The sequence below is a fragment of the Manacus candei genome, unplaced genomic scaffold (assembly GCF_025592945.1).
Source record: "Manacus candei isolate 608988 ecotype Guabito, Panama unplaced genomic scaffold, ASM2559294v1 h1tg000050l, whole genome shotgun sequence".
In the NCBI taxonomy this organism is placed as follows: Eukaryota; Metazoa; Chordata; class Aves; order Passeriformes; family Pipridae; genus Manacus; species Manacus candei.
The window spans coordinates 31,823,464-31,945,359 of NW_026138098.1; the positions used below are offsets into that span (position 1 = coordinate 31,823,464).

Genomic DNA, 121,896 nt, shown 5'->3' on the forward strand with positions numbered 1-121,896 from the left:
CTCTGACTTGCAACAAGACTCACCAATACTTCCTGGTTCCCTCCATCCCGAAAGATTAGCAAGAAGCCTGTTCAATACCTTACAGCAAATAGCAAGATCTTTCATACCACAAAGGAATAATTTAACTATGGGAAACAAATGTACCTTTTCTTTGAAAACTCTACTTTGAGCACAGTCAACTGAACATATTTCCACATGGACTGGCGATAAATGGAGAGGAGGAGCTTGCAAAGAGAAGTGCCAATTTGCCTGTGCCCGAATGAAAGCAGTTGCTGGCTGCAGGCATTAAGGCAGCAGCATGCGCAGAAGCACATTGTTCAAATGAAGCTCCTATCACAAAAATAAAAGCTTGCACATGGTGAAAATAAGGTATAAAATCTTACATTCTCTTCCTCATTAGCACAGCGGGACAATAATTTCAGAGGTGGTAACTGGCAGGTGTATTTGTAAAGAATCGCTCACTCCTGTTGCAGGGTGTAGCAGAGAGAACAGAAATCAGGTTTCAAAGTTGCTTTTTACCCAGACTGGGTGCCACAACCATAATGTGTTATTGTGGATAATGTTGCTCGATAGCACTGTTAAACCTTTTCACATGGATTTTAACTCTTGCAGAGGCATGATATGATTTCTAGAGGTCATGTTCAGTCCTTAGAACAAGAGGCAGGACTGACAAGTATCATGTTCAGTGTAGGCACTAGCAGCCAGAACACATGTGCTGCAGGCCTGGCTCGTGCCCCCAGGGCTCCCTAACACGATGACATCCCCAGGCTACACTGACAGCATGGGTTGATGCTGCCAGACTTTTCCATCCCAACAGCAGAAATAAGGTGACAAACAGTTTTTAAGAGACTCCTGCAGAAATTTCCAGGATTGCAGGCCTTTAAAACCTTAGCATGCAAAAGCTCCAGCAGATTAGGAGGATCCACCGCAATCAGTGGAGGTGACCATGATGATCTCACTGCTCTCAGTAGCCTGTTTCAAGGGCTGATCCATTTGTTTCTCTCTGGATGAATCACTTCTCAGACAGTTCATCAAACACACATCCATTTTGTTTATACATACAAGTCTAGAATTTACTAATTTGTAGAAATAACAAGAAATTAACAAGTCCAGTGATCAGCCTTAGAAAAAAAATCAACTACACCAATTGCAGCTTTTCCTCTGTCACCCATTTGTGGATAATAAGTGCTTACTACAGATAGTGAACACCAACTTTGAATGTTGCAATGCCCAGGCTCATTTCAAACCATTTTCCTTACAATAAACCCATTTTCATTCTTTGTTTCTTTCTTAAAATGTTGTTGCTTTTTTTTTCGTTATGCAGGAAATAATCTACACTATTCTTTGAATGAATCAAAGGATATTGCTCCTATAACCCATGGGTGCTCACCATGCAGTGGATGGAGTGCTTCACCTAAGAGCGCTATTGATGTTTGTTGAGGGGTTTTTGTAGTTGCAATGAACCAGGTCTTAAGATGGTGTAAGGAGATTGTCTCCTAATTGGCAAGCTCCTACACCAGTACTAGAATAGAATGATTCCAGAGCTTTAAAGAGAATTGGAGGATACAGGAAACACTGCTCTGGATTTCTACATGCCCAAATTGGATTGATTTGATGCAGCATGATGCTGTCACCCACTGCCAGCCAGGTCCTGCCTTGGCTCAGATCAGCCACTGCTCTCAGATCAGTCACTGCCCTCAACAGGAGCTGGACTCTTCACTCTCTGTATTGCATTTTGCCTGAATGAGGAATGTTTTCAATCAGGGTGGGATGGGAAAAATTAAGAGCCTTTTAGGAATGGCATATCCTGAGTTTCCAGAAGCCGTTTAGGTCAGCCCAGAGTCTAGCCGGCTGGTGCACTCATCCCAGTATTTATACTGACAGTGGAAACACGCCTGGAACAGCTGCAAACAATTACAGCTCTGACCCTCTCAGGGCGAGGCTCTGTAATCCAGGATCCCATCGTTCACACTGCACAGTGCAGCACCTACTGCTCACTTCCCTAGGAAAACATCCACGCTAAACTTATTTCATTATGGCTAATTGGTACCCAATTGAATACTTTTAAAAAGTGTGCTTTGCAATATCTGTTATCTGAAAGCTTCCCTTACCATGAGGAAACATCTGTTCAGGGGGTTGAACATTAAGCTTTTCAGTTTCCACGTTACATATGTACGCTAGAGAGTGTCAGAACAGATTAAAACAAGGGTTCAAAATTGTAGTGTGCTCTGGTACTCACAGCTGCTTTCTTCTCCACCACTCTCATCCTTCCACAGGCAGCTCCTAACCCAGTGTCCTTTCACTACAGCATCTGTCCAAAGCTAAACTCCAACCTCAAGTCATACTCACACACTGCCTCCTCCCTTATCCCCAGCTTGACTCCTCTCCCACAAAATTTCCCGCAGCGTTACCAACCCAGAGCTCCTCACTGGCTCTTGGCACAGCCTGGCCAGTCAATGCCAAGACTTACTCCTGCCCTGGGCTAGGAAGCTCATGCCTTGCCATTGTGCTCACAAGTGGAGCTTCAGGTAGCAACAATTGCTTCTCACAACCACACCGCTCTGAAGAAGCTGCTACACACCACAGCATTGAGGCATCTCTGGATTAAAACCCACTAAGAGCCAGGTCTGGCATCCATCCATGATCTCTCCCTTCCTCTTCTACTACTCCAGCTCTGCAATGCAAGCAAAGTATTGTCATGAATTCCCGCAGCATGTGTGGATCTTGGACTGACATGGAAAGGATTGCTACCACCTCCAAATAATCCTGGCAAAGAGACTGTACAGAAAGGTGTACAGAAAGAGTAACATTAAGAGGAAAACAGAAAGCAGCAACCCGGTTGGCACAACAGAATGCATCAAATGCCAAGTCTCTTCATATTTACAGACTCATGCAGTTTATAGGCTTAACCAAATGCTTCAGTGAGAGAAAAAAGAATAAATAATGGAGTCATCAATTTGTAGTTCTTGACACTAATGGAAAGAATGACAGGGCCGTAACAGTGAAGCCACACTCTAGTCTCTTTGGCCTTATTTTCGCATCTTTCCTTCCTTCTTGCTTACAGACTTTTAAAGAAGCATTTAAATCTAAACTCTCTCACACAAAGAAAGCCTGAAACACAAGTCGATAAAAATGCACAGAGTTGAACAGTACAACACCCCTGGACTTTGGCTGAGCCAGCACTTGAGCAGCATACATTTTGCTGTGTTCCTTGATGGGCTGTGAATAGACACTCATACAGGTGTTATTCTTTGCCCTTCCTGATACAGGCTTGAGTAATGAAAGTGGAAACAGCATAGAAAGCAACTCTGGCTATTCTGATGGTTGAATTGAAAAGTTTTCCTCCAAGGAGTTTGATAATTGAGAAAGCAGATTAGAAAAAAGTGGCATAAAATATGACCGTAATCTCTCTGAGACTAGAAAATGTATTACATTAACTTATAAGCAACAGGAAGAGACTTTATATTTCCTTTTACACTTGCATTTCCAGTTATATAGTTACAGAAGAAATTATTAGGAGGTTGTTTTATTTGTGGGCTTTCAATGGAAAAGACAGAAAACAGAAGAATGTAGAGAGTTTGAACATGAGGATAAAATGCAGCCACTGTTCAGGAAAAGATGCCAGCTTGCCAAAGGCAGAAGAGACCAAGATCCCAGGTCACTGCCCTTGACCACCTGATGGGACCTTGCTGTAAATTGTTATTGCCCTTCCAGGACACTGTGAGGTTACCAACAGACCTGCACAGCTGGTGAAGTAGAAATGAGCAAGAGAGCTGTGTAACACACAGGTCACATTTGCTGGAGTCATCCTTTGGCCTTAGGTTTTCTGAACTGTCCCATAACTCTTTGCAAGGACTTAGACCACTACTTGAAATTATCCAAATTATATAAATCTCCTCTTGAAACAACACACATCTTACCAAAATATCACTGTCACAACAAGTGGCAAGTGCCCTGGCAAAGCAGTTCATTCTGGTACTAAAATAGCAAAATACAAAACCACAAAACCCAACAAAGACACTTGTTTTAGCTGAGGAAAAACACTGTCATGAGTGCCCGGGAGTCTGAGTTGCCCCTAAGGCTTATTGGAGCTACAAGTGCTCCCAGTGAATTATTCACCACGAAACTCCAGTGGAAACAGTGTGAAGCCCAAGTCAGTGGGTCAGCAGTGTGTAGTGTGACACAAAGGTGAAGTTGTGGACTGGATCCTTCCAGTCCAGCTTGTGTTCAGTGTGAATCCTTACGTGAATTACATGGCACGCTTTCCCTGAGCCTGGCAGAAGCAGGGGGAAAAGAAAAAAGCTAGCCTGTGATTATTTTTGAATAGAAACTGTGTATGTTTCATGCAAAAGGTTGACAAGAATAAAAGTCAGGGTGTCACACATCTGTGAAGTGAAAGCTGGTTTCAGGTTCAAATTAAACTGCCTGTCTGAATCAAAACACATGCTTAGTTTCAGTATTAGTGGAAAGGACGACTGATTTGTCACTCAGTAGAATATTGTGGTATTTTTCTATTGATACTAGGATTTTACATGCCAGTGCTGGACTGTTCAGGTCCTGCTGCTCATGAGGTTTGGGCTTTTGGACGCATTAAGTGGGAGACTGCTGAGTTCTGATCATTTCCAGCCGTTACTTGCCAAAATAAATGGCAACCAGATCAATATTTGTTTGGCTTGACACTCATAAGATATGTCCAGGCTGTAGTTTGCTGTTTGGGCTTTGTCTTAAGGATAGAAAAATACAAACAGCTAGAAAAAAGGAAACCTTTCAAGGCACCCCAAGTTGGGAGGCAAGACAGATGAGACTGTCAGTATTTTGGAGGATAGGTTTGGACTTTAAAACTGTTTTGACTGCTTGCAGAAATGCTCTGAGGGAAAAAAAATTCAATATGGAAAATTGAAAGATGCTTCTGTCAGGCAGGAAGAATCAGGTTCACAACTAAGGGAGGAAAATAACTTGTCCAGGAGCTCTGCAGAGAAAGACGGGTCACCAGGGAAACCAGGAGTCAGTCACACCACGGTGCTGCAGAAAGTCCAACACAGCACTGTCATGAATAGACTGAGCTAGAAGCCTCCACTGCTCATGAAGTCACCTATTCAGGGCACACAGCCCTGCTTGCAGGTCCTAACTTCCTCATGTTTGTTTCCAGGGCTGGGCACTGCACCTGACAAAATATGAGAATGACTGGAAAAAATTCAGGAAACAAGAGGAATGACTAAAAGGCCAGAAAACAACACCAACAGGGAAAAGAGGGAAGAAGATGGGATTATTTAATCTAAAGAGATGAAGACTGGGGAACTCCTCAAAACAGTTTAGGATATGTAAAACCTGTGTCTTGGAGGAAAGAAATAATCTACTTTCTAATGTCTGTAATATACAGAAGAGTGTAGGACGTGGTGAATTTACTGCACAGTTGGAAAGATGCAGTTCAGACATGAGATAAACTGTCTCAGTGGTGAAGGGGGAGAAGAACAGCTACAGCTTGCATTGGAAAGCTGTAAGGTTTCCAGCATCCAAGAACACTTTGTGCAAGCACCCTTCAGGAATGAGAGGTAGTGCTGATCCTGCCTTTGGTGGAGAGCTGTTTGAGGTCTGCCTAGCTCCACAAGGACAGAGGAGTGGTCTTTCCTGACCTCTGGCGAGCCAGGCCACTCTGGACCGTAGCACTTACAGAAATTAGGGAGTCAGCTGGAACATGGCAAATGAAGAGTTCCAGCACATACTGGGAACATTAAACTTTCTTTTATTTTTATTAGGAGAATAAAATATAGAACAAGGACACAATTTGAAACTAAGGAAAGGAAACAGTGCCTTTACTGACCCTTCTCCTGCATGGTCAGCGTACAAGTTTTTACACTGAATTGTCACCTAAGCCCATCCTAGATACAGTTTTTTGTTTTGCAATCACAAAAGCCTATCTCCTGCAAGAACAGGTTGATCATGGAGTGACATGCAGCAGCTGGAAAAGCAGAGCCCTGAGACAGATGGGGGCTGTGCTCACCCCAGAGATACTCACCCCCTCCCCATGAACACACACAATTAACAGAGACGAGACACCAATGGCTAGAAAGAAACTTTTAAAAGTGTCTTCTGTCAAGAGATCAACCTTCCTTTAAAAAATATTTTCTATGCATAATTAAAGTACACATATTTTACTTTTAAAAAGTTGCCACACAACAGCTAGACACGTAAATAAAATGCCACTTGCCTTACACTGACACAGGAACAGAGCTCAAATGTACCAACAAACCCACAAAAAGTGAAAGGGACCTGCCACTGTTTGAGAAGAAAAAAGAGATTCCATATTTCACTAGCCTGCAAGTCATTTGGAACCTTTGCAGATCTCAACCTTAAAATACCAAGCCCCCCTTACCCTTTTGGTAGAACACACACGCGAGGAGCAGAACACAGCTGACACCCAACACCAGCACTAGCCCCAGGAGATACCACTGGGGTATCTCAGAACAGCCTTTTCCCTGCATACCTGCCCAGCATGTGCAAGAGGCATGTGCATTCCCACCACAGGCTTTTGCAGCAGTGCAAGGTTACAGTTTTGGTTTTGATCTAAAGGTGTTTACGCTTTTCCCACGCAGTCCACTTTGATATCTTTTAAAGATACCCTGAGCTTGTACTTGCCAAAAGAATAAATACAGCCTTGCTTTCATTCATATTTCAGTTGTGAAGCACTTAGTTCAGGATCATTTGCATAATGATTTAGCAAGAGGCAAACACCAGGAACAAGAAAGACACTGAACATGTTAAATGTGTGTATTATTGTCTTGTACAGAGAAATTTACCTTAGTAAAATTCTGGGCTATGTTGAACGAAACAGAGCTGAATCACTACCTCTTACAGTGTTTCTTCTACACACTTATGTTTCCTAAACAGTTTGTTTTCCTACAGTATGAGCTCTGAGAAAGCTAGAAGTGATTGAATTACTATTCTGCAGTCAACTGGGCTGGAAGTAGGACACTGAGTGACACTGATGACTGACAGTAAACTCATCTGGATCCACTGTTGTGCATCAGGTTTAGTGACCATCTGCCCCTACATGTTACACCAGTGCCTCTCATCACATGGACAACCTGTCACATGCTCTACTAGACTAGAGTATCCTGCGTGAAGGAAAAAGTTATTTAGATAGTGCCAGTACAGATTTGTATTAAGAAAAGGCATCTTGAGTGTATCACTAAGACAGTAAGGCATAGCCAGCAGCAACAGGCAAGCCTAGTCCACTGGTTTTGTTAATTCTCTTTGGCCCTATAGAAATGGTTCTGGCTGTAGTATGCATGGTCTTAGCTTCAGTCCTTTTTGAAGAAAGCATAAATGCCTTGTGTTTGAAAAATGAAAAATAACTAACATAACAAAGCTGTGTTAATATTAGAAGGAGTTGTGCATCAGTGGTTCATATTGAATGGATATTGGCATTATGTTTGCTGGTGCTAGGATACCATGGTGATGGGCCCTGAAGAACTACCAAAAATAGATTAAATGCATGTGACAAGTGATAATAAGCATGAAATGTTTTCCATAGAGTAAAAATGCTGCAGGAAAGCAAAATAACACATTCTATAAATCACCTCAAAGAATCAACAACTTCCAAGCAGAATACTTGGGTATATGAATGCATAGTCAGAGCTGAACTCCTAAGCCCAAAATTGCCAAGAAACCCAATTTGGCAATAGTGTCTGCACCTAAAGAAATTCAGATCGAGGAGACTGGCACAGGATCTGCTATTGCTAGCAAAACTCTATGAAAGGAGCTGAGAGGTTTGTATTTAAAGTAAGAGACATTAATCACTGGGTAACACCTACCACAGTGACTGCATCTTCCCAAGCTGTTGAAGTCTCATCCCTTTCTGTATCGAGTCAATCAAAATATTAAAAATGTCATTCTTTGAAGCTGTGCTGAGCCAGGCTGCTTGTTCGCTGCTGCATAAAACAAATCACGTGAAAGCGTCTCCCTGCAGCTGCCCACTGATTCAGCAGGGGGTTCGTACACAGAACTGGAGACACGAGTGAGCCCCAGCAGCTCCCGTGCGGGAATGACAGGAGAAAGTGCACCCACTTTGTCTGGAACAGCCACTGTGCTGCATTACCACAGAACACGTGGCATCAAAGGGACATGAAACGTCTGACATGGCACTGATACTGCTCCCAGCTGTCAGCAGCACTTGGCTCAAACCACCCCTCATGGAGAAATGCAGCAGAGCCGTTTGTTTGCGAAAACAACAGCTAACTAAAGCCAGACTGAAAATTCATTAACTTGGATGTTTTACCGGGGTGTCTCACTGTATGTAGACACATACATAAATATTTAGGTTGCTGCTCCAGATGTTAAGCAACCATCAACCCAAAGTGACAAGACTTTCTGAAGCAAAATTTCTTATGCTTTACAGCTTGGGAGAGTTCCCACTGAAGGGTGAGTCACAAGAAGCAGGTACCAGAAAGCACCTGGGAAGAAATATCCCACTGCATAGCAACATGCCAGAGGCATTTAGGTGAAAGCACACGGAGCTGCCTGACAAACACTGGAGGAAAAGATATCAAATGCAGGCATTTGGGGAACACACATGTCCCAGATGTCCCTGGCTTTGGAACACTGCAGCTACTGGACTCAATACAAAACCCTTGATGCCCATGAGCCAGAACAGCTCTTCCAAGGGAGAGACAACAGCAGCAGAGTCCTCCCAACGTTGGTAGGATTTTTCAGCATGCAGGAGCAACAGAGATATCTAATTGCAAAGTCTGTTACTAGGTGACACACCAAGTCCTGACAAACTATACTGGGTGGTATTTTGATATATTGGTCTATGCAGCAAACTCTGTGCCAAAAATCCACCTTCACTATCTGCACCCTCTGCTTCCTTGGATGACTGAGGAACAAGGCTCCCAGAGCACATATACCAAGAGAAATCTTCTGAAGATCTCAGAAGGTTAAGGACTTGAAATCTCAGGGCCCTCTGTCTTTTCTGTAGGAAGTGAAGAAATAACATGAAAACTGCTAAGACAGAATTGTAGAATCATTTAAGTTGGAAAATACCTCTAAGACCACTGAGTCCAGCCACTAACCCTGCACTACCATGCCCACCAGTAAACTGTGTCCCTAAGCACCACATCCACACAACTTTTAAATACCTCCAGCAATGATGACTCCATCACTTCACTCAGTTCAGCCACTGTTGACCAGCACCCCAGTCCCTTTCCACTGGGACACTTTCCAGCCACTTCTCCCAAACTGTAGCTCTTCCTGGGGTTGTTGTGACCCAAGGGCAGGACCTGTTACTTCACCTTGTTAAGCCTCACACAATTGGCCTCAGCCCATCAATCCATCCCATCAGATCTCCCTGCAGAGCCTTCCTCCCCTCAAGCAAATCAACAGTCCCAGCAACTTGGTGTCATCAGCAAACTGACTGAGGGTGTACTCAATTCCCTCATCCACATCACTGATAAAGATGTTATCTCCAAAATTATTTCCACTTCCTGCTAGTGAACAGGACTAGAAACTGAAGGGTGTGTAGCAAAAACAAAATTCTAAATGCTCCCATACAGGGAATCATTTGGGAAATTAATTTGTCCCATTAAAAAGATGGTTCATGAGCATGTCCACTCTCCATGCAAGACAGCCCTTTGCTTAAGCACTTCAGCTCTTAGCCAGAAGAAACAGATTTTATTTGCTTTTTAAGCAGTTTAAAACCAGAAGTTGATTGGGATAATGTGGCAAAGCTTCTGTATGGTTTATGGATCCCACTTGGTCCTGAGGACACAGTGTCTTTCTCCCTAACTTTCATACCTCAAAGCAACCGGGTAAGAGGAAGAGTATCAGAGTATCAGAGATCTTAGACCTTGTGGCCACCAGAAAACTGCTGAGCTTGGTTTTGCTTCAGTAAGGCTCAGAAGACCCCTACAACAGCAAAGGCCCACTGTGATAGTGGCCAGCCTTACTGAGGAATAAGTGCAGTCTGGATATCTGTGAACTTGGGCTATGCTACAGAAATTCTCTGGTGACTTCTTAAACCAGCTTCACAGTCCCTTAACACCATAGGAACAGCAGGATGAATGCAGGATCTATAGCAACAAGAAAAATTATAGCAGAAATATATGTACTGTATTAAAGATAAGAAATGAGCCAAGGGGAAGATTTGAGTTGACTGTTCACCTCCATCTTGGCTATAATAAAAACCGCAGGATAAAACCGCAGGATAAAACCGCAGGATAAGGTATAAAATATTAACTGTTGCAATACTTCATATTTTAACCTGAAAGTGTGCTGACAAACCAAACCTCTGGTGCTAGCTGGGCTTTCCTCCAAAGAGAAAGGTAGGAGCTTGTCACTGTGCCTCAGGTAATGCCCCCCAGCCCTGATCGTGCCCCTGGCAAGGGTTGGCAGACAGCTGTCCTACTCAGAGCAAAACCCTCCACACCTTGTCTTTACAAGCTGTGTGTTGAAGGAAAGCTTCCACAAATAATGAAATATATCAAAATGCCAGTAGGCAACACTGCACCCAGGTCAGGGCTCTAAATTGTCTCCCTTGCCATTCAGAACCTCTTTTCTTTCCTTGCTCAGAGACACTGTACCAGGGCACATTACAGCAGTACTTTTGTGGTGTAAAAGGAGGACTTCATACCTTGGTTGATGTAGCACCCACTTACAAACCTTCTTTTGTGCTTGTGAGTGACATTTGTGTGTTCTGCTCACAGAATTGGTGTTTCTGTAGTACAGCAAGCATGGTGTCAAGTACAAACGCCCAACATGTGGTGAGAATCATCCTCAGAGCAGCTTACAGGGTCGTGCCTAGCAACTGTGATTCCAAATGACCAGAACTCATAGAAAGACATCAGATAGGTGGTAACTATAGCACAAAGCTACAGAAACACACAGACACTTTTAGGATAAGATCCGAGGGGGATGTCTGCCTTTTGCTTTATAATTCCACAGTGCTTGGGCTTAATGTGCTCCACAGAGTGTTTGAGAAAGCGAAGGCCTGTCACTTTCCTTATCACAATATACAGCTCTGAAATGATAGGACTCGATTTCACTTTCTCATAATCTTCAGCAACATAAAAGATTTTACATGCAAATCATGGTATTCAATATGAAAATTAAATTTGGAGACAGTAACATGAGGAAAAGATTTTCTGAAATTAGCATGAATAATAGCCCCAACCTCACACTACTTAAAAACATAGCAAATCCAAAATTTCAGACTGGGTAGAACAGTGCTGTGCAGTAGAGAATTTAGGTCACTGGTGGTTGTTATTGGTCAGCCAGACCTGATCTGCTCACTTTCAGTATCTGATGTCTCCAGAGAGCTCTCTAGGACTCTCCCCTGACTGGTCTGTCTTTACACGGATTTGAGAGGCTTCAGGGCGTTGATAAATTGTTTCCTCACTAGGAGGAAAGACTTCCGCTGACAGGACGTTGTTTTGAGGAACTAATTTGAAAAAAAGGAGGCATCACGCAAGGGAAAGCCTGCTGCCTCCTTCCCAGTAGTGGCCTCTCCGTTGTATAGAGCAACTTAACCCCTCTCCCGCCCGCAGCCCCGAGAGAGGGCGCTGGAGCCTCGGCTGAGAGATGCCCGGCTGAGAGATGCCCGGGGCCGGGCAGGTGCGCGCACAGCTCCCGGGCGAGAGCCCCGTGGAAATCCTAGGGATAGGAAAGGGGAAGTCGGAGAAGCACCTTGACGCCTTTTTGTGGTTTGTTTTTTTTTGTTTTTTTTTTTTTTAAATTATATACACAAACATCTTTCGGGGCTTTGAAGGGCTGAATTCTCATGGGAAATTGCGCATACTGTAAAAAAAAAAAAATTAAATAAACATTTGAGATGTATAGGAAAAGACAACAAAAAAAGCAATTTTCAAAGCACAGTAGTTCGCCATGTGTTTACATCTAGTTTGGAGACACTGAAAACAGCTTTGAACAATTCTTTTGCCTAATGTGTGCTTCTGCAAGAAGAGAGTTGCTGGCCAGCTCTGCCTGCCCACGAGGATTCAGAGAAGGCAGCTCCAGTGGCCACCACAGCTCAGGGGCAACAGGTCCCAAACAGCACTCCTATTGGTGTGAACGTCCATATGGAGACAAGAAGGTTAATTAAGGTTTCTGTCCCCAAAACAGAAGTTGCAGGACCAAAACTATGGAATTATGTTGAATATTCCCCAAGAAAAAACTCAGTACCTGCAGCCTTTCTCATCTTCTGGCTCTCCAGCCCACGACATACACCTAGGCTGATTCCAGACTAGGTATAGTGCAAGAGTTTTGTTGAGGAGAACCAGGACCTTTACCAAATTTTACATGTCCCACTGGAAAAGTGGAGGACTGGTGTCAGTGAACTTTCCCCTCAAATATTTGGCCTGACACACATTTCTTATTCATTGCCTACATGAGCATGAGGGATCTCAGAAGGAGGCTACAAGAGCATGTCAATTTCACAGCTTTCAATAGATTCAAGCATCCTGTGCTCCAATTTGGCCTCAGCTCACACCTCATCTACCAGGGTAAGACTCGGGTTCCCTGCAGCAAGTAACACACAAGCTGCAAATCCGAAATTGTTCCCAAGCTTCACATGCCCTGAAGAGGTAACTTTGGAGGAATAACTGCCAACTCCACACACCATCAGCTTCTACCAAGCACAGATAGCCTGTGGGTCTACTGTGGTTAGTCAGAAGTTGAAAGGATCATACAAAACTGAAAATGGACTCTCTCTGTTGTCAACCTCCCAGATTCACACCTCTTGAATACAGGCAGCAGAGCCATGATTATTACTCCAGACTTCAGAAGCAAGCTCAGCTTTCCACTAAGGATGACCTCCTAATCTACATCCTCCACAAGGGTTAAGTTCAGCAGAAGAGAAATTACAGAACTCAATTTATGAAATAATCATGCCAATCTAGAAGATTGGCTCAGGGTCATCACTTGCAAATTCAAAGGACTTCTTAAATGTGGAAGTTCCCAAGGTGCTGTTCAGAGGTGTGGGACCAGGGGTCTCCAGAAGAGAAGCTGCAGAGTCAGGATTACTACACAGTGTTGGAAAATCAGGGACAGTTAAATTCATACTGGTACCTGGAGACTCTGGAGTCTTTCTCATAACTTTGACAAGAAGGGCATTTTACTCTGTTGTCTGGACCAAAAGGCTACATAGGGTCAGAAGGCACAGTCAGGACTACATAGAGGCTTTTACCCCTTCTGCAGGGAGTGTGGAGGGCCGCCCCTCCGGTGTGCTGAAACACCCTCCCTGCCCTAACCCTGAGCCAGTGCTTTCTGCTGGGCCAGCCACCTCTAGACTGCAGGCGGCAGAAGCAGGAAGGTTTTACGCTGGGCTCTAGAGAAGACCTCAGGGCTTGCTGACAATTGACAGGAACAAACATCAATTCCTGCTGCTTAGCCTTGAGGCAGGGAGACCTTATGGCAGCAAGGCCATGGAACATAATTCAGATCCTTTCCACAGAAATGGGGCTGGCCATTGTCTTATTCCATTACGACTCAGCATCCCAGCTATGGAGGAACCAAAGGCCAGGTTGCTCCCAGTCTTACAGCCAACTTCTACTCCAACTTTATTCATGGACCTCATCCAGCCCAGACTATACAAAACTCAATTGATCTCTACTGGTAGCAGAGATTATTACAGCAGCAAAGGCTCAGTAAGATAACTGCAGAGGAAGGGAGGATGTTAAGAAGTTTGATCTGGAATAGAAAAGTACCAGTGAGGGGAAAAAACCCAGCAGAGGAATGATCTCAGTATTTCCCAAGCATTATCAGCAGGCATAGACAGTACCAGCAGGAATAAAAAGGAAAGTAAGATTTGGTCAAGGACATGCATGAAAGGGAAACTTGGTGGATAAGAGGACTGAAAGGAATAGAAAATGCAGGAGAAGGTCGTTTAAGAGAAAAAAGGGGGGGGCAAAAGAGGAAGGGCAAGAACCAGGACTATATCTGTCACTCGTCTCTCCCCACCCACTCTGAGAAGCTTCAAAAGAGATCTGGAAATAGAGAGGAAAAAAACGACTGTCAGATATTACTGTTCCAACCACTGAGTCATGGCAGGAAACTACTGATACTGTAAACTAGTACTGTAAGGTCAGAGACTATTTGAGTTTTATCAAGGTTCACTGCAAAAGGAACAAATATTCAGCGGCAAAGATTTTACTAAGTCCGTTTCGTAACTCTTGGTGTTACCATAGAACTGTTTCATCAAGTATGTTTGAAGGAAGCTACCTTTATTGTAACATTTCACACAAGTGCAGATGGTTCTTTCTCTTTCTCTCTTCCTGTATCTTTGTTTTTATTGCAACAGATGCTTATTAAGAGAAGGATGTGGAGAAAGAGTAGAAAAAGCCACCAGTCTTTGGAGTGCTACTAGATGTTTGGTCTACTCCAACTCTTATAATTGCTGTGCCACAGAGAAATCATTTTATTATGATCTTCTTATCCTTTCTTCAAATTAGTCACTGGCAGTTGTCACCACCTATGCAGTCTTTTCAGACACAATCCCCATCAGTCCAGTACACGTGCAATGGGTGGGATTGCTTCCACCAGGATGGCACAGCCATCCCAATTCCCACAGAAATATAATGAAGAAAAAAAGCTGGAACTTGCTGTTGTGCAGAGGGTTCAGCAGCCTCCTCCCAGCCCTCTAGGAGAACACCCTTACACTCCCTGCACTGCCCAGACATGTTTTGGTGTTTTTGATTCCCCACCAAGAGCTGACCGTGTAGAACAGCACAGGATTCCCAGTTGCCAAAACCAAAGGCACATGCTGACCATCCAGGCAAATTGCATTTTTCAATTGACAAGCCCCTTTGGAAAGGTAAGATGCCACCTAGCCCCAAAGTACTGAAGAAAGGGAAACAGCAGACACTGGGGATTCAGACGTAATAGGGGAAGGAGCAATACAGTATGGGACATGGATTCTTGGGAAACTGCCATCTGTATAACTTGTTAATTAAAGTTTTTAACGACCCAGTTTCGCTCCTGTGGCTAGGCATACCCACCACAGCTTTGCAGCCACCCATCACAGTGAACACAACCAGGAGGCTCTTGTCCCACTTCAGGGGTTAAGGCGTAATGGGATGATTATGCATCTGCTACTTTCCAACTCAGTCATTTAAAGCTAATTGGTTCCATGAGTCCCAAAGGTCTCTATCCAGCCCATCTGAGTCACAACACCAAGTCTGAACCAGACTCAGTTGAGCACAGTTCAGCAGAAGGACACGTACTCAAGAATAGCCCAGTAGTAATGCCTGTTGAATTCAAGGAAGTCAGTCATACTGGGGAAAGACACTGGTGACCCTGGAAACCTGTCCCCTTCTTCCTTCACCAAGAAAACAAACCAAAGCAGAACTTGACACATTGGGCAGGAGGTGTTTAATCCAGTGATGAATGGATCAAGAGGATGCAGGAAAGTGGTAGAGCAACATCCTGCACAATCCTGTAATAAACTGGGAAGTCATGACTGGAGGCAATTCTCCTCATGGTAGGCTACGGGCAAGCACAAACACAGGCACCTGCTGTTGACAGAAGCACTGAAGAGCCTTGAGTGTGGAATCCTTTCACCTTTTTCTTACAGTAGCTGCTTAATAGCTTTGATGCTTTAAGAAATGAAATAATTTGTGACATTACATAAACTAGCCAGATGCTTTATGCGGTGCATCACCATAACACCTAACATGGCTGGACCTCAAAACGTTCCTGTCAGAGATCACTGGCCAAAAAAAGAGAAAAATCTATTCCCTTTTTGTCTGGGCTTACAGGTACTGATAAACCTGATGACATAATGATGATTTCCAGAAGGGGAGCAATATTTGTCTCAGTTTCCACACCAAAAGCAGCCATGGAAAATGGCAAAGAATATAATGACTCAGTATCACAGGGCGGAGACTAATTAGCAGCAGATCAGGAGTAGGCAGTAGCCTCTGGAAGAAGGTGCTTTCATGAGCAGAGCACGATCTTACTCATCACCTGTCTTGATCAGGTTTCCATGACACAAATGCTAAGGCTGCCTTACTGACACAGACTGAACAGAAAACTCCTGTAGTTGTTTGTTTGTTTGTTTGTTTTAAAAGTAGGGCCTCTGTTTGGGACCTTCCCTATTCTCTTCTTCCAGCATCCAGTTTATCCTGGAAGGGAGGAAACCCGCCCAAACTAACCAAAATCTCACTGTACAGCAGGAGCGCTTATCAGTCAGTGCCTGTCCATCAGCATTCTCAGTCCACTGAGGACAGATAACAAAAATATTAAGAACATGAAGACAGCCTCATCCTTTCACTCAATCAATGCAAATGTGCTACAGGGTCGTTTCAGCAATAGCTTCTTTTAAGACATACTATTATCCTCCGTGATTTCACAGCAGCTGCCTTTTCACTGGGTCAAAACCACTACAAAAGCATTTTATTTAGTTAGTTATCACATTACCCCACCAGCAAGGTGAATTTTATTCCTGTTTTAACAAACCTGTCATTATTCTGGGTTTATCAGAAAAGTACATTGTGAATACACTGAAAGATAATTCTTGTCTTACAAGATTTAGCTGTTTTTTCTAGGAATGTATTCTGAAATGCTGGTAAAACTAAGATTTAAAACTAGGTCTCCCAGTGCTGCTGCTATTTCTATTGAGACTCACTGAATTACCTCCTAGTAAATTTTTTTTCTTCTGAAAAATTTATTGCTTACTTAAAGAAGCTTAAAAACTCAGAAGTTCAAGAATTTATTTGTTTCTTTTTAACTAAATCAGCAAGTGCATTTTTCAGGAGTAGATGTATGCCCATTCACATTGAGAAAGCCTAGAAGAGCTGATGGAAGGAACTGACTTTATGAATTTTAAAGTTTCCATTCCTCAGGATAAAACCAAAGGTGGGGAAGTAGAGTGGGACTCCTCTTGCCATTCTCAGTTTGGCTGGGAGAGCGGGAAAGTCAGTCAGGATGTCCTGTGAACCAAGAGTTAGGGCTGTCTGTCGAGCACTGACCTCCCTGCTGGTGCAGGTGCATCCAAGCAGCTCCCTGATCTCACATGGGCTGGGAGGAACAGAGATTGCCTGAGCACTCCTGCTTTAAACAATTACAATGAACGTGGGCAAATGCATGCCCTGTAGAATATTTTGAAGGGTTTTAACAATCACTTTGTTGTTTGGTGACCAGGAGTTTGACAAGCAAAGGCAATAGACACCACCCACTCACCCCAGCTGAGGTCTGAACCAAGCCATCAGTGACACAGTGACAAGGCCCTCTGGCTCTCATTTGCTTTGCAGGCCTGTCATTGCATTTCCTTAATGCAGAAGGAACTCTGGCATCCCCCAAATCCTCCTCTCCTAGGCAACAAGTTGATTGACTGTCTCTTACATTTCTTTGTTTCTTTTTCATTCATTCTTTACTCCATAACAGGTAGATGCACCCACTAGGTTCTCTATTTCTGCAGTTTATGATTTTTTGAAGCAGACAAAGGGATTTAGGAACTTAAACCTCTCTGCAGCAGTGGATGGGCAGGATTTTGCCAAAATCACGCAGGCTAGGAAAGGCACAGTAAGCACTCGTTCTGACACAGCACAGTCAGGATAATCCCTGTGAGTGCTCACACAAACTGAGAAGGTGTGCAGCAATCTGTGTTAGGATGAGAATAGAGATGGGTGGGGACAGACCCCTTAATTTGTTTTGAAAACACCACCCATGGTCAGTTAAACTCGTGACCTGGACAGCCTGGCCATGCAAGGGAACAGGGCTGCAGTTTTGCACCCTTCTGCAGCCTGGAAGTGTGTGCAGCAGTAGCACCTGTGAGCAGTAGCACAAGTGGGAAGCAGGAGACCCATACCTAGGACATGCCACACTCAGGTAGCCCTTGTCCCTCTTCTGAGAAGACATGACTGGTGAGAAGTACCCAAGATGAGATGCCTGTGCTGCATTGCCAGACCCGTGTCCTTCAGACTGGCCTGATAGAATTTCACACCATGTCCAGTGCCGTGTGATGACTGCACAAATGTCCCCACTGGTGGCCTCAGTCTCTTGTTTGGGGCATGAAATCGGCCAGCTAACTCCTGAACATCACCTCAGATAGAGGAGGACACATCCCCACAGTCTCAATGCTCATTCCACTCTTGTGACAGCTGCAGAAGCTACTATGGAGAAAACCAGTTCAGTGCTGAGAAAGTACTGCAATAAATGGGAGAGACATTTTCTCTCTCTACAATTTGTCATCACAAACAAGGAGGGACATAAGGGGTCAAACTGCTTTCTTGGGTCTCGCAGCAACCTCCCACAGCCCCCCACTGCTGGCCAAGCTGCAGCCCACACAACTCCGAACTGCTCACTGATCTGCAGGAGAGCTCCAGGAGCCTCCAACCAATGGATACAATTGACTTACATGTATACATTTCTGTTATGTATAAAGAGCCAAATTCATTACACACTAAAGCATGGTAGTTTTAACTTAACACTTTCAGGCTCTTCCTTACTTCTGCTGGCAAGACCACTGTATTTTCTCATGCATGTGAGGAAGCTTTCCCAAATAGTATCACAAGGGAAAAAAAAACTATGTACATCTTTCTCTGCAGGATGCCCAAATCGCCAAGTTTGCAGTGAGTGACGCAGTAGCTGGGGAGTAGCTGAGAGGACTGAGCCTGTGCCTGCTCCGTGGGAGGCATGAGGATCTCCTCACAAGGTGTCAGCAGATGGCTGGGTGCTGAAGGTATCTCCCTGGTGACACCCACGGGAAACAGCTGGCAAAAAGCTAGGATGAGGGACAGTTGCCTGCACAATTTGTCCAACACAGTTTAGCCGCCTCGAGTGCCTTTGTTGGGCTGAAACCATGGCACAGAATGCTTGGGAGGCTGCTGCTTCTCTGCAGCAATAGATGGAGCTGAGGCACCACACGCATGAGCACCTCAAATGGCACGAGTCCTCTACATTTACACACCTGAATCATTCCTCTGCAAAGCAAACTAAAAGCAACTGAAAGAGCTGGTCGTCACAGGAATTCAAGCTACAGCTCTCCTATCTGCACTGTTACAATTAGTGTGTAGGGTTAGACCTGTGAGTATCACAATCTGATAACAATTACCAGCAAAATACCAAGGTAAAGGCCAGTGACACACCCTCCCTCTTCTGTTTACAAATGTCATGGTCATATGAGACAGTAGTCAAAGACATCAGTAGACTAAAAATAAACCACAATAGGATATGTTGATAAATATTTATTTCAAAATACAGCTTTTTACATGACTAATGTTAATGTGATTTCAGAGTGAGAAGAAAACAACCAATGTTGATTGCATGCTAACTGCATGCAGAGGAGTGACACAGGTAACTACCATCAACCCTAGCATTTTATTCTCCTAATAGAAAACATTAGTAGGCACATCAGTCAATGCCATTTTTGCTTTTAACCTGTGACTACTAGCACAGGTTGCAATTTTAAGGCCACAGAAGGGGAAGGGGAACAGTCATATGCACACAAAAGGGTTCATCCTTTCATAACTGTTTGGGCTGGTTTCATGCACCAGCTAACAGAGTCCGGATCACAGAGAGGTTAGAAAATGTCTGCCTAGACCTTTAAGATGATTTTATTCCCAGTTAAATCACCATCAAACCCTTTTCATAATAGCATCTGCCACTGAACCATTGCTAATTAGTCAGTCCCCCTTCAGCGAGGGAGGAAGACGTGACAGTAAAGATGGAATTATTTTTAAAAATGGCCCAAAAAGCCCCGATAAGGATTGCAGCACTTTATGACCTACACCATGCTTGTCACAGGGCAGGGAGAGGGAATTTGCACATCACAGCATGTTGCAATCATTGTGGAAACATCTTTCTCTTCTTGCTTCCTTCTCCACCCTTGTTAAGAGAGTTAAAGTAAGATGGGAAAGCAGCTGCAGATTCTAGGACATCCCATCTGGGGAGCCAGGACAGCAGTGGAATGCTCCTTCAGTGTGTTCTATAGCCTCAGTGGTTCTTTGGTTGCTTTAATGTTTTCTCAGTAAGCATCACTTCTCTAACTGTTATGAGAAGCATAAACAAAATTCATGGAAGATCTTGAACAGTTTGGATGTTGGTGCAACAAGGGCCACACCCTTGTGGTCAAGGGATTTACTGAAGCAAATAGTTCTACTGTGCTGGGGGAGAGAGAGAATTGAGAGAAGCCCCTTGACTTGGAGATAGATATGAAAGTCTATGGAATGACAAGTCTAACACTTAAATAAAATTTTACATTCTGCACACCACAGTCTCCAAGGGGAAAAGCAGGGCTCTTCCAGAGGTGAGTTTAATAGGCTGAAAGGTCCACAGGGAGGAATGCAGGAGCCCCAGGAGTGCTGAAGCCTTCACTTGGCTTGTTAGTCTCACAGATATGTCTGAACAGATAGAGCTTGAATCCTAAGCACAAGAGCGGCTTTAATGGAATTGATTGTCCATCATTTTCCCTAGAATATGGAGAGGGAAAGGCGATTGTATAGTTGGGTATCTGCAGTTCCTTGGTGAGGACAGAAACATATGGTCCCTGAGGCTTGGAGAGAGTTCTTTGAAAAGAGAAAGTGGTGTGTTTCAAATGAGACACCCACCTTCTCTAGGGCAATGCACTGGCAATGCCAGAGAGCAATGGGCTGCTCTACTGGTTTCCTAAAGACAGGAAAACCTGGTGTCAGGGGCAGATTCTCCATCTTGTCTTTTCTACCTCTTTCCAAACAAAGCGGAACCCACAGCACTGGAGGAGCTGCTGCTGACGGCAATAACCCCCCCGCTATGGTAGCCTCATCCATGTGAGCATCCACAGAACATGATTTAGGCTACACGCCCAAAACAGCATCTGCCCACTCCTGATTCTACAAGGACCTCCCTAGAAACACCGAAATACTGGTGCAAAAGCTATTTTCATTCTATCACAGGCTGCAATGACACCAGCACAGGGCCCACCCTCCCAAATGCACTCAGCTCAGCAGTTTACCAAGCACACTCAGAAGGGCCAACAACAAAACGGGGTACCAACACTGACAGCCTGAATTTTAGCAAAGATAAAAAAGAGGGGGGTATAGAGAGAAAGTGAAACACTCCAAAGCACGTTTTTATTTTACTGTTCTGTTAAGCATCTGCCCAAGCTGCATTAGCAGTCAATAAGTTTTCTCCACAATTCTCCACTTTCATGAAATAGAACTTACTTCTGGTGAAAAATAATCTAAACAGACCAAGAACATGTGCATCATCCATGCAGAATGGGAAAGCATTCAGGGCAGTGGGAAAGGGTCATCTTGCAAATGCTGCAAAACCCATCAACAGACAAAAGTTACATTCAGTTCCTAGGAACTAATACACATAAAAGGAGACCTTCTACCAAGATAGCAGAAAGCTCAAAGTAAAGGAAGAAGAAAAGGTTGGGGATTCTCAGGCCCATACTGATTGAGACCTCTTCCAAGAAAGACATAATTCCAAACATACCTTCCTTAACAGGGATTTTTCCTAGGTCCACAAATAAATTTCTCTCTCTTGGACAGTGCCATTCACTTTGGAGAGACTGTCTGGTGGGCAGCTGTGTCCTGCTAGTTTTTTACTATTAGGGAGTATTCTCCTTGCATAGAGTATGTGATAAGAACATACCTGCACGGTAAGGTAGATTCAACCAAAACCAGCAGCAGAAAACTTCCTGGAAAAGATATTCTTTCCAAGTGCTTTTTACTGTCTTAGTAATTATACTAGTTGAGGAATTAACATAACATTGGTGAAGTGTTATCTCAAGAAACACATGTACTTTGGCACTTGTGCTGTGTTTGTCGAGGGCATTGCTGAAAGCCCTCAAAACCTGCCATAGTGTCAATCTCTGCTTCAGTCATGCTCCACTTCTCTGGAGTGGAAACTCCATCAAAGGCTTAAATCAAAGAGCTGAGTATATGATAATCACCAGGTGAAAACTAATCATGTTTGGGAGTCTAAAACATCTCCTTTCTTTTCCAAGACATCTTTTGCTTAATTCTGACCAGCCATCAGAGAACAGAAAAATATATATGGTCTGACTTGTCAACCAGTCAATCCTCCATGAAAAAAGTCTCTTCTATAATCTTTTCCTTTCCATACACCCCAAATACTAGAAAACACAGGCTTCCCCATGATATTTGATTGGTTGGGTTCCGTAACAGCTGGTGGTGTGGAAATAATGCTTCATAATATTCTAACACAAATTAATAGTTTTAGCCAATCCCCTTTATTAAATATGCTTGTTTTCTTCATGTCAATGACATTAATTTATATAGAAAATGTAATAAGACAGGAAAAGGTATTTCCTAGTAAGATGTTAAAAAGCTGATAGAAAAGTAGAATAATGTAGTATGTTCATTTTTAATTACATTCTGTATGTGGTCATTTCAGGCATTCTGGAAATAGAGGAATTATTCAATATATAACTTTGGCAAATATACTTACAAATATACTCCAGAGACACTATCAGAAATTTATACTACAGAATAAAAGCCATCAGTTAAAAGGAAGGCACTAGATATTAATCCTTGTGGTGAAAGAGCTATTTCAAAAAGTGAATTCAGCCCCATCCTCTTCAGTATGTACCTACTAAAATTCAATATAGTCATCTTGAACCTGTACAATGTCTGAAACAACAGTTCAGAAAAGGGTAAAAATATACATTTCGTATTGAAAGAAAGGTTCACTCTGAAAATCAGGTATAATAATTAGACATTAATACTCAACAACTATGTCCATGTTCAACCCTGGAACAATTCTGTGCTCTCTCAGAGAAGTCAGACTCATTGCAGAGGCTGCAGGAGGTGATAGGTCTTCATCGCCAGCACAGCAGGACATAATAAAGCTCCACAATTAAGCATTTTCCTGCTTTTCTTTATTTTAGTAGTTTCTTTATGGTGGCATAAGCACTGAAATTGGTGTTCTCAACATTTTTTATACATAGGTTGTTTTAAGCTTAGGATTTCCCTGTGCTAAAAGCAACAAGCTCTGTTCACCAAGGCTCCTGCTTAGCTGCCACAGGCTGCAGAAGTGAGAGACCACGGTTTTGCAAAGCCCAGCACCTCACTCTGAGGTTGGAGTTTGCTTCTCAGGAATCCCTCCAGAGACTTCTATGGTGTTTCCAGGGGAGAATTACCCCCTATTTTACTTATATGCAAGTTTGAAGGCCCTTTTACCACCCTTCTGCAAGTGAACTTGTATCCAAAAACCTAGTTTGTGCTATCTTATCTCTGTTGAACCCCACAGCTCCTCAGAGAGGCCCCTGTAAACAGAAGCATCAGGAAGGGGGACTGCAAGCTCAGCCTCATCTCATAGCCTGGCTGAGGCAACTGCAGGGGCCAGTGCCTCCCCAGGGCCTGGGGGCAGAAAGAGTCAAAAGCATGTTAAGGAAATTGAACTTAGGTCTTGTTGAGACTTTGAAGGAAACACTTCCAGAAAGGAGGGCAAGGGAGAAGTCACAAATCTACGTACACTGGCTGGCCTGTGCAGCCATGCCCACAAGGTAAAAGCTGCCTGATTTCATCCATGCCATGATGGCAGCCGAGAGACACCCACAGCCCTCCCACCATTGCATCAGCCCAGTGACACCCACAGCCCTCCTGCCATCCCCCCAGCCCAATGACACCCACAGACTGCCAGCCTCTCAGTCCAGTGACACCCACAGCCTGCCAGCCTCTCAGTCCAGTGACACCCTCAGCCCACCCGCCATCACCTCAGTCCAGTGACACTCACAGCCCACCCTCCATCCCCTCAGCCCAATGACATTGACAGCCCACCCGCCATCCCCTCAGCCCAATGACACCCTCAGCCCACCTTCCATCGCCTCAGCCCAGTGACACCCTCAGCCCACCCTCCATCCCCTCAGACAAGAGGCACCCACAGCCTGCCCGCCATCACCTCCATTGCCTCAGCCCAGTGACACCCACAGCCTGCCTGCCATCTCCGCAGCCCCTCAGGAATGCCCTCCCCATAGCCCTTCATACCAACAGCCTCGCCTGCTGGGGGCATCCAGACCGTCGTGTCAGAGAGCGGGAAAGTGCAGCCCTATGGCTGCGGGGCAGGAGCCCCAGAGCCTGCCCCCTTGCCCAGGCCACTGGAACCTGCAAAGCCAGAGAATTCCCGCCACTCTTCGAGTGCCCGAGGGTACAAACAGCCCGTGAGGTTACTGTAAAAGAGGTGCTCTGCTCAAATACACAGGAGATCCTGTTAGAAACATCTCAACTTCAAATGAACACAAATGGAGGGGGAAAAAAGAGTGTGTAAAAATGGGAACCGAAAAAGTGAGGAGTGCTTCTCTCCAGCCAGTGGGCTCCTTCTGTCTGTGGAAGCAGTAAGGAGACATCAGGAGGAAAATAGCTCTATCTAAGATGAACAGCTGCACTTACACTGTGGTGTTGTTGCTGGTAAAGCCTGTGTGGTGCTGCAGGAAACAGTGGCAAGAAAGGGGAATTGAAAGCCTTGGAGGAGCTCTGGGAAGCTTTCTCCACAGGCTGGCAGCCGGCCAGCTGTTGGCTCAGCCTTGCACAACCACTTCCTGTGGTCAAAAACACCCAGAAAGGGAAACAGGTGGTGGACAGAGGTTGTGTGGACATGGAGGTGTGAGGGCATTGGATGAGGCAGGGACCTGGGACACCTCCCCTTCTCCATGGACCCGTGGGATGCCTCAGTCCATGCCTACACTCAGTCTTCCCTGCTGGCACTGAGCCATCCCTCAGAGCATCCTCCCTTGTGGGCTATCAGAGCCCAAGGCAATGGCCAGTCTTTCTTACTGACATTCCCATCTCCCTAAATATGTTTTTGCCACAGAGACCGTCTCCTTCATTCATCTCTTATCCCAGGAGACACAACTTTGTGGGGCTCCAGCTCCTGCTTGTTAACTCAAGCCAAAAGGAATAACTATAAACTAAGAATAAATACTAATTAACCTGAATCTTTCATCGTATCGTGATCTGAACCAGATGCTATATCTATCTTTAACTTTAGGCTGCATTGAGATGCAACCTCTATCCACAGCAGACAAAAATAAGATTCCTTCTTTTGATAAAGTTAATTGTGGGCCTCAACAAGACACATTTCTTGGCAATACCGTGATCTTATCTTTAAATGCTGTGAACTCACAAGGGTTTGAAAGGTCTTACATTTTGAGCACCTCCCATACAAGTTTTCTGATAGAGGAGAATTTAATCCAGGAACTTTCCCACGTTGTGCTGGAAAAAGAGGTGCAACGAGGACAGCTTTCACAGTGCATGCAAAGGTTGAAGAGAGGCTTTCCCATAAAACCCAGCCAAAGTTGTACGAGTTCACAGCTGAGATTTAGTCCCCCAACCCAGGGAACAGTGGGGTGGAAGCTATACAGTATCCCCTGTTGAGCTGATTGAAATCAGTAGTGCTTTATATTGGTTTTAGTATCAGAGAGAGAATAACAGAGCAGGGCTAAACCCAAAGATTTATTTCCCTAAGTGTATCAACATTTTCAAAGCTGCTTCGATTTTTTTTCATTTGTTGGAAGTAGCTCCAATATTTTCTAAATTACTAAAAACCACTGTTGAAAGCTCCTGTAACAAAACTGTGTTTTTCATTATGACTGTTGGTAATTCTGCAGACAACATACATATAGAGAGGAAACTATACAAACCAGACTTACTGTAAAAGCCAAGACCTTTCATAGATGCAGTTGTGTTCTCTTGCAGAAAAAAATAGGTTATTATTTGGGGGAAAATATTTTTGGACTTCAAAAAACAGTGACAGGGATACCAAGCAACTCTTTGGCAACAGCTATGCAAAGCTAAACTCTGCCCAGTTCCACCTCTCAGGCACCTTCTGTGCAACAGTCTCACATCAGCTAGGTTGGTAGCCAGGATTAGCAATTTAATCTTTTCACACCATTTCAGTGTGGACACGTAAGTTTTAATAAGCCTGCGGATGAAGTAAAAAATTAAGCCTCTACCATTTTAAAGTTGCATAAACATGTTTAAGTGGTTTAACAGTGTGGTTTGTTTATACAGCATGAATGTCATAGTATATAGCAGCACAGCAAGCTCAAAGATGTGTCCAACAGAGCCAGCTATCCAGGTGCTGGCACGCCTTTCCATCCCCAGATGATGCTCCCTCAGTCTGTAGGACAGGCACCTCACTTGTGAGGCCGGGACATTACCCACCCCCTCGTTACATAGGCATGTGAAGAACTGCTTATGTGTCAGTGCAACCGGTTAGCAACTGGGTCCTCTGAAACAGAGACACCTTGCTTTCCTAGAAGACAGCCAAGAAGACAGCCCTCAAATTTACGCTGGAGGAACGAATGGCATCTCCATCCTCCAGGAGGGCTGAAATAGTCAAAAACATTGAGGATGAAATACTGTTCTACCTTCTTGGTGAGCCCAACCACCACCGACCTCCTCTCTGTGTCTTGCAAGTGGCTGTGTTTCCTAAGGTAGTAAGGCACTAGTGAGCAGTGAGAACAATACAAGATAATCAGAAGTTACCTCTTTCTTACCAAAATTGATGGGAATTACATAACCAATGTGTTTTTGAGAACCTTGGTAAATTTAATGCCCAAATTGCTCTTCAGTCCTTCCATTTAGGGTAGAGGCTGGCTGTAAATCAGCAAAGGTACCTAGTCGAGTTGAAACACTGGCCAGAGTTTAAGCTACCTGAAAAGAGTCCCAGGTGCTCGTGTGTATTTAGGCACGTAAAACAACCTTTAAAAGTCCAGTCAAAATTTCTGTCCTTGAACTGAACGTTCATATTCTTAGATGAGTCCCATAACCAAAACTGCCATCATAACAAATGCACAGGCATCTCCTTTCCTGGACGTGGGTGGTTTTGATGCCTGCACTGGTTATAAGAAGCAATGGACTAAGGGAGTACAAAAAGATGAAATTTAGGAAGATGAGTAATGTATGCAGTGTGGAGGCAGTGAGAGATGATCCACTTATTATGTGCTTTTATTTAATAATTTATAAATAAGTATCAGCCTTCCCCAAACTGCCCCTCAACCCAGCAATTACATGCTGGCTGTTTTCTTGTTAGTACTATTCTTTTATAATAACAAACTGTTCCCAAAGCCTCACATACAGAGAGTTAGACAATCAAAGTACTGTGTGCAATTTTCCACTTAATTCATTCAGTTAGCTGCAATTAAAACAATACAGTTCAAAGCCTTGTGTGTTTCTCTTAAAAAATACAAAACTTTACTTGTTTCTATTAATATATACAACCTACAAGAAAGAGTTAACAAAGCCCCTTTGTCTCCACTGTTGTAGTAATTTTCTTGTCCTTTTCTGTAGATGCTCTGGCAGTCATCAATATTTCTTCAAAAGACACACACTTTTCATTCAACTGCAGAGAAAGGAAAGGAATCCAGTGGGTCAAATTCCCTTGGTGTTCAGATCCACTGCAGCTGCCCAGGAAGGAATCTAGGTGAAGGTGTGGGGCTTGCATTAAGGAGAGGATCAAAACTATTTAGAAGGGAAGAAGCACCATTTTATCAGGCAGTAATCAAATTTCCATCCAGATTTTACCTAGATATTTTACCTAAATATTTCATATTTCCAGAAAAGCAGTGTCTTCATGGCTACTGATCCCTGCTTACTCACTTCATATAAATGACACACCAAGTTTCAGCATCACTATAGAGCCTTTCCTTTTTCGTTTTATGAGGCTTCACTAGTGCAACCTGATGAGAGTCTAATTAATATTATACCAGTTTTGCAGGTTCAAAAGAGAACAGCTCTACCTTGCTCCACAAGAAAGCAATAAGCCATCCTATTAGAGCATCTGTGACTGTCTCCCATACCACCAAGTTCCCTCAAAACAGGGTGTATTTCCATCAGCCATGAACACAGAGCATAGAGTGCTCAGGGAGCAGCAACATCCCTGCTGTCTGAGGATGCCCTGTGTTTGTCCGAGCCTCACAAGGTTTCCAGAGCTTCTGTGAGCAGTAGCTCAACACTATTCCAAGTAGAAGACTATGTTCCTGGTGTGCTACTGTTTGGTATGTTAATTCAGTATTTCAGCCCTAGTTGTTGACAGAGGCTTTGATTCAGCCTACTCCTGCAACAGAAAAACAAATCACTGATTTGGATCTGTAGTCTTAACTATTATCTCACCAACATAAATGAGCATTTTATTTAAGCTCTATTTCTCAAGAAAGAACTATTGTCTGCTTTGATAAGATGGTATGAAATTTATCCAAACATTTATCAAACTATGTGAAATCTCATTCAAAGAATATATTCTGAGATCTTGAGAATAAAGCCCCTCAGGAAAAAGTAACACCAAAACATGTGTAAGAGCAGAGACTCCCAAAGTCTAGTCCAAAGGGAATTCACAGCTCATCTGGTGCTTACCTTTACTGTTTTCTTCCAGTACACAACAGCACAAAAAGGACAGGGCAAAGTAAGGAACAAAAACCGGCTTTTATTTTTTTTTTACATAAAGGCCAAACCCAGCTCCAAGAAACACTTTCCAGTATTTTCCTTCCTTATAGTTACTGCAGTTCTACAGAGATGTTACACAGTGATGAATGACAAGGGAAGCACTTCACCAAATAAGGTACCTATTCCAAAATTATTTTTATTAAATGAAATGCTAATACCATACTTCTGGCATATGACTTATGCTTGAAGAATCCTGCAATTTGCATATAATCTAGGTGAAAGAAATTTAGTTGAAACACCAACTCCAACTATTCATGAATGTTTAAAAAAAAAAGACAAAAAAAATTCCACCACCACTGCTTGGCACGTTTTTTCCAAATGTGTTTTCTTAGCTTAGGTTGTTATAATTGAGATAGTACTTGGCAGACAGCAACTCTGTGTTCTGTAATAAACATACTTTGGATATGGCATTTCAGGGCAATTGGATTACTAAAAAACTTTTTATAAAGGTAAATGTATCATCAATTTATATCAAGGATCATGTTATTACAATAAAGTAAGGCACTGTCCAGGAAATCTAAGACATATTTCATATCACTTTAGTATGTCAGCATTATCAACCTATCCACAAAGACCAGTAACATTTTCATTATCATCTACATTTAAACTTCTTTAAGGTTTCAAGTGCCCTTATGTTCAGTACCTGAAAACATGCAATTTAGTCCCACAGAGTAACTCCAAAAATCACATCAAGGAAGTTCTTCAATGGTTTATCTCAATGACTTCCAGATTAAATCTGCTCTTCTATAAACACAGAAAAGGCCTTTCTGTAAGTGCCTATTTAGATCTTTTCAATGCAGGAACACAGGACCATGCAACTTTTAAAACAGTTATTAACTCTGCTGATGACACATATACTGAAATCCATGCTGAGACCCTTAATATCAGAAGAATAAAACCATATTTAAGAACTAAAATAAGATTATGGAGCACACAAAAGGAATAGTTTTGTTTCTGAAAGTATCTACCTTTTACCCCCTCACCTTTCATTTGGGCTTCATTAAATTCCCAATTACCAGTGCAAGAACGTGCAGTATCAGTGCAATAAGTGCACAAATGCCAGAATGCCAAGGTAAGGAAGAGGCAGACATTATAAATCTGTTCACTGTAGTGTTCCAGACTGGTGCTAAAATAAGAGTTATGAGCTACATTCATTTCCAGTAAATATAAGATTATCTATAGTCAGCTCAGGCCTTCTTTAGTCATCATCTACTTGGGAAGAAATTATAGGTTCTGTAGAACAGCATTCACTTTTCTCAATGTTAGAAAGCAAAAGTGAACAAACTCTGGCCCTTCTCCAGTTCAGGTCAAGGAGAGTTACGTGTGTGAATTCCTGAGGGTGACATCTATCCAGCCCAATACAGCTGCACTTACCCACCCTGTAAGCTCCCAGATCAAAGGCTCAAGCCTTTGGATAAAGAAAGGTTCCACAATAAAATATTCTTCCAAAAAGAAGTTGAGTGCACAAACTTACCATCTCTCCTTGTAACAAAAGCTGTTGTCCATAAAGTTTGCTAGAAGACAGGATCCACATCAGAGAGCAACAGAAACTTAAGGTGACATTTCAGGCCTGTGCATCTTGAATAGTTTCAGTTATGACTGGACAAGTGTTCTCCACGCCTTCTAGTACAGGGAAACAAAGAAGAGCAAAAGAAACCCTGAAGTCCTCCAGAACCTCTGCATTTCCACTTAGCTTTCCATTCAAGTATTTCTACCCTTGGTTATTGGTACTAAACAAACCCACAGACGCACTGCCTATTAACAAAACAGCAGCAGTCAAGAAAATTAAACTGATCTAGACATCATTGCTATATTGAACAAATGGATTCTTCCCTCAAACGACAAGAGCAGACAGAAGAGCAACAGCTGTGTGATGACACAGACCTTCAGCTGGGAAGGCAAATGGGCAGGCCTTGGTAGTTGTGTAAATTCTGTGGTTTGGTCTTGGAGGTTGTGGCTTTAGCCCCAAGTCCCAATTCCTTACCACAAACCACCAGAGACCTCTCTGAGTAAATGCAAGGTCAGCTCTTTCTCAGCGAGGCTCCATCAGATTTAAGTATCACCCATGCAGAAGGCCTGCAGCTGGAGCATCCTGACATGGCATGGCTGTTCAGCACAGCAGTACATGGGCATGAATCAGCTGGAGTGGGGGATAGCTGAGACCTGTTCAGCTTGACAACAGGAGACAATCCTTGAGCACCTTCCATCCCTTCAGGCTGCCTGCTTTGTTGGACAGCTCTCAGGAACACAACTCTGCTGCCTCCTCTGAATCAGACACAGAAGACTGCAGATTACTTAATGCTGCCTGTATCCCAGGAGCATCCTGGGGAACTTAATCACAGTCCTTAACCATGCTCCACTAGGCACTTTGCAGGCACTAGGTAAAAAACAGCCTCTGCATGTCAGGGCTCCTCCAGGGAAGGTCTGTCCACCTGCAGCAGTACCTGCAGAGCAACAGCTTTTGAACCACTCCACGGTCTAGGATGTCATTCCCAACATCCAAACCTAGCTAACTCAGCCTGTTACAGCCACTCTGTTTCTGAACTCCAGGAATGAGGCAAATCTGCAGGAGCATCAGTGGTCAGAGCCACCCAGGCTCTCCAGCTGACACTGCATATAGATGAAAGCCACGCATGGGGCAGCCCCTGCTTTTTTGGTGCAGATGTACACAGAGAAAGGAGTGAGGGCAGAGCTGAGACAGTGGGAAGCTTGAAGAGAAGGAGGGCGTCTGTTACTTGAAATCATTCTAAAGCACATTACAAATCTGTTAAATCATTGTGGCTTACCCTGTATTTCAGAGTAAATTAGTAACTTTTCAGAGGGAGTGAAGAAACTACCACTCCACTTTTAAATAATGAAAATGCTAAAAAACCTACACTTAACAGCTCTAAAACTGCAGCAAGTCACCCACCAACACCCACTCCTCTTGTCAGCAGGCTTTTTTCAGCTTTGCCTATTATTTGTGTCAAGCCAGAGATGTCTAATGCTTGCTGTGCTTATCTCCTCAACTTTTAGAAGCCCCACATGTACCTGTGCCACTGACCTCTTTCTCCACAGTATTTTGATCTAAATAAGTAACAAACACAGAGTTTCCAAAATCATTTGGATTCACTGGCTCTGAGTGCATAGCTGTAAAAAATCTGCTTTAAGATTAACATCCAATTTTATTCATGCCTGAGGCTTCACCACAGCATCTATTTTTGTAAGATTAACAGCAAGATCCCAGTTCTCCAGAAATGTAGAGTAACAGACAATTGTAAAAGGAAGATGATGTTTCCTAACCTGCCCTGCTCACATCCAAGAAAGTACATTTCTCCAGCCCTTTCCATGGTGGGTGCAATTTCTATTTGCATTTTTGCACCCACAACATGCAGTATGTGCATTAGTCTTTCTGCCTCCCATTAGCTGAAATGCAAACTGTGGGTGCCAAAAAATACTAGCACAAATCTCACATGTGCAAAGTGTCCCCTGAAAGACAGCTTTTACTCTGGAGGAGTTAAGAAGCAGACGTCTTCCTGTACCTTGCACAACAGCATTTTTAATCATCTAACTTGAAAATACAAGTGTAGAAAATGAGCACTTGGTATTTTGGTTAATCCATTAGACATGAATATACACGAAAACACTTCTTTTTGAACATGGCAACTTGAGGACAAATTGAGGGTCATTTCTAACCTAAACACCAGAAGAAATGTCGCTTTAAGTAGTGCCTTTGGTATCTGTCAATTAGAGCTATTGCATTGCTGTCAACTTGCACTCCTGCTTTAGTTCCAGCTTTGCTCCATCCTACACAGATCCGTACAAATCGTCTCTTGCAAACATGCACTAACCACTGGAAGGGGAAATTAATAAAGTGCGAGAAAAGCTGATTCATAAAGCTGACACTCCTGTGCCCAACAACTCTGGTTTCTCCCCTCCAGCAAGCAGTTCGAGATAGGCAGGCAAAGTGGTAAAAGATTATCAAATTGCAACTGTCATTCCTGACAAAATGCATCTCAATGCTGGAAGGAATTTTAGGTTTTAAGCTAAACCACCACCTCAAAGGGTTCCTCAGAGCCTGTCAATATCTGTACCTTGGATGGAAAGCTACCACCGAGCACAGTGTGTCCAACATATCGGACCTGCCACAAAATGAAGTTCTTCATAAGAAAGCTCATCTCAGTCTTGGTTGGTAACAATAACAAGGAGACAAGATGAGACCATCAGTCTCAATTGTGAAGACAATGTTTTCCTCCCATATTATTCTGTCTGTCATGTTCCCTTCAGGTTCCAAAGGAATCCCTGTCTCATACATCATTATTTCCCACAAAGCTTGAAAGCCTTCAGGGGGGGTTTCTTCCTGCCCACTGTACCAGCCTTGATGTCTGAGTACCTTCAGAATAGTGACAGAGGCCTCTGCTAGCAATAAAGGGGAACATCTGCATACCAATTAAACTGCTGAGCGCTGAAGAGTAAAAAAAAAAAAAAAAAAAGAGGGGGGAAAGCCTTGAAAGTAAATCTGAGCCAAGTTCTAATTAATGCCCTAGGCCCCGATTCACCACAGCACTTAGGCATGTAGTTAACTTTAAGCATGTATTTAGTTCCATTGAAGTCAAAAGACAGCATCGAAGAGGCAAACTACATTAGCACAATTTAATACTCTTTGGGCTAATTAATCAGCCATAAAAATTAACTATGAGAACTGTATTCCTTATTTCCCTCACTGTGACATTTCCAGATAAAAATACTTAGATGTGGTTGGAATAAGCAAAACAGCACTACCTCGCTTGGCTGTCATGGGCTGCTCGGTCCTACAGCAGGGAAGGCCAGTCCCTAGGAGCAGCTAAAGGAACTGAGCTCTCTGCATACCACAACCTAGTGTCTGTACCTTCTATGTGGTGGCAGCAAATAGGTGAATTGTCCCAGACACATCAAACCCTCTTCTCCACTTGGTAAGCCCAGCATGGTGAATGGCTGTCAACACTGCACCAAAAACATGCAGGCTAGATTTGGCCTGAACACAGTCTCCAAGGCCCAAATAGGACCAGTTTTTGAGCTCCTGTTGACTTCAAAAAGGCATATGTCCAACCAACCATTCTGTAAATCAGAATGCAAGGAGACAAGCTGGCTGATAAGGGTGTTCTTGCTAGGATTGCTGCAAAAACAAAGCTGTGGAAAGTTTGGCGAGTATCATTAATGCTGTACAGGGACCTATAAAAGCTAGAAAAATGAAAGCAGGGGATATAAACTCCTCTCTGAAAATACTCCTTTATCTCATCTGTCATGAAAACAAAAAAGAACAAAAACAATCCCCCCAAAAATTAGAACACCATGAGCATAAAAGAAAGTACCAGCACAGCTTTTCAGATTAACTTTGAATTTCCTTGCTTTCATTGATTTGAGAGCTCTGTTGTTACTCCCTTGTTTTTTTAATTGCAGATATTAAAATTCTTTTATCTTTCAAAGACTTTAAAGTATGTTATATAAATACGTAATTAAAGCCTCTTCCAACTGGGTATAATTTACTCTATAGTTTACAACAGCTGCACTACAGCTATTACAGTTTATCATTTAAAAGCCTAATTAGGGACTTCTTAATTAGTGGATCCTTCAGTCACTAGACTGTGACTGTGTAAAATACACAGCCATCGCATGTTACAAATCCGCATGGAATATTTGCGTGAAAACAGGGTGTGTACAAGTCCAAAAAGACACTGCTGGTCCCTGCAGGTCAGCCCACGTGAGCGTGCAAAGCTCCACACTGCACCTACACTCCCCTCTCCCAGCTGCTCTGCACACAGCCTTTACCTCCTGCACGTGTTGCTGGGAACCACCAGCACCTCCTAAACCAAGCCCCCAGCCTGGCTGAGCTGACCTGCTATGATGGAGCACTCTGAGGTGACCATTCCCAGATTCTGACACAACCCAAGGAGAGGATGGGGCCGTGCCCACCACCTGCTCAGGCTGGCTCTCCTGCGGCTCACCAAACGTTTTCTCCAGCAAACATAGCTCCTCGCTGCTGCCCTCCCTCTCTCAGGAGCTCTGCTCCATGCTGGATTCTGCGGGCACTTCCTCTGTGCTGCCCAAAGTACTTGTATCACTAGAAGGAAGAGGAGGGGAGCCAGTTACTGCCTCTCATTTATAGACACCAGCACACATTTCTTGTCAATCACCACCAAATTAGCAGTCAGTCACAGAGACTTTAAGTGCAGTATTTCCCTGAGTAAGGACTGTAACTCCTCCATCCTTCCTCTGGGTGGCACGGTGCCGGAGGAGCTGGTGGAGCCATAGGGAGTCTGAACAGGAATCACTCCCCAGAACGAGCCTCATAACAACTGGGGGCTCAGAGGACCCACTGCTCAGCAAGCAAAGAGCTTGTCCAGACCATACTCTGGAGGACTGGTGGGGGGTTGTTAAGTTTTCACCCCCTCGTAACACAGCAGCAGTGTTACAGAGGGTCAGATTTGGGGCCTGCCAGCATTTGGGAGTGTTGCTTTAAACAGTACAGTGACAAAATCATGAGTTCTTGTTGACTGCAGGATAATATAAATCAGCTATTGAAAACCTGTATCATTAGTGCTATTGCTTTCCAGTGGTAGATGGCTGCAGTAATGGATTGGCCTCTCCATCTCATCCTCCCACTGGAAAGCAACATATATAGGACCGATCAATAACCTGATCTAAGTTACTTGTAGACATGTCAGGTGAGAATATCTCCCTTTCTCAAAGGTTGTAAAGACCAAGTATTTTTGCAAAACTTAGGCCAGACAACAACTTCGGATAAATTGTCATTATGGCACAGAACAGCATAACCAGATCCACCCACATTGTTACACAAAAGCTTTTAATAGACAGGAAGTAATTGTATTATATGCATGTTGTGCTGGTTTAAAAGTTAACCAGCAGGGGGAATCAACTCAACTCAAAGGAGAGATTATAAATCAGAATAACAATTTATTAAAATAATACAGTAAGTACAATAATACAAACAAACAATTGGTCTCAACCCACAAAAACCCAAATGTATAACCCAGTGCCCTGGGGCATGAACAAAGTGGTATTCCTTGGGCCCTGTTTGAGTCCAAAGTAAAGGGAGAGGGGAAGAACCTGCTGGTGGGAGAGCTGCTGCAGTCTGGCCAAAGCGGTGATCGCAGTCCAGTGGTGGTCTAAGTCTGGTTGAGAGCGATGAGATGCAGCCGTCCTCTGGATCCCAGGAGTGGGTTGAAAAATGTTCCAAAACTCCAAGATTATATATCCTCCAGTTCAGGCAGGAATGTTCAGTGCTCCTCTCAGGGCAGGGAGTTCCACAAAGGGTGTGAGGACAGAAACATCCTCCTATCTCACAGGCCTCTTAACACCTAGTTTATAGCCTGAGGAGTCAGGCTCTATGGGCAGAGGGTGCAAATAGTCTATTGACAACAATAGTCTAGTTTCTGGGAAATGACATGGAAGGCTATAGAATACAGTTTTGGGTTACACCCACCATGATGAACTGATCTCAGCTGTCCTAACTAGTACACATGTATTACTTTGTGGGGTCATTAGCTCAAGATATTCATTTGCAACAGGATAAATTTCCATCTAAAAAGCATTTTCTGGAATAGCCACGTTGCTGAAGAGCCTGTTTGATAGGAAATAACTAGATTATTTCATAGTGGGGTTTGCCACTAATTTCTGCAGCTGAAATCCTAAAATACTTCCAAAATCAATACCAAAATCCACTGCCATTACTAGGGCCTGGATTTCATCCTATTGTATCACAACATATTACCCACCTAATTTAGTGCTGTCAAATTCAAAGTCAATGGTAACCCTACAGGTCACAGCCTTGTTTCCCCATGGATCAATGGAGAGGCTAGAGAGGTGTTAAGAGACCTTCCCTACAAAAAGATGGCATCACTTTCATGCCATCACTATGACTAAAGCACGTGCACGTTTCTACCCCTTACCTCACCTCTGTCACTGGTACACACACAGAGGGGATTGCAATCAAGTAGATTCTAAAGCAGGTCAGAGGTACAGTTATTTCACAGTTATCATGTTACAGCCCCCAAGGATGCCCATGCACACACAAGGAAGCAGAGGTATGCTGAGTTCTGGCTGTACACGGAGTCCTGGCTGTACACTAAGTCCTGCTGTGGCACTGACAGCAAGGCAGTCTTTGCAGGGGAGAACAGACAAACACAAGCCAGGGCTTTCCAAAAGGTGAGCTGTCACCTTCTGAAAACCCCTGTGGCAAGCCTCCTATGGACTCTGCCAAGGACTTCACAGGGACATCATACTTCTTTGACCTGACGTTCCTAGAAAACTTTGCACTCCAAATTCCTGGAAATCCTTGCACCTTAAATCAAACATCCTTTTAAACAGGTCCTTGTTGTACAACACTTACATTGCATGGCCTGCATGCTACTAATGCTGACTTTCTTCATTAAGTTAACTGGCATCCAAAGCAATGCCATGGAAGTGATTTTATCTGATTTTGTTTTGCCTTGACTAATGTGACAGAAGAGCAGGAAAGGCCTTTCAGAAGAGGAAGAGTAAGGGAGTGGCTGGGTTCAGGTATCCATAACCATAAAGCGGAGGAGTAGGTTAAAGACACATGAGGAAATAACATCTTGCCAATATGCTTTATACTCAATTTGCCTGGTGGTCCCAAGCAAATACCATGAACCTCCTTGTCTTCTCAACAGGGCAGACATGCTGTACCCCACTGTGGACAATGCTGGGAGAGCAGAGCAGCAGAGCAGCCAGTGGCTTGGGAAGGCCAAGGACCCTCTGGAGCATGGTGCCTGCAGCCACCACAGCTCCCACCAGGACAGCTCACCATCCCAGCCCCCTCAGCTCCAGGGTACTAAGGTGCGGAATCCAAACACCTGCACTCAGCCCACAGTCCCAGCTGCACGGACTGGTGGCTGACCTGTTCCAGCCTCAGGGCTGCTGCCTGAACCCTTGGGTTCAGAAGAAAGAAAGGGATCTCTGGCAACCAAGAGATCCCTTTTTATGGGGGCAGGATTATGGATTATCATTTTGTGTAGATCTCTGCTCTTCTCCATGTCCATGCCTTTTTTATTTTGGAATAAATGAAAACACTCCAGAAATACTCAGTCTTCTTTTAAGATTTCTCTATTTCAATAACTTGTTCCAACCTCCATCACAGCTCTTTCCTTGTCAGCAACTGTACCACTGTGCTATACCTCTGCCCACGCACAAATGCACTGGTTGAAGGTATGAACTGGAATCTCTCCGTTAAAGGAACAAGCAGGCATCCCAGAGACTGACACAGCCGCTATTTGCATGTAAAAGAGGAAAAGAAGGTGCATGACTGAGCCCAAATTAGCATGAGCAAAGCCTACCACGGCATTCACAAACTACAGCTTGCATGGCAGTGCTAATAGAGCTGCACACTTTCCTCACAAAGAAGAATTTCTACCTCAGCTAAAAGGAAACTTGGGTAACAATGGTCCACAAAATTTCGTATGAACTTTTAAATCCTTATTTTTCAAGAATTTACAGAGTGCTAGAAAAAGAGAAAAACAGCAGATGCAGGTTGAGATGGATATGCCCAGGTTTAATTTCATCTCCACTTCCAGCTTGATTCCTGAAGATGGCTACCTCAGCAAGAGACGTGTTTTGTAAGGCCTTCATCACTTCTGTACCCCTAGATTTCTGAATGTCCAGAAACATTCACAGTGCTCAGTGCATCTAAAAATGAAAACCAAAATAAGCAGGGTGAATGCAGATCTAACACTCCATTTCCATCTTTTGAGAAATGAGGACCATTTTTTTCACCATGAGCTCTTTCAAAGCAAGGCTCTGGGGATTTGTTTATGTCTGCAAAGACTTGCTGAAGACACACACTTCATAAACTATAAGATTTCCAGATTCTAACACTATCTTTGTCTCTCTGGTTACGTACAGAGATACCTAAGCATCCATGTTTGTGTATATACCCACTGAGTCAGAAAAAGAGGATTAGATGTCTCAGGAGACTGTTTAAGTAGTTCAATTTTATCGGTCCCCCAAATCAAACTGCACTTTGGGGTCCTGTTGCAGAGAAGTTATAGACTCTCTTTACTTTATCATCATACTTCCATGGAAGCTGTTGGAACAATTCAGTGCCTCCACTGTTTCTGCAGTAGGTTTAACTCATCTGACAAACCAGAAAGAACACTAAATGCAGACATTAATGGTAATAAAAATCAAAGCTAAGCCCTACATGAAGAGAAACAAATTCCAAAATGAAAAATTCGATTACACAGTACCTGTCTCCTGTCTTGACTTCTTCATTATACGTAGAAATTAACCCTGTCATTAAGTACTTTGATCAGGCTGTACATAAACAGCTTATAATGGCATGAAATCTACCACAGCAAGCATGCAAACGAACGAGCAGAGAAATACTGACATTTGGGGCTGCTGTCAGACATCAAGTGCTGCTACTCCCTCAGGGCCAAACTGCTGGAGTAAATGGGGTTACTCTGAGGATTAATTGTTCCCTCCTGGTGTGCACTACTTCCAGAAAGTTTCAGTAATAACATCTAAGAGGCTATCGTTTGGAGATCAGTAGCACTGTTTTAAGATCTTCAAGAGATTCAAGAGATTTATAAGTCAGGCTGTTGTAACTGCTCTTAAACTAAAACTCAGTACAGAAATTCTTAGCCCATGATCGACCTGAAGCAGCAATCCCACCTTTTTAAAGTGTCAAAAGGGTCAAAAGAGCAAAAGCAGTATATAAGTAGGAACAGTCACTATCATCTATCTACTCAGAATTAAGGCATGAGAGGAGAGGTGCTTGTGGTCAAATTGGTCCAGCTTTGAATTGCTCAGAAATGAGGTATGGCACCATTTCACGTACTTCAGCTCCAAATATTTGTCATTTACATTTGGAGAATTTCCATGCACTAATGCACTTTATAAGCAAGACTTCTGGGCAATTGTGAGTTTTTTTCTGGTTGGTTTGTTTGTTTGTCAGGATTTTGGAGCAGAAATTGCTTTCTTCTGGGCTGCATTTAACGCGATGTAGCTTCACTCACTTGTGATACTCTCTAAATTCCTTCTACATACAGACTGCTACACAATCAAAGGTGGTCAGGCCAACAGTCTCATTCCAGCTCTGCCCCTGTCTTGCCATCAGTCCCTTGCCATCTCTGAGCCCTGTTTTCAAGCTCTGTTTCCTGTTGGCTCTTCCCACCTCTTTGCTCAGAAGACCCTCAGCATGGAGACAGGCCATGAGGGTGACCAGGTACAACATCTGCCCCTGAGCACTGCCTAGGACACTCCATTTTATCTAGGAAGTACAGCTCAGATGCTCTCTACTTTCCTAAATTAGCTGGGATAGGGTTCTGAGGATTTGCCAAGTATACAGCAGACACAGACATAAGGGAGGAATCCTGACCCAAAAGAGGCAGTTTTCCTCTGTCTTCAAGATGGCCAAGATTTTACCTTTAACATCCTAATGAAAGCTTGGACAAACACTAAGCAATCCCACAGATTATTTGTTTCTGTATGTATTGCTAAACATATTGTAGAGCAGACATTTTATTACTCCTAAAAGTGCTAAAGTCCAGTATTTCCTCCACTTATCCCAATCCACTCTTTTATCCTATTGCTACAATCAGCTCCAGGATGTTATTGCAATACATTGTTCAAAACAGCTATCAGCATAATTCAGACAAACTCAGCCACAGACCAAAACAGCTGAGACAAAATATCACAGGCACCATTGGGCTTCCCAGCCTTTGCCCTCACTCCATAAAACTGCATAACCCCTCTTACTCATGCCCCACATACCAGTTGTGTGGTCACAAAAACGGTTCTTTCCAGATCCACAAATACTCAGACACTCCTTTCTGTACAGTCAAGCAAAGAGTGCAACCATGTCACACCAACATAGGCATACACCAGGCAACTAACACTGTACACTTGGATAAGAGTTGGAAGAACTGACCTCTGCTACAGAGGGGGTGGGCACTTTGAGGTAAAAGTCTGTGAAGGTGAGAGGGTGAGCAGTCACTCACCAGCCAGGCAGAGAGCAGAGGGATTGCAGGAGATGGGCAGCATGGAGGAAGGGTGCTCACAGAAAGCTTGCAGGGGATGGAATTATCCAGAGGCAGCATTTTTACATTTGGCTCTAACAAACCAGGCCAACTTCAGCACATGTGTAGTCTTTAGAAATAAAGTAAATCAGACATTTCTTTTGACTTTGCAATTCCTTTCCAACTAATTTACTTAAATATTGCTGGGTATTTTTCCCTCATTAAAAGTTGCAGTAAGGGAGTACCTGAAATTTCTAGCAAGTCTAGAAGCACCAAACAATCCTGTCTGCAAATGCACATTACATACACCAACTACCACATCATTATCATTTGACATTTTTACAATATGCCAGCTTCCCTTCTAAAAACAATTCACTATTAATAGCAATTTTATATAACTAGCAGCATGCCAGGGATTTCTCACAGATCCCATCCCTGAAGAATCCCCAGATTCAGCAAGGCAATCAAATCTCATATGCAAAGTCTCCCAGTGATTACTCTCTTCCATTCACCTCTTCAGGGCTCTGGAGTTTGCTTGTGCTCTGTGGAGCCATCCAGCCCTCCTGGTGAACTGCAGGATGCAGAGCACACTAAGGATTCCACTCCAGACCAAGCAAGACATTTTTAAGCCTGTCTTACCTGTAAGTGCATGTGTTGCTTCAGTAATCAATGGCATCACCCAAAATACAGTCAATCAAGTTGTTAAACACCTCTCTGAACAGCTGATGACATAAACTGGGAAAATGCTCTGGCACAGCTTAGGAGCTGCTCTAGAAAAACTCAGAAGTAATGTACTTTGGCACTGAAAACGTATCAGTCAGGAACAGTGTAAACAAGAGGAGCAGAAGCAGCTACAGTGGCACCGCTTTTCAAAACACACTTAATGGCTGTTGGGAGCCAAGGTTGAGCCTTTTTTTAGGTTTAAAAGTGAACTTGGGAAGGAAGGTAGCTGCCCAGGGACCCAGATGTGTCACAGAGGTTATGTGAGAAGATGGCCCATCTAAAATCTTTCAGGGGATGGTGAAAATTGTGGTCAAGATAAAGTTTTTTTAAAGGTTTATTTTTCCTAAATCTTTGTTCCTGGATTTACACTGGGCTTAAAGCAGTGTGTTAACTTCATTCCATCAGTAACAAACCCCAGCCAAGGAGAACAGCATGTATCTAAAGGCAATTGGATCCACCAGATAGGAACCAATGGCTGCAGTGTTGCAGTATGACCCCCTTGAAGGAGGTGAGGCCTGGGGCCAGTCCCACAGATACAACCAGGACACTGAGCACCTGCAGTGGCCTTTGAAGCCAATGGGAATTGCTGGTACTCAGCACCATTGAGGCTTGGTCTCCAGAGAGGAATTTGTGATTTATCATGAGCTCACTGATTACGGCTGGAGTCTGTCACAAAGAAAGACCCTGGAAAGAAACTGAAGTTTTCAGCCCTCATGTACATGTGCATCCGTAGGCTTCCCTCTATAAGATAATGGATGATCCCCAGCCACACATCTGAGAAGTTGGTATCTCAGTACACTCACAGTGTGACCACCAGGGAAAACCTCTTCTGACAGCTGCAATTAAACTCAGGTCACACAGGAGGAGAGCATTGCTTTGGCAGGTCCAAGCCTTCCTGACAGCAGGCTGGGGGCTTGTGGCTGGAAGAACACAGGCCTGTTGAAAGGGATGCTAAATGTAATTGCCTTCAGAAGGTGATAAATGTCAGGAAAGCAGTACACAAAGCATTTCCAGACTTGAGTCAGAGAACCAAAGTGTGGAGCTCCTTAGTACAAGGTCTAACTCCCTTTCATATCCACAGGCCTCAGAGGTGCTGTCAGGTAAAGAGCATGAGTCGTGGGTACCTACAATATCCCTTCTCAGTAGTCATTATCCATCACTCTGCCCTTGCTCCTCTGCTAAACAGCCCTAGGTTCATGGAGAACTATTTCTTCCCCATTTTATCTGCACACACTTTCCAGAGATTGAATTCTAAAAAAGCAGAAAGGAAAACATAACCACTTTCAGCAGCCTGTCCCTGTGCCAGAAGTCCTCACTTCTTCACAAAAAGCATCATTGTGCACCTGCCATTACTGCTTCCATCTCTGCTGAGTTGACTATTCCAGAGGCAGGAGGAATCCTTTGGAAACAGGCCCTGGTTGCCCTTCTATTTTCCCTGCAGTCTGTATTTGCGTTCAGACTCCTTCACTTCTGATTACTGGGTAGGAAGGGCTGATAACGACATACCATAGGTTTCCTAAAAAAATTAAGACAGTCTTGCCTTTTGGAAGTCTCTCCTACTAATAGCATGGGGTAGATCTTCAGTGCTCTGTTGAATTTCTTGGATTGTCAGTTATTTACACCACTCAAAGATCCTCCATACCATTCAAACCACTGCTCTGCACATTATGCACGCTCTTCCCCAACAAGGTTAGGTATCGTGACTGAGGGAACAAAATCAACAGGAGCTGATATGGTTTTAAACTTGGGCAACTTGGCTTCCAAGTTGTAAAAAATATTGGTGTAAAAAGTGTGTGATTGGTGTAAAAAGTGTTTGGGCACTTGGTTCTCAAGTAAATAGCCAAAAAAACCCTAAGGACTTTGCTGATCTGAAATCGTTAGTGCTTGGCATTCAACAAGCTCTTCAGAAGGCACCTGACAAACAAATTACTTCATCAAGATTTGGGGAGAGTCATGGGAATGTTTTTCAAGTAGTTGTTGAAACAGAGGTGCTCCCAATTTTCCTAGGAAATATGTCAAAATTAATCAATTAACTCCAGGAGCAGCAGAACACTGCATCCAGGTTCCTTATTCATCTGTGTCCAAAGACTGGATTCTTCCTTGGTACAAAGAAGGCACAAGCCATGGCTGACATTTCTTTGTACCCAAGACTGTCATGACATCTCTTTCCCCACTGCTGCTCTCCACAGCCTCTCCTCTCCTGGGCCTATCTGCATTTTCTTCCCCACCTCCATGTATATAATTCAACTGAATTTGGTCAAAAAGACATTTCCAACCACTTGTCAAATTTGGATTACACTAGTCAGGACTTCCAAAGTTACACTGGAGGAAGGGCACACCAGAGGCCAGATTTTATTGGCATGCTGAAACTCCCCAAAATGTTCAGCACCTGCACTGATGGAAGCCTGAAGAAGAGCTTCATGACACCTCCACAGTACCAGGTGCTCTGGAGTGGGACTCCACAGAAAGGAGCAGAGTCCTGGAAAATCTGTGCCCTAGAGACTGCCTGAGCCCCAAGCCAGTACTCCAGAGCAGCTGGATACTCCAGAGGCAGCTACTCCAAGGAATAAACACCCTCTTCAAATGGAGGCCCACCTCTCACTGCAGCAATGGGCTAAAAGCAAGGCACAGGGAACTTTCATATGGACAAAAGCAGGAATGGCATTCCCACCCTTTCTTTTAATGCCAGTATGCAAACCAGCTACCTATGAGAAGACTAGATCTTATCCAACAGGCCACTTATTTCCTCCTGACAGCCAAGCTTCCCCCATACGGCCAGCACAGTCAATGAGATTTCAATGTGGGCAAGTAGGAAGCCAGACACAAGTCTAGAAGTAAGGTGGTTTATTTCTTACTGAGCAGCTTGATAGCAGAAGTGCCATGGTCATTCTTTCTAATTTCAGGGACCTTTTAAATAAAGTTCCACTCCAGAAGTCAAGCATGAAAGGAGAGGAATGAAAACTCTTTGATAGATAAGATATTACTAGAGACTGTCAGAAGCTTGCTAGAAGAATGAAGTAACACTCTGGATACTGTCATTGAAAACAATAATGAAAGAGTACACCATTTTCTTAACTGAAGTACTATCAAATCTATGTTACTGCCACACAACATATTTTTCGTCCAAAAGTGCCAATTTCAAGCTATGACTATTGATCTCTATCTAACACTCAAAATTAACTGCACTACTAAGGAAAAGTGGCACCAAATCGTTTGAGAACATCAAACAGTAAAAAGTCAATGGGGTCAAATCAAGGTCAGAATTTGATGAGTAGGGTGTCAGAAATTTAATCCATTTTGTCTAAGATAATGTATAGAGCCAGTATTGGGGATTTTTTTTTTGCCTGTCTTTTCTGTAATTTTTTTTAAGCTAGCTTCTCTCAAAAATATCACAAAAGCAGACCTCAACTTTTTTTATGAACTTTTTTCCATAACTGGAGAGAGAAAAGATTAAATGGACTGCAACACAGATGGCAATTATGCCTCTGTTTATTTCCTAATGAGTCACAAGATTATTTTTTGCCTTCTGCCACATCATTTCAGAATACAAGAAAACCTTATCTTGAAGGAGACTTGAGGAGACAAAATAACACTTTTAAAAGTCCCAGTCCAGCAAGAGACTTAAAAAAACCCACCCCCAAACTTTAACCACATTTAAGTCTCATTCACCTAAATTCAGAAATGATGGGTAAATCTCTTGCACCAAATGGTGAATGTGGTGGCTATCAAATTCATTAGTGGTCTTAGGACAAAATATTCAACAACTCTCATAGTGACATGCTGCATTTACAAATCAGCTTCTGGAGAAAATTAAGCCCTTAACTGCGGACATAAAAGGCTTCCCCTCTGCCCTCCCCAGAGCTGGGCATGCCCCTGCCCTTTGACTGCCTCCCATATTCCCAAGATATTCCCCAGGCTCAGAGGTTTGACGGAAATCCCTTCCAGACTGAAGCCCAGCCCAGAAAGGCCACACTCAAGGCAGCACAGCACACTGACCCAGCGCTGCCTGGCCTCTCAAACCTGGCTGGGGCCACTTGCTTTTAAAACCCAGGCTGAGTAACCAATTCTGTAGTGGTAACACCGTCTGCTTCTCATATCACACTCTTGTAATTAGCATGCTCTTGAAAGGAAGCATAAGATATGTATTCATCAGTCCAAACCTTTGTCTCTCACCGCCTCAAAAAATGCCTTAACCACAGTGTTTTGGATAGGGGACTCCCCTGCTGAAATCATGCAACAAAAATTCAGGCTTTGATGCTAAGAGGGCTGAATCTTCAGCCCAGTGATTAGGACGCATGGCTGAAAGAGAATCCCTTATCTGAGCACTTTTCATATGTTTTAGGCAGTAAGTGGGGGTGGATAATATGGATTTGGATCTTGTCAGGAAGAGTCTGAGTGTGACCTCCCACCTCCTACCAGCATACCCAATATGCAAAGGAGGATCCATTTTAAAGGGAGAGCAAGACGTACGCTCCTTTCTGGAACAGCACTACCTCCGTGCTGGAACACACTAGCTTTCTGCAGTAGTAGGTGAAGATATCTCTCCTCAGGAGGGGGCTTGGTACTTCAGAAACACCCATGTCCTCAGGACATTTCTGTTTCCTGGCTCTAGGGGTTCCCCCTCAGTCTTGAAATTCCTGCCAGCTTTGGGGAGCCTCGGGATTATCTATCCCAAGGAAGTTCAAAGACACACACAACTGGTGTGGCAAAGATAGGGTACAGTTAGGTTGAATAATTTGTTACCTAAAACTGCTTCTGACAGATGGCAAAGCTGTTCTGGAACACTGTTAACATAACAGATTTTGGGACAGGGTGCAGAAGAGAACTGATTTTAGTGAAAAGTTGGATTTTTATCAAAATGACCTTTTCCACTCCAAGTGCCTGCTTTGCATAGAAAATTGCAAAGAAAATTCCAAAATTTGATAAGTAATAGAATATCTCAGTGACTTAACTGGAGTTATGGTTTGGATGTCATTATCCTTCATGGACCAATAGCTGCAACTGGACTCCATGTCCAACATGCATCATTGCCAAATATTCCCACGATGTATCACAACATCACATGACAACAGAAAACCATCATTCACATTAAAAAAGTCCAGAGTTTAAGGAAGAGAATGGACCATTTGCCCGGAAGACTTGCAATTCCTTAATCTGACATGGAAACCAGTTGCTTCTACCTCGCTTTCCCCCACCTCTCCTCAAAAAAACTGTAGTTTTCCTCAAGAAATAAAATATTCATCGTCCATTCTAATCAGCAAGGCATTTTCAGGCTGTATTCCTAAAGAAATGGGGCTCAGTTGTTGGCACTGTTGTCCATTTATCTGTCCAACGGTCAGTTCTGTGTCCCTTCCCTTCCCATCTCCTCAACGCCTTCAGAAACTACCCGACAGACAGGGAAGGGGGAAGGAGCTGTGAGTGCTGGGTGGGAAGAGTAGATATAAAAATCCTTAGTTCTGTTTTGATATTTTGCAACCACAGTACAGATCTATGCGACAGATCAGCAAGTCTGAGGTTTGAGAGGAAACCCTGCCAAAAGATGGTATTTCTTTCCCTTTAAAAAAAAAAAAAAAAAGGCGAAACAGTTTATTGCTAGGTGTTGTATCGCATCTGAAACTTTCAGTTTCGGTGCTTGTGTGACGTCTATAGCAAGTGGAGAAGGATCTTACTAAAACCTTCCAGGATGAAAACCCTCACGCTAGCCGGTCTAGACATTCTCTAGCAAATACAGAAGTGGGATTAGAGGGTGCTGCTATTTTGACTCAAATAAATAGAAAGATTAATTAAAAGAAAAAACAACCTCTTGAACAAAGTCAGGTGAACATCAGCAAAAAAAACAAGTTTAGTTTGAGATGGTGAAATGCTACAACATAGCTTATTGAGATAAATCCATTAAAAACCCAAGCACTTCTCAAGGCAAGTATTAAAGTATATATTTGTCTTATGATTATGGAGAAACTTTTTTTAAAGTAAGAACCTAATTTTCTAATTCAGAGTGAAAACCACTCACTGGTTTCTATTTGATACTTAGCTTTCTGCATATCCAGCTTTTAAATTAAGATCTTACTGAATTTTTTTAGTGTCTACTTAATCTCTTGGTTTACTTTAGACTGCTCTTCTAAAAAGTTTCACCTAAGTGAGATGAAAATCATTGACTTCTGATACTTTACTGCATAGCTAGGAAAAAGAATCATGGGTCATGAGGAGACACTTGAATTAAATTATACATGTCTGTCTGTCTAAGAGAAGGCTTTCCATTTGTTTTGGAATTGACTTTGAATAGATATTTCTTTTTTTCCCAGTTCCTGGTAATTGTCCTGTTTTCTGTATACATATTCCACAGAAGAGGCAAAGGTTACCAGTGTAGTAATATTGCCTCTGTACAATGTTGTATGTTTTTAATTAGACTCACTCCCACAATGATTTCCATATCTAGCCACTTGCTCTTCTTACTTCTTGATAAGTGATGGCCTTATCAGGAAGTCGGGGGCGAGTCTGTTACTGCTCTGAGTAAACAGCCTAAAAGGTCATTTTAGATGTTGGCTTTGACACTTGGTTCAGTAGCCACCCACCAAAGCTGTCACCAGTAAGTTACCCTCATGGAAAAATAGCCTTTCAGTGGGTCCTGTTGTCTCTTCAACAGAAGAACCCACCAGTGGGCACTTAATGACGAAATGAGGAAAATTCAATTAAATTCCCCTCAGAGATACCTGACAGAGGCATTTGGTCTGAGGTCAGGATCCAAGTGCTGGACGTCTGCCCTGAGGTCTGCTAAGGTTAGGGGAAGTCCTTGAGTTAATGGAGTCTCTTGAGTCTCAGCATGTCCCTGTGGGTGCCACAGTTCTCCTGGCCAGTGCTCAAGGACCTTTTAAATGAGGCTTTCCCCAGCAGAAATGACAGCAGCAGGAGACATCCCAGCTAAATGCACACAACTGGCTGTGTGCACTGGAATGTGAAGGTTAAAACCCATGGCTAGCATTGCACCCCGTTTCAGCTGTTACACACACACCACTGCCCTCCAACCCAGACTTCTGCAAATATTGTTTCTCTCCTGCTCCCACTAGATTCAGGAGTAGATGGTACAGTTTTGCTGAAATAGCTGCATCCACTGCTGGGTGTGTTGCCAGCACACACCAGCATTGCGCCTCCATCAGTAGAAGGTTGTTACAACACTATATGCCTGGCCACCTTCTCCCACACACCTCTTCAGCGCGAAAGCAGGAAGAACCCAGCAGACAGGGCTAGAGATACCATCATCCTGCAAGAGGAGAAGAATTGCGTGACTAGATTTAAGATCCAGAGCAAAGACCAGAGCACCTACAGGGCTGACAGAGCAATATGCCTTGTACTGACAGCTCTGCAGGCTGATCTGTGCATATCCCATGAGGGACACCACCACCCAAGGCAGAATCCAAAGTTCATTACACAATGACCATTAAAGTCCCTTAAGGAAACTTCCCACAAAAAAGTCATTTTCTTTCCAAAATTAGGTACTTCAGGCTCCTAGGCTCTCATCCTAGGCACCTGAAGATAAAGTATTTAAAAGATACGGAACAGACGACTCTCACTGAAGTCGCATGTAAAAAGTTACTGTGGATTCAGGCCCTCAGGATGCTACTCTGGTACTCCCTGGTGCTTCAGCTCTCTCCCCTTGCACCAGCATCCAACAACTTAGTGGCAAGGCATCTCAGAAACTCCCTTCTCCCCAGGCTGAACACAAGACCTCCAGTAACTGAGGTACAGTGTCAAATCCTTCACCCTTCTGGAACACGTGGTCTGTGTCCACTTTACAAAAGTGGAGAAGGCACAGCTCAGCCTCCTTGTCCAGTTAGAGATAGGTCTGAGTCTCTCCTAAAAAAAAAGGGATTTACCCAAGAAAGGGGACAGGCTGTGTTGATACATTATCTCCACTTTTCTTTTAAGACAGGTTCATGCCAGCACGTGTTGTTAAATTTCTACACAAAAAAAGCAGAACCCTGAAGAACAGCTAAGAGAAGACAGCAAATATATGTGTATTCTTCAAAGATGTTGCTGTCTTTTCAGAGCCAGACACACTCAGGCTAGTGCATCCACCAGCCCCTTGCTTCAAGGGACACAGAGTAGCTACCAGAACACCTTGTTCTTCTGTCCTTCTTTTCCACATGCTTTGTGGAATCCACCTGTAACCATTGTGACCTCTGGCACTGCCCTCACAACCAGCACAGGTTGTTCTGCTGCCCTTACAGATGGAATTTCTAGTTTTTAGAAGTGGTTCCTGGCACAATTCATTTCAAGTGGCATTATCATGCAGGTGCTAATAGATAAAAGCTACTGAGGGCACATCCCATTGGTCTTTTTCCCTCCCTTCACTCCACAATAAACAGAGCTCAAGACTTCAGAGACCTCCTCAAAGCAGCCAAGCCCAGCTTCCACAGAGCCCTGTATGGGATTGTATAGGTACAGTCAGAGCTGTTTTCTCCAGACATGGGGCTCCATTTTCCAGTACATAATTTTCACTTTGCGCTAAACAGACAACAGTGTGTGAAAACTCCCTTTTTTTGAGTTTGACATTATCGTACAGACAAGAAAACCATCTGCAGTTTTCAGCTTCAGCTTTTGCTCAAAGTTGGGATCTTTCTGCTACTTTTCCCAATACATTTTCCAGCTCAGACACTAATTCAGTCTACACCCTGCTCCAGCTGCTCTCCCGCTCTGTGAGCAATGTCTGCTTTCTAGCATGATGCAGGAGTCACTAAGAAGCTCCTGAGCAGAGTGCTTATAATCCCAGGATGCCATATCACAAAGCAGGATCCTCGAATCCAGTACTGACCTGAAAACGGCAGGAGCATGCCTGCTGCACTGCCCAGCACTGCTCACTCATGAAGGGTAGAACAGCACAGGTGAAGCTTCACTGCAGTCCGATATCACACCCTGTCATATCTTCCCAGTTTAAGAAATCTGGGTAAAGAAAACACAAGCTGTATTTAAGCAATAATACCTTCTGGGAATGTCTAGCAACAACAAGTGCTCTGAGGAAGGAGCTGTGCCTCTGGCCCTTACCTTCACCAGTCAACAGCTCTCAGGTTGAGTTAGAAGTCATAAGTGCTATTCTCAACAGTAAAATAGAAAATTTTTTTAATGTACCTTTTAACATGCTTCAAAGTTAAACAAGTCTTGCATGTTACCATGGATATAATTTCATGTTTATAAGACTGGTGCTTCCTGGCAGCTAAACGCTGGCATGAGAACAAATAGCAGAGCAGGATTTTGTTTGGCATTTTGCTCTGTTTAGGATAACAGCTAACTACTTTTTCTATTAACAAGCCTTTGATTTTACTGGAGTTTCTCTAGGAACAGAGTTCATCTCATTGGCATTAAACACATTACAATCAATCCTCTGGTGTGTGTGAGCAGAGCCCTGAACTCTGTGGCACCACTCATGAGAATCAGGTTCATAGGGTCAAGCCCAAGTATGTTTACATATCTGCCATGGCTGATATCAGACAGGATACAGTGCATGAAAACACCCTTCACCTCTGCCCGAGGAAGAGTCCACTCCAAACCCAGAGTGCAGGAGTCGAGCTAGAACTAACTTTTATTCAGAATAAAAACATGACCGATTCTGGCTAAAATAAGGCACTGAAGTTAGGTTTTTATTTGAGGAGAGGAGCAGTTTTGTTCCACAGGATCCCAGAAGGAATCTCTAAAACGAAATTGCTAAATTCATATCAACTTGAAATCAGCTGCATTCATGCAGAAAGGGTAATGGAGAAAGGATAAAATCCAGACTGGCAGAAAGGTGTTACCAGCTCAGAACACCAAGTCTAAATGCCTCCTTCACGTCCACACCTAATTACTTGCACCCACATCTATTTCAAAGCCTGTGCATGTATCTCTAGCCCTACTGAATGACTTACGCAGCAAAAGTCACCTGCTCTTCAGTGGGACATTTCATCCCTCAGTGAGTAAGTCCAGGAATAACTTTTCCCTGCTGGTTGGTAACATGTAGGATTGTATCAACTCAGCTGCCATTGCTAGGAGATCTGAAAATAAGATGTAACTGCACAGACAAATCTGGGGATTACACCACACCATATCCCACCCAGTCACGCAGTCAGAGTGTTTACCTGTGTCTTTGTGTTGCTGCCATGAAAAATTCTGTACCTATTTCAGTGTCAGAGATACGTATCAATCAAACCCGACTTCAGCTTTTGAAGTGGGTGGAGAGCAACACCCCCCCCACTCCTGTGCTGAAGTCTGCAACAAAACTGCATTTTACTCACAAACATATCTGTAGTTCTGCTGTGTTCTGACTTTTAAAAAAAAATAATCTCATTGGACAGATACCACCAGCAAGTTTCTCCACTCTGTGGAGTGTCTTCACAGCCCTCCCACATAGTGAAAATGACTCAGACAAAACTACTAAATTTAGGGCATTGGTATTCTATGTGTTACGCTGGTGTTCACACAAGTAATGCCTTAAACAGTAAATTTCTGAATTAAGCATTCAGGCATCTTTTCTGTACTGCATCTGCCACTGAAGCAGAACAGCAATGAAGGTGGGCTGAGGAGGAGGTTATTTGGATCATGATTTGGGTTGTGTTTTGGCTAGAGCTGCATGGGAATTTGAACGGAGGTTTGCGTGCACTTTTAGAACTGTCTATTGACCCCATATCGTGATGTTTGATCTCAAGTGATGAGATCATGCAAGATAAGTTGCCCTTGGGAGATTCCCTTCATCTCAGGCAAGAGACGGCAGGCTTTGACTCACAAATGGAGATGATTTCTCTTGGGATGACTAGATCAATTCCCACTTCTCAGCATCCAACTCACCCATCCCTCTGACGTTCCCCTCCTGCAAGGATGGCTCATGAAGCAGCTGCTGAACTGCTGGTTGCAAATCCATGGAATCAATTAAATCAGTACTTCTGTAATTCTGTATAAAAGTACAAAGAATTACTGTAAGATTTTAATTTGCAAATCAGCCCCTGCTTCACGAGCAACAACCATCCCTGTAGCAAGGGCAAGGTACTCTGGAAGAAAGTAGTGATGGCCAAGCAAAGGCAAGAAGTTCTGTGGCTATCACCCACAAGTCAGGGCTTTGCAGAGAGATCGGCCACGTGGTCACCACCCTGAAAAAGGGCCAGCAAGACCCTGGGCATAAGAGGAGCAGAAGATGCAATGAGCAGGATGAGAAGAGGAAGAGGAGAAAGAAGAGTGCTGAAGGACCTTGGTTGAGGTAATCTTTCCTCTCTGATTGATTTGTTGGTGATTTTAGGCAATGTGAGACTCAAATCAGGCCAGAGCCTGGCCAAGAGGCCATGCTCTCCTTCAGGCTGACCATATTACCTGCTGAAGCCAGTAAGAGTTTTGTGTGGGTATCTCAGGCAAGGACACAGAAGCAATGACTCACCCATTAATGAACTTTGGTTCAAACATCTGTTTGCCAGATGCCTCCAGAAAGGCACGGTTTTCTTAAATATTTTTGGTTCTTGAAACTGCTGAATAATCTTTACAAATACAGTTCATGATCTGTTACCCAATTAGAACCATGCAATTGCTAGGAGCAATCTGAGCTGTTTACATGGCACATTTCTACCACATACCCTTCCTTTGTTCCTCATCATTGGAGCACAACTCTTTAATAAAATCAGGCTTATGCAAAAACATTTTAACATTTTCAGATAAACTGCTGTAGCCTCTAGGAATGCTTCTGCTGGTCTGATATGCAGTATTTCAACCTGGGAAGTTGGGCATTCTTGTCTTAGGTTCTGCAGAGCAGGTAAAGAATAATTCTTTTCAGGAAAACACAAAAACTGTACTTGTATGAACACCTGCCCTGAGGAAAATTTCCATAGTACCTTGTCTTTCCCTGTCCTGACCCCACCTGAGAATCGGTGATCTTAAAAGACCCTAAAGTGCCCACTTAATAGAACATTAAAAATCCACACCTAGAGGTGATTTGGAGGGATTATTTAATCTCCTCCCTTGCTGTAAAGCAGAATAAATAATTTAGACCATCTCTGAAAAACATTTGCCACACTCGTTCTTGCAAAAATTCAGTCAAGAATATTCCACTTTCTCCCTAAGTTATCTGTGCCATGGTTTTACTACTCGTGTAATTAGAACATTTGAGCTGTGTCTCCTCACCTTATCACCTCATCAACATATTTGTCCAACCAGACAACTCTGACTGGGTCAAATTACCCAGTTTTATCACTCAGATTTTGACTGGTAACCCAGTCAGAGAACATAACGAAGGATGATGCTGAAAGCCAAGATCAAGATTAAATTAATATCTGTCTGATATCTACTGCATATTAGTTGCCCTATAAACTGAGAAATTACATTAGTTAAACATTAACTACTCTTGGCAATTTTAATGTTTTAAAATAATTTTACAATCCAGGTCTGTACAAACTGACAGTCTGTCCAGGAATCCAAACCTCTTTCTTACGTGGATTCATATTTCCAACTTCATTAACCATTCTTTCTTTAGAATACTTAAAGGGGGCTTGTAAAAACCAACCAACCAACCAAACAAACAAACAAAAACAGAGACAAATTTTTTAGCAGGGTCCGTAGGATAGGACGGGGTGATGTTTTTAAACTAAAAGAAGTCAGAATTAGAGTAGATGTAAGGAAGCCGTTTTTTACAATGAAGGCAGTGAAACACTGGCATGGGCTCCCCAAGGTGGTGGATGCCCCATCCCTGGACACAGTCAAGGTAAGGATGGAAAGGGCCCTGAGCAGCCTTTTCTAGTTGAAGATGTCCCTGCTCACTGCAGGGGTGGTTGGACTAGGTGGCCTTTACAGGTCCCTTCCAACCCAAACCAGCTTGCGATTCTGTGCACAGGTAAGTCCTCCTCGCTAAAGCTCAGCTAAAATAGCTCCCCAGTAACTTTCACCCCGTGAAACAGAATTGCCTCAACATATTCCAAGATGGTGATACATTGATTTTTTTTTTGCCATGTTGCCTTTCGTGCAATATCCACTTGAAGTGTCCATTGCCACTGACATTTGGCTAAAAAGTGCTTCCAAGAGTCAATCAAAAGCATCTTTCCACTCGTCCCAGGCAGGTGGCTTAAATTTAACCCACCTGTCAAATAGGCTCTGCTCTTTCTCTCTTTCTAACTCCACCCAGCCAAGTCTGTCCTTCATCAGTCCACAGCTTCAGGAGAAGCATGGATAATGCTGCTCCATCTCTCCTGTCCTTACAGAATGAGCTGTATGAATGCTTCAATCCTGTCACTGATCCCAGCAAATTTCTAACATGCCTATTAAGTATTTAATTTGAGTCTATGCTACAACGTCAGGTCCTCTTCTCATGTTTGTATTGACATTGCCCTCTTAACCTTCCAAAGGTGCTACTGTAATATTCGCTCCTTTGAACTGGTAACTTCTGCCTTTCAAACTGAGCATAAAAGCCCTTTTCTCCCTAGGCTGGTGTGTGGTGCACTATGGTGGAGCCCTGTTTCTTCATCATCTAAGAGAAATTCACACCCCTGCCTTCATAAATCTGACATTAGCAAGTACCAAACACGTTATTTCCTTTTGATTAAAAAATGAAGTGGTTTGGTATTCCTGAATTGAAACACTTCCTTTCAATGAGTTGAACTAAAGCAAAATATTTTGGTTTGACCCAGTTTGACATCAGTTTGTCTCATCTGTCCAGAGTGAGACTCTCTGTCCCTTTTTACCCGTGATCCAGCACTACAGTAGGTAAGAAGGGAGACTGCAACACACCCTTGGTTAGATAATGCAGAGGTTGCTGTAAGAAATAATCAAGATACAATGCTACCTGTCCCAAAAATACCAGAGCAGTTCACACACATGGCTCAGACTCAACATTAAGTAACCCACAGCAACACAACAAACTGTTTTGAAATGGATCAAACTGACTCAAAGCAAAATATTTCAGTTATACCTTCCTGGTGAGTCTTAAATTTCAACTTCACAGAATTTTTGCATAAAAGTCACTTCAACACCAAGTATTTCTTAACATAATATAATTAGCCACTGTAGAAATAGATCAGTCATCATGACTTGCTGCACAAGAAGATCAGAATACTGATTCATACATACTTTATATACATTGAATTGCTTCATAAACCCAGTACTTTTACATCTTCTTCATAATATGACAGTTCAAAAGGAGGTCTTTGCACTCCAATGGTTGGCACATGATGGGAAGTGATGCTAATCATGAGAACAACCAGAAAATTCTTTTGAACCAATTAGATGGCACCAGTCACAATGACATTAGTCATCCACTCCTCGATCTGAGGACAAGGAACCAAAATTGTCATTCATCTACTCCTGAACTGTAAAAAGACATGAAGGAAGTGTACTATTTCCCATTCTTATTTTAATGATCGTTACACAGAGTGACACAAGCTGCTTTTTTCTGTTCCTGTTCTAGGAGAATGGTGGGTACCCTCTGTGCAGATTTCAAGAGAGACTTTGATCTCATTTAAGTGCTTTATGCTCCCTCTGTCCTTGCTTGGTCAACACAACCAAGAAAAAACAGGACCATAAAATTCTACACAGGAAGAGGACACACAATCTGATGCCATTAGTCTCTGCAGTTTATAAGGGCAAGATGAGTGAGATGTGACTGCTGCTTAGCAATGACAGTGACAGAGGAAAGAGTTGTCATATATGGTGCCATGGCTCTGCACACCAGTGAAAATAATAAGAAAAGCGTGAGAAGTGGTAACCATGTGGAAAAGTGCACACACAAGGAAAATCTCCCAAAAAGTTCATGGTGGAGCATCAGGAGGGTTCAAAGTGGAGGACTGGAAGAACACACCCAGGAATACCACCACAACAGAGAGGCAGACTGCCCTGGAGTAGCCAGGTTAACAAACCACACACCAAAGACTTCACACTGCTGAGATCAATGAGATCTCAGATCCCCACTGAGATCAGATCCCCACTGATCTCAGTGAGCTGAGAGGTGGGGGAAGTCCAGGAGGAACTGGTAGGCAGGAGAGGCTGACCAGACCCTATGTCCCCACACCACAGAGATGCTGGTGTAGCAACCTATCACTTTGACCTCAGAGCAGAGCAGACAACCAAACCCCCTGGTGAGCACAGAGACCTCTGTGTGTGATGTTCCAATGTGAGAGACACGCTTGAAACACTCAACACACATCTCCGAGGCACAGGCTGGCCATTCTATATTTCAGCTCTTGAAATCCCTCCAACACCTTGTCTTTGAAAGACAGGGGTAGTGAAAAAGAGGATGCAAAATCAGAAATAGCAACCCTTCTGACAGAGGAGTAAACAGACAAAGTTAATAGTAAAGTAATATTCTAGAAAAGCCAAAGATCGATCTCTGGTTTGGGAAGTCCAGATGCATCTAGCACATCTGGGGAAATTCTGCCAAGGTTTGCATGGCAATTGGTCCTCTGGAATGACATTTTGCTTCACTGCCTGATTAGAATTTGCCCTTTAAAGACTTTATGGGGTAGATCTTCAGCTACAGCAAACAGTGCTGCTGCTTTCTGGAAGCAAGACGGTTTTGAGCGGGAGACAATTATGCCCCAGATCTCAGACTAGTAGGGTGATTTTCTCAGGAGAGCTACAGCTGACAGCTTCACAATGATGGGAAATGTTATCCATGAGATGAAACTCCAATTCAACAAACAAACTAGAAACTGACTTTAGGAGAAGCCATGTTAACAGATGGTACCAAATCCAAGTGGCAAAGACCACAAGTACTTCTTTACATTTTGCATTTTGTCTTTTGTGTGTGTGTGTGTGTGTGTGTGTGTGTGCGCTTCAGCCCCAGAGAAGCAGATTATGACTCAAGATGTGGAGCTAATTAAACTATAACACACTAAAACTAGATTTGGCTGTGTTGACACATCTAGACTGTGGTACAGCAAGATGCTCCTCTGTAAACACTGAGAAGCCTCCCCAGGATTTCTCATAATTATGAAGTAATTCAGATTATCTCCATAAGTAGTCTTGGATTTGAATGCCAACACCATAAGTAAAGCATGCCTGAGCTAGAAAAATCAGATAATCTAAGACCATATTTATATATGTATAAAAAGAAGATGAAGAGGGACAACAGGAATAGCAACTGTGCCCTGCAGTTGTTGCTAGGCCTCACCTTTCTACAGCCAGATGCATTGAATCCAGATTCATTCTCTTCAAGAGATGGTATCCAAAACTCCCTGATTTGTCTTTCACACTGTCCGGGAGGAATAACTTGATCACAGTGAAATAAGATTCACAGCAGCCCTCCTTCTCCCAGAGAGAGATCTTCCAGAAACTGTAAAGATACCATTTTAATTATGTTCCAGCGCTCATTTAAAACAAATGCCTGTTGGCACCATGCTTAACATCATAAAAGGTCTCTAACTCTGAGGTAGCCCTTGCTTTGCCTGGTATGAGTGAAGCAACACTAACCTAAGAGGTGCTGATGTGTCCCACAGGAAGGGGTACAAACCTTCAGTCCAGTACACTTTTATCTTCTCCAGCCACTAACTGACCTGGATATGCTGCTGGCATGAGGAAACCAGGAGTGAGGTTTCTGATAGATGAACTCTACTAGCAGCTTCTATTAGCCCTTAAGATACAGTGGCAGAGCACTGGAACAGGCTGCCCAGGGAGGAGGTGCAGTCTCCCTCTGGAGATCTTCCAAAGCCACCTGGATGTGTTCCTGTGTCACCTGTGCTGGGTGCCCCTGCCTTGGATGATCTCCAGAGGCCCCTTCCAACCCTAATGATTCTGTGATTCCGTGTTATGTCCAACCTAGCTGTCTATGTACATCCTGCCAGAAGTCACAGCTGCCCCTGCAGATTCAGCAAAAGGGAGCCTCTCTGTGTCTCATCATGCAGGAGATGTTCACTGAAGACATGGCAAAGAGGAGCTGGTTTCAAAGCTTTTGCGGGGGCACACCAGGCAGGGCAGGCTGCCAGGCTTCTCTCAGCAATAGCTGCATTGCCAGGAAGCAAAAATGACCCAAGGGATCCACTACATCACACGGAGGGACAAGATTTGCACACACAGACCTTGTGCTCCAGTGGTCCTGGCTGCCTGTGATTCATTAGGGATGTATGAGAGTGAATCATCCAGCAGCACTGTCTGTCTCTGCTGGTGGTGGAGAGAGCCAAGCCTAGGCATTAACTCTAGGCTAAAGGGGCATGCTTTTCTTGCTCAGAGCCAAGGAAGTGTGAGTTTAATTTCCAACTTGCAGTATTTAGGTGCAAACGAGCATAAAAAGAGTCTGGAGTGCTGCATGTCCACAAAGGCATCTGTTGCCCACAGAGAGATCAATGTGCTGCAGATGCTTGAGCATTCTGCATATGCCCAGAGCTCCTCTTTGCCATGTCTTCAGTGAGCATCTCCTGCATGATGAGACACAGAGAGGCTCTCTTTTGCTGAATCTGCAGGGGCAGCTGTGACTTCTGGCAGGATGTACATAGACAGCTAGGTTGGACATAACACGGAATCACAGAATCATTAGGGTTGGAAGGGGCCTCTGGAGATCATCCAAGGCAGGGGCACCCAGCACAGGTGACACAGGAACACATCCAGGTGGCTTTGGAAGATCTCCAGAGGGAGACTGCACCTCCTCCCTGGGCAGCCTGTTCCAGTGCTCTGCCACTGTATCTTAAGGGCTAATAGAAGCTGCTAGTAGAGTTCATCTATCAGAAACCTCACTCCTGGTTTCCTCATGCCAGCAGCATATCCAGGTCAGTTAGTGGCTGGAGAAGATAAAAGTGTACTGGACTGAAGGTTTGTACCCCTTCCTGTGGGACACATCAGCACCTCTTAGGTTAGTGTTGCTTCACTCATACCAGGCAAAGCAAGGGCTACCTCAGAGTTAGAGACCTTTTATGATGTTAAGCATGGTGCCAACAGGCATTTGTTTTAAATGAGCGCTGGAACATAATTAAAATGGTATCTTTACAGCTCAAGATCCATTGGAGCAGGCCCAGGTACTGGATCAAGGTCCATTGGCTCTGAAACACTCAGCTGTTTGGTGTCACACAGCCCTTTATCTCCTGAGGGGAATGGGATTTTGTGCATTTACATTCTGAACACATTCAGCAGGTATCTCGATGAAATACGACACAGTCAGGCTCTGAAAAGATTCCTTGTAGGTGTGAAGAGTGGCACACATCATTCTTCATTTAACACTTCGTTGATCACTGACTTGTGGATTGTTATCCCTCTGAAATATCCTACCCATTCTTTTCACATGGGAATGTTGACCAGAGTAACTGAGATGTCTTTACACATAGATTTGGCACAGAGTCTGTCTGCAATGGCAGTGAGATACTGATCTGGCTGGGCTTGTACCTACCCTGTGGCTGAGGCAGGAGAGCAAATGTCTACAGTGACTATGTCACCTACATCTGGAAAGAAAAAGGGTTTCTGTTTGAGTCAGCACGCAGTGTCAGGCAGCCAGGCACTGACTGCTCCACTGGGCTCCCCAAGCTTAGGACAACATCCCTCACCAACCAGCTTTTAAAAGATCAGTCATATCCAAGCACATGCCACCAGCTGAAACATGCCTATCAAGCAACATGAACTGAATCCTCTGAAAGCACTACTTACAGCAGTTTGTCCTGTACTGCTCCTCAGAAGATTCTGTTTCCAACGCTTATAAATTAACCAGGCTGTCTAGAGCAAGTGCTGCATTTGCTGCAGGCAAACCACAAACCAAGAGCAGCAGGAGAAGAGAGTCCCTTCTCTGCAAGTATTTCATAAATAATAAAAATCAGTCTATGAAAGATGGGAGAAGACTATCAAGTGTACTCAACATTTGTGACTTACACCCACCACAAATGTGTGCCAACACATCCATTGACTTCCTTTTCACTTGGTCTACATCTGACCTTGCCATGTTCATTCCAATAATAGAACAGCTTCAAGCTCAAAGTCATCTTTCAAATAACGTTTTTCAACTGATAATATGCTCCCACACTTAAATGAACCAAACTTTTAACTACTCTTTAACCTATTTTCCTCATACAGGTAAAATGCCAGGATAGTATGGAAAATAAACCAGTATATATTTAACAAAAACATGTATTTTAGTAACTGGCAGCACGTGTCAGCATCAGCAAATCACAGAGTTCAGGCAATGCAATGTAATGTATGTTTTCATTCCATGTTATTGGTTTCTTAATTTTGCAAATAGGGGATTTTTGACTGCATTTAAAGGGGAAATCAGCAAATCAAATTTTCTGTAGAAGGGAGAGGCATAAAATAACTCAAGTTATCACAGAAACAAATTTAAGCAAACTGGCGCCACAAATCAAGCAATTAGGCAGAAAGAAGAATTAAATCTCTTCAAAAATTATCGATTTATGATACTATGTCGTGTTTGGGACATAAATATTTATTATCTTGCAGCTCCTGTTCCTTCAACACTTGGATTAATTTTATTCATGCCTTTCTAATAAAGGGCAACTCAGCTAAGTCCAAGTAGTGAACAGTAAGACAATACTCTGTTAAGTTTGCTCTCTCCTGAGAAGTAGAGAGCACATTTTATGTCAAATTATTCCATTTACAGGGAACACTGTAATACTGGGTACGCAGAGCCCCACCATGGATTACAGGATTAGACTCCTGTGTATACCCTGGAGCTGTCTAATAAATTTAAATTAAACTGCCATAAAGTAGACAGGGGCAGTCCTTTTAGTCTTGCCCTAGAGTACAGCAAGAAATGTATTGTGCTATGTATTTGCCTTATTAGTGAGTTCTTCCTGCCAAGAAGCAAGTGTCCCTAAATACCAGAAGCAGAGAACTTCGAAGGTTTAAATCCTTATGCTCTTTCAGATGGACATCAGCAATGACCATTTCTTCAACAATTCACAGTGCAAAGGGTTGTTGTTTTCCCTGCAGGACTCTAATCTGATAAGGAGCCAAGAGTCAAGCCAAATCTCAGCAAAAAGAGAAAGAAAAAATATTACGTCTTCCTCTTTTTTTTCCCCCCTTGCTCACAGAACATGACCAAACTGGCCTTTAGTAGAAGTTCAGCTCACAGAAGTCATTCTTGAAAGCCCATTGGTGGAGAGTGCATTTCCTTCTCCTTTAAGGTTGAAAAGGAAACTTTCTGTGAGTTTACTGTAATGGAGCGTTTGTCTGTATCAGAAACAGCCTGACCTCTCCAGCCACAAGATGAAATACCAGCAGCCCACTCTGTCACTAGTTCACTATTAGGAAATTACATGGGAGGAAAGACACAACACAAAATTCACAGGGAGAAAAAAAAGAAAGAGAAAAAAAGGCATCAGTAGTGGTGGGAGTGAATGAACAAGCTTAATAATGAAGCCAGCAAAAAGGAAAATACCCTCTGGCCAATTGATAATAAAAGGTTACTTGAGGCAAAGGGTCAGATCCTGAGCAGTGTGAAGTGGCCCAGCTTCTCCAGCCTCAGCAAAGAGACAGTGATTTACAGCAGCTGCAAAAAGCCCCAGGGGACAGAAAAACCCAGCTATAAAAATGGAACTGCAGGCCCATCTTTTGCAAAGCTTCCACTCACTTTTAGCACCAGGCTGAGGTACAGAGGTGACTCTGAGGGTTTGTTTCTGCGGGGGAGTTCCTGTGAAGTAAGCTGAAGTGTGAATTTACACTGCATCTACTGCTGGGTCTTTAAGTAGGCTGTAAATTCATACCCTAGCCTATTTTACAGGGATTTCCCCAAGTAGATAAGCCCTAAATTTGCCTCCTAATCATGGAGGCAGACAAAATAAATAGACGTTTTCAACACTGCAGACCCACACATGAATATCTCTATTGCCTGTAGGGGCAAGTGGGTACTGGACAGTATATTATATATCGTATTACAGTCCTGCAAGTGCATAGTGCTCTTCTTTCCACCACTGACCCCCAGAGCCCCCTCCACTCATCTCTCTCAACATCCCTCTACTTCAAGAAACACCTTTGAAAACCCTGGCCCTCATGTCAGTCTTCCATGCCCTGGCCTCTGGCTTTTCCCTTCCCCATTCCAATTCCACATCTGGAGGTCCGTGTTCTCCCCTGACCCTCAGGGGGAGCAGTAAAGCTGTCCTGGTGCAGAGGTGTCTCCTCCTACCAGTTCCTTACCTCTGAACCAACCTAACCATGTCTTGTCCATGCCTCACCCATTCCCAGAAGCACTGGATCCCTGGGTTAATTGGTGTCCCTTGAAACCTACATCAGAGTCATAAGGTTAACTCTATGCCAACAAATGCCAAGAAGCTGGGCAAGATTACTCACACTTTCTTGGCAGAAAGATGCTTTTACAGGCAGCCGAACAGGAAGCCAGAGGCCTTCAGCAGAGCCAGAGGAAGCAGCTGGCATGGTCACAGCTTCACCAGGGTCCTCAGGCTGGGGGTTTGGGCTTCAGCAGACTAAGGTGAGCAGCTTGAACCACACCAGGTCCAGGTTCTTTCCCTGGGAGCCGCAGTGAGGCTGTAATGGAGCAGAGCACTTACGCCTTGGCTAATCTGGGACCTTGCACCGCTTAAACAGCTCCTGTGCTGGCCCAGGCACTCGCTGCCCCAGAGCCAACCAGTCCTACCTGAGGCCATCCCACTCGAACACAGTGACAGCACTGGGTCCTCAAGGATCCTTTTCAAGAAGTCAGTTTAGTAATATCCTCTGTCACCTGACGCAAACATCAGGGTTCTCAAAAGCAGCTTGGAATGCTCTCCTTCAGTGAACTCCCTGATTTTGCAAAGCTTGAAAGACAAAGTCAGTTAACACTTAGAGCCCTAAGATCAATGAGGGAAGCAAAAAAGGCATAAAACATCTTTTGATTTCAGCAGAAGGAACCAGCCACAGTGAACAGTCATCACATACACTACAACATTCCACACCATCCTTATCTGCAGGAGCAGATAACAGCAGCCTGGGGAACAGGAACCACATTCTAACAGATACGAGACTGAAAAAGCTCTCTGAGAGACAGGTCACAGAGCAGTGATCCTTCCAGCACTTGCCTAAGTTTAATCTTTGATGCATATGAAGATTCTGCACCATAAGCATCTCTGAGCACAGAAAGAGCTCAGCACCCTTTAACAGCTAAAATCTGTGCTGCAGACCATTTCTTCCATTCTGTTATCTCAAGCTCTCTTTGTGACCCTTTTCTTTGTACTGTCTGCAAACATTTGTGCAATTGAGTTGTACCAGCAGTTGCATTTAAAGAAAGTCAGTGTCTGAGCTTCACAGAACAGTCTTTAGAGAAACTGAAGTTTATATTAGTTCAGGAGCATTTATCTTGGAAGTGTCTGGTCTTTCATCCAAACAGAAAGCACCAACAACACAGTAAGAGCACCCAAATCCCACCAAGCCAACACCATGACTCATGATAGCTCACAGAACACTGTTTCACAACAATCCACAGAGCTAAAAAAGTAACAGAAATATTGAAAGGTACATAAATACCAGGGAACAGCAATTGCATCATCATGATGCAAGCAGAAGAGAAGGTTGGATACTCTGGGAAAATTCTTCTGTGTGAATTATTTACTTGGCTGAAAAACTTCCTCCTTCCTTTTCATCTTGCCCTGTTCAGCGAGAATACCATATATTTGAATATGGAATACCATATGGTATCTTCCATATACTGTCCAGCAATTGCTTCCAGCTCCAGAACAAGACACTCAGACTGGGCCAGTCATGTTAGAAAACTGAGTGCAGAAAGGGGGGTTGTGTTTTACATCCTGAAATGTGAAAATCTGAGGTTTTGGAGATAATTCTGGATGTTAACTTGATCTTATATCACTGACTTCAGTGACATGGCCCTATCATCAGTGATTCCAAAGCCACAGCAGCAGGATGCTGACCTGCTTCCCCACAGGTTCCACGTGCAGTGTGTCCACCACGACCAGACTCCATCTCATGCACAGCCAAGGTGACACAGTGTTAGTGCCATGTGGAGGTGGACAGAGAGCCACTCTTAAGTCCCAGTGCACACTGCAGTGGCTGCTCCAGCTGCCTCCTAATTGCTCTACTCAAAGGCTGTGTGAGAAAGTGAAAAAAACCTCTGTGTGATCATGTCATGAAACCTTGCCTCACTGCACACAAGCAAAACAAGGTTGAGCTTCCACTGCAAGGACACCCTTGGTGCAGACACTTTGCTGTTTTTGAACACCTGGTGATCTGAATATTTGTTATCCACTGTTAATGTTATTAGTATCTCCATACATCTCTGTATGGAGATATGTATCCCTGCATTTTGGATGCTCTATACCACTTAAGAAGTGTGGGTATTTGAAAAAAAGGAAGGCCCCACACACCTATACGTCAGCCCACAGCCTTGGGCAACCCATGCAGAATCTGAGACAGGCAAGAAGTTTCCAGAGTATGGGGAGAAAATGGTGGAGATAACAGCAGAGTAGTGTGAAAAAGAAGTCAGACAACAGGGGTCACTGCATGAAGGGGGCTCTGAAATAAACCTGTACCTACCGATATTTCTGTCTGCTGAACAAGAAGATGACACAGGGTGTGAAGGGAGGAATGCTGTGTTTTCACGGGGCTAAGCTGAAATAGGTCCCTGTCTTAGGTCTCAAACCTATTTACAGCAATATTTTGTCCCCTCATATGATATATCACTGGAGATAAAGCATCTATATAAATCTATAAACTTTTTAAATAACATTTTATGGTTTTAATTTGCAGAGTATGATTTCTTTCATTCATAGCTTTCCCAGGCTATAGATTTCTTGTCTGTCATCTCCCTCTTGGTGTTACAACTCCAGAGCCAAGCCACTCTAAGTCGTTACTGAGCCCACCACTTACAGGGTAACAGGGATAACCACCAGCGTATTCCCTAAGCAGGGCATCCCAGAGAATTCACTCAACAAAACACATCCAGCAAAGCAAAGGAACAAGGCCCTTCATGTTAATTTAACAACCTACTATCCCCTGAAATCACTGGCAATACTAATCTATTTATCCTGCCAGTAAACAAATGTACATGAGTTTCCCATGCAGTAACACACTGATTAAAACTTAGAACATGTGCCCAGGCAGGGCATATTTCTCAAATAAAAATAAGACCTTAATAACCCTTAAAGGAAATTCCACATAAACACACAGCATCCAAAAGCCAGGAGCAAGGAAGAATTCAGTCGGACTTTCAGTCAAAATCCAGTGATTCCTTTTATATTGCTTCAGTTGCAATGGTTTCAGAAGAACAGAGAACTGTCCTTTGAGACCTAACCAGTAAAAGGAGCATGGCTCTCCTTCTTCCACTGTCACGTAGTAGGGAGGCCTTTATGCCCTGCTAAATGTAAAATATTTTAGAAAAACAAAACCAGGAAACAAACTGGGATTTGGTCAAGAGTTCATGCTGGCTGAATCACTGTGGTGTGGAAACCACCAGCTCTAAAGATGGAAAGTCCAGAGCCATTCATTACCTCAAGGAAAGAAAAACAAAAAAAAGGGGGAAAAGAGGCATTAAAGACCCATTTGGCTTGCTGGTAAGCTCTTCCAACGTTGGAAACACAGGAGAGGCTACCTATAGGTAGGTGCCTTGACCTTTTTCCTCCTCATCTCTCTCTGAGCACAGCCAGCAATTTGATCTGCATCACAGTTTTTCATATTGGGTACAGTTTAAATGTCACTCCCTGACTCAACATACAGAAATGCTTTAGGTCAGGGCACTGCTTCTTCCCTCCACATCCTGCACCTATTGCCCTTTGAGGCCTTTCCCCGGGAAAAAAGCCCAAAATCTACATACTTTACAGATTGAACATGGTCAGTTTCTAAGTAAAGACTCGTTCAGACTTCTCTGGTTTGCCTTTTATTATCTGAGAGGTTCCAAGGAAATATTGCTCAGAAGCATATAAGGCCAAATGTTCTTAGACAAGGACATACAATAATGAGTGCATTTAGTGAGGCAACACAGCCATTTCGAAAGAGGCCCGGGAAATCCTAAAATTGTTAAAATGTATCTTCACAATTACTGACAAGATCTAGTAAAGATGTTTCTGTTATGCTGGCGCATTTCATAAGCCAAAAGTCTTATCAAAGAATCATTTTAGCAAACTTCAAAAGGCAAACTGTTGTGCCCATTGCTTGTAGGAAGGAGAACAGCTCCTGACAATAACCTCCCCATTCATTTTTTGCTTTCCTTGTTTCCAAAGTACTGGCATACAGAAATATGCTACACTCAGGCACTAAAACACACTTGTCTCAGCTGACCATCATGTTATTTGACATAATGCTGCCACTAAAGTTAAGAATCCTATCAGCTTTCAGACTCACCTGAACGCTGTGCAGCCTTTTTGTCCATGCTGGATGGAACGACCCAGAGCTGCAGCAGGAAAGGAATATACCTGTATACACACCACAGAACAAGAGGAGAGCTAGTCCAGCAGCTAAACATTGCAAGCTGAGGAAACCTGTTACCAGCTCTGCAACATATTTCCTTACACAGACTTATCTACATCATTTGTTCTCTCTGTGCCTCCGCTCTGTAAAATGGTACTTTTATATAACAGGCTGTGTGAGAATAAATATGGTATGAAGTGGCACTGACAGGGAACATGGAAATACCTCTATCTATGATAACTCCACACTACCAACCAGCCATTTTTAACACTCAAAATTGAATGATTCCAGAGAATGTTACAGTGGAAGTGACTCACAGAAGACTGAAGAATCAACACCCTTTCCTGAACTGAATGCAGTTTTGTGAGTGTAGGTTTTAAAGGGTTCATTTACCATAGTGATTCCATTTGGAGAGCAGTCTTTCATAGCACTGGTGTCAATGACCAGGGAAGCCTTTCAACTTGGCAAAGCATATTCCAGGATGTCTTAAGAAAAAAGATCTATAAAAACTGCACATCAAAAGCCTGGCATTCTTGTGCATTAGTTTTGCACACTTCTAAATGAAGCTAGTGTTACAAAGTGCTTCTAGGCCTATCAAAATTTCACAGGTAGTATGTCAGGAGGGAATCCATCCTGAAATACTAAATCACAGTAAACTTCAGATAGGCACCAACTTTTCCTACAGAGGCTTGCATCAATCATTCTCCCTTTCTCTTTCCTGAAGGGCTTACCCTGCACAACAGCTCCTGGTGACCTCTTCAGTGTGTGCAGTACTCCTTTGGGCTTTCACTGCTCTCGGCTCCACATGCTGCTAGCACCTGTAACATAGAACAGTACATTCTGAGTATTCCCTCTGCCCTGTGCCACGCCACCACTGCCACCCCACCGTTCTACAGGGCACACCTCCATCAGTGTCCAGGTTTGGAGTAGCAGTGAGTTTCTGGAGCCAGCTCCTCAAATGCCCCACTCCTTGTGCAGTCCCTGAGCACAGTCTGGATTCCCTTCAGATGGGACTAAGCTGGAAGAGGTACCCCAGCAGCACAGGTAAAGCACCCCAGCTGCACACAATGTGCAGGCCAGGGGACATCACCAGAGCTGCAGCTCTCCAGGTCACTCCTCGTGGCTGCTACAGCTACTTGTGAAGAAATTGTCTGGGAGTATCAGACATTCATTCTCCTCCAGGGAAACTTAACAAACCCTCTCTACTCTGTGGTACAATCACCCAAAACTCGCATTGCTCTCCCTCCCCACTCCCTCCAAAAAGCAGATTAATGCCTGTCTTTTCAGTTATTTACCCAGTCAGTACCTCCGGTGGATCATAACCTTTGAACATTTGATCTTTTTGGACTCGTTGTTAAAACTGTCTGTCACCATTTAGGTCCTTGCCCACCTGCCAGTATCCTGTCACTCACCTCTTCTCTGTCACCCATTTCTACTCTTCCTTTCTTTCTTTTGGACTCACTTGTCTTGTTCTATGTTTTTAGATATGAATAAAGCTCAAACTCATCACTAATACCAAATTCACCTGAAATAACTTCATTTTCTGTGATTTCTTTTATTTTATGTGACTGCATTTCTATGTAACCTATACCAGCACCATTTGGAACTTCACACTATCTATAGAGAAATCACCTCCTTTTATCTCTCAGTTAACTGGTCTTTTCTTTGTGGGCCAACCCAGCACCCGTGGAACTGAATGGAAGGACCTCAGCTGACTGCAACAGGCAGTCCCCTAAATGCACTTAATGAAGCCATTCAAACAACTGATGCTATTTATATTGAATTTCATGACTATATGACATTCAGAGATAACCATGTATGTTCTATGTCTTTTGGAATACATTTTTCCTATTATACAATCTGAAAAAAAATACTGGTTTTGTTCTAATGTAATTTTAAGAATCAAATTTATATACAAGACCTTTAGAAAACAGAGACCCACCTCTAAATGCAAAGAACAAACATTTGCATTACCTATTTATATTAAAATATGCAGAAATTTCTAAACTATTCAGCCAACTTATAAATTTTTATAACTTCTTCAAATTGTTAACATTTTTTTAACACACAGCATTATTTCAGCTTTGTGGAAGGCTCAATAACAATCTTTCTGGTCTGGAAAAAAAAGGAAAGAACATTATAATAAAGAATGCAGAATAAATAAAAACAAAACAGTACAAGCCGTACATCCACGCATACAAAGACAACTTTCATGGTGAGCTATAAGCAAGTATAATAACACAATGTGCTGCATGTTGATTTCACCAGTGAAAAGAATTTCTCCAGTTATTGAAGACTTTCCTGGCAGAATTTCAGAAAAAAATTCTGACATTCTCCCAATCTGACTTCTGTGCAATGCAAGTCATGCACATTTTAAACACTAGTGAATAATACTGCCTTTCTTCTGAGAACTGTTAACAGCTGTAGAAACTATTATAGCCTGCTTAAAATCATGTCTCTGTAGTCAATACTCTCCAGACACTTAGCAATACTAAAGCTATTCCTGGGGCTAAAGTAGAATTGCTATGTGAGTACAAAGTTTGATTTATGTTGAAATGAAACAACAAACATCTGATCTTTCCTTTTTTTTAACAGCCATTCATATAAACACAAGTATCAGCTGCATGACTAGAAAGCGATGCACCAAATTTACAGAAATTGGACAAGGGAAGACCACCCACAGTCACCTTCAAGAAGAAAAGATTTGTCAGAGGGTGACAGATCGCTGGTGAAGATACTTAGTACAGCTGTGGCTGCCCTGATGTCCCCATGGTGAGGCTGTGGTTAGTGAGAGTGATGTTCCATGAACCCAGTTTTTCAAGTCATTGGAAAGACACAAAATTATCAGCAGCCCAGTGCAATATCTTGGCGATGCTCATCATCAGCTGCTCTCAGACAGATCACAGGCACAGTGGACTGCCTAATAAAATCTTCCAGATGCATCCAAGAGGAAGTCAAGGTCTCTATGTACTAATGTTATTCTTTCACAACCCAAAGCACAGGTGGGAACAGAAGAAATGCTCAGTTGTGGCTCCTTTGACATTTTTGAAACTATGACTGGAAAAAGAGAGGAAAAAACACAAGTGGAATAAGAGTAAACCTTAAAATACATATAAAATTTCACATATGTTCTATAGATTCATGTACATCACTAAGATGTGCTGAAAATACAGTTTTGATTCCTCACTTCAACAAACGGCCACCTAAATTCCTTTATTTTTTTTATACATCTTCACCTCGCAAGAAATGAAGACACCTAAGAAAATATTATCAGTTTCGTGGAGGGTTTGTGATCTCTGACAAAGTCAGCAATTAATTTGACCAGTAACAACAATAAAGTGAGGGTTAAGCTAATTTTAGTAAGAGACTCTTCCCCCAGAAGAGTACCATAAATTGATCAGGAAGCCTTATGCAGCCTCGAATGAATGCTCCAGCTTCTTCTAGATTAGTTCTAAATCTCTTGCTGTTAAAGTCTCTAGAAAGATGAAAGGCAAGTTAATTGTTGAGATAATTGCTATTTTTCTTCTGTCAGTAAATTACCTTTTTTATAGCATGACATTTCATCTTCTAATTAGAGCTTTCATTGTGTACCACTATTTCCCCATGTGGCACAGGTACACCTCCACCTTCTCCAGTAGACATGCAAGCACCAGCATGCAAGCCTGTCTGCCCTGCTGCTGCCCCAGATATCATCAAACACAGCTCTGCACACATGGTCCCTGTGCTTGGCTGGAAAAAATGCTCCCAGGTTGTGACTGTGGCACACTCAGTGTTCCTTCCCAAAAAGCCACTGTTAGTTCCACCAGCTATTTTCATTCTGGAGATGGCTTTACTAAAGATGAACATGACTGGTGTTGCTGCCAAGTAACTCACTCTCACTGAAAATGGGACTGTGCAAGACTGAGGACTCCAGAGGCAAAACAAAGCTTGAAATTCCAAATGCAGACCTAACACACAGCAGAAATGCTGCCATTCTCTCTGCCTTCAGGTCAAATTCAAGTTCTCGTGCTGGGCTTGTAAATACTGTTATTTTTAGGGAAAACTCCCTTTGACTTTGCTCAAGACCCCAGTTTGCATTTACACAGTACTATCCCAGGCTGCTCCCAACCCCTCTGCTTTTCTTCCTCCCTACTCACTCACTCACTCACTCAACTTTTCTTACCCCTTTTGTCCTCTCATGTCTCCTTTTCTTCCCTGTGCTCTAAGCCTTATCCCACGCTACCCTCTGATCTAAGATCTCTCTCTCTGGGAAGGCTTTGGATGTCATATCTCCATAAATTTGGGATAACACTCAGATTCAATGGGAATGAAGTTGACCCATACCATTGGGTCTCTCTTTGCCAAGGATCCTCGGTCCTTCCTCTTGCCTCTTTGAACAATCTCATCCTGCCTTTAGAATCTGTAACTCCATTTCCTTCTCCTTACTGTTGGCCTGCACTTCATATTTGCTAATTTTCCCATATTTGGACTCAGAGCTTCTAAAGGCAGAGTACAAGTTGCTAGATTTTCTCTTCCTTTGTCTATAAAATGGTGCCTATGAAATGTTTTCCCATAACAATGGAAAGAGATGATCAACTTACAACAGCAAATCATATGGAAGGAGAAGGTGTGCACACATAAGGGGGAAGAGGACACACTATTTTCTTAAATTTTAATAGGTAACTAAGAAATAACTTTATTTTCAGAATGACTAACCCTAAACAATGCAAAAAAGGTATTATTTAGAAAAAAAAGCATAAGAAAGGCATGACAGTTACTAGAAGCTATCGTATCCTTTGGTCTCGGAATTTCAGCTGGGCTCTCATTCAGCACAGTCACAAGGCAGTGCTGTAATTACAGTCCTCTGGGGACTTCAAATGAAAATAAAAGTCACGTTCAAACAACCAATTTCAAGGTCACATATTTGAAATCAGGGCAGTAGGGAATCAAAAAGCCTTACAAAATAAGTACAAATCAGGCAACCAGGAAATTCTCACAGGTATAACACCAACCTGACCTGCTACTACCAGTGGTCAGTAGTTCCACTGAATAGAGCGAGAAAAATTAGACTGTGGGTTACAAGGGCAGTAATTTATAATGGGAGGTTGAGAGTGGACCACATGGAAAATTAAGTGGCAAGGAATGCAGACAAGCTTAGAGAGAGAGTGAAGCAATGGCTATTTTGAGAATCCCTGTTGGGCACAAAACAGCATTTGGCTATGGAGTGCTAATGACACAGGTGAGATGCACCAATGGCTGCAGCATCGGCAGGAAGAGTCAAATAACCTTATATAATGATATAAAAATGGGATTTCATCCATCACAAAAGAGAAATGTTACAGAAAAATCTCCAGCGTGTAGGCATAGTCCGAGAACACAGCTTCCCAGTCATGGATCAGGAAGATCTGATCCTTGGCACTGATTCTGGAATGACAAAACTTTTAGGCAAGTTACCTCCTTAACCTTCCTGTGGGTAGGAAAGTCACTGATAACTGAAAAACTCTTAAGCAATGTTCTGTGCTGCTTTTCTGTTGCAATAATTGCACATCGACTGCTCAGAATTGAATGGTGCCTGGTATCATTATCCTAACACACATAACCATCCACCCAGACATTTACACTGTGCTTCTCCTAGTGCAGAGGGACTACAAACAGGAACACACAGGGGCAAACAATGCTGTTAACACTTTCCATTTTGGCTGGTATCACTGCGTTAGTGCAGTCCACGGGCAGGTGATGTTGTTTTTGACAGGCCTGTTGGGTGACAGTGACAGCAATCTGTCAGAGGCAGCCCACACACGGGATGTGTCCTGCACAGCACACTGACCTCCCCCAAAGAAGTTTCATTTTTGAACTCTGTGGAACATGTTACAAATACCAGCTGGCCGGGTGCAATGTATCACAGAAAAAGGGCACCGTGCAATGGTCAGGACAAAGCAACATGGAAATACCCTCTGAGGGCAGCAGTGGGCTTGCTGGAGAGCACTCTGTGCTTCCTTGGAGGAACAGGTTGGATCTTTGTGAGGAGGGACACTTGGCCCATCAAACAAGGTAATGTGCTAAGGCACTTCTGTGCTTCTCCTGCAACTCCCCGACCCTGCAGTTGCCAGAAGATTAGTGCTGTCATAAAGACGACTTTCAAGCACCTACAGGCCTTGCCAAGAATAAACCACGCGTGTCTTTACCTTCACAGGATCATATTCACACCATGAGCAACTCCTTTTTCCCCAGGGAAAAGCCCTGTGCCAATGCATAACAAGATACATGTCAAAGACCTTTGCCATTGCCTCAGTACAACCACAACTCTTCTTCTGTTCAACAAGGAAATTCTGAGGGACCTACTTACTCCTGCTTTCTGCCTTCTTTACAGCACTGGAGGTGCAAAGCTGATGAACAACCAGTCACACTTCCTAGGCAGGTAATACAGTATCAGAGGCTCTCAATTAGCCTTTGCTCACCAGCCATGACAGCTCAGGGTGCTTCTGCTCCTGTGCAAGAGGTTGTCAGATTCACAGGAGAGCTTTAAACTTTAAGCTGTCAGACCACCCACCAGAGCCCATGAGACAAACATGTGCCCTCCCTCTCCCCACCCTTTTGCAAGCAAGCTCCCCACCATTGCAGAGGGATCGATTGGATAGGTGTCAGTACCTTTAGCTACACAAATATCTTTGGGAGAGCACTTCTGCAGCATGCTCAGTATGGTATGCAAGGAGATAATGATAGTATTGTCTCTTTAACAAAAAGTTAAAAGTCCCTGAAATTACAATTTTTGGTTTTGAATATTATATTAAGACCAGTGCAGAAACTGGTAGCAAAAGACTGATTCATGACACCATCAAAATGATTCACCAGTCCCTCACTAGGAAGTGATATCATTGCATTTCATCTCCATGAGAATGGCAGAAGAGACACATTGTTTCACAGGACAGGAAAGTGCTTCAAAATAAAAGTATTAAATCTGCAGGTGTGTATGACAAAGGAGAGGGGGCAGATTGTCAGCGCTCTGAACAGTGAGCCAGTTGCCCAGCCCAGTGACCATCAGATACTTGTAAGCACTGTTGAAGAATGCCAGAACATTTCCAAAAAGGTCTGCGATAAATTGCAAGCTGAGGGTATATTGTAAAAATTACACCACAGCCTGACCAGATTCTTTTCCACCTGATCCATCACTTGTTGCTCCATCCCTCAAGCCACAAACAGTAAAATCCTTTCTTGCTCCCTCTTTAGCAGCCATATAGTGAGTGTGTTCTCACATTCTCTTACCTGACTCAGTCCCACACTCTCTGACCCACAATATTGTCTCCACATGTCAAAACTCAGTCCTGCCAGGGATCCATACATCTTAGCCCCATACCCACTCCTCCCCTCTGCTCAGCACCATTACAGGTGCTCCAGTGCTCCTCAGGTCAGGACTGCTGCACATCCAGCTGGTCTAGGGAACCCCAAAGCTCTTGCAATCCCTGTGTTACTCAGGGATTCTTACTTCATGGTCACACTAAGGAGAAGGTAGACATATGCATGAAGCTGCTGGGGAGGCAGAAGGCAATGAAGTTTTAGGTTGTATGCCACACGTTGTCTTCAAGGGTGACACACTGGATGACAGGTTTTTTAGTTCTTAGAACCATACCTCATGTTGGACATGCTCTCTGCAGTTACTCTGGGTGATGTCAGCCTGTCAGCACCTCAAAGCCCTAAGTATGTTGCACTCTGCTGTGCCTTTTAATTAATGATCTGCTCCTTCCACAGCAGGCAGAAGTAGGCTTGCAGCTACAGAACCACCAAACTGGCAATGACAAGCTGACATCACCCAGATGGAAGAGGGTTTTCTTTCTTTTAATCTTATTCCTTCTCCTCAGCTTGCTCTGTTTTCCAAGAGGTCAAGGTACTACCCCTCCAGTTCACTTGATGCTTCTCCCTCACCTCTCAAAAACCTACATTTAGAGCACCTAACATCAACAGCCCCAAGCATTGGAATGACAGTAAAACCAGTGCTGCTTTCCTCTCCAGCCTGCTGCCCACCTGTGCCAGAGACGAGGGACACTTTGAATCCAGGGAACTGCCAGAGAAGAGAGTGGCAAATTTTTGAATCACTCATTTTCTCCAAAACTCCTTTAACTCTCTGCAGGAAGACTGCCAGGCCTGTTGCTACACAGAGCTGCTGGCCCACAGCATGCCAGAGGCTGCTGTCAAATCAAGGCTTTAGGAGCAATCACAGCCACATCCAAACAGCACTGGAGAAGTCACCTGCAAGGAAGAGCAAGTCCCATGCCATGTAACATGAAAGCAAGTTGTATTTATTCTATCACTCCTAACCTCCCAGGGACTGGCCTTTTAATGCAACTCATATCCTCCAATCTAATAACCTCAGTTCCCTGGAGACTGGTGCTGTAGACACAGACAGGGCTTAGAGTTGAGCACTCTGGAATTTCTGATGTATCCAGCCACACCTGGAGCCAGCCAGAGCCATGCAGGACTCCTCATGCAATCAATCCATCTACAGCACTGGGTTCACCTAGAAAAGCAAGTCAGGCATCCACCAGCCCTCCAGCTCAGCCCAGTCACACCGGAAGAGCAGATGGAAAGAAAGCTGCTCCCTCCATCCCAGCAGGGCCCACAGGCTCTGGTGTACTGACCAACAGCTCCTGTCCGAGAGAGCTGCTTCCGAAAAGACACACAGCCAAAGAGAGGAGACACACTCCAGCGAGGGACTTGATTGAGTGGTTTTTCTGTGTGGTTGGATACAAGAGAGACCATATTCTTGATACAGGTTCAGCATTTCTGTGATTCTATGATTTCAATATATTAGACAAGACCATGGGGGAACTCAAACAGAAAATGCAAATGCCACTTTTTAAGCCAAACACTAAAAAAGCACTGGGCCTGATTTTCAACTGGTGACTCTCACTCAACATTTTTGTAACCCAAACAACTTTTACAGTTACTCCTCGTATAATTAAATAACAAGAAAATATAATTTTCTATTTTGTTTAGAGAAAAATCTACTGCTTTAGGCCTACAGAAGCATAAGTAACCTGTTAGCAAGCATTTTAGAGAACACTTTGCTTTGGTGAACATATTCTCTCAAGGTATATGATATAGGTGAGCAGCAAGTGTTGTACTCATCTCTCCTAAAATTATCAAGTTAACAAGTCCTGCATTAGTTTCCATCCAAAAAGCCTCCTTGCTGTGCATGCACAGCACTCCTTTAAAGTCATGGAGACATACCCAGGCTAGAGAAGACCAAAATAGATCACAGATACCCATTTTGCAACCATTACCCAGAAAAGTGAATGGTTCCATTCTTCTGTATACTATAAAACCTCACGTACCACAGGAAGAGAAGTTAAAGGCCACACTTTCACTTCGTGTGTGCATCTTCCAGTGATGTCAACCGGGTGTGAGCTTCTGATCCTCAGCCAGTACAACTTTTCCCAGGAAGTATTATCAAACATACCCCATCAGCTCTGGGCTCACACTTTTATCCCAACAAAATTTCATGTCTCCCAACACTATCCACACTTGCACCGTTACTTTTAAGTGACAGTATTAAGCCCATAAGCAAAATTTACTTCATCAGATACTGAGGGCTCTTTGAAAGGTGAAAGTATTCTTAAATCTTGACCTCAGGAAGAACATTCTCTGCTTTCCAGAGTTTAAAATGGGATGGCCACATTTCTAGGCATAAGGACAGCTGAGAACTTGTGGTGAGATTACCACAGTTTAAGAATTTAACAACATGAAGATGACTTAAGCCAACGTAATTCACCACGTGATTTCTGCAGGAGAGCAGAGTTCCTGAAGTTCAGCTGGTTCCTGAAGCACAGCTGAGGAGTGACAGTGTTAAGCTACAGCATCGTGATTGCTTGTAATTGTCTCTTTCATATTCTAAGAGCTAAACTATCCTTGTTCCAAGGCAGGGGTCAAAATACTGCAAGAAATGCAGGTCATGGAGCAGAAGAAAGGTTATTTTCAACTTGTTAGGCTTCCCACAAAGTTTTCGGATTCTGCACATAGGCTTAACCAATTTCAAAGCAGCCAACATGCTGACTCTGCCTTGAGTTACACTACACACTGGCCCCTCAGATCCCAGGACTTAAAATCACCTTTGCTCTCTCTGTCACAGGTCATGTATAGCTCAGCCAAACCAGGAGATTTGTGCCAAACAGTTTGTATTTCCAACAATTAAATACTGAATTCTCCTTTCAGGAGTCACTCAGGAGTCACTCTTGCACAATTATTTGCATACACAGCCACTTTATTTCAGCCCCAAATACAAAAAGCTATTAACAGTTTGCCAGATTCTGCTCTCATTTGCCCCAGTGCAAAACCACATCATTTCCACTCAGATCAGTGGAGCCTAAGTTTCATACCACACATGGGAGAGTAGAACTCCTTTCCTACTAACTGCCATCTCCAGTGAGTTGCTGTGCCCGTGGCACACACGTCTGGATGTTTCTGTTCTGTAGCACACGCTACCCCCTCCGCCCACTGTCCTTCCAGCTCCTCTGCAGCCCCACCATATCCCTCATGGCCCTTAATTAGAAATGGACCTTGTTTCCCAGACAGACCAGAGCAGGTTACTCATTCCCCTTAATTCACTGGATTTACAAGAAGCACACCAGCTGAGTATCACTGAACAAAAGATAAAATTGTTTCTACAGTGTATTTACACACAATAAAATAAACCAATCAAGTAAACAAATTGTACACAACGTGCCCTTTTATTAACTGAAACCAGAAGAAACCCTCTTCATTACTTCCAGTACTTAAAAATGCACACTTATGTCCTACATAACTTAGAGCTTACAGCAATTACTTGGTCCTCAAAGCCTTGAGCCAAGTTTTCTCCACGGTATTTACTCCCTGGGACCCAAAAGAGTCAACAGATAACTGGTCTCCAACCCTGTTTCTTCAGTGCCCTCCACACTGAAGGCAGACTTTGCTCATTCTCCCTGACTGACAGATCATCTTGGTTTAACTTCTCCTGGACTCCCTTCATTTGCTATACATGTCACAGCCACTGTCACACTCCCTGGCCAGTGAGGGACAGGTAGTTGGTGCCAGGGGACACCAGGAACTGTGGACTGAGAAACAAGCACAGTGCTGCCAGCCAGTCAACTACAACAAGTGCAAGAGCATGGGCAGCCAGCCTGAGAGAACAGAAATCTTAATCCCACTGTCCCTGCATGCCCACAACCACTGAGTTAGGAGTCACTGCTCTGCCTTTCTACAGACACAGCTTTTAGAAGTTCACAACCATTGCTTTGTGCTTTTATTTCTTTCTGGTAATGTAATAGAGCACTTCCTAGTTATCAAAAAATGTGCCCCTTTGTGACCCTGGTGAGGCTCAGAGGAACAGCCCTTGCTACACAACGCACACAGAGCATTGGCCGAACCAGTTCCCGTTCCTCCCATCAGGCAGTCTGACCTCAGACAGGATTTCCATGCCACTCCATGCAGCTCCATCCTGCAGACAGTTTTCTGCCACCTTGTGTGACCACACAGCTCAAGAGGCAAACCCAAAATGCTTCCCTTGCATAAAGGGAAAAGTAATTTATCACACAAATACAAGGCACAGTGAATCACCACAGCTTGACTACTGATCTCTGCCAAAAAAAGTGTTAGTTTCAAGGGCCCCCTTCTGCCACCCTTCCACTGAGTAATTTAATTGAGGGGGAAAACTTGACATCAATATTTCTGATGCTAATTCACATGTCTTTTTTTCCCTGATAGAACACCTGGAAGGAGAAGATTGCCTCAAATACCCATATGCAGACACAGCGTATATATGGGTTGAGTGTATGTTTTATTTAGCACAAAACAAGGAACAGCCTGCATTTAGCATTCAGATTTAATATTGCATATACACATAGATGCAGACAACCGTAAGAAATCAGGTGATTTCACACGTGAAAGGCAGCTTTTTCAATATTCTCACATATAGTTGTCACTGAAGGAAGGGAGTAGCATCAGTACAAGTCCAAAAGGTTACATGAATGAGGCCCTTGCTCCCCCTGCACACCAGGCAGAATTCACCCCAATACTGTACAATTAAAGGATAAAGCTTTCAGCTGTAACTCAAAATTTTGTCACAAGGGCTACAGCCTACTGCAGGAAGACAGCAGAAAAGATTAAGGGCACGCCAGAGATGCTGCCAGGTGAAAATAAGTAAAGTGTGCAAAGTTTCTCAATTGTTTTGTGGAGTTACAGTTGTGCTGACATCCTCATACAGCATCCTAAATGTAAGCACCTACCTAAAAATACAAATACAGTTAGAACCCTGCCACAAGTTCCATGCAATCTCTGTGAGCAATGTCAACTCCTGTGTGCAGGGCCTTGCCTATACAGGGCTCTTTGCAGGATCAGGACTGTAACCTATGTACAGAAATGCAGGTAAAGTGTGTTTACATAATATGTAAATAGATAAAGAAAAGTACATTCACATCAACTACTGAGGAGAGAAAACAAATCATTCTTTTACTGCTAAAAGTACTGAATCACTTACCATCTGGTTTATGAGAAAAAAAAGACTCAGTCCAATTCAGTTATGAAGAAAATCCTGTCTAAAAAAAGTAATCACATGCTAGTTCAATTTCGAATCATTTTAACACAGAGACATGGAGAATTTTGTTTTCCTAGAGATAAAAAACCCACCCCCAACAGTAAGAAGGATGTGTGGCTTGTTAGGCCTTGATCCTGCAAGCTTTAAATACTTAGCTATGGGGAATAGTGGAAGATAGCTTTAGGAAAAAAGTAGAGTGTCTGCCTCAGTTTCTTCTGGAATTCATTCTAATTTTCCAAGAAAAATTTGCCACACTTCTGTTATCATGCTGTGAAATGCAAAAGTAAAATCTAGATATTTAGTATGTGAACTAATTTAACATCATACCTTCGTAATTCAGGGGTTTTTTCCTCAATGATCTGAAGTTATACCCATGCAGAAGTGATATGTTACTGACAAGAATACAATTCTAACCTAAAAAGAACATGTGGACAGGTAAATACTCTGAGCACTGGAGCACAACCAGCCAAGGTCACATCTAAGGCTCTGGCAAGGATTTGTCAGCGCTAAACTTGTGATTTGTCACTTTGTCCTCAAACACACCACTAAAATTACTTTCCTCACTTTTAAAGAAACTAAAATTTTTGTATCATCATTTCAATCCACACTTCAAAACCCAGCCTACACACAATACTGATTTTCCAAAGGTCTTTGTATGTCTCCTTTAATAGTTGTGCATCTGCAGTTGAATTAAACTTCCCTGTTTGCTCCTTGCCTTGTTTAATATGGATCTATGGGACAAAGTAGTATGGTATTGGATTTACCAATTAACCTAAATATTACAAACATCTGAAAACACTGAAAGAAATTTCCCCGTGTCACTAAATACCTTACCCACTAAATTTTACCATTCACCTGCTGAACACTAAGTCTTTCCTTAAAAAAAAATAAAAAATTATTTATTTAAACCAGAAAAATTTTCCCTGGCTATTCTTTCCTTCTTAAATTTGGCATTATTGATTAGCCCTGTATAGATCCCCACTGGGACAAATTTGATCCCAAATCATTAAGAAATTAAATAGTTCTCTCTTGCTGAAAAAGAGATTCCTTAAATACTGTGTTGTGTGCACAACCAAAGGCAACCAAGTTATTATGGCTTCACGTGTTACTGCTTATCACCTATGTGACAACCATACCCAGTCCTCACTCCTGACTGTGAAAAAGTAAGGCTTAGCTTGAGGATTGTCTGTGCTGAAGTGTTTTTGGCAGTGAGGGAAGGCTATGAGTGAGCAGCAAGCAGGTTATGGTGACTCAGTGGCACAGCAGTACCTCTTTAAGCCACTGAAATAGGATTGCTTTGTACCTCACTAGTAAGATTGTCCCAGAGCTGGTGTGTGATCAGTACTTGGCACAGCACAAGCAGTGGCAGAGCCACAGCTCACATCCTCTGGGAACCCAGAGTTCGTGGGTGATCTGTTACCTACAGCCAACCCTCAGGCTCCAAGGGAGCAGAATCACACCCTACCCTGGACAAATGTGCTTATATCCCACACCTATCACACAGCAGGCAAAGGTAAACATGGCACTGAGGTCAGTGATAATGGGAGAGCAGACAAGCACAGAAACACAGGGCTTTCCCTGCAGGGGAGCAGTTTTCCTGTCACTGCCCAGCACGAGGACTCTGTAGAGCCTTCGGACACTATACAGGCCTTTCCCCTGGGTTGTCTCAACAAAATCTTTCCTTGCCATTGGAAAGTCAGCTGCTGAGGGGAGGGTTGGAGGCCATGGGAGCTGCTTGCCAGCAGAGGTGACCTCACAAGCTGTCACCCACCCTCCACTCTCCCACTGAAAAGCCAAATGGGACCCTCGGGATTCTCTAAAAAAGTAACAAACCCAAGTGGAGTTCGGCACTGATGTAACAGAGGCTGGAGGGGCCTTATGGGTTCAGCAGTCAGTGAGCAAACTCAAAGGCACAGGGAACTGGTTTCAAAAATGGTGTAGGGCCATGCTCTGAGCCCAGAATCCTGTCCAGTGCCTGTGGCAGTGATCCCTGGTAGCAGTGGCTCCTCCTGGCACACGTGGAGCAGCAGAGGCGTGTGACACAGCACCTCACACTCACTGCCCACAATAGCCAGATGGACACTGGGCACTCCACCTCACCACAAGCCAGGAGCTGCCCAAGCAGACAAACCCCTCGTGCTAACAAAACAATCAGGACTACAGCCAAGTGTGACCTTCACCTTGTACCAACTATCCCAGCAAACAGATTTCAACTTTCCCAACAGGTAGTGTCAGCATTTAAATTAACAGTAGCGCCAATAAAATGATAAATTACTTCTATGTGTTTTGCTGCTTTTGAATGTAAAATATCAAATATGAAACTATTTTAATACAACCAGAGATAAAGATATGCAGGGAAGAAATCACAAGTAAACATACCACATCTTTAACTGTGTCCTTGCTGCCAGTTAAAAGACTCCAAGTGAAGGTCCAAATTACAGTGTTTCATATGTTGTAAGACTAACCAGTTTAATCAATGATTCCCACTTATTTCCAGTTACATTCTTCATAACATAGTATCCATATGCATGCCTGTTGATTTTTATTTTGAAAGTTATGCCAGTAATAAGTGTGCTGGTTTAAAGGTAAACCAGCAGGGGAAATGAACTCAACTCAAAAGAGAGATTATAAATCAGAATAACAATTTAATAAAATAATACAATAAGTACGATTATACAGACAAACAATTGGTTTTAACCCATAAAAGCCAAATATATAACCCAGCACCCTGAGGCATGAACAGATTGGTGTTCTTTGGGCCCCCTGAGCCCAAAGTAAAAGGAGAGGGGAAAATCTGTTGGTGAGAGTGCTGTTGCAGTGTGGTCAAGAGTGGTGGTTGCAGTCTGGTTGAAAAGTGGTGGTTGCAGTCCAGTCGAGAGTGGTGATCTGCAGTCTGGTTGAGAGCAGTGGTCTGCAGTCTGGTTGAGAGCGGTGGTCTGCAGTCTGGTTGAGAGCAGTGGTCTGCAGTCTGGTTGAGAGCGGTGGTCTGCAGTCTGGTTGAGAGCGGTGATCTACAGTCTTCCTCTGGATCCCACGAGTTGTTCCAAAGGTCCCAAGACTCCAAGATTATGTATCTCCCAGTTCAGGCAGGAATCCTCACTACCTCCCTCAGGGCAAGGGGGTTCCTTAATGGGTGTGAGGACAGGAGCAACTCCTATCTCGAAGGCCTCTTAGCACCTAGTTTATAGCCTGAGGAGTCAGGCTCTATGGGCAGATGGTGTAAATGGTTTATTGATAACAGCTTCTGGGAAATGGCATGGAAGGCTATAGAATACACAGTTTTGGGTTACACCCATACAGTGATGAACTGGTCTCAGTTGTCCTAACTAGGACATTATCCACCCCTTATTCTATGCCATCCATGTCATGCCCAAATTAACCCCCTTTAAAAACTATATCCCTTTAAAACTATATACATCTATATATATATACACAATGAAACATTACAGACCATTCTCACTCAAAATTAGGTCCCCTTGTGGTACACAACGTGTCTCCCCATCTTTTTGCATTACCCACCAGGTGAAACTTGGCCCTTGGGCAAAAACAATCCCTCGGATGGGTTTACCTTTGCTTGAGGTGGGACTAATCCAAACAGTCTTCCCTAACATACCTCTCATATGCACCACGGGGACTTTATCTCCATCTACAGTATGCAAAGGTTCTGATTGAGCAGGGCCAGCTCGATTGATGGAGCCTTGGGTGTTGACCAACCAGGTGGCCTTTGCTAAATGCAGCTCCCAGTGTTTGAGAGTCTCCCCACACAGTGCCTTCAGGGTGGTTTTCAGCAGTCCGTTGCACCGCTCAACTTTTCCAGCAGCTGGTGCATGGTAGGGGATATGATACACCCACTCAATGCCATGCTCTTTGGCCCAGGTGTCTACGAGGCCATTCTTGAAATGGGTCCCATTATCAGACTCAATTCTCTCCGGGGTGCCGTGTCGCCACAGGACTTGTTTTTCAAGGCCCAGGATGGTATTCCGGGCAGTGGCATGAGGCACGGGGTATGTCTCCAACCATCCAGTGCTTCCTTCTACCATGGTCAGTACGTAGTGCTTGCCTTGGCGGGTTTTGGGGAGCGTGATGTAGTCAACTTGCCAGGCTTCCCCATACCTGTACTTCGACCACCGTCCACCATACCATAGAGGCTTCACCCGCTTGGCCTGCTTGATGGTAGCACATGTCTCACAGTCATGGATGACCTGTGAGACAATGTCCTTGGTTAAGTCCACCCCTCGGTCACGAGCCCATCTGTATGTTGCATCTCTCCCCTGGTGACCGGAGGCGTCATGGGCCCATCGAGCCAGAAATAATTCTCCTTTGTGCTGCCAATCCAGATCTACCTGAGAGACTTTAATCCTGGCAGCTCGGTCCGCCTGCTCGTTGTTACGATGCTCCTCATTAGCCCGTTTCTTGCCTACATGAGCATCTACATGACCGACCTTCACACTCAGCTTCTCTACCCGGCCAGCGATGTCCTGCCACATCTCTGCCGCCCAGATGGGTTTCCCTTGGTGCTGCCAGTTGGCCTTTTTCCATCGCTCCAGCCATCCCCACAGAGCATTGGCCACCATCCATGAGTCAGTGTAGAGATAGAGTCTTGGCCACTTCTCTCGTTCAGCTATATCCAAAGCCAACTGAACGGTTTTAAGCTCTGCAAACTGACTTGACCCACCTTGTCCTTCGGTCGCTTCTGCAATTCGCCGTGTGGGACTCCATATGGTTGCCTTCCATTTTCGGTTTGTCCCTACAATGCGGCACGAGCCATCTGTGAAGAGCACATATCGCCTTTCATCTGCTGGTAGCTTGTCATATGGTGGGGCCTCCTCAGCCCGTGTCACCTTCTCCTCCTCTTCTTCAGAGGATAGTCCGAAACTCTCACCTTCGGGCCAATTGGTGATAATTTCCAGAATCCCAGGGCGATTAGGATTCCCTATCCGGGTTCACTGTGTGATCAGAGCGATCCACTTACTCCACGTGGCATCGGTGGCGTGATGTGTAGAAGGAACCCTTCCCTTGAACATCCAGCCCAGCACTGGTAGTCGGGGTGCCAGGAGGAGCTGCGCTTCGGTGCCGATTACTTCTGAGGCAGCTCGAACTCCTTCATAGGCAGCCAGGATCTCTTTCTCAGTTGGTGTATAGCTGGCTTCAGATCCCTTGTATCCCCGACTCCAGAATCCCAGCGGTCGTCCTCAGGTCTCCCCAGGCACTTTCTGCCAGAGGCTCTAGGAAGGGCCATTCTCCCCGGCTGCGGTGTAGAGCACGTTCTTCACGTCCTGTCCTGTCCTTACTGGTCCAAGGGCTACCGCATGGGCAATCTCCTGTTTAATTTGTTCAAAGGCTTGTTGTTGTTCAGGGCCCCACTGGAAATCATTTTTCTTCCGTGTCACAAGGTAGAGAGGGCTTACAATCTGACTGTACTTGGGGATATGCATCCTCCAAAAGCCCACAGCACCTAGGAAAGCCTGTGTTTCCTTCTTGCTGGTTGGTGGGGACGTGGCTGCTATTTTGTTAATCACCTCCATTGGAATTAGGCGGCGTCCATCTTGCCACTTCACTCCTAGGAACTGAATTTCCTGAGCAGGTCCCTTGACCTTACTTCGTTTAATGGCAAAACCAGCTCTTAGGAGAATCTGGATTATCTTCTCTCCTTTCTCAAAGACTTCCCCCGCTGTGTTCCCCCATACAATGATGTCATCAATGTACTGTAGGTGCTCTGGAGCCTCACCCTTTTCCAGTGCAGTCTGGATCAGTCCATGGTAAATGCTAGGACTGTGTTTCCACCCCTGAGGCAGTCGATTCCAGGTGTACTGCACACCTCTCCAAGTGAAAGCAAATTGTGGCCTGCACTCCGCTGCCAAAGGAATGGAGAAAAAAGCATTGGCAATGTCAGTGGTGGCATACCACTTGTCTTCCTTGGACTCCAGCTCATACTGGAGCTCCAGCATGTCCGGCACAGCAGCACTCAGGGGTGGTGTGACTTCATTGAGTCCACGGTAATCCACCGTCAGCCTCCACTCTCCGCTGGACTTACGCACTGGCCATATAGGGCTATTAAAGGGTGAGTGAGTCTTGCTGACCACCCCCTGGGTCTCCAGGTCACGGATCATCTTATGTATAGGGGTCGCAGAGTCCCGGTCGGTGCGGTATTGCTGACGGTGCACTGTTGCTGTGGCTATCAGTACCAATTGTTCTTCAACCTTCAGCAGTCCCACAGCAGAGGGGTCCTCTGAGAGACCAGGCAAGGTGTTCAACTGTCTAATTTCCTCTGTCTCCACAGTAGCTATGCCAAAAGCCCAACAAAGTCTTTTTGGGTCTTTGAAATACCCACTCCTCAGTTAATCTATGCCAAGGATGCACGGGGCCTCTGGGCCAGTCACGATGGGGTGTCTGTGCCATTCCTTCCCAGTCAGGCTCACTTCAGCTTCCAGTACAGTCAGCTGTTGGGATCCCCCTGTCACCCCAGAAATGGAGATGGATTCTGCCCCTACGTATCTTGATGGCATTAAAGTACATTGTGCGCCAGTGTCCACTAAAGCCTTATATCTTTGTGGCTCTGATGTGCCAGGCCACTGAATCCACTTGCAAATTGAGCTGTGGGTTTCTTTCATCTCAGTAATTATCAAACAAAACCCCTCTTTTTTTACCTTCCTGCCCATAGCTGAGCACTCAGAATTGTGGACGCTTCAACAACATTCTTGAATATATTTTTAAGTTTTAGACATAAAGGCTATATTTTTTTCCATATTATATAATCAGCTTATCTCTAGGAAACATTAAAGAGACATGAAAAACTTAGACAAGTCAAATAATAACTCTTTCCACAACCATAAGGGGATTTCTCCCTCTATTTTTTGTCACCACTGCATAGAACTGGTGACAGTGGTTCCTCAGCTGCTGGGGCTAAGAGTGACATTACAAAAGTGGTTCTGGCCAGAGATGCCTTCCTGCAAACTGCACACCAAGAAGGGAGGGCAAGAAGGGAGGGCAGTTTCCAACCATGCTGGTAAATGCCTCCTTCCTCTCATCCAGGATCAGCCCCAGACAGTCAGCGAGTTCAGAAGGAGTAAAGCTGGGGATAACTCACAGCACCCATCACTACAGTCTGACCTGGGTGGTGTCAGGGAGAGCAGCACAGATCTTATTTGCACCAGTGGACATCATGAAATCAGTGGAGCTGAACTCAGATGATCAGAATGAGGCTCATTATCTCTGCAAATTCACGTAGAGCGAGTTGCATGCTGCACAGCCTTTCCTACTCTGAGTCACTCCAACTCCTGCTCTAGGCTGTTCAGTAGCAAACTGTCAATAAAACTCATTAATGATGCGCTCTATTTAGAAATAGTGCATTTAACTGAGGAGCTACAACAAATGAAGAGTGCAGCAAGGGGTGAATTAAGTGGTTCATAGAATCACAGAATGACCTGGGCTGGAAGTGACTTCTTTAAAGTTCGTCTACATCTCATTCCAACCCCCCTGCATGTTTCACTAGACCAGGTTGTTGAAAGCCCCATCCAGCCTGGCCTTGAGCACTGCCAAGGACAAGGCAGCCACAGCTTCCTGGGGCAACCTGTGCCAGGACCTAACCACCCTCACAGTAAAGATTTTTTTGAATGTATCTACCCTAAATCTACTCTCTTGCAGTTTGAATCCATTCCTCCCTGTCCTGTCACTAAATGCTCTTGTAAAAAGTCCCTCTCCATCTCTATTGTAGCCTCCATTCAGGTACAGGAAGGCCACAATAAGGTCATCCCTAAACTATCCCTTTTCCAGGCTGAACAAACCCAATTCTCTCAGCCTTTCCCCACAGTAGAGGTGCTCCATCCCTCTGATAATCCTAGTGGCCTCCTCTGGACTTGCTCCAGCAGTTAATGGAATACAGGATGTGTGTCAGTAAAGAAGTGGTAAAGGTGGGTGGGAGTCTTAATGTTACATAGACTTGCTTGATGTTTGGTGCATATATGAACCCAATTCCCCTTCTGATTTCAGTACAGTTATATCTAGCACTCCCCTGTGTTTCTACTGATATATAGAGTCTCTGATGAATAACTGATAAACTTATCTTTTACGTAAGCCATTACTGGAGAGCCAGCAAATAGTATAGACATGTTGTTTGTCTTCTCTGTTTTCAGTCCTGTTCTCATCTGAGTCACGTTTGGCTAGCATTCATATCCAGTTCCTTGACTGGTGGTAGCTAAAAAAAAAATTAAAATATACACCCTTGTGGAGCAAGTGGCAGGAACAGTGCAAAAAAGATGTTCTTTGACAAAGATTCTTGGGTTTTGTCCTATGTAAACACACATCTGCAGCTGTTGGCAACATTATAACAGAGGATGGTTTCTGTACTGGCTGTCCAGGCTCTACACCTTATAAAATATTCTGGCATTGTGACACAAAATTTAACAGCAGCCAACAACTGACCTTCTACATGAGTGGCTGTCATTTCTGTCCACTACACACTGTTGTTTTATCTGATGGTTACAGGGAATTCTAATACCTCAAAATGAAATAAGAGGATATGAGAAGCAAACCCTGGAAGAGAGTGAAAATGAGCAAGGGATATTTCACAAACTTGGGGGGAGCTGTAATACCTAACAGCAATAAAGAAGCAAAATGCTATCCACAGTAGAAAGGGGAAAAGGCTGGAAATAGCGGGGTTGGGCAGGAGAAAATGGCTGTGGCACCTCTCACCACGTCCTCTTTCCCTGTGTGGAGGAAAAAAACAAACACAGCAGGAGACCAAAACCGTAACCTGAACCTGACCTCCCTCTCACACAAAACCTCTGGGCTGAACTTTGGTCATTGCGTCACTGACACAACGCAGCCTTGAAGCCCAGCCAACTACGCTGTGATTTTTTTTTTCACATGTGCTCAAGATGGTAGAGGCCACCTAAGAATATGGTCTTTCAGAAGAAAAAAACATGTCAATTTAATTGTCAGTTGGCTGGACAGCTTGCTTTTCTGTTGAGGTTGGTTTGTGGGTTTATTTGAATATTACTGCACAGAAAAGATGTGGGTGTGATATAGCATTTAACTGGAACGTTAAGTGCCAAGGACTTATTTTTGTCTGTATCTGTTAGAAATGGCAATCAACAGAGTAGTTAAAAACACTGGAGATCATAAGGTGATCAATTATTAAAAATATAAATGTCATCATCAGTTTAACATGGCACAAGAATCATCCACATAAAGACGTACTTAAAATCTTAATAAATGTCCTTGTACACAAGACATGTGATTCATGGTTTACAGAGTGATAAGCACTGAAAGGGTCAAATACCTCACCTAATACCACTCAGCAAGTCAAGATCAGGTTGAGCTCAGCCTCAGGATTCTGCTTTTCCATGTTGATCTTTCCTACAATTGCATGTTACTCCAAGCGCACAATGTCCTATAAATACCAAGCATTTGTTTCCACAAAATGGTCTATTTTTGTGCTGCATAGAAAAAAACCCAGTGTGTTCAAAAGTGAGCATTCTAGCACTCACCTGCAAGCTAAGTGCAATTGCTGAGGCAGGACACAAATGGACAGCCAACAGAGAATTTATCATTATCACTGATAATGGTAACTGCCAAAAATTCCAGTCCACACCTCCACAGATAAATTGACTGTCCCTGTGGAAGGGGACTGAATAGAAAAGCTCACATGGAGCCTTCCAAATCTGCCAGTTGCCACCCAATGCAGCAGCATTTGAGACTGTCGGAGTCCTTGGCAGTTCACTCCAATACAGACAGGTTCACAGGCCATTAAAGACCCTTCCTCTCCACTCGGGATGATGCTCCCTCATCCTAAGCATCTTCACCTGTGTTCCCAACACTGGCACAGGACAGACTTATCAGTGCGAACATGAAACAGCTAAAGACTGCAATGATTTGTAGGTTCAGGTGAAACTTGAACATCCTTCTCCGGGGAGAGGAAGCAATGATGCCATCAAATGAAGCAATTTGCATCCTGTGCACCAAACTTATCTAGGGAGGGTGGGAAATAGGATTGGGAAGATAAATCCAAGACACCAATCTTTGTTTACAGTATCAGTATTTCATCCTCTGCTGGGCCATCCCAGGCCCACAACACTTGTATTTATGATTCATGTACAGTGTTTATGGTTCCCATGAGGGTGGTGAGACACTGGAACAGGTTGCCCAGAGAAGTTGTGGATGCCCCATCCCTGACAATGTTTAAGGCCAGGTTAGACGATGTCCTGAGCAACCTGATCTAGTGGGTGGCATCCCTGCCCACAGGGGTATTTCCAAGGATTAGATGATCTTTGAGGTCCCTTCCAATGCAAACCAATGTGTAAGAACACTATAAGGCCACATATCTCTTACTAAACTTTAATGCCTTTAATCAAGGAGACACAATGGTTTACCTTGTTTTAAAATGAAATCTTTTAACTTGGCAGGCTGCAGCCCCTGCAGTCGTATTTGATTAAGTATTATCATTCAGCTGTTTTTTAGAATCCTAACCAGCTAGGCCTACACCTACCATGGTACTTACATGCTGCAGAACCCACTCAAGTAATTTAACTCAAGGTGTACATAGAGCCTGCAAATTTCTGTGACCAGAGCCTAACTTTGTTTACCAAATCTCAGCACTAACAGGTTAATTTCTGACTTAAAAAACAAGGATTTTCTTGGCATGATCTGCTACGCACAGTCACGCCAATTAGAAAGAAGGTAATAGGACTGTTACCACAGATATATGAATTAAATAAAACATTACATGTAATGCCCTGGCAGAATAAATGCTGTACCCTTTTTTTACATTAGCCTGAAACAACCACATGCAGGCTCCACCAGGAACCAAGCCAGAAGATTATCCATCCTTTTTGCCACACGTGGATTCTCTGATGATCAGTATCTGGAACTCCACGTGCTCGTCGGTTCATCTGCGGTTAAAGACAACGAATTCAGGCACAATCACACTCACAGGCGACCGCGAGGGGATGCGTGCGGGACAGCGCCTGCCGCGCAGCCCGACCTCGACCCAACACCGCAACGGGAGAGGCAGTGCTCGAGAGCTGAGATCTGATAAGTCTGCCCAAACGGCTTAGCCGTACCAAGCAGTCAGCGATAAAAAAATAAGTTGTTCGTGCAGTCGCTGCACATCCGTGGCACCGCACTCGCGCTACTCTGCTCGGTTTCACACCGCTTAAATACCAGTCAAGCAACAAGTTGCTCCTGAGCCTTCTCGCCCTTCCTACGGCAGTGCGGGAGGAAACAGGCAGCACCGGGGGGGGAACTTATCACCGCGGCTTCCCCGGACACAGCACAGCCCCAGCACTGGCCGTGCCCCTGCCCGGGCAGACTCCATCGGCTCCGGGGGAGCGTCCGCTCCCACCGCTTCCTCTCCTCTCCTCCCCTCTCCTCCCCTCCCCTCATCCCGCGGCGCAGAACCGCGGCCACCTCACGCCCCTCACCTCCGCCGCCCTCCTCCTCCTCCTCCTCCTCCTCCTCCTCCTCCTCCTCCTCCTCCTGCCGCTCGTTCCTCCTCTCCCGGCCCGGACTACGCTGCCCGTGGTGCCCGGCGGCGCCGCGGCTGCGCGGCCGCCCGGGGGCGGGGGCGGAAGCGTTGCCGGGCCCAGCCCGCCGCGGCCGGGCCGGGCCGAGGCGCCGCCGCCATGCCCCGGGACAACATGGCCTCCCTGATCCAGCGGGTGGCGCGGCAGGCGGGCCTCACCTTCCGCAGCCCGGCGGGCCCGGCCTTCGGCGAGAACCTGCACCGCCTGCAGCAGTTGCTGGACGAGGTGCGCGCCGAGGACTTGCACCTGGCGCCGCGGGGGCCGTCGGCCGCGGCGGCGGCGGCGGGCGGGGGTCCGCCGTGGGCCGGCGTGGTGCCGCCCGTCAGCTACATGCACATCTGCGAGACGGAGAACTTCAGCATGGGCGTGTTCCTGCTGCGGAGCGGCGCCTGCATCCCGCTGCACGACCACCCGGGCATGAACGGCATGCTGAAGGTTCTGTACGGCACGCTGCGCATCGCCTGCATGGACACGCTGCCCGCCGGCGCCGCCGCCGCCCCGCCGCCCCCCGCCGCCGGCTCCGGGCCCTGCCTGCGCGCCCTGTTCCGCTCCCGCCAGCACTACACGCCCGCCTCGCCGCCCTGCCTGCTCTCGCCGCACACCGACAACCTCCACCAGATCGACGCCGTGGACGGGCCAGCCGCCTTCCTCGACATCCTGGCGCCGCCCTACGACCCCCAGCACGGCCGGGACTGCCACTACTACCGGCTGCTGGAGGGGCCGCCGGCGGGCGCCGAGCCGCCCGCGCTGCCGCGGGAGGTGTGGCTGGTGGAGACCCCGCAGGCCGCCGACTTCTGGTGCGGGGGCGAGCCCTACCCCGGGCCCCGCGTCTACCTCTGAGCCGCCGCCGGCGGCGGCCCGGGCCGGGCGGCGGCCGCTGGGACGATGCGCTCGCCCCGCCGGGAGAGGAGGGGAGGGGAGCGGAGCCCGCCCGGCCTCCCCCGCCCGGCCGCGCCCCAGGCCCCGCACAGCGGCACCGCGGGCACACGGAGCTCCGCGCCGGCCGGAGCTGCGCGGGTCACAGCCTTCCGCTGACCGCGGGCTGCATAGGTCGGGGGAAATAAAGCGCCAGAACGTGCTTATGTCCTTTGGGTCGATGTGGGAGAGCAGCGCGGTTAAACTTCTGCTCAGCTGAAGGGTCGGGGGAATAATCCGGCATCCTATGTAAATAGTTAGGGCCGCACGTTAGGGAGGGAATTAAGGCTCTGAAGGGAGAGTCAACGCAATAAGAATTGCCGGCTTCCCCCGAAGGGGCTCCCACCGCCAGAGCCAGCTGGCAGTGGTGGGCCAGGGTGCCCACCCAGCTTGGGCAAGGGGCTGGTCCAGCTGCAGCCTTTGGGGACTCGGTCTCCAGAGCGATTCTCAACAAGAGCTGTACCCTGGTAGCAAAAAACCAACCCAGAACAACTCCTGAGCCAGGACATGCTCCTACAGTAAACACCAGTGATCCCCAGGGCTGGAGTTGAGGGAATTCCCGCTCTGAAGGGATGCTGTCAAATTCAGAGTTACTTTTCAGCAGTTATTTAAAGCGTTGTGTACAAGATCTCACTATTTCAGCTGAGAATTACTGAGTGCATCTATGCATATTTCCTTCAGCAAGGAGAAGGAGACTTTCAGCTGCTAATTAACCTCACTTGGAACCTCTCATGCAGCGGAAGGTTGCAGAAACTGTGGGCATCATAAGAGAAAAAAACAACTCTCCACTGTTGTGGAAGCCACTCTAGAAACACAGTGTATTTGCAAACCCTACACATACAGCAGCACATACCCTAGGTACCGATAACATTGGACCTGATGTCTTCTCTTTAAAGCGTGGTCTTTGTTTTTATATGGACAAGAGAACGCTTCAGGCTTTTGAAGCCTTGCAGTTTCCGTCTTTATACTATTTATAAAGACTACTTTTTCATAAAGCTTTTAAATAAACGTAGAGTAGAAGAGACACCAGGAATTTCACCTCGCTATGATGGAAGTGGTCTGGAGATGCAGTTTGTCCATGGCAGGGAATGCAATCTTTCTAACATGGGAGAAACATTTTCTATGAGTGAAATACTCCGTCTGTACTGCAGGGACTGGTCTTGTGCCTGTTCATCATAACGCACACTTGGTACCACAAACCCAGGCCAGGGCAGCCTTGGCCATATTACTCATGATGTGGCAATTTGAGTAAGAAAACATGATTACCAACCTCCTAAGTGACGTACCAACCTGCTCCAGAAATCATTCCACAACTGGCTTTAATTTTTCTGTGTATTTATAAAAGCAGACTTGTTTTTCCTGTACAGTGGCTTGTATGTGAATTTTTAAATGATTCTGATACGGCATTGCTGCTTTTTTTGTCTTTTGTTGGGTTTTTTTTGGCCTGCAAAAGAATGAATGTAAAATACAGTCAGCATTATGCATGCATGGAATAATTCTTTTGCAAGGAAAAATTGGTAGAAATTATTTCAGGTGATTTCCATTTATTTTTGGAGCACTTTTTAAGTGTCTGATATTTCTGCAGCTGGCTTACCTGTTTTTCTTGGAATTCCCCTGCAGCTTAGCAGCAGTTAATGTTTAATGATTCTCAATCGAATGTAGTCATTAACTATAAGGCAATGCCTCCCTGTGTTACAGCCTGTTTCTACCTCTCTCTGATGCTAATAAAGACCATCATCTGTTTTCAGAAGTCCACAAAGAAGATAGCAGGGTGCGGGCCAACAGCTGTACTGGAAAACCAAACTGGGACAGAGAGCATTTTTTATCTCGTCTGCGCTATCCCCCCCTTAGGTCTTTCTGCTTGGTTTTTAATTTTTTTCCCTCCATGTGTAAAACGTAGTCAAGATGTTTAATGGGACAGGACTTTTAATCCATCTTTCCGAAGAGGACAGCATGGTCCCTTCCGCTGCGGAGTGCTGTTAGCAACTCCGGGAAAACTATTTCTTTTTGTTTTTTCTATTAAGGTGTTAGCATCAAAGTATTAAAAGCTGAGAAAAACAGCAAAGAAAACCTCAAATGCATTAAGAAAAAGCGCCTCTATGTAACTTCTTGCTTACTTAGTAATTGAAACTTACTTCATATGTTCTGGATATCTGTAAGCAAAAGGTTTAAGTCTGTAATGCCGTTCCTTCTCTCTGCAGTCTGGTTATTGTGTTTTCACAACAGCAAAATTACTGTTATTGCTGAATTATAGAATAAATACAGGATATCTCACCACTGAGCAGTCATTACTTTGCTTCACAAGTACAACAGCCTTGAACCAAGTACAGTACAGAGCACTAGTTTCTTTTGCCTCACAATCCAAACAGTGCAACTGGCCTTTCTTTGGGAGGTGAGATGTAGCACTGGGTTCTCAGCCCAAATCCTGCACCAGTGCCTTGCAGACAAATCCAGGCACATGCACTACTGCTGCTTTTGAAGCTGGCTCTTGCTGTAAGGCAAAGTCAGAGGTGTAGGACCGCTGGTACTGCTACGCAATATGAGGTGTTCCTGTGGCTGTACACTGGTCACCAGCAGTTTCTTAATTCAGCTCTTTTACAATTTCTGTGGTGTTTACCTTATTTTTTGCTTTTGACTGGGGTTTTGGTTTTGTAGCGTGGCTTCAGACAGTAGTTGGGAGTGTGCAAGTGGAGCCTTGGGTTGTGCGTCTAGGTAGCTGATACCAATTTTGTTCATGATGCTCTGGCTATGACCGAGCTGTGGTTATCCGAGGCTGTGGTGGTACATCCAGAAGCCCAGCAGGCTGAGAGCACTGGATCCCTGTCCTGCAGGCCAGCGGTGCTGACCGAGGAGGCTGCAGCTCCCATGTGACATCCCTCCAGCAGCAGGCCGTGGTCTCTTGGGGGCCAGGAGCGCATGGGATCAGGTGGTGAAGCTGCAACACAGGAGGCAAAAGCTTACTTGAGCTGCTGAGGTAGATGGGGGGGCAATGAGTGTGGCAGCTCTGGAGCTGGCGTTGTTCTGTGGCTTCTCCATCCCGCACAGGCTGGTCCATGACCAACTTTGGAAGTCTGCTTCCCATCTGATTCAGAATCAGGCATGTCGCTTCAGCTCCTGTTGACTGCCTCTCTCAAGCAAAGAGCAGCTGCCCCAAAAGCCAGCACCAGTTCCAGAATATGGGGAACAGGACATTTCAGACAGAAAAAGCAGGTGCCACTGGGCTTTGCACAGCAGGACCCGGCACTGGGGAAGCAGCCACTGGGAGCCGCCAGGCAGCGGCTTTGCCCCCGCGCCCTGAGGTGCTGGGCTGTGGCATTAGTGCCAAGGTCCATCCTGCTCAGCTCACTTCTGCAGTGCGGCCACATCGAGGATCCCTGCGGCAGAGGGCAAGCCCATTAGGGCCGGCACGGCCCTGCACCGACGGCAGGACCCGAGGGTGGGCCGAGGCTGGGATAACATCTTAAAAAACAATAATCAAAACAGGTTAAAACAAACAAACAAACAAACAAAATAGAAGCGCTATGTTTTGGCCAGATTGGTTCGGCAGAAGCAGTCCGGCTGTGCCGCGGGGGTGAGCGCTGCCACCCCGGGCCGCTGCGGAGCCCCCGGGCGCGGGCGCGGGCGCGGCACCGCCCGCACAGCCCCCGCGCCGCCGGGAGCCGCTTCCCCCGAGCGCGGCCGTCGGGGCGGCGGTACTCGCCGTTCCGGAGCCCACTCGCGGAGGCTGCCTGGGGCGGATCGTAACCGCGGAACAAAACAAGAGAGTGATTCAAAAAAAACCCACCCCGCTCCCTGGTTAATATTATCCCGTCTCTCGTCTCCGAGGGAAATCCCCGCGCCCGAGAGCGAGTGTTTGTACGCCGGCGCCGGGGCCGCTGTTTTTCCGCGCCGAGGCGGTGTGGGGCTCCCAGCGGACCCGGGCGGGGCTGCCCCGCAGCACCCCGCCGCCGGGACCCCCCGGGGCCCAGGGACGAGGAGGGGACACCCCCGCCCCTGGGTCGGGCCAAGCAACCTAAGGAAATAAAGATGTCGATTTAGCATAATTAAGAGATTTATTTGTCGTCTTTTATAAACGTTGTAAGCACCTACCCTATTGTCGAAAAGTTTATTTACAGAGTGGCCAGAAAGATAGCCCCCCCTCTCCTACCAGCCCCCGTTAGTGGTTGTGCATTATTCGTGTTACCTGCGGCGCACTGGGTCCCGGCCGACCACGGGCGCCGGTCCCAGCCCGAGTATTTACATCCTGTCCCAAGTCCTACTACAAACGGAACACTTTTAAGTCACCAAAAAGAAAAACAAAAACAAAACCCCAAACCAGTGCGTACAAAAATATAGTCTCTAAAAAAAAAAATCTCAATATTAATAGGCAGAAATGTACAGCCATACTAAAACCAGGGAGGGGAAAACTTTCCGGTCTCGGTGTCGCCGCTGTCGTCGGAGCGGATAGGTAAGGCACCCCCCCCCCCACATGCAGACAGGGGACCGGGCTCTACACCACACAAGGCACCAAGGACACCTCACCACGACGGCACTGCATGCATCCATCTTCCCGCCGCAGCCCCTATGTACACCCGCCGGCCCGGCCCGCTCTGGCCCGCCCCGGCCCGGGGGAGCCCCGCGGCGCCGCCAGGTGCTCGTCGCGCCCCGCCGGGCCCCGCTCCGCTCCGCTCCGCGCCCGCCACGCTCGGCGGCGGCTCCGCGCTGGGTCCTGCGCGCCCCGCGCCGTCAGGGCGTCCGCGTCCGCGCCGCGCAGGGGGCCAGGGCCGCGCCGCTCCCGCCGCCGGGCTGCGGGCACCCGCCGCCGCCTGCCGCTCCTTTCCGCTCCTTCTGGCGCAGGTGGATCTTGGTGTGCCGCTTCCTCTCGTCGGAGCGGGCGAACTTCCTGCCGCAGAAGTCGCAGGCAAAGGGCTTCTCGCCGGTGTGCGTGCGGATGTGGGTGGTGAGGTGGTCGCTGCGGCTGAAGTTCCGCATGCAGATGCGGCACTGGAAGGGCTTGTGGCCCGTGTGGATGCGGATGTGCCGGGTGAGCTCGTCGGAGCGGGAGAAGCGGCGGTCGCAGCCCTCGGCGGGGCAGGGGTAGGGCCGCTCGTGGACCGGCGTCTTGCTGGGCCGGTTGGGGTACTTGCGGGGCCGCAGGATGGGCCGCAGCGGCAGGTGGTGCGGGCTGTAGGCGCCGGCGGGCAGCCGGGCTCCCGCACCCTCGCCCCCGCCGCCGCCGCCGGGAGCGCTGCCGGGGGCGGCGCCCGCCGGGGGCGCCCCCATGGTGAAGTTGCGGATGGTGGAGAGCGGCGTGAGGGGAGGCGGGACGCGGAGCGAGTCGAGGGGGCAGGGGAAAGGTTTGCGGTCGGGGCCAGGGTGCAGCTCCCGCTGGCACTGGGGCGGCGGGAAGAAGCCGCCGTACTCAGGGATCATGGTGAAGAGCCCGCCGTCGGCCGCCGCCGCCTTCGGGGAGGGGTAGGAGGGCGGCGGGGGAAAAGGCAGCGCTCCGCCGCCGGCGGCGGGCAGGAAAGCCGAGGAGGGGTCTTGCGGGTACAGGTCACCGCAGCCCGAGTAGGGCGGAGGCGGCGGCGAGTAGAGATGCTCCAGGTCGGCCGGCTGGCCCTGTGCCATGGTACAGCCGAGGGCCCCGGCCAGCGGGTTGGGGGAGGCGGCGGAGGCGGCGGTGGCCGAGGAGGCGGCGGAGGCGGCGGAGGAGGCGGCGGAGGAGGTGGCGGAGGAGGGCGTGCTGACCCCCTGCAGGATCCCCGCGCTCACGATGTTGATGATACCCTCGGGGTAGCAACCGGCGCCCGGGTACTGCGGGTCGATGGAGAATTTGCCCATGTAGGTGAAGGTCTGGTTGCGGGAAGCCGGGGCGTTGGGCGCGAAGCCGCCGCCGTAGGGCAGGTCCAGGGCCCGCTTGTCGCCCATGTCCACGTTGATCATGCCGTCTGGGGGAGCAAGGAGCAGGTCAGCCCTCCGCAACGCCACCCGGCACCGGTCCCGGCCGCCGCCCGCGCGGGGCTGCGGCGCGCACATGTTGCGCTCCGGCTGCCGGAGGGCTCCGCGCCGACTGCAACTTTTCCCCCAGAGCCGGGCGCGGAGACAGAGCTGCCGCGAGGGGCGGGGGGAACCCCAGCCGGCCGCCAGGGGAGCCCCGCGGAGGGTCCTGGCACCCCGTCCCAGTCCGCCCCCGCCCGCCACTCCGGGTCCCCTCCGCCCTCCGCGGGCGGCCCGTCCCGCACCTGCGCGGGCTCCGCTTACCTCCTGCCACACCGCTCATCTGGTCAAACGGCCCTGCCAGGTCGGCATTGGGGAAGATCGCCACCGAAGTTGGCAGCGCGGCCGAAATGTCATCCGCGGGGTAAATGCCCTCGGGGAGCTGGTGCACGAATCCGCCGAGGGTCACCGGGATCTTGTCCACCGCCTTGGCGGTCATCATGGGGGCAGCGGGGCGGCCGCGGGAGCGGCGCTCCCGGCCGGCGGTGGGCGCTCGGGGCGGGAAGGGGAGGGCGAGGAGGGGGCGCTTCCCCCTGCCTCCCACTACCGGCGCGGGGGGACGGCGGGGAGCCGGCGCGGCATGTGCGGGCGGGCGGCCGCCCCGTCGCGGCGGTGCGGTGGCCGCGGTGCCCCGGGAGCGCCGCGCTCCCGCCGCAGCTCGCGCTGGAGCACAAGTCTGGCGGTAACTATTTATGGGAGCCCCCTGAATGCCCGGGACGTCACTGCCCATATAAGGACTGAGGAACGGGGCCCGGCGGTCACGTGGGCTCGGGCATGCGGGACCCGCCGCCCCGCGCCTGCCCCGGCCCCCCCGCCCCGCACACCCCCCGCGCCCTGCGGGGGCGGCCCCGACCCGCCCCGGCCCCGTGCGGCCCCCGCCGCCGCCCGCCGCGCCGCACAGGGGGGTATTCCGGTGGCGGGGCCCTTGTCCTAAAAAGGCGAGGATCCGGCCCCGCCCCCCTGCCCTTTTTAGGGAACCCGTTCCGGAAAATTTTAAAAACACTCGGAAAAGCAGAGGAGGTCCCGGGGCCGCCCCGCCGGACCCCGCTCACTTTCTCAGCAGCCCGTAACCGCAAGCCGGTGTCGAGTCAGAAAACAGCCGCATTCACGGAATACAGCTTCTCCTTTCTTAAAGAAAAAAATAATATTAAAAAAATATTTTTTGTTTTCTGAATTACGGGTGGAAAGAGCCGCCGAGCAGAGCGACTCGGCGGCGCTGCTTTTTTTGGAAAGTGTCTGATCTATATATACCGTCGCGAAAACGGAACCGCCCGCTCCGCCGTCGGTGGGTTGTTGTTGTACCGACGGGCACAACCGGGGACGGGACGGAGGAGGCTGCACTGCCCCCCCTGCCGCCCCCACCACGCCCCCGTCCCATCTTGTCCCCGCCGCTCCCACCCTGCTCGGATCAACCTTTTGCTTCCACAGCTTTCATCCTCAGTAACATTTCCATTCCCACTTCTGCTTTCTTTCTCCGTGATCTCCTCCATAACGAGGGTATCAAACCAAAGAGTGCTTAAATTCTTTTTTTTTTCCTCCAAAGTACTAAAAATAACCTCCCTTGTGCCTCCCTTCCCAGGAGAAGCCAATCTTTCATACGCTGTTCCCAAGCTTAGAGCTTGCAGCCCCTACATCTTCTTGCTGATGAGGGTGTCAGATGTAATTATTTTTGAAAGCTGTATCCCATGTCACTAATCTCATTTACTTGGGGATATTTCATCTTGTGGCTGTTTAGTCCTGCATTTAGGAAAGCAACTCACATATGGTCTGTAGCGTTTGAGGCCCCTTTTCAATGTTCTGCAGTAAAAATCCAACCCATTTGGATTTTTATCCAAATAATCCACATAACAACCCAAAGAGCAGCAAGATGTGGCAACATATGAAAGATGCTATGAGAGTGTGCACTCTTGTTCGAAAGCAACAAGCAGAGAATACATAGGAAGGATAAAACCTCTTTGCTTTCATTTTTAACTGCAGATACCAATATTTAGAGGTCTAGTGCATTCCAGGGCTCGGGCATCCCTAAGGAACGTGCACTTACCTCTGCCTTCAGTCCCAAGTGCTGTCACAGTGTCTCCCAGGCCCCGTTTTATCCATGCCACACACCTCACACCCCAGCTGAGAAAGGCTCTTTCAGTTCCTCCAATTCTGTTTCACTGCCTTTGGTGATGCTCCAGGTTCACTACTTGTCCAGGCACTGCAGAGCCCAGGCTAGACAGGAGCGTCTCTGGAAAAGTGAAAGTTTTAGGGACATTAGTTGTACTTTCTAAGGAATAGTAGGCGTAAACATAGATATTTGCCTTTGTGGGTGATCAGAGAAGTGTGCACAGTAACTAGTAAATATATAACAGTGTTTTTTAACATAGATTTTTATTATCAGTCCTTTCTAGCACTTAATATATAGCCAATACAGTTTGACATATGAGATTTAGTTGAAAGAAAGCTTTCAGCAGGATTCTAGATATTTTTGTTTGAAAGACCCATCTCAATTTAAAAATTAAATTGTGACAGAGAGACAGGTTCTGGGAAATTTGACTGAGAAGCAGGAGCAATTGTATTGTACCTTTCCATTACAGCTAAGCTGTAATTGGTCTAATCGCTACTATAAAAGAACAAAATATTGGAATCTGTTGTGCAGTGGGGTGAATTACTTTACATGAATTTGAGAAACAGTGCAGTATCCTCCTTACTGCAAAACATTGCTGATGTATCAGTTTTATGGATATTCTACCTAATTTTCCTGTATTGTTTCAAAATAGCACATGCCCACTGATGACACTAACTCATAATGCACACAGGAGAAAGAAGAACCAAGGTTCCACACCCCACCTCAATCTCACCACAAATCAATTCCACCTTTGAACTAACTTGGCTAATTTAATGTTCTTCTACTATGGAGAAGGATTTAATGAAAGACTGACGCAAATAAAATCCACTGTACCTCCTGGCTGACTTCACCTGAGGAATACTACTATGGTTAGGTTTGTTGGTTAATTTTAAAAGTCTTCTTAAGCATGGAGTAAATTATGTCTGATTTCCAGCCTTTCCAGGAACAATCAAGTCACTCAGCATCTCTCAATGGGAGCTTTGTCTGAGTGGCAGCAGGATCTCGTGTGGGGCAAGATGGAGACGTAGTTAATGCTCAGTTTCAGGCAGATGTTGACAGATGAGACCCCAGTGTTTCTGGGCCCTTTTCAGATATTCTTGCTGTATTGCTTTGCATGTGCTTTGTGCCTTTGATCCCCGTTTGGCTGCTTACAGCAGACTCTGAGCATTGGACTGTCCACCTCGCGCTGACGTCAGTGAGCCTTATACGCAAAAATACTGATTTCTGTGGTTCCTATAAACCACGTGGTTTCATATGACAGACATTGCTGGTGCAAATTGCCAAATCCCCACTCGCACCAAGAGCCTCGAATGCGCCTGACACATCTGACTGGATATAGCACTGACTGAGGAGGGTTCAGAGCTGAAGGGCAGAACTTCTATTCCCAATTTCTTTGAAACCAGGCTCCTTTGGATTTACTACATTTGCTCTTTGAACAAGTTGCTAGCTGATGCACTGGGGTTCTATTTTCCTGCAGTCATTCTCTACCACAAGTACCTGAGACAGGAGCTGTAGAAATAAAATTGTCCTTGCCTCCATGAGTTGAGAGTGGCTGAGGAAGAAAAGGCAGCTCATCATCTGTGGAGCTGGCAACACATTTCACCAGTGTAACATCATACATTTGAGTCATCTCTCCAGGGGTTTACTATGCTTTTGCAGCAAAACTCGACCGACCTCATGTGCTAACAGCAGTGATGCTAGTAGGCCTGTTTGGGAAATGCACTGTGCATCCTGCTGGTTTTGGGAATGTTAAAGTGGCCCCAGCTCAGCAGGTGTCCTCAGGAGTGGGAACTCAGATGCAATCAGGGAGTTGCTTTCAGATAGGAAATGAGTGACCCTGTCCTCTGACAACAGCAAAGGACAACTGTCTGGGCTAGATTCATGTTGAGGTTGGTGCTTCCTTAACATTTCATATAAAAGAGATCTTCTTTCCAAAGCTGGATTTCAGAGTTTCCTAAATTTGTCCCTTTTCATTGGGGGTAGAAAGATTTGTCATGTCCTCACAGGATGAAATGCTTGTTTACTAATACCTTCTGTTTTGGCAGGGTGTCCCCTGGATTCCCAAGTTGCAGGCAAAAGCCACTTCCCTTCAGTCTACCCTGCCAGCCCCTCACGGGACTGATACAGGCTCACAGCCTGTACTGGCCAGTCACCAAAACCTGGAATTCAGCCAGGGAAACCTGCTGTAAACATGAAGGTACAGAAAACAGCTGCCTGACTGCTGGCATGCCAAGGAAATAGGATGGTTAAGGAGCAGAGGAGAAGGCATCCCAGTCTGCCCTTAATTACAGTGCCTTGAAACCACTCTGTGGTTTCCAGCCAAGCAAGCTTGTTGTCTTAGGATGAATGCCTGTAAATTTGAAATAAGTAAATGACTTTATTGTGAGTATTTGGCTCAGGAGAGCCATAGCAGCATCCTGAAGGGCTATTTAAATGTCAATAACATTTTTTAATTCGGGCTATAGGAATTAAACAAACTCATGTGGAATCAGCAAGCTACTAGTTTAAGTTTGTGTGGCTGTGGACAAGTGTGTGTGGCAGAGCAAACTTCCAGTCAAATAAAAGCAACAACAAACTCGTTAGCTCAAAACTTATTCTCGTTATTAAACACGCAGAACATTTCCTGGATGTTCCCGTACACGGTTTCTAGCACACGTATTAAATCCGTAGTCCTAGTTCCACTCACCCCGTTCGTTCCTCGGGGAACACCCGAGGGAGCGGGAGCGGGTGCTCCCAGCCGGCGGCGGGAGGGGAGCGGAGAGCGTGTGCGGGCTCCACTGCCCTCTCCTGGGGGAAGGCGCTGCCGGGAGTCAGCAAGGACTCGGCAGCTGAGCAAAAAGCGATGCGTTGGGCTGAGTGCTGCTGGTGTTTCACGGAATCACAGAATATGCTGCGTCGGAAGGGACTCACAAGGATCATCGAGTTCGACCCTTAGCCCTGCACAGGACCATCCCCAGGAGTCACACCATGTGCCCCAGAGTGTCATCCCAATGCTTCTTGAACTCTGTCAGCCTTGGTGCTGTGACCACTGCCCTAGGGAGCCCGTTCCAGTGCCCAACCACCTTCTGGGGGATGAACCTTTTTCTAATATCCAACCTAAACTTCCTCTGACACAACTTCAGACCATTCCCTCGGGTCCTGTCACTGGTCACCACAGAGATCAGCATCTAACCCTTCTCCTCTTCCCCTCACGAGGAAGTTGTAGACTGCAACAAGGTCTCCCCTTAGTCTCCTCCAGCTGAACAGACCAAGTGACACCTTTTCTGCTTTAGATTATACTTTGAAATATGGCATCAGGGAAAAAAAATGTTTTAGGGCTTTAAACTGAAAGCAAACAAGTTTAGATTAGATTTTAAGATTAAATTCTTTATTGTGAGGGGGTGAGGTCCCAGCACCGGTTGCCCGAAGAAGCTGCAGCTGCCACATCCCTGGAAGTGTTTCACCGTGTAACAGCACCCCTAAAGGTTTTCATCACAGTTGTGCTACCTATAGAGAGAATATAGCCCTGTGGAGTCAGAGATCCCAGCCACAGGCTGTGACTCTGCAGCCCCAAAGGTATCAAGACGAGGATCACATACTGCAGAGAGGTGCTGGGAGCAACCCACAGAGGGGCATCCCTGCTGGAAGGCTAAAATATCAGCTCTGCATGCTGCTTGCCAGGGGAACAAAGAAAAAAAGAAAAGAAAAAAAAGTTGCTTCTCATAACTGTGAAAATAACTGGGATACACATATGCATGAGACAAGACTCTCAACATAACGACGATTTTGTTTCTGAATAGTGATTGTCTGCCTACTAAGCTTTAGTTTCCAGTCCTTTCTTCCAAAACTAGTTTCACTTACCCTTGTATTTCCTGCTTTAATGTGTCTCCTGTGCTTTTTGTAAATACTGCCTTGTCCCATGGCTGGGCCTTTAGTCCAGAGAGAGATTAATTGAGCACATCTCTTAATGATGCGAGTGGCCTTCTTCCTTGAAGGGCTGAAATAAAAGAAGTATAGCAAGAGTCACATTTTCAGTTCTCCTGTTGGTCCCATTACCTAGTGTTCGAGTGCAGAGAAAGCTTGCCAGAAGGCTTTCTGGACACACTCAGTTTGTAGGAAACGGGGCCTTCAGAACCAAGCACAGCTTTTAATCCTCAGCTGAGGAATAAGGTCAGGTATGGCACCTCTTTCCAGCAGACCAGCAGGGAAACTCTGGCACCATTTTCCAAGCAATCTTCTGAGAAGAGATACAGAAGAGCTCTGTGGGGTGTTTCTCAGAAACTTCCCACCCCTCCAGGGAAGCTGGAGCCACTCACAGGATTCTTAGATTTCCAGGCACTCATTTGCCTTTGCCCTGTCTGTGTGCCACTTCTCAAAACCTGTTTCCATTTATGTCTCGTTTCTCTGTGCTTTGGTCGTAAACCAGTCTGCCTTGAGCATTGGAACCCCTCAGCTCTTTGCTCTGGGTAAGTCAGTCTGAGTTTGGTTCTGGTTTTTCCTTATTTTTTTATCAGCATTTATTTTCTGCTCCTGAGGGCATGTCTACATGCTCCAGTCTCACCATCCTGACTGTAAATTCCTGAGGACAAGGGTCTTCAGGTTCATTTTCAGCAAAGTTAACCAATGGATGGCTTTCTGTCAGGAGCTGACAGCAAATGTTACTAGAGCAGAGAATTTGAAAAAAAAAAAAAAAAAGCCACAAGAGAGTTAAATAAGCAAGATGTTTTGCTTTAAAATTTTTAGGGCCAGATCTTCAAGTGGTGTAAGTTAGCATAAGTTTTCTGATGCTATAACCCCTACAATCTGAGTGGAAGTCAAAATTTGATGTGATTTTATTTACGGTTTGGTTATTTGCAAGGCTAAAACTCCAGCTTCTCCTGGGGGTTGGCATGGTCCTTTTCATCCTATATTTGGGCTGCTGCCACCTGTTTTGCAGGAGTTTGTTTCTATCTTTGATTTATATTTCTCTGCTGCACTGCATTGGCCTTGTTCTTTCACCTCCCCTCTCATTCATGTATCTCCTATTGTCCAACCTTTTCAACTCTCTTTTCCCTCTTCCCCCTCCCGTCTTTCCTCTTCCTTGGTAGTTCCCCCTTATCTCAGCAATTGCTGCCAAGAGCTATATTTGGAATAGAGTGGGAACAAGCTATTCTTGTGACTTTACTTTGAAATAACTGGGAAGAGCAGTATGATTTTCTTTGAGCGAATATAAGATACATCGAGGAGAAGGCAGGCTAGTAAAGTCAAAACAACATCATTAGGGAATACCTGCCCAGCAGGTTCATCTTTCCCAACTCTCAGGATGACTTTACCTGTTATCAGTTCTTGTTTGCTCTGTTTTAGCTTTAAATCCTCCTTTTGTGCCAAGTTCCTCTCTCAGGTTAGTAACCTGAGGTGCTAACAAGGCCTAGCTTATCACCACAGTGTCTGGGCACTCATACATCAAGGGGAATGACTGCAACTTAAAATTTCAGATCCCAAAATTAGATGAACCAGGATATATATTTGTTTAATACCTGAACTCAACACCATTGCATCTTCTGGTGTAGTCACAGGATGCTGTTACAGAGTCCCACTTATATGGGCTAGCACAGAAATATGCTGGGAGGAGCAACTTGCTATGGAGCAATATGATTTCTCCATGTCCTCTTACATTAATTCTCTCTCATCACCACCTGTTCCTCATCCCCCCTGCCATTTAAACTACTCTGAGCAACATATTATCAAAGCCAGCAAGAAACAGAGCTACCTGAACAGGACAGCACAGAACGTATTGCTCCCTATGCCCCATATTTCTGTGTTTATACCATTAACTCCTACACTGGCAAATCAAACAAGAAATGAGGCCAAATGAGAAACTCAGCATCACATCTTAATGCTTTGTGCCTGTGCCAGAAGAAGACCCAAGTCTATTTGTCTACTCTCAAGTGAAGCTGGTTCTATTAAAACTGTACGGCTGTAACGTGTTTGTGTGTGAAACTGCTTCCTACAGGGGAAGATACATGAAAATACATGCAGAAAGATGCAGGGACAAGAGCTTTCCTTACAAGTGGCTACTAAATGTTTGACAAGAAACTAGAAGGAAGTGATTCTTCCATCCATCAATGGCTTCCTGGCATTTTATAAACCAGCTAACAGAAATGGTCATGCTGACATGGTGCTTCCACAGTTGTGTCTGCAACAATTGTGAATAAGCTCAGTTTGCCAACAGAATAAAAGCCAATACCAATATCTTAGGAGGGCAAGGCAGATAGAGCTGTAATGCTTTTCTATCAGACCATGTAAGAGAAAAAGACATCAGTCTTCAAGCAAACAGATTCTTTTCCATGTTCACACTGCTACTACTGCCACCACAATGCAGATCTTAAACATGCAGTGTATATCAATTACAAACAGTCTAAGCAAAGGGAAAAATGAATGACCCAGGCTAAGAAGTGACATTTCAGTACTACCGGTAATTCCCATCAGGGCTTGCCAAGTGTCTCTGGGCTTCTGTCCCTTAAAACTGACAATATAACAATAACAATATAATAACAATACAATAACATTTCATACTGAATTAAGCACATGTGCAATGGCTAAGCACATTTCATTAGTATCGGATGAGTTTTGTGCTGCCATAGAAAGCACATTTATTTTATTTATGTGTTCCCAAACTCAGGACAACAGACAAATGAACTTTGACATATTTAGAGAGCACTGCTAAATCTATGGTGAACTCAGAGTGCCCTCCAGTTACCTCTCATCCCCTGTCCCACTCTCACTATGCAAAAATCTTTAGTTTAAGGCTCACAGGGCACTAAGGATACAGACCTGGGCCGGTTTGCTGAAGAGGTAACTAGCCCACAGCTGTATGTCCACAAACAAGTCTGCACTTACTGGCCCAGGGACCAGAAACTGCTTCCCAGGCTCAGGAGTGCCAGTGTGCCTTTGCTTTCTATTACTGAGCAGATGCAGATATGACTGAGGCTTGGCTGCACCAAAGTTGGAACTAAACCCTGCTAGGAAAGCCACCAAGTCGGCTTTCCTCAACCTCCCTGGACTGGACCAGCTGAGAAGATCAGCATTTTCTGGGCCTTTCTGCCACCATTCAGAATGAAGGGAATTTTCATACCCATAGTTCGAGTCCTTACCCATAGTGTGTGATGTGCTGGATTCATCCCTCTTTTCTACCTAAAAGCAGCTCAGCCCATTTCTTTCACCTTGTAGGATGGCACCCAAAAACGTTTCAGAGTTATTCTGGGGCCTCCTTGTGTCTTTCTCACTGGGCTTTACGTGAATTGAGCCAGCTGGACTGTCTCCACACTGGAGGTCTGGGTACCTGCCTGGAGAAGGCCGAGATACAGTAGGAAGACATAACTTGTGTCCCAGTTTCTGCACTGCGGTGTCGAGCAGGCCACAAGGAGTTGACAGGCTGTGCATCTGGAGAAGGGTAAATGAGATAACTTTAAGTGCTACATTTACAAGTATTAATCTGCAGTTACAACCACAACCTGAAAGTGCTTTCCAGGCATCCAAGGATGGAGAATCACTGTTGCCATATCCCACAAGTGGGAAGAGAAGGTGTGAAGAAGGAGCTGTGCCACACAGATGATGTTTTTCACTTCAATCCCTAAGAGATATCAAAGAATAGGAAGTATTGACCCTGTGATATACAACGGACCCTCTTTAAAGCTACGTTGAATAATCATAACCATATCAAAAACCCTATCCTGTGGTTCAGGACAGCACTTGTGCTGGAGCATGCTAAAAACACCATCTCTGCCACATGCCTGGACAGCTGACCAGGCATGCCATGGACTTTGCAGGCTTTCTGATAAGCACACTTACTGAAACACAATTTAAAGTTGACAATGTGTCTCAAAACACACATAATGTCAGAGAAGGAATGAAATGTTGCTTCCCCTTCTCTCCCCCAAACTCATTACAGGCTAAGGAAAAATAATGTATGGAGAATAATACTTCACCATCTAAAGAGTTTTTCTGGTTTCTAAATCTAGTGAAGAGTCATTGTATATTTTGACAGAAAAATGGATCAAAATAATAAAGTGAATACAAAATTATATTGCTGTCAATAATTTAATTTACACAAAATAGCACTGTGACATGGTAATTGTTATATATGATGCAGCATTCAGTATAATATTTGGAGAATGCATTATAGAAAGTCAACATTTAACTACTAAAATCAACTTACATAATCAAAGCTGTCAGGGAATCTTTACAGTTTTATATTAATTTGAATGTAATTTACTATAGAGGTGTCATTCTTAGAGGTGCTTACAATAGTTAATGATCTCTGCATTTCCATTATAAAATCCTATTTTCAAAGGTTTATAACTTGGTCTTAAGAACTCTCAGCCCTCTGGCACATTTTTCTTTTCCTTAAAAAAACTATGTTTTAAACTTTTCTCTCAGACCAGATAGTGTGGTTACTTTCCAAATCCATTTTGAGGATTTGCTAATTTGCTGCTTACTACCCAGAGATGTCAGAAAAAGAAAGGTCCTTCACAGCAGAAGACATTACAGTTACATTGTCTTCTTCCATTTTCCTGAGTATATTACCCCTCAGGCCGTTTTTCTTGCTGAAGTGTCTGAGTATCTCCCAATATTGCGTCCAAACCTCCATCACTCCATCTCTCTTTCCCGTGTTGCTGCCATTAAGCTTTCTCCCAGGTCCTTCCCCTAATCTCAGATTTGGACTCCTGGTTCTGTTCTGTCTCTTCTCACAGATGTCCGCATTTATGCTGGCAGCTGGAACTTCCATCACACCCATCAGTCAGTGGCCTTTCCTGGCTGCACAGTCCTTCAGCTTCACTCATTTTTTTCAAGCTGCAGCCCTAGTTCACTTTTCCAACTCACTAGAAGACCAACAATTAGTTTTGCTCCAGCAAGTACATTTCTCTCCCTGATCTTTCATGCTTGATTCATATCAGACACTACCCATCAACCACCCCAGACCTGCTCTGTCTGTCGGTTAGTGATTTTTGGTTTCCCAGCCACGGGAACTGTGCAGCCCCAAGGCACTAAAGCTGTCCAGGGGGTAGGACACTGCAAACCAATTGTCCACAAACACATTGTTACAGGTCATTCCCAAAAACAGAATTTGAAAGGCAAATTGTCAACACAAAGCTATTATCCATTATAAAACCAAAGCAAATAATAACCTTGCTTTGGTAGACCTGCTCCAGTTCACAGGTCTAGTTTTTCCCAAATCCTACTCAAATTCACTTTTTTTTCCCCTTCCATGTTAGCCAGCTGTCATTTTGGATCCCCCATCTTTCTGTAACCTCAGTGTTGTTAGACCAGACATGTTTGAGCCAACATGTACAACTACCCATAATCTAAATCATCACTACCATATAAACATTTAGATTTACACTGAAGTAATTTTGTCACTTGTCCAGGATCTCTTTATTTTCCCTGCAAGGACAAGAGCATTTTAAAGTACTTGTGATGCCTTCTAGCCATTCTGCCTTGATATGGCCTCTTTTGTCCAGTGCCAACACTTAGCCAAAACATTTCCTTTCCGTTTTTCCATCATTGCCATTTCCCCTCTTTAAAAAAAAAAAAAAAGAATGTACTAGTTTCTAATAATTCAGTGATGTCACAGATAAGATGGGATGATGGACGTGATTCAAGAAAAATGTGCTTATATTTAGACTGGATAGAACTGGTGACTAACTCAGTGAAAGGGCAGATAACAACGAGAAAGACAACACAGAGTATTCTGTTTGATCTTTCAGATTCATAATTTAGTGATACAAAGAAACTCTAGAAATCACTTCTATTTTTCCCAGGGGATATGCAGCTGGATACAAGCAGGATGAGTGTTTGGCTAAATTATATTTTAAGGAAACATTTGACACACTTCAGATCTTCATTCTGGTTTTGGGAAAAAAAACTAGAAGACTGACTGTAGCATGGACTATTGCCTGAAAGCTCCGGATGTTATTTCATCATTCTTTGTGTTGAGAAAACAGAACTGGAAGATGAAACTTTAAAACTGTCAGAAAAGCCAGGAACTGTATGGATCTCTTCTCCAGTAGAATGAATGGGACCTGACAGGCACAGGAGCTTAGAGGACGATCTTCCAGACTGGATGATGATTCTTGAATTTTCAGTGTCCCCCACAGAAAAATCTACCAGACCGGTTTATCTCCATTCAATATTTTTACTCCTTGAATCTCAATGAGGAGGTTTTCCTCTGATGTAGGTAGTGCTGCCTGCTCTCCCGAGGTTGACGCCCACTTCATTCAAGTATTCCTAGTGCAGCAGGGATGTTAGTGGCTACTGGCTTGCAGCCAACATCCCACACATTTCCTCCGCAGCAAAAATGCCTTAATTCTGACCCACTGCCTTTCAAGTAGATAGTGAAAAAAAATCAGTCACAAAGAGCTTTGCTTTTATCTGCATTTCTCCTTCAGAAAGATCTCAGAAAAACGTCAGACATTGTTCTTTTCTTTTCCAAGGTCCACGGTCAGCGAGAGTGAGGTTTGGTGCTGCTGTTTCCCTGAGCCCAAGAAGAAGCTAAAGGCATTCAGACCCTTGCACTTAGGGGTTTGGGTAAAGGAGTTTTAGGCAGGGTAAGTGCCCAGGGGGTGGATCACAGTGCCTGCCCATGTGCCAGTGGCTGCATCCAGCACTTCTCCTGCTCAGCAGCTCTCCTGAACACCATTCTTTCTGAATCAGTTCAGCCATCACCTACAGTAGGAGCTTGTGTTTCTCAAGCAGGGCACTGAAGAGAGATCAGAAGGGACAGTGGGTTTTGGCTCCTGGTGGAAGTTTTCCATGATCAGCACAGAAAGGAGGAACACTGCTGATATTACCTAGAGCTGTGGGCAGTGTGTCCCAAGTCCAGCATCTGAATGGGCAAGAAGACAATGCACACCACTGAATCTGAGATGGGACAAATTAGGCAACCCACATGCATTTTTAGACCCGCAAAGCCAAGCATATACGTGGGTTTAAGACCAGTGCCCAGAAAATGAGATATAGTGGAACAAAGTTGTTTACTCACAATTCCGTTGCACATAACCCTAAGGGAAAACAGCACAGACAAACAGGTCTTATATTTGATAATCTGGTCAAGCGGACATGAGGGGAGGTGCAGCGGTGACCATAGGGGAATGTGGAGCCCAAAGTTACAGTACAAGGAGGGCTGGAATCAAAAGCCAGGGAGAAAAGGGCTGGCAAATCATAGAGTTAACTTCCAGTGGTGCTGTCAGGATAAAAGAAAGATAAACTACTCTCCAAGTTAGCAAGTTAGGTAGTGAGAAATATTTGAGGCAAGATGTTAATAAATAAATATAAATCAAAAAGGTATCAGGAAAGAAAACCCCAAAGAGAAATACAGTCTAGGAAAAATCACCAAGTGGAAGGCAGATGGCCAAATCTTGTCATACAGAGAGAAAGATACTCTGCTTCGTTCAGTAGAACAAGAAAGTCTGGATGACTATAAATAAGAAAGATAATTAAATGGAATGGAAGGAATTAATTAAAGAAATTATTACGCTGACCTTGCATAAATAAAGTTTCAAACATTGCACACATGCTAATTTGAGGAATAGGATGTCTATAAGTATGGAGACAATTAAAAATATTCACTCCTTTATACTGGGATAAAGGTAGAACCTGAATGGAGGTTAGATGTATTTGGTACTGTTCCATCTGATTATCATCTTGGAAAAATTACATGGAAACTGATGTGGCAATATCCTGAATTCAAGGAGAATTGCAAAACGTACAGATGAACTCAAGGAACACAACTAAAATGGTAAAATGAGCATAGGTTAAAACGCAAGCTGCAGAAAGCTGACAGCAGGAATGACTTCAGAAAAAACAAGGGTAGGTAAATTGGATAAAACAGAGGAAAAGGCTGGCACTCATCATCACCATGACACTTGCATTACATCTCACTTCCAAGTGCAGAGTCCAATTTGGGAGAAGGCAAGCAGCAGAATATGCTCTTTTATAGGGAAAAAAAGGCTTCTTTCTTTTGTAAGTTCCTGTGTCAGTAGCCATTTTATGGGGCTGCCAATCATGGCAAATCAACTGAAAAGCCAGATCATTTTCTAAAGCATCTACCTTCCTAGAGAAAGATTTTCAAGTTGACTGTGTACAATCCAGCTGCTGCTTTTAATCTTTCCCTGACAACAGTAGTTGTTTTATTACTCTGACAGTCATTTTTAGCCCATGAATAGTACCACAGTCCTTGCAAGATAGGAAAATTCTTTTGATCTACAATTTCATAAGGTTTAGCAATGGACAAAGGATTTTTCCAGTATACTTGATCACACACTTGCTGAAGTTTAGGCTTAGAGGCAATAAAAAACCACTGAGCCACCACTTTGGAGATACACAAAAATCCTTTTTGATGAGTAATGACTGCCAAAAAAATTAGTTTATTATAAAAATACTACTTTCTAATAGAAAAGTAAAAATCAGGTTACTCCTGAAATAACTTTGATTCATTGCCACGATCACTTTTCACCTTCACACTGTTTTAATATGGTATGATCTGGAGGATAGAAAATATGGATGCGAGGTAGGCATAAGTGTATAAAAGGAAGGTGTTTCAAGATGTCTGTAATAACTGAGAGAAACTGGGAGAAGACTCAGGCAGACACAGCAGTTTTCCAGCATAATGACTTGTTCCATTTGCTGTGCAAGTAAGAACTGTATGTTTTGTGCAGCCTGAAATACTGTATAAACTCTAAAATAAAATATATTTCTAAATAAAAATAGAAAGCCATTCAATAACTATTTTGAGTGAAAAAGTAATTGAAAATTGTAATAAAAATCTGTAATTTTTATTAATACAGGCTGCAGTACTTTGAGCACTTACACATATGTTAAACTTCTCACACATGTGCATCCCATTTTCTTGTCCTATTCACACTGGAACCCATTCTGGTTTTCCTTACATATAAGGAATTAAAACAGAAGGCCTTTGTGATAGTAAAGTGTAAGGATAATGGTTCCAGGAGGGCTATCAATTTAGCAGCTAGTCAGCTAGTACATAGCTACCTATGGGGAATATTTAGATAAGGTGCTGAATTGGAGTCTAACTTCTTTAAATTCTTTCCTTTGAAAACTCCAAGTCCATTGGCACAGCCAATTTCCATAAAGACATTCCTCTCCAAAAATCTACGCCAGATTTAAAATTTAAAGAGTAAAAAGAAACAATTTTATTTTTGGTTGGATGCAGTTAGAAATCAGTCATTGTAATACTTAGGTTGATCAGAAGGGAATTACAGAGGATTAAAGGATGAACAGGAGTTCCTCTTCTGCTCCCTGCATTGTTCAATTGTTCACAACTCTAGTATTTCTTAATTAACTATATTACAGTACACAGAAACATTGGATTTCATACCTTTTGCTAGACAGCTTCTATTTATATTCTCTTAAAATTTCCACAAAATTCCCCCCCCCAAAAAAAATCACATTTTCTGGCAAAATGCCAGCCTGACTCCTACAGTCTAACATTCACAACATAAATACTTTGCCTCAGAATTTTCAAATAAACAACTTAAGTTTGGTTTCATTAAATTCTTTGGACAATATATTGAGATGTCTCTGTGCAATTACTAAAAAATTTTAAGTCCTCCACAATCAGCTAAAACTGACTCCAGTGTCACTGACCTTGAGGAATCAGCTCTCAGTGCAAGCAGAGATCTTCACTTCTGTTTCTCCAGTTTGCCAGATCTCTAAATGAAAGACTTTTTAAAGGGTTATCTTTGCTCTAAACAATTCAAACTGTATTTTTAGCCCACTGTTTTGAAATAATGCACGTTTCTGAGTTCTGCATGTGCAAGATTTTTCTTTCCATTTTTTCCTCCGAATTAGGAGGACTCAGAGGAAAGAATTTGGCCATGGTTGTTTGCTAATTATGTTCAAAAATTGCTACAGAACATCAACCTCTTGCATCAGACCATGCCTGGAATTGCAACTTTCTCAATGTTTTCCCACTCAGTCCTGTTAACTGAGTTATTCCCTGCCATTATCAACTCTTGGACTTTCCCTTTGAGACCTCAGTCCATTACAGTGGGAAAGATGGACTTACTGCAGGAAACACGGACGTGTTTCTGCATCCTTCCGGCCACATCTTGCAAAGTGCATAAGGCATTGTGCAACAAAAATGAATGAAAATTGGAAAGCACAAGGAGAGCTGTGCTCTGATAACCCATGCAAACTGCAGCTCACACAGGTGTCCTCTTCTCTGAGAACTGTCAATAACTAAAGAGAGGTCTGGCTCCAAGCCCTGCTGGAGCCAGGAGCAGTTAACACCCTGAGCTAAGGTGCAGGCCTTGACTGCTCCCAGCACAGTGACTTTCTGCCACTCCAGACTGCCATGGTGCAGCTGACAGGCAGCTCATTGCATGGACAGGGCAGCAGAACCACAGCGCCTGCAGGGACTTCCTGCAAGTGGGACTGGTAAAGGTTCAGGGAGCACAGACTTCCCCACCAGGACCAATCTGTTGTCTGCAGTCATGTTTATTTAACTGATGATCTACATCTGCAAAAGCATCAGCTTCACAACAAATTATTCATCAAAAATCTAGCTCCATGCTTTCTGCTTTCCAATGCTGACTTTAAGGATATTTCATCTAATAAATCTGAAGTAGGAATGAATAAACAAATGTGGCATTATACTAACCTTGTTAATTATGCATCAACTACATGGTGCTGGAAGTACACACAATACTAGGAGCTCATGGAAGATGAGTCTGCAAAAAGGAAAGATTATTATCTACATGATCAGAAACCTCATTTTGCTTTAAGCTTCATCTGTTTTGGGTGGTTTGACTGAAAAATGTATTAATAATTTCCAAGTTGTGGCTGACTGATTTAAAATATTTCAACATTCTGTACGCTGTACCTAAAAACAAAATCTTCCTAGTGTGGTGTTCTGTCTCTTCATTTGTAAAATACAGCTATTTCTTCGTCATTCTGTGTGGGACCAGAGAAACACTACAGAGCTTTTTGCTTTGGAAAGGGAAGAAAGAAAGAAAAAAGGAGAGTTCCCTTCCCAATAGCAAATAAAAGGCCCAGTCTCTTGGCATCAACTCACTGACTCAGATCTTCTGAGTTCTCTTCGAGAAGGAGACAAATGTTGTCTTCTGCATTACAGTCCCAGTAGAAGCTTTTCTGCATAGCGAAGCAAATCATAAACATAAGGCCCTCATTAGCAGAAAAAGCTTTTCCAGGAACAGAATAGTGACTGGGAAATCATCCGATTCTTGGACAAGCGGTATTTCAGCCATCAGCCCCAAGACAAAAGGAAAGGGGAGGCCAAGGGCTCTGGCACTAAGCTGTGCTCATAAGGACCTTCCTGCAAAACCTCTTCCAGGCACGTGCAGGACAGTATCTGCTTTCACTCAGGTCATTCAGGCTCAGCACCCCTACAACATCCCACCTTTCTCCTTGATGTGACAGCAACTTCTGCAACAGGCACACTCCCACACTTTCTGGGGAGGAAGGATGCTTGTTTTCTCCTGGTTGCAGAGTCTGAAGTATCTGCCAATATTCAGCACTGCTGTAACAAGGGCTCTGTTGCAAAATGCAGGTCGGTGCTCTCTCAGTTTCCTGGTAATCCAAGAAAAATTGTACTGATGTAAAAAAAACCAAAAGAGTTTAAACAACCAATAAGGACTTGCATAGGACCCTTCCACCTCAATTCTTGTCATTTTTCCAGCAATCAGGCCAGGCCGGGGTGTTGCAGCATCATCCCAACAGTTGGCATGAGCACAGTCAATTGCCCTTCCTCCCAGTTCCCATCTTCTGCCTCAAATCAGAAGCTGCTTTGTAGTACTGGAGACAAGGAAGCATCCTCCTCTGGTTAGAGATGCTGCATACATATAAAGAAAAGGATGAAAAATTAAAAATATGTCTGTAGCATTTGTATAGGTTATACACACATATATATGTGTATATATAGATATATAGCATTTGTATGGATCTAGCTTGTTATCCAAAATTTCTTACATGTAAATAAGAGAGCATTTGGCTTGTGTTTTGGGGCGGTTGGTTTCCCACTCAAACATATGAGGCTGCATTACAGCTACAAATGTTTCTTTTGAGCAGTTAACACTGCAACAGTTCAAAAATATCTGTGCAAACCTTTTACAGGTGATGTTCTTAAGCCTTGCATTAGGGTATTATTGTAGCTAAACCCGATGGACTGAAACAGTATCACCTCTGTTAAACCTCATCCATTTTCTATGAACAGTTCTCAAAACAGTGGAAATTGCTGTCCCAGCTAAACTGAGTATCATCATGAAACAAAACCAAGTGTTCAGAAAATTTTCAGCAAATGAGGTTATATTGTGACACATATTAAGATCTCTCAGAAAGGAGAATATTTATTGCTAACAAGCTTCCAAAGCAAGCTGGATATGTAGGGCTGATGGATTATTTTTTCATCAATAAATTGTGGAGGAAATTGCAGAATTGACATTAATCTTGCACCTTAACACTTCTTGCTGTGAGGTTTCATTTCATAAATATTCCCTTAAAGTAGAGGTTTTAAAAAACTAAAACGACCAGGGTCCTCGGCAGTGAAAGGTGAAGTGGGCTATATTTGGGGTCACCTTTGCAGAAAGGGAACACCTCGATAAATGCTCTGTGTGACTAGTTGTGACAGAGGGTTATGTGTCTGCCAACACAACCTACATTTTTTACGTTAATAGTACAAGTCAGAATAAATATTATCTCCCCTCATGTGACAGACCTTTGATAGAGCAGAATTGGCCTGGTTGATTAGGAGCACGTGTCAAACACAGATAATGGGGGAATCCCTTTCAGCAGCAGCACACCAGCTCAGCAACCATAATGAGGCCAATTTAACGAGCCTTCTGTTTTACAAGAGATATTAATTGCAGTCCTGTCACATAAGGTACAATTCAAGATAAAATATGTAAAAAGGGGGGAAATTAGATCTCATTCCATTTTGGTCACCATTATAAATTTTCTTGCAGGACCATGAATCTCCCCACTGCTGATCTGAATCCCCTGGGTGGCTGACATGCTGCAGTAGAACAATGTGCATTGTTATGAGGGCTGTTGAACACCAGAAGAATGTCAGGCTTTTCGTTGAATCTTTCTACCACTATGATTTTTATTCTACTCTACACAGGTTTTGTTGTTTGTTTTCTAAAAATGCAAAAAGCAGGCACCATTCCTGAACAAGTCTCAGCCACCAAGCTGCCCACCTTCTTGTGTTGAAGATTTAGCACTAAAATTAATTCTAATACATTGTTATTTCAGTGGATGCAGAGTGCTTCCGAACCAAATCTATGTTGTCTTCTAACAATGAGTACATTTGCAACGAAACATTGGCCGCAAAGCTCCAACTGCAATATATTCAGCCCTGAATATTGCCAAATTATATAAAAATGGGAGTGACCAGAGAATTTTAATCCTTACCTCTAATCCCAACATCTGGTTAGAATAGTTCAGTTTGTTTAAAGATACCGCAACAGCAGCTTTGCAGAGAAACTTGTTGCTCAGGAGATGAGCCTTAAGGCTGCTCATAATCTTAAATCTTTTGTCCTTGGCAATGCCAAGAACTCCAGAACCACAACATGTACAAGCTGTGAACATACCCAGTACCTTGGTCATCAAAAGGTTAATTTTTTTTCTCAGCACTGAGAAGGAAATAGGTGGAAAGAAAAGCAAAGATGGACTAATTTTTCTATTAAATATGTTAATGAGATTATTTTATTTTTCAGCAAGGAGGAAGAATGCCCACAAAGACAGATTTATATAGGTCTTTACATTCTAATCTGAGAGATTATCTCACAGAGTTTAGGACATGATAAAAACAGAGTTTAAAGCTGCTTGCAAGCCCAGGCTCACCAGCAAAGTGGTTACCTCAAGGGACTTCGGGTAACACATCAGGAAGCTTCTAAGAAAACCTTCCTTTCTTACACTGATGCCAGCAGTGAAGTCCACCATTTTCTGCACAAAGCCTGCACATTCAGGAAACACAGTACTGAAATTCAGCCAGCCACACACATCTCGCAGAATTCAAAGCATGGTCTGTCAGCCAAATGACACAAAACATTGAAACACACAGTTCTAAAGTCTGGTCTTATTCAGCAAAATATTTGCATACTTTCAGACACATCTCCAAATGATAGCATTTCCTAAATCCCACCCTCAAGAAGTGAGGCCACGTTTGGCCTAAAGATGCAAATACGTACCAGCCTGGACTCTCAGAAGTATCTAGGAGTCCTAATTTATATTCTAAAAGTCCCAGCTAGAGATTATCTGCATTTTAGGAAACTCAATAACACTTCAAATCCCGTCCAAGGAGTTTAATTTGCTTCTGAAAAGAGGTGCTTTAAAGATTATAAATATACAATTCACAGTAATAGAACCTCAGCATGTACTCCCATACCTGTTGGACCAGAAAGCAAGTCTGACACTAGAAATAGCAGCTCTCTACTGCTCGTGTGGAAATGCTGAGATCATTCCAGGTGACCCTGTGCAAATATAAAAGGACCAACAGAGTTTTTGTAGGCAGTATTTTCTGATTGTAAGAAGAAACCCAAAATACCCAGATGTGAGAACATTCACTGGTAAAATTATTGAATAATCATTTCATGATATGGGTTTTTTTCTGTTGCTTTTTAAGATTTTCATTAATGGAAAATACCGATATGGGAAGACAGTGCAATATATAATTTCATACTATGCACCCTGACAATATCCTTTCTGAGATTAGCCATTTCACGTTTCTGAAAAGTACCATGTACATGTAAGCCTCTTAATTAAATACAGGAAATTATGTTCAAGCAACCCTCTTCCACATTCTGAATATGAAAGAGTCCATTAGAATATTGATAGCCCATGCAATATGTTAATGTTGGAAAACATGCTAGTTTTCAGTAATTACAATGACTCATCAAGAAAGAGGGGGGGGAAAGAATTAATATATTAACTAATTTTGATTGTCTTTCGTGCTGTCACATCATGAGGAAATAAGAGCCTGGTGTATGCAAAAGCAGCGTTTGCTGTCTCTTGCAGGGAGATCACTTCCCCACGGAGCCGGGATGGACCCTGTTCTGTGACCTTTGGGAAAGCCGCCCCCGCCCCCCTGCAGTTAACACGTTCTGAAGACCCTCCTTTGTCTCTGTGCCTCTGGTCACATACTAGCAACGGGCTCTGCTACACTGGAATTAATCAAACAAACTGCTCCAAGCTTTAATCTTTTATATGGCAGCCACAGAACTGAGTGTGTCATCTCGTGAGTCCCATATTTGTACACATCCAGCAGAAGAAATGCATGTGTGACGTATTGCCTTCACCAACATGCCAGTTGGTATTTTCAGCTTGTTCCGTGATAGCTGCTTCCTAAATCAAGCACCTAAACCAAGAGCAAGGATAGATCTGTCCTTGTGTATTGAATTTCAGTGACCATGATAAAACCTGCAAGTATCCAGAAAACAGGTCTCAGTGTACAGAAAATCTGAATTTCCAAATCACCAGCACAGACCTGCCAGATCTCAACTTCACCAGATCAAGGTTGAAATGCCACAAAGTGGTGTTCTCCCAGTCCACAGCCTGGGCAAGGAATATGAGACAGTGTCAGATGAATCCTAGCATTTTTATATGACTTTTCCACAACATCTGAAACCCCTCAGGTGAGCACATACCTGGCATTCTCTTGACCCTTCAGCTTGCTCTCCCTGCACGGCACCAGCTGTTTGGGACTCTACAAACAGCAAAACCTCCCTGGAGGCTCTGATGCAAGGTGGCAGCTGTAACAGATGACATCTAGTTATTAGATCATACACTGCAAACAGTGTATGTTTGCCTTCTAGCAAACATTCTCAACTCTCAGTTCAGGCCAAACCTTTCCTTCCTTCCTAAAGTAAAAGGTTAGTGTCCAGGTCAGCAGTGAAGAACAGGTCTGGTACCCTGGGGTATGAGATTCCACATGAGATGGGGAGTGAGCGTGAAAAGTGTTGTTAGTGAGTCTCCTCTGTCTGCCGTTAGAGGAAGGTCCTTGTTATTACAGGGGAAATTAGAATACTTGAAGCTCACTAAGTATTTAAAATGCAACTACTTCAAAAAGACAGGCTACAACTGAAGTTTTCAGCAGCGGCTTTCAGAACCCCACCCTCAGCAAAGCAGAAAGAAAAGAAATGGGAGCTCAGCATTTCTCACAAAATAGGGCTGTGTAAAACCCCCAGGGCCAAAAATACTCTTCAGAGATCCTTGGAGAGCATAAAAGATCAAAACTTCAACCTCAGCCCTGTGTGTATCTGAATTGCTAATAGATGCTCAGTACCGACTCCATCTCAGCATCACACAACAAGGATTAGAGGTAATCATGTTTTTAAGGAAAGGGAGTGTTTCACATTGTCAGAAGCATCTTCAAAACTCAGACTCAGAATTATGATATAGCATTTTCTGTCTTGCCCTGAACAAGGTTTTCCAATCACCACTTATGAACAGCTGCACCAGCCCTGCCTTCTTCTTATGTGCTAAACAACAATAGGACATTGCAAAACTGCAAAGGCTTGTCCTGTCCATTTAACCAGCGTGTCACATGGAGACAAAGCATAATGCAGCCCTGTGAAAAGTCCACCCACAAACTTCATTTCACACTATAGAATGAGGCACTTGAGTTCTCTGTCATCCTTCTCTCACGTGAATTCACATGACAAGAACTTAAACATTTTGGAGACTACAGAATATAACTTTCCAAAAAGTTGCCTGCTTAAAAAAGATAATTAAAAATATTTCAGTCTACTTGCTATTTTTTTCTTGTTCAAAACTCTTGTGTTCAGTTTGTTTTAAAATGTAAATCAATACTGAACAATAAAACAGAGTAATTGCCATTGAAGAGAAAAGTCATGCCATCTTATTAAAACCTAACAGTACGGAATTGGAATCCACAGCACTTTGAAGTGAATTAAAATGCTATCACTAGAAATACAATTTTTTTCATTACCAAAACACAGTGCCTTAAGTTGCAAGATAAAGTTTAAAAACCACCGCAGTATTTGTTATCAAACACGAGATATTTATTTTATCAATTTAACCCATAACAAAACACCCATTATACTGACACAGCGGTACCTAAAAGGACAACCCCCCTCCCTGCATTCCCACTCATGCTCACACACAAACACACATTCGTTTTACCCACAGCTGGCAGAACAGCCTCACAGCTCCAAAGGGAGGGGCCAAAGGAGCAACAAAACCAGGCATTCCTCAGAAGAGCTGTATTTAGAAGACAGTTACATGTTGTTACCGTGTTGTATTCATGGGACTGCACAACAACACAGTAAAAAGAAATTAAAAGGAAGGGACAGTGAAGAGGATTTAAAACTACTATTCTAGGAGTCTATTTTCCTTAAGCAGAGTTGTAGGAACTAGAGAGGACTGTAGTTAAGCAATCAAATATTCCTGGAAGAAGTCCTTTATATAAACAATGGAATCATTCCTGTTTGGTTTTATTCAGATTTTATAAGCCACAAAATAACCGTTTTAATATTTAATTTTATAACTAATTAATTCTCTGCAGTGGGGAACTAAAACAAACTTGGAACGATTTTTCTTAAATGAAGAGACAGTTGATGGCTCATCCTTAGCCTTTCTGAGAACTCGCTAACAAACTTCCCCACCGATGTCCCCATGCAGCAGGGCCTCAGCACTGTAAACCACCAGCATTTACCTTTGGTTTTAACAGTCACAAAACAATGCAAAGGGAGCATGAAAACAGCCAAGGGAGGTCAATAGCTCTGTGTCAAAGTAGCATACAGCCAATTACTCAGATCCTGCAACACACTGAGGATTTTCACCTGCCAAAAACTCAAGGTGCTGGCAGGGTGGATCCAAGGACAGAGACTAGGGACTTTTGTCTAAAGACGCTTCTTCTGGATGCTATTCCAAGAACAGTTATACCCCAAAATCTCTTCAGCTATGCACATTCAGAACAAAATGTGGTATTTCCAGTAACAGAATGAAGATTACTAGCATTAGGTTAGTGGTCCTGCAAAGGCGCCTGTATTGATGGTAGGGGCCCTGTTTTGGTCACTTAGTTTAAGCACAGGTGCTGCTCCCCTGATTTTACAAGGCTATTTGCCAGATGAAGAACTGCAGGAGTCAACAGACACGTCAGTCCTCACAGTCAGGAGAAAGAACCCACTTAAATGTCATGGTTAAAGGAGGCCTTTAAGACCCAACTCTCTGACATGCAGGTGAACACAATGAAATTACAGTAACAAACCTTGCACAGATATAAGTGGAGCAGGAAGTGGCCCTCGGAGCCAGCTGAAAGCTGCAGAGAGCCAGATGGGAGATCCTCCAGACAGCGTAATCACACTCCCAAGAAAAGAAAAAGAAAACTTCGAAGTTGCCAGGTGTAGCTTTAGGCAGGTGCCAGTCTTCCTCAGCTGAAGTCATTGAACAAAACTTCAGGAATGAAAAACAGCTTACCTAGGCCTTCTGA

General features: G+C 44.6%; 3 protein-coding genes and 2 long non-coding RNA genes across 20 annotated transcripts; 1 reads left to right on the forward strand and 4 right to left on the reverse strand.

Annotated features, from left to right (window-relative positions):
• Positions 1-25,425: 25,425 nt before the first annotated feature.
• Positions 25,426-90,300, reverse strand: LOC127476996 (uncharacterized). 16 transcript variants are annotated; one of them, XM_051800628.1, is made up of 10 exons: positions 74,384-85,154; positions 69,073-69,442; positions 68,360-68,500; positions 67,117-67,203; positions 66,320-66,368; positions 57,219-57,380; positions 51,929-52,031; positions 49,926-50,053; positions 29,854-30,002; positions 25,426-27,398 (listed from the first exon to the last, which is right to left on the reverse strand). In XM_051800628.1, the coding sequence occupies exon 1, from the start codon at positions 83,498-83,500 to the stop codon at positions 82,370-82,372; it is 1,131 nt and encodes a 376-aa protein (XP_051656588.1). In that variant the 5' UTR covers positions 83,501-85,154; the 3' UTR covers positions 25,426-27,398; positions 29,854-30,002; positions 49,926-50,053; positions 51,929-52,031; positions 57,219-57,380; positions 66,320-66,368; positions 67,117-67,203; positions 68,360-68,500; positions 69,073-69,442; positions 74,384-82,369. The 16 variants fall into 16 exon arrangements, 14 of the variants coding, with proteins under 14 accessions (XP_051656588.1, XP_051656585.1, XP_051656591.1 ...); XM_051800625.1 differs by having other exon boundaries at positions 66,320-66,390; XR_007906807.1 differs by lacking the exons at positions 66,320-66,368; positions 74,384-85,154 and adding an exon at positions 89,681-90,300.
• A 205-nt stretch (positions 90,301-90,505) lies between these two features.
• On the forward strand, positions 90,506-93,640 carry ADO (2-aminoethanethiol dioxygenase). Its single transcript, XM_051800648.1, has one exon. It carries the CDS (start codon positions 90,548-90,550, stop codon positions 91,286-91,288), a length of 741 nt encoding a protein of 246 aa, XP_051656608.1. The 5' UTR covers positions 90,506-90,547; the 3' UTR covers positions 91,289-93,640.
• A 1,760-nt stretch (positions 93,641-95,400) lies between these two features.
• On the reverse strand, positions 95,401-98,130 carry EGR2 (early growth response 2). Its single transcript, XM_051800621.1, has 2 exons — positions 97,607-98,130; positions 95,401-97,293 (listed from the first exon to the last, which is right to left on the reverse strand). The coding sequence occupies exons 1-2, from the start codon at positions 98,070-98,072 to the stop codon at positions 96,089-96,091; spliced, it is 1,671 nt and encodes a 556-aa protein (XP_051656581.1). The 5' UTR covers positions 98,073-98,130; the 3' UTR covers positions 95,401-96,088.
• A 5,065-nt stretch (positions 98,131-103,195) lies between these two features.
• LOC127477002 (uncharacterized) lies at positions 103,196-115,067 on the reverse strand. Its single transcript, XR_007906810.1, has 4 exons — positions 114,847-115,067; positions 114,088-114,157; positions 106,543-106,850; positions 103,196-103,425 (listed from the first exon to the last, which is right to left on the reverse strand). It is a non-coding gene; the product is annotated as an uncharacterized LOC127477002 (long non-coding RNA).
• A 50-nt stretch (positions 115,068-115,117) lies between these two features.
• Positions 115,118-117,905, reverse strand: LOC127477003 (uncharacterized). Its single transcript, XR_007906811.1, has 3 exons — positions 117,832-117,905; positions 117,303-117,400; positions 115,118-115,265 (listed from the first exon to the last, which is right to left on the reverse strand). It is a non-coding gene; the product is annotated as an uncharacterized LOC127477003 (long non-coding RNA).
• Positions 117,906-121,896: the final 3,991 nt, after the last annotated feature.

Bases quoted from the DNA above. Each gene is read 5' to 3' on its own strand.
- ADO (XM_051800648.1), top strand. From the start codon at position 90,548: ATGCCCCGGGACAACATGGCCTCCCTGATCCAGCGGGTGGCGCGGCAG.
- EGR2 (XM_051800621.1), bottom strand. From the start codon at position 98,072: ATGGGCAGTGACGTCCCGGGCATTCAGGGGGCTCCCATAAATAGTTAC. The intron at 97,294-97,606 runs GTAAGCGGAGCC...TTGCTCCCCCAG, and splicing joins GATGAGCGGTGTGGCAGGAG to ACGGCATGATCAACGTGGAC.
- LOC127476996 (XM_051800634.1), bottom strand. From the start codon at position 83,500: ATGGTGGCCAATGCTCTGTGGGGATGGCTGGAGCGATGGAAAAAGGCC.